The sequence below is a fragment of the Pollachius pollachius genome, assembly GCF_949987615.1.
Source record: "Pollachius pollachius genome assembly, chromosome: 1".
Classification (NCBI taxonomy): Eukaryota; Metazoa; Chordata; class Actinopteri; order Gadiformes; family Gadidae; genus Pollachius; species Pollachius pollachius.
The window spans coordinates 46,878,253-47,005,752 of NC_136934.1; the positions used below are offsets into that span (position 1 = coordinate 46,878,253).

At 46.4% G+C, this 127,500-nt stretch overlaps 5 protein-coding genes across 7 annotated transcripts; 2 read left to right on the plus strand and 3 right to left on the minus strand.

Moving 5' to 3' along the window:
• Window positions 1-20,570: 20,570 nt before the first annotated feature.
• LOC307086144 (protein lifeguard 1) lies at window positions 20,571-26,753 on the plus strand (the record flags this gene model as incomplete). Its single annotated transcript, XM_079751221.1, has 10 exons — window positions 20,571-20,672; window positions 21,994-22,189; window positions 22,935-23,013; window positions 23,413-23,466; window positions 23,716-23,806; window positions 23,992-24,029; window positions 24,517-24,604; window positions 24,993-25,082; window positions 25,716-25,763; window positions 26,601-26,753. The coding sequence occupies 10 exons, from the start codon at window positions 20,571-20,573 to the stop codon at window positions 26,751-26,753; spliced, it is 939 nt and encodes a 312-aa protein (XP_079607347.1).
• A 3,351-nt stretch (window positions 26,754-30,104) lies between these two features.
• Window positions 30,105-72,106, minus strand: LOC307086137 (ankyrin repeat and IBR domain-containing protein 1-like). The gene is made up of 20 exons (XM_079751207.1): window positions 71,987-72,106; window positions 70,004-70,316; window positions 68,149-68,449; window positions 66,626-66,808; window positions 63,298-63,415; window positions 60,279-60,490; window positions 58,685-58,773; window positions 57,840-57,984; window positions 54,892-55,058; window positions 53,291-53,379; window positions 52,012-52,142; window positions 47,468-47,602; window positions 43,682-43,768; window positions 42,656-42,722; window positions 39,888-40,033; window positions 38,594-38,775; window positions 37,193-37,244; window positions 34,297-34,408; window positions 32,825-32,862; window positions 30,105-31,148 (listed from the first exon to the last, which is right to left on the minus strand). Exons 2-20 carry the CDS (start codon window positions 70,189-70,191, stop codon window positions 30,165-30,167), a joined length of 3,426 nt encoding a protein of 1,141 aa, XP_079607333.1. The 5' UTR covers window positions 70,192-70,316; window positions 71,987-72,106; the 3' UTR covers window positions 30,105-30,164.
• A 6,230-nt stretch (window positions 72,107-78,336) lies between these two features.
• LOC307084890 (eomesodermin-like) lies at window positions 78,337-82,465 on the minus strand (the record flags this gene model as incomplete). The annotated part of the gene is made up of 6 exons (XM_079749396.1): window positions 78,337-79,201; window positions 80,053-80,114; window positions 80,371-80,529; window positions 81,284-81,405; window positions 81,616-81,770; window positions 81,915-82,465. The coding sequence occupies 6 exons, from the start codon at window positions 82,463-82,465 to the stop codon at window positions 78,337-78,339; spliced, it is 1,914 nt and encodes a 637-aa protein (XP_079605522.1).
• A 15,803-nt stretch (window positions 82,466-98,268) lies between these two features.
• Window positions 98,269-102,238, plus strand: cmc1 (C-x(9)-C motif containing 1). Its single transcript, XM_079745374.1, has 4 exons — window positions 98,269-98,382; window positions 99,066-99,155; window positions 101,311-101,401; window positions 101,538-102,238. The coding sequence occupies exons 1-4, from the start codon at window positions 98,364-98,366 to the stop codon at window positions 101,656-101,658; spliced, it is 321 nt and encodes a 106-aa protein (XP_079601500.1). The 5' UTR covers window positions 98,269-98,363; the 3' UTR covers window positions 101,659-102,238.
• A 698-nt stretch (window positions 102,239-102,936) lies between these two features.
• Window positions 102,937-116,353, minus strand: azi2 (5-azacytidine induced 2). Of its 3 annotated transcripts, XM_079745345.1 has the most exons (9): window positions 116,273-116,313; window positions 115,507-115,602; window positions 114,387-114,640; window positions 113,637-113,753; window positions 112,904-113,009; window positions 112,007-112,140; window positions 111,109-111,170; window positions 109,927-110,060; window positions 102,937-106,890 (listed from the first exon to the last, which is right to left on the minus strand). In XM_079745345.1, the coding sequence occupies exons 3-9, from the start codon at window positions 114,603-114,605 to the stop codon at window positions 106,337-106,339; spliced, it is 1,326 nt and encodes a 441-aa protein (XP_079601471.1). In that variant the 5' UTR covers window positions 114,606-114,640; window positions 115,507-115,602; window positions 116,273-116,313; the 3' UTR covers window positions 102,937-106,336. The 3 variants fall into 3 exon arrangements, with proteins under 3 accessions (XP_079601471.1, XP_079601472.1, XP_079601470.1); XM_079745346.1 differs by lacking the exon at window positions 115,507-115,602 and having other exon boundaries at window positions 112,910-113,009; window positions 116,273-116,353; XM_079745344.1 differs by lacking the exon at window positions 115,507-115,602 and having other exon boundaries at window positions 116,273-116,353.
• Window positions 116,354-127,500: the final 11,147 nt, after the last annotated feature.

The following is a 127,500-nucleotide window of genomic DNA, read 5'->3' on the forward strand; positions in this document are numbered from 1 at the left end:
TGAATCCAACTGTGAAAAAGTATGTTTTTCTACGGTAGTTTTGTTAAAAAAAGAACACTTTTAAGTATGTCGTACATGTACCGGGTCGCCAATTCTTATAAAACTGGCGTTCTGTTACTGATTTAAGCACATTAGTCTTAGAATAGTCTCGACTTTTCGGTTATTTTTGATTTCAACAAGGTTCTCTCGCTCTCTCCGTCTTTCTCGCTCTCTGCTCTCTGTGCTATCTCTCTCGCTCTCTCTCTGTGCTCTCTCACACTCCTCTCTCTCTCTCTCTTGCTCTCTCTGTGCTCTCTCGCACTCCTCTCTCTCTCTCTCTGCCTCTCTTTACTCTCTGCTCTGAAGTTGTAATTAAAACCTTTATAATTAAAGCTTTTCTAAATGGAACAGATTAAACGGTACATTACGAGAGTCCTTTGGAGTTTTTTTTCCCGGAGTCCAAACTACCTTGAATCTGTCGCTCGGAATGACACGGTCCGACGTCGACCGGCAGTTAAGAGGCTACGACGCTCCGAGCGCAACGTTTTATTTGGGGAGGACTTCAAAGGGCATCGCATCCGTCCTCCAGTATACGTGTGTCACTCTTTATTTAGTACGTTCACCAAGAAGGACCCGTGGTTTACCTCCCCCCGCGCGAATCACAAAGTGTATTTCATCTCCTCACCAACACCGTATGTACAGGACACGCATATGGGATTTGCACACGACGCACCACCACCACCTCCCATTTCAACCACTCCTCATGGAAACGAGTAATAAACCCACCGCTCACATCCCATCTGAGTCATTGCAGTGCCTTGAGAAAAACACACAGAAAAAAAAAAACGGCTACTATAGGGGGTATACAAATTTGAAAGGAAAAACATATTTATTTTGATAATGAAGCGATGTCGTCGGGGTCACCAGACAGGACCCATGAAAAGAAGGCGGTTTGCAGCTTGTGTTCGGGTTGTGTTTTTGGTTTGTGTTTGCTCATTCTTGTGCATGTCGGCCATATGTGAACCAGTGAAGCGACTGCTGCTAGCGCACTTTGTATCTATTCCCCATCACTGCTGTTACATTTTGTACATTTATACAGTTTTGATACACGTACCCCCTTGTTCTCCGGCCCCTGACACCCCCCCCCCCCCCCAACAGGTTTTCGTTGTGTTATTGATATGTAATATATATTTTGCGAGTTCACGTTTGTTATCGGGGAGAAACTTAACACGGCCGTGGAAAAAAGAGCGAAGCCCACACCCACAGGTTGAACTGTTTTTGAACGCGTTTGACTGTCACTCACTCTGACGGACATCCAGTTGGGAAAAAAAAGAAAAAGAACCGTGTTTATGTATACTGTATGTACATACGAACACACTTTTATATAGAGCTCTATTTTTATGCCAATAAAAAGATTTGTAAGTTATTGATTATATTGTGTACATTTTCACATGTAAATGTCATGTAAGATCAAAAAAAAATGTTTTGTATTTTTTCTTTATCTGCATAAATGTATAAATCCTTAATTTATATATAAAATATGAACTAATGAACTTGAGTGTTACTGTCTTTTATTGAAGGAGATCGCCGGGCTTTCTACCCCATTGTCATTTGCAAACGTCCAAAATAACCCAAAATGTGTGAAGGTGTCCCTTCTCTATGATGATAACACTGTTGCTGGATTCAGTTCTTAATAAACGTTGTTACAATAAAGTCGACGTACCGCAGGGAGGTGCTGACATTTAATCAAGCTTGGAAACAGTTCGTAAACTTACTAACGAAAACCCAACGAGGGCCGTTTAGAAACCAAAACCAAAATGGAAGACCAAGGCTTTAGTGTTTGCTATTTTAATGGCCGGTACCAAGACCTTGTGAAAGAGATAAACTAACATGAATTGTGTGAGTGTGCGTGCAGGTTCTGTGAGGAGAACTTATAAGGAGGTTGTGTGATGGCAGAAAGCCCAGTGTATTGCCCTGGACGGCTAATCTGAGGGGATTATACATCAGTTTCACAGCCCCTCTGACTTGAGTACAGTCAAACAGTAGCATAGATGCACATCAAAAACAACAACCGGGATCAAAATGCAGCGAGTGGTTCAAACAGCATCTCCGTGGCACGGAGTTACATGAAACAGTGACATAAAAAATGTATCCAAGAATTGAAATTGTGGAAAGTGGATGAGAAACCCATCCATCCCCCATTTGATGAACTCTCTGTTGAAAGTGCTATTTGCCGCTGCACATACGGATGTGCCAAAACTGAAATTATATAACATAATGAAAGAATGAAAAAACAAATGGCAGCAATAAACGCGTGGGTAGAAATGATGAGGAACGCAGAGTGTAGGAGAAATGATCAAATGTAGCGTCGGAGAACCGGCATCGCCAAGCGCCGTGGAAATCAAATAGCAGGCTGTGGAAATGATAGTTTGATGTACAACCCAGGTTAGGTGTAAACCCTAAAATCTTAAAAGCAAGGATTAATGTATGGATTAGTAATATTTGCCCAGGGGGGTTTTCTACAGAGCTTTAAGTATTAGCAAACACATTCAGCGATGATCTGAAAAAGTCTTTATAATATGTATGGCTCGGAGAAAAGTAATTGAAGATTTGCCACAGATGGATGTACTGCATCTACCAAATACTGCGCAAGCTCCCCTTCACTTTGGAGGGTTGCGGTATTTCAAATGACTTTACAATGAATCATGAACCGCATTTCTCTAGGAAACCAATTTTCTCTAAAAGTCTCGGGATGTCACAGCCTTCAAAAGCACTGGTAAATGCGCCGCTGAATGAAAAGGGGAAGGGCTCATGTTCAATTGCTCAGCTTTTTCCTGAGCAATCACATGGACATTGCCATGAATGAAAAAATCCATCCTCAGATGAAAGTAAAGACATTTGGTACCTTAAGAGGAACAACTGATCCGCCGGTCCTCTCAAACGTCAATATTTACGCTGATACTTCTTTCAATGTTATGTTTATGCATCGCAAAATGAATCAGATATAGTCTCACTTTTCTTCAGACCTCAACCGTCTCCAAAACTCCCTTCAAATACTCTAAATCAGACTGAGCAACTTGATGTTTTTTTATATTTCCTTCAATGTTCCTTCAACGTTTCTCCCCGGTCCCTAGCCCACAGCGAACCCTCTTCCTTCCACTCTGCCAAGAGAAGTGGAACGGTGCCGGGGCCTCCGACTGTCTTACCTCGTTGTCGTCAAAGCGTGACAGGTTCTGCCTCGTTTTGTGGATCAGCCGTGTCGTTGGGGGAATGCTAGTTGAGAAACAAGTGGTCCCTCCGTTTGAGCGGCACACTTTGTGCACCCGGCGCGCAAAGGGTGCTGCCGCGTAATAAACCGGACCCTAAACGGAGCTTGTGTCTCTCTTCCACAGAGAGACATTTACATTACCTTTATCCAAAGCGACTTACAAAAAGTGCATGTGTCATAGGAAAGTGAAACAATATATCGCTGTCGGTACAGTAAGGATGTTCGTGGAACTAGGTTAACTCATTCCCCGTATTCAACAAAGATACCTAGGACAAGATGCTCTATTACTAAATTCAACATACAATAAGTGCGTTCATTAAGTGCAAGGACGTACAACATAGAGTAAGTAGGAGGGGTGGGAGGGGTTGGCTATGCAGAGTCTAGGTGAAATCTCTGAACTCTGAGCAGGTGCTTCTTGAGTCTTTTGCAGAAGCTGGTGAGCGACTGCGGTCCTGACATCGACACGGAGCTCGTTCCACACCACTGCGGTGCCAAAACAGAGAAGAGTTGTGCCTTTGATGATCGACTTTTTCTTGCTCTTAGCGATGGTGGTACCAGACGAGACAGGTGTTGCGTACAGTAAAGCTCAGCAGAGTGGCGGCTTTGCACGATATCAAAGCGTAGCTTGTTTTAGCTTGTTTATCGCTCTGTGATAGCCAGCTGTAATTGCCTTAAATAGTAAATCAAGGTGACAGCTGCCGTCAATAAGTAATCAAGAGTTGTAGTCTTAATTGACCTTGTCAGGTCTTGATGGGAAAAGTAGGCTTTGCTTCTCATTAGTACAATTAGAGTTGCAGCAGGCTTTCTTTTTTGTGGGTGTGCTTTCACTATAATGAATTGCTTTCAATAGATTGGGATTTGGCATGCTATACCAGTTTTAAATTGCAGGACCATGGGGAGTCACGTCGTTTTATATGATGTGTTTTATCCTTGGATTAATTAATAGTCTACCGTTTCCCCTAGCCAAAGAGCTGGAGCATTTTTAAACTGGCAATTTAAACACGGCCATTGGGAAATTGGCATTGGAATGCCCTGCTTGATCTTGGATTGATGGATGTATCGCATTTCATTTCGTTCGGAGATACTCTCTGAATATGCATGAACATACATAGTTTGACAGGACAGTTATTTTAATATCGATCTCTTCTGTCCACTACCGTTGGCCAGCAGGCCGGACCAAACCAGCTGTAATATTCACGAGATGGATTGGTGAATTTCAGCCCCAGTTGTGTCGAGTTATTCTCTGTTTTCACTATCAGGATGTAATGGCCTTAACTCTTTGAGTTCATTGGATTCGTTTCAGAGCCCACAGCCATGCTCACCACTTCTGTGATAAACTGGCTGCGGGCGGCCAACATCCCCTTGTTTGATGCTTTATCTCTTTGTGTTCGTTCAGCATGCTTCCTATGTAATATGCACCAGTTAGTTATTTTTGCATTCACACCCATTACTGCATGCGTACTGACGGAGTAGACATAAAATTTACTCTCTGAGACTCATACCATCGCTCCTGTCGCAACGAACACACGCAACCATCTTCTTTACGAGTTGGTTGGCAGTTAGCATACAGACAAAGCTGCCATTATGTGTTTATGTTGCCATAAGAAGGGTGTGAATGATGCTCATATGTCATGTTCATTATTCATCAAGTCACATTCAGGGGGGTCTCCAATTTGTCCCATGAATGTGACATGATGCATCTAAGGAACACAAGAAGCTTTCAGACAATATACCAACAAGCAAGGGGGTAAGGAAGAATTATTCAGATGGGGATGGCTGTTCAGGTACGTCTTAGATGATCTGGCAGGCCATCTCATAAAAATATGCAGTATACTTTGCAAACTGCAATATACAGATGTGTAATCATTTAATTTAGGCTAATAATGTATAAAGCTGTGGTTGGAGAAACCAGTCAGAGTAAGCTTTATTTTGATATAGTGACAAAGCCACGCCCCCAATACAAATGACTAGCTCGCTAGCTGGTGAGGGTTCAGCGAGTGCCTGTTCACGGTGTCGGATTGATGTGGATTCTAACGATGTTAACTATGTTAACCATTCCTTGGCCACAGTAGGCCTTTCATCACACAAAGAGAATACGCGTGTTTGATTAGAAGTTCACAAACTGTATTCACCGAAATAAATTGTGAGTTAAGGGATTCGTCTCCTTTATTGCGTAATAGGCAAGGTTTGATGTGCGATAAGACGTGGGAGAACCAAGATCAATACAGAATGAGGAGGGTTCAGTCACACTCCAACCCTTTTTAACTATAGAAGTTGGGCAAATTTGAAACTCTATGAAGAACTGACACGGCGGCCCATCCAAACCTACAGTGTATGTAGCAACTCAATAGACAACACTTAAACAAGTGATGAAGGGTAAACAAGATGTAAACGTTGTGTAAATGAGCATGTTTCTAATGGATCCCTCTCAACCGGTGAGGAATGAAGTGACAACTTATTTTTAGCCTATAACAGGGTATATTTGCTGATTTTTAGTCAGCCATCAGAAGGAAGTGTATATATAGCCCACAGACACGCAGGCACACACACACACATATTGGCTACCATGTCACATCTGTTACTTTGGGGAATTCTCCGAAGCAAATCTTTGAGAAAGCCAGATCCCTTAGACATCAAATGGACACATTTAATATACGCTTTTCTCACCACAGATGGGCCCTTCCCCAGATGCACGACAGAAATGCCTGTTTCCTATTCTTTTCATCTCTTTTTTTTTCGTCGTAAAACCACATAATATGCATTGTAATTCCGTTCGCCTTCGCAGCCTCGTTTGCGGCCGTCGTCTCGAAACTTCAGGCCTCAGGAAAAAGTATCTCCCTCCGGAAGATTCCGGAGAACAGGAACTCCCAGTAGCGCAGGCTGAACTGCTTGCTTCTGATGGTGCTAGCCTGTGAGTGAGTAATTGCTCCCCTAATTGAAACGGGAGAACGTATAATATTTAATTCCGGGGCCCCAGAACGACTGAAGAGCTTCTGTGATCTCCCTTTCTCCCTCCCATACTAATTCTCTCGCTTTCTCCTTCTTGTTGCCTTTGTCTTGTTGTCTCCTGCCCCTCCGTCTCACCACTTGTTTTTGTAAATCTACGTTCGGGAGTCAACAGAGAAAGGATGCAACAAACGCTAAAATTGAAGACAATTAAAACAACACAAAATATTTGTTGAACGTCAAAGTCTTCATTTCGCTCATTTCAAGGCACTTCTGCTTGTTAGAGATTTAGATCCCAAACAGTTGGCGGAAAGACAAGCAAATATGACAATAAAACACTGGAACAATAATGTGTACTGTACATTGCAAGGTTTTTAATTGTGTTGAAATAACATTAGAATCCATCTGTTCATGTGAGACTTAGAGAGCTCAGTTTGAATCCCAGCCCAATGCCGGTTCTACAAAACCGATATATTCTCTTTTACTACCTAGTGTTTCATTTTTACCTTAATACCTAACATGAAATCCCCTTTTTCTCCATCTTTTAGTATATAATATAATATACCAGGCAGACTTTGTATGGTTAAGGACCCAGCACAGTGGGGGACATTTAAACAATGATTCCCAGTGTGTTGTGTGTTGTTGTGACCTGGATTCTGCCATAAAGCCAGAGAGGGAGAATGTGATGCAGGAATTCATATCCAACAATACAAACAAAACGAATAAATGCCAGCTCACACCTCAGGACTTTGTTATCAATCATGTGATCCCCACATTCTGTTTTATAACTCAGTTGATTTTTCTGCTTTTGTCACCGGGTCTCTAGGTTACTACTCTGTGTGGTAGGAAGGCAAGCAGGCTTGTGTGCGTGCGTGCGTGCGTGTGTGTGTGCGTGAACGTGTGTTTGTGTGTGTACGCGTACGTGCACATGTGCGTGTGTGATGTTCTGCTCAGTAGCACGTCGCTAGAGACAGAACACCAAACACACACAACCCTGTGTGTGCATGTGTGCGTGCCTGTGTGTGATGTTCTGCAAAGTATGTCTCCAGGAACGTCAAACACGCGTGCCCGTTTCCATAACGACAAGTGGGCATGATGAGGGTGTCATTGAAACTACCATACACTGAGCTCCTTCCCATGACAATGACAGAGTTCCTCCTGTCTTTTGGTCCTCCTGTCCCACACCTTAGTGCTGTGTTTCGGACAGCCACACTACACACACTAGGGCCACGCCTTCAAAGTCACTTTCCATTCATTTTGCAAAATTTCCGTTTGAAGCCGCAATCAATTGATCGGACACTGAGGAGGTGAAGGCGGTCTCAAACCAGAGCCCGGGCTAGTCTAAACGCCTGGGAGGCAATCGAATTGTCTTCGTTCTGAGACAGTAGATATTGATTTCTTGCTCATCGGTGAGCGTGACTCCACCGTGGTCAGCAAACAAAAGGATGTCTTCGGACTCCATTAGAAGGAGTGTTGATGTTAAGTGTTTTCTGTGGTGTTGTCTGGTCGGTCCGTCTACCTGCTTCCCAGTGCCTGTGTTTTGTTTGGACTTATTTGCCTTTAATAACCAATACTTGTAATGTTCTGAATTGTTGTTGGTGTGTTTGCGTGTGTGTGTGTGTGTGTATGTGTGTGAGCGTGCGTTTTTGTGTGTGTGTGTGTGCGCGCGCGTGTGTGTGTGTGTGTAGGTGTTTGTGTGTGTGACTGGAAATCCAATTCGGGTCCTTTCATTGGTTTAGCCAGGGACAAAGGTCTGTTTGACCGCTCTCCACGTGGCCCCATGCCAGTCGGTAATGCATTCTTGTCATTTGGTATAGGGCTATTATGAGATATTCATCTCGTCATTTTAGATATTAAATACATTTTACGCCGAGTCACAATGTTGCCTTGTGGATATGAGGACAGCAGATAGAGCTGAACACTGCCCAAGGGGCTGTGTGTTATCGCTTGCCAAGTCTGCCACAAAGTCCTTTAATGCCTCCTTGTTTCAGGGGCTGCTGGGTTATTTCCACTCGAACGACGAGTTTAAGGCCAACTTTCTGCTTAAGGGCTCCCCTTGATGGTTGTATGTAAATGTGGGTGTTAATGTAAACGGGGGTGCTGAACCACAATGCTACACTTGGTTGTGCCATCCCTTCAAACGGCTGTGGAGTTCAGTGAGGGCATGTGGTTTTTGTAAAGGTAGATATGACTTGATGGTGTTTGTGAAGAATGTTAACTACAGCAAGAGCAGAGAAGCCAAACTATTTGTTGTCTGACAAATAGAAGTTCGAGGAAAGGAAGAAAAAGAATGTGGTGCTTTATATATTTATATCACATAATTCACAGAACATTTGCAATAACTACAAAATGTATGTAGTTATCAGGCGTATTATAGCCGGTTTCTGCCAACGCTTCTCTTCCATGCTTTGCGTTTGAGAGGCTCAGCTCTCTGTGCGTGTGTGTGTGTGTGTGTGTGTGTGTGTGTGTCTTATTTGTGTGTGTGTGTCTTATTTGTGTGTGTGTGTGTGTGTGTGTGTGTGTGTGTGTGGGTGTGTGTGTGTGTGTGTGTGTGTGTGTACGCGTGCGGCTAAGCCTAATCCTAACCCTAGCTGTTAACATAGCTGCTATCACCACGGGGGGGGCACACTCTTGTACAATAAAATCCCTTTTTCCAAATTGATGGGGAGAAAAAGAGCGCTGGACTTAAAACATATTAACACATGAGAGCGAGCCCTCCTGGTGCTTTGCGTAACAGAACTCTCTACTTTACTTTTTCCCCTCAAACTTTCCCAAAAAACCAAGCCAGAAGGTATAATTAAACCCATGTCTTTCTGCCACAATGGAGCAGTAAAATAAGAATAAAACTGGGCCCGTTCGGTTTTTAACATGCCTTGGAATGATTTTTCCTCATGGATTTTCCCCATCGGTCTGACTGAGCTGATTGGCCTATCCCCAGTCAAGAACTCGCTCTCGTTTCAGATTCTCGGATTAACAGACAAACCAGTTGTGCGCCACATTCAAAACAAAAACAAACCAACGGCCGACAACAAATTGAAGTGACGGAACCAACATCGTCCGTCAACTCGTAATGACTCGAGTATTGTTCGTGTTCTAGTCAGAATGGAAGATAGACTATCAAGAAATATCTTGTTTTCCCCCATTTCTTTTGTTTTGTTTTTCTATAACTGAAAACTGGACCTCCAAGTTAAGACTGGACAGAGGAATGGAGGAATACACCGCAGATGCCAACTGTCATTATTCGGGTTTATACCGCAGCGTTAATTAATCCTCATCGGACAATAGTGTTCAGAGGGTGTGCAATATCTTCCAACAACGGGACACAGCTGCCTTTCTCCGGGCTTGAATCAATGCGTATACTCATATCCTCAAAGCCTGCGGAGGTATATTTACATTTCAGCTGACTGAGTCGATAATAAACCAACAACGTTATAGATGAAGGTAACTAAAATCGAATCATTGTTGGCAACTGTGGTATAAGTGAAATAAAGCACTCCGGGCTGTCCCATTATTGGAAAATAATGTACTGTGGTGGTAAGCAACTTTTTAGCTTCGCCTCGACCCCACCAGCACCACCATCATTTTCCAATAACTGGACACCTCGTCCTGGCTTATCCTTTACTGTAGAGTTAAGAGAGTGGGAGGGGGAGAGGTGAGGGGAGGGGGAGAGGTGAGGGGAGGGGGAGAGGTGAGGGGAGGGAGAGAGGTGAGGGGAGGGAGAGAGGTGAGGGGAGAGGGGAATAGGAGTCAGGGGAGAAGGGAGGAGAGGAGGAGAGAGTGGAGGTAGGGGTCAGGGGAGAAGGGAGTGAAAGGGGGAGAGAGGGGCGGGGGAGTTAGGGGAGAGGGCGAAGAGGAGAGAGAGGTAGAGGTAAGGTCAGAAGGGAGGTCATCACTTGAATATTCGGGTGCGGATGTGGTCATCCCCTACCGTCTCGAATCTGTCCGATAAACAGATGCAATATTTAAATGTGTTCCAGCTTTTGATCTGAATAGATGTTGCTATGACAACCGCTGTGTGTGTGTGCGTGTGTTTGTGTGTACGTGTGTGTGTTTGTGTGTGAACGTGTGTGTGCGTGGGTGTGCGTGGGTGTGTACGTGGGTGTGTGTGTGTACTTGTGTGTGTCTGGAGTGGCCCAGCAAGTGCGGTCTCCATGGAAACCTAACGCATTGATGGCATTTTGGAAAGTCACTGCCATGTGAAATGTAATGTCAATTATAACCTCGGACCAGAACATAGCTGCTGCCTGGTAGCACACTACACTAATGGTTACCAGCCCCAGAGAACCGGGTTCAAGTCGGGCAACGACGCGGCGATGTAAGTTTTTAAACTTAACAATGAACTGGGAATTTATTTGGTTCTTTGGTTAAAATGTATTTTTAACCATGTTTTCAATTATAACTTCTGAGCAGATAATAATTTGAACAATAATGATAAAACTAATAATAATTACTTTTATTTGTATAGCTCCTTTCATGCAAGAAATGCAGCTCAACATCATTTGAGGCAAGTCAGCAAACAGACCCGTAATGGCTTAGCACCAGAGATTAAAAACCAACAAACAACAAATAAATCAGACTCCGCTTATAATTACTTAAAGATATGTCAATATATTTGAAGCAATTAAAATAACAAATAAGAAAAGAAGTGGATGATTCATAATGGAAATGGAACACAGATTTAAAGAACGAAATTAAAAACGGCAACTTTAAAGTGGTGGTCATTCTATGCTAATTAAAAATAATAATAATTTGAAGGTGCCCACTTAGCCTGCGTCTCTAAACTACAATAAACACAAAACAAAACTGCAATAGCGTCTGAAATATCTGTTGCGTCTGCGTAGAATAACTCTGTCCTACCCATGCATTAACGCCAACAGCAAAAAGGGAAACTCGAAGAACAACAGTTAAAACAGCCATTAAAGACTGTTCTCTACGGTCTCGTATAGTCTCGTATTCCATCGTTAAGGGGCATAGTTAACAAATGCTGCCTCAGCCATTTTCTTTTGGGGAGGGGTCATTCAGGGTCAGCTGCCCGGCAGTAAGGGTCGGGGGGGGGGGGGGCGGTCGATGTCTGCGGATCATATCAGCCATCTCGGTGACGCAGGTGGAGAGTGCTGACTGCATAGACAATCTCCCTTTGAAGGGACAGGAAATGAGCTGTGGTTCAGCATGTCCCGCCCACATTTGAACAAAAAACGAAATATGAATTTTGATATGTGTTTACGCCAAAGTCAAACACACAAAAGGGTACAAGCCTGAAATCACAATCAGATCAGATTCTCGACGGATTTTCCATTCCGATATACAAAGGAAAAACAAATTATAGTCGAGGACACCGGCCAACACGTCGTGGTTTATGTGGAATCCATTTTCTCAGTTTGGACACACTGTGACCCAACTGTCTGTCTGGGGAAAAGACAACGAAGTGAACTCGAATGTTTCCCTCTGTCGTGTCTGGCAGCCAACATCTGATGGCTGAATGCCTGTCTGCTCCCCTCTCAGATCTGTCCCTCACGTCGCTCAACTGTCACTCGTCGTTTTTTTCAACCCTTGGTTTCTCGCCACGCCTCATTATGCTACTTTAGTCTCAAAGCTTTGGCGTGCGACATCACATTCTTTATTCTTTTCTGCCCCGTCTAAACCCCCTCTTCCTGTGTCTTGAAGGCACCGATGATTTATGTGATTTATAAAATGTTCTCATCTGCAGGCTATGTTGTAGTATTTTACTATGTGCAGGCCGAGACAGATTGTGCTTTCTGTGCTAGGCCTACCATTGTGGATGTGTGTTCTGTGTTTTAGTTTTCCGTCCAAAAGCAGATGAGCTCCTTCCTCTATGAATGCCTCCTTTGTGCGCTGGTATGAGGACTATCGATCGGTCCCTTTGAACAAAGCTTGGGCCCCTCGTGCTCGGAAAACATCTCATCTGTCTGTTGATATTGATCGTTGGACCACTGTTAGTTCCCACCGAGTGATTTGACTAGACAAGAGGCTACGAGGCTTTGATATAGCGATAAACAGCCCTGGGATCCCCGTCGTTTTCACCATAAATGTATAACACTGCTTTACAGGTGCTCCCTTTAACCTGTAAATACATGAATGATTTTTGCAGCAAGGTAGGCCTCTTTCTGAATCCACCGTGTCACCATAGCAACTGTCAAAAGACTCTTGTTTCACTGGTTGCACAATAAACGGAAACATACAGATATACGCACATGGTATAAAGCAGCTGGCCGGCACAAAGGTGTTGACCTACATAGCGTAGTAAGCTAGTGTGCTGGGAAATGTTTATGTCAGGGGTCAGCAACCTTTTCAACTTGCAGTGCCAGTTTTACATTTTCTCGTTAATGAGTGTGCCTCAAGCAACAATATATTAAAAATTAAGCTGAATCATGACACAGCGACCAAAAACATTTCCAGAAGACCTGGAATTGTACTATTTCCATATAGTCCACAATCATGCATCAACATTTTAAATGTTTTTTTGGTTGTTATATTTGCAACATGGGCTTACAAATTATAATTACATATGTCCCATCTTAAAACACCATTTTCAGAAACTCATTCAAAAACATATTTGCACTGTGAGAAATGTAAAAAACGAGAATATATGAGAATGTTGGAACCATCCACGTCAATATCTTTACGACATGTACAGCTTTGCAAAACCACGTGAAGGCAATGCATAAAGGCCACTTTCAACAATATTTTAAATATTTTCTTCTCTATTACTCACAACATAGGTTTAAAAACTATTAATTGATCCCATTTCAGACCACTGGTTTCTGTAACTAATTTAAACATATTTGCACTGGGAGGAAATGCCCCAAACAGAATAAAGTGCAAAAAAAATCTGTAGTAATGATTATGCTGCCGAATTGTGCTGTGATTTTTTTTAACAATAATAATAAAAGGAAAATAAAAAAAGTTATTTTTTTAGTTTCTTTTTTTTGATTATGATGATTATGATTATGCTGCCCCGTGCCAGTGGTGGCACGCGTGCCTAGGGCTGCCGACCCCTGGTTTATGTGTTGCTTAGATACAGTCCAGTCCCAGTCCAGTTGCAGAACTATTTGTGTTTGCGGAGCCAAACAGATGATTAAATTATCTTAATCTGATGTTGCTTATTATTGTTAACTAAAGAAATGGCAGTTGTAGAACTGCTGTATAACAGCGATATCAATGCGGCTGCAGTATAGCCTTTGTTGAATTGTGTCGTCATGCCTTCATTGTTAGCCCCTTGTCTGTGCATTGGAACGCATCCGGCGTTGCTTTTGCAATTTAGACGGGAAATCCACGTCCATCGCCATTCCTGAGGAGTTGTAGTGCTGCCATGTGAAACTGAGACGCAGACACATTTCACTTTCCTTTCCAGTCGACTCGGTCTCCGCCTGAAATAGAAAGACACAACTGTACTTCTGCATGGTTATTTCCGAAAAAGCTCCTGCTTAAAGAAAATCGTATTTATCATCAAAATGGCGATAGGAGAATCCCCCCCACCCCTTTAACATGTCAGCTCTCCCCCGTCTCCTTTCTATTTGTAGTTCACTGCTGTTGTTTTTAGATCCCTGCCATGCAAAGTCCTGCAGAGGTTACCACACAAATTCGAGCGAGACTAAAGTTTGAGCCATGACACTGCGCTCCCAGCGCCCAGGGGTTGCTGGCTGGTTTCTGGGGCTATATTTGAGTTGGCAGGCCTGGAGCCGGCCTGTCGGGAGAGCCAGGGCCTGCGATGGGAGCGCTCGCTCACACTCCTTCAGTGGCATGATGACATTCCCTCCTTGCGCCGAGTCATTCACTACAGAAGACCCTCCCTCCCTCCCTCCTACCCCCATCCACCCCCACCCACCACCCCCACCCCCCACCATCAGCCTATGTCCTCTCTGGCCCAGGACCAGTCAAAGCAGGCTCAAGTCCATCTGGGACTGTGTGGAGAGATCTTGGGTTGAATTGTGTTGGTAGGATCAACCATGTAAAGCCTCCCCAACCATCTGGGTGCTTAAAGGTTTTACACAGTTTCGGCCCGTTTTATATTCAATCGGTTGCTTCCTCTTGAATCAGCTTTTGCATTTTTATTATGTTTTTCTTGTGCTGTGTTTTGAAAATAAGTTGTGATGATGGATGATGAATTTTACACTGACGATATGTTTGGCCCATCAAAGGTAGTTGTCACTCGGGATGTAGAGAGGGTTGGCTTGTAACCGGAAGGTTGCTAGTTCGATCCCCGGCTCCTCCTAGCTGACACCTCACTTTAACTGCTCCCGACGAGCTGGCTGTCGCCTTGCATGGTTGACTTTGCCATCCGTGTTTGAATGTGTATAGGAATCGTTGTCGTTGTGGATAAAAGCGTCTGGTCTTATAACTTATAACTTGACAGCTTTGCGAACATGATTTTATTAGCCTCATAATTTAGGCTTATAATTAGTTTTAAGTTGGCTAAGTAAATATTTTCTCTAGTTCACCAAAAAGAACCCAAATGTTCATGTTGAATTCACACATGTTATTAGATGTTTCCATCCATTGAATCTGTTTGCTTATTTGTAGACATAGTTAAATAGACTTTACTGCATATCATTTTAACGTCTTATCTTTTAATATGATTTCTCACTTAAGCATTCTCCCCGTCGAAGGAGTTTTGTTCAGAGCTTCCAGGAGAAGAGCAGTTCATTTGATGAAATAGATACCGGTGACAGGGCAAATGCAAGCCCCTATGAAAGATAAGCTATTGTACATTTTAATATTCTCTGTGCCGGCACTAGTTAATTAAATCAACCGCAGATAGCAATATTTCATTCACTTAATTATGGTCACTGAACTGAAGTAAGATGCATAGCGCCGTGTTTAGCTACGTAGCCATCCACTAATCAATATATACATTGTGTGCTAACAATATAATTCCCTCAGGGTACTTGAGCAAGATGTAGTACGTTGTGATCTGTATTCCTATTCCCCGTTAACCAAAAATCTAATTGTTTACATTGCTAACATAAAAAAACAAAAAGATGTACCGTGATTTGATGATGGAAGAAAATGAGAGGATAAACACATTTGACCCTTGGTAAATTACATCATGTATGATTTGTTGATAAGGTATAACTTATCATTATAACTCATAACAGAAGGCCACTGGTGTGACATTTAATTAATATTCAATGTTGCTGCATAATGCATGTCCAACGTGGCATTGATTCCACTTACACGTAAAACACACAGAATAGCTTTAACCCCCAAACAGTTACGCTGATGCACGACTACCCTGGGCCTATGTACAATTATGGGTTGTCAATCAATTCACCCAATCAATGCATCAAACCAATTAGTCAAGTGTCTGTCAAAGTCAGTCTGTCAAATCAATTAATCAATCAACCAATCAAGTGCTTCAGCTCCCAAAGTGCCCAGATAAACACACAGGCGCAAACAGACGCAAAACTGTGCAAGACTGGAAAGATATTCCACTTACTCACACAATGCCTACGGTTCTTAACAATGGTGTGTTCTGTCCACGATAACTCTTCAAAACACTTCAATCAATACTAATAAAACTAATTCATCAATACTTTCCATTCACACTCACAAAACAGTGAGTGAGGGTGTACTTCTCCCAGTGTCTTTAAACACCAGCCCCATTACCTTACACTGTTGTGTTCCCCGGTGGCTGCGGACCGCGGCTCTTTGTAGGGATGGGGAACACCATTACCTTACGCTGTTGTGTTCCCCCCCCCCCCCTCCAAAGAGCCACGGTCCGCTGCCAACGGGGTTAAACGAGGCGGCTCGTTACGACCAGAGAGAACGGATCTCATTCCAAACCAATTGGGTTTTATTCGGCACATGCACTCGCTCCGAGCACTTCTGTCGCCACCGCCCCCCCACCCCCCAGATCACTCTTGGACCTCCATACCATCCTGGAGGAACTTAAAGCAACCCGCCACCGCCTGATTGCTGATTGCCTCTGCTCCAGGGTGCCTGAGAGCCACCCCTATGGACCCCAACGGTGTGTGTGTGTGTGTGTGTGTGTGTGTGTGTGTGTGTGTGTGTGTGTGTGTTGGGGATGGTTGCGAGTATGAGTGCTCTCGACGAACCCAGATCCGCATGTCATGCGTTGCAGTTGGGACAGAAGGGAGGTGCTACGACAGCCGCGGCAAACGACAGACACTTCCCTCGGCTCAGCGCTCTCTGCGACGGGCCCCTGGAACCGCGAAGCGTCATTGTCATTCATCATTGTCATTTTTCCTCATCGTCTTCGTGGTCGTTGACATCGTGATCGTCATCATCATCGTCATCGTCTTCATCATCGTCATCGTCGCCGTCTTCTTCATCGTCATCATCGTCGTCGCCGCCGTCCTCGTCGGCATCATCATTATCATCATCTTCATCATCGTCGTCTGTGTCGTCGGCGATTGTCTAGAAAAAAACAGGAGAGCTTTAACGACGGCGGCCTCAAGTAGTATGGTGTGTGTGTGTGTGCGTGCGTGCGTGCGTGCGTGCGTGCGTGCGTGCGTGCGTGCGTGCGGGGTGGTGGTCGGGCCCGGGAGGAGGCTGGGGATTGGGCAACAGGACAGAGGGTAAAATGTCAGGCGGCTGAGGACACAGACATGCGGGCAGATCCAGATTTAGATGTGATAGTGCCCCGTAAGGGGTACCGGCATCGATCCAGCCCTGTGCCTTTGTGTGAGTCGGGACAGAGTCAGGCTGAACCTATCTGGACGAGCAGTAAGGGGTGGGGGTTTAATAAAGCACCATCACAGGGAAGAGTTACCAGACACGGAAGATGGACACCCTACTTCTTCAGATCACAAAGGGAGAGATACTGAGGTTATAGAGGAACAGGGGGAGTGGACACAGGACACAATGTGTTGTTGTTCCATGGATGGGCACTGTCGCTGTAGATGGTATTCTGCTGGTACATAGATCTTCTACATAGCTAGGACACTAGTGTGAGGGTTGACCTAGGGGTCATGCAGGAGGAGCCACAACCTTGAGTCAAATTTAGGATGCTGTCACAGGACTATGTCACAACTTACACTACATTCTTACATTAAGGGTTAGGGTTAGGGTTAGAGTCAGCCATGTAAGGCGACAGCCAGCTCGTCGGGAGCAGTCAGGGTGAGGGGTCTTGCTCAGGGACGCTCAGCTATAGGTGGAGCCGGGGATCGGACTGGCAACCATTCAGATCACAAGTCAATCCGCTCTACCTCCTGGGCTAAACTGACCTCTGTCGTGCGACTTACCTCTTAAAACTGGTGGTCTCGTAACAGACACGTTAACCAAGGAAGTTTAAAACGAAGTGGTTTAACTCACGAGCTGTGAGTCATGGCATTTATCGTTTTCTTCCCCTGTCTAATTTCAGCCAAGCGGAAACGACAGTAGCAACACTAATGTGCTTGGTGCTCGTCTCTCTTACGTCTGCGTGTCTTGTCAGTCTGTCTGTCCGCCTGTCAGTCTCTCTGTCCGCCTGCCTGCCTGTCTGTCAGTGCCATGGAGATATCTCCTAAATAGGAGGCAGTCGACTCTGAAAGCCATGTGTTTTCTTATTTGGACAGCTCAGAGCTGATAGGATCGCTGTTAGCTTTGTATGGTGCTCCGCCGGAGTGACTGGTGCGTCAACACAGGACGGGTTTAAACAGCCGGCTCGAATCTGACATGGGTTGTGTACGTGAGCAATTCGAAGTTCATTTCATGTTTCCTAAATAGGGGAGAACCCCTGTACTAGCTTGTGTTCACTGGTGGCGGTCGCCATGGAGATCTGGAGTCCGATTAAACAAAGCCTGCTTTTACTTCTTCTTCTGCTTTTATTCCCATTTGTAAATGGCTTAATTTCCCCAACGATAAGACTATCAGATTTCCAAGGACCTTCACAGGAACTTTAACAGTGTCGACTTCCCCAATCACTTTGGTTTTCGTGTGTGTGTGTGTGTGTGTGTGTGTGTGTGTGTGTGTGTGTTTGTCTGTCCGTGCCTGCCTGTGTGTACTCGTATGTGTGTCCCCTCCAATCCATTTGCAAATGAAGAAAAGACTACCTGTCACACGGATAAAAAAAAGAAGAAAGATTTGACCCAGCAGTTAAAATGAATCTGCAGCCAGTCCACACTACTCTGGAGGATCCCGTAGTGCCAGAGACCAGTGCCAGAGTGGGAGAAAGGGGGATGTGGTTAAAGAAATTATAATCGGATCAATTAGGGATGAGCACAGGAAACTAGTGCCCCCTAGTGGTGGCCACGCCGCAGCTCACGCAGTGCCCGAAACAAAAAAGCGTTAAAAAAACAACAACATGGCAATGTAGTGTAAGCCGAGGTACCAGTTTCTTCACAACTTTATGAAGTCATAAAATAATTCATAATTGATTAGCATGTGAATAATTCAGGGTATAGCCTGCGTTCCACTGGGCTTCATGAAAGTGAAATGAGTCGTGTACTCCCTTGTTTTTACCCATATCCCTTTTTTTCTCAGCGCAAACTCTCTGGAGAACAAGTATTGTCTTTTGCTTCACAAAAGTGTAGATACGCTGGAATTCCATCTAGAGGTCACTTCATGATCTGAAAGTCTGGCTTGCTATACTGTCACCACTTCACCATGACAGCCAAAGACAGAAGACCCTCACCTAAACGAATAAAAATGACAAAATATATGTTTCTGCTACTCTTCAGATACGAAGCCATAGGTGTATAATAACCTTTTTTAAATATAAATTAGTTTAACTTAATCATATTCACACCGGGCTAGACATCAACCAACAAGATGGGCGCTATTAGCCACCAAATCACAATCCAAGACCTTCCGTCTTCATTCTCGGTGTTTGCCAACCGGACATGACTCATTCCAGATCATTATTTTATTACCAGTTACGTAAATTAATGAAGGAATCAGTCCGTTTAGCGGACTGGGTGATGGAGGGCCCTACGCGGCCAGGGCTCCATGAATGATTAACCACGGTAATAAATGACGCCATGGAACCGCACCATTGCAGTCCAAATAGCCCTCCTAACTTCCTTCTATTTCCTTCCTGTTCTGTTTTGTTTCAACTCAAACTTCATCAGTCGATAATCGCGGTACAAAAATACATGTGTAAAAAAATGTGTGGGTTTGTAGCTAAGAGAAAAAAAATAGAAGATAGAAAACCCCATCAGAAGCTTCATTGACATAAAATGGAGCGGGAGGGGACACTTCGCTCTGACACAACGCCATCTTGCTCCATTTAGTTTAACGTTAAAAAATGTCTTCTTAATACCCCCATTCAGCCTAATGAAGGGTACATCCTCTCTCTTCCCCGAGCAGAAGTCCTGTGTCTGTGGGAGGGGTAGAGGACTGTAGAGGACTGATAGCGAGTAGACTTTGCCCCTGAGGCGACACACACACACACACACACACACACACACACACACACACACACACACACACACACACACACACACACACACACACACACACACACACACACACACACACACACACACACACACACACACAACACACACAACACACACACACACACACACACACAGGCACTCACACTCCAGGAAGGGGAGCTAGGCTTAATTCCCTGTCAGACCGCAGGTAAGTAGGTGACTTTGTTAACGCATTATTAAAAAGCTTTTTATTTATTCATATATCGTGTGACAGTAGTGCCTAAAGTGAAATTTAAATATGATAAGGATGGGGTATTTTGTAAGGGGAATGGTACTTTTATTGCGCCGTTTCGGGTTCAGTGTGTGAGATACTACAGGCGAGATTCAGAGAAGGTGTATTGCCTCAGGAAAGGTCACTGTGTTATGAGCAAAAGGTCATAGGTCGGATTTATTTGTTTCCAGCGCTTTCTCTGTGGAGTGAAGTGAAGAGCCATTACTGGCTATGTTTGACTATTCTAATGCAAAGGCTTGATGTGGACGAGTTTGGCTGTTTGATTTTGAGATTGTAGTGTATCTGACCACAGCATTGGTTTAATCGATGGTGGACTATATAGCCGATCAAGTAATGAGATAAAACATTTCACACGATACTTGGACTTCTCTGTAGAATCCCTTTTATTGTATAATAATATCTGTTGATGACATCTGCATGTCCTCAGTTCAATGGTGTACTTAAACCATGAAATATAAATTAAATAATAATTGTAAATATGATACAGCTCTTTCCCTGTGAACCTCAAGCCATGCTGACGCTACATAACTATCAGAGTGTTTCCTATCTGCCTTATCATCCGTCTTATATCTTCATTTACTGATTCGTCAATCCACAGTTAATCAAAGTCATAGCCACAATGCGCGTCGCCCAAGCAAGATGCATCTTGTATAATAGGACAGTAAATAATACTGTGGTGTGGCTGTCATAATCTGTATTCATTGTAGCTCGTGCGTTGAGCATCTTCAGCGAGGATTCTGTTGGAATGGAGCCCAAAGTGTACGGAGTTAGAAACGACTATGGATTCAATCCACCACCTTACAACGCAGGCTACGGTTCCGCAGGCCCTTCCCAAATTGGCTATGAGGTGAGTGATCTCGGAGGAGACGGCATCAGCCTGGGCAGGAAACTGAAAACAGAAAGGGGCGGAGTTTCACCTATTTTCCTGATTCGTTACGGAGAAATTCTCCCTAAGAGAAACTCATTCAATCAAGTGGATGAGGTTTGCACAAGAGGATTTCAATCAGTGTATAGATTGTTCATTTAAAACCCTTACAGAAAATATCTTACAATTTAGGCCCGCTAGTGATTTCCGAGTTTACCAAAAACACCAAAAACTGGACTTTAACACTATTTTGGAGACATTTTATAAATGATATATTTTGAGTGCTTTATGTACCCATTAATCGAAAGTTCCAGTTAACCTGAAACACAGCCTTAATGGTCAACTTCACACTAAAGATTCTTTCCGTCAGCAACATTCAGCCAAAAGTGAAATGTCTCGTTCAGACAGATCTGAGCTGGTTCGCTATCAGAATTTAGATTTAAATCTCATTCGTAAGACCGGTGATTATTCTATAGCCTATCTGAGAACAAATAGGAGGACAGGGGAAATTGTCAAAATTTCTCCGCTTTAACAAAGACAAATACTGAAATAGTCAAAATAGAAATGCTTACAAATTGAGATTTATTGAGTTTGGTAATTGGTGATTAGCTCACACATTCCAATTTGAGTTCAGCTTTAGGGGAATTCAGAGCAATCCTGGGATCGTAACCAGTTCCATCCCCTGTGTTGTTTGCCTAAATACATTCGTAATGCTGCCAAATTACTTCATGCTCTCTCTAGGATTGATTCCATTTATTTCCTTTGATCTCATACATAAGTTACCACCACTCCCAATAAACCTGTCGAATCTTATAAATTCAATCCCAGACCATAATCACTCCAGGGATGCTGATAAAATCAATAAAGAGAACGAGAGTGGTAGAGAGAGAGAGAGATATATAAAGAGAGGGAGAGGCTGGTTTGTAGTAGGGTACAAATGTCATCTAGCATCGGTGTGTGTAGACCTTCATGACCAATTGATTGTGATAGATAAGTTGGTTGCGTAATGACAAAAACAAAACCATAAATCAACGTACAACTAGTAAAAAAAAATGCTTAGATAAACTCTCAAATTGGAAAATACTAATTATAAAAAAACGAAGTATATATTTATAGCTATAGATTATATGTGTCTGGTATGCATACGTTCACTAGACTGAGCATGAGAACAGCACCCCAGCAGAGACCCCTATCCTCCACACATTCATGTTAACTCCGTTCCCATGGTGTTCCCCACATCCTCCACCCAGCAGGGGGTACACCCCCCCCCTCACACAGCTCTGCTCCGCCCCCCCTTCCCCAGGCGCATTTGGAGGCGGGGAAGTCCGGCATCGCGGCCGTGTACCCCCCGGGGGGCTATGACAACACGGCGTACCCCCCAGGCCGGGCGGCGTACGGGGGCGTGCAGTCCCCCGACAGCCCCCCCGAGTACCGGCTGGAGGCGGAGGGGGAGGAGGAGGAGGAGGAGAACTGCTTCAGCGACGCGGGAGTGAGAAGAGGTGACGGAGTGGGGGGCAGGGGGAGAGAGAGGGGGGAGAGAGAGAGAGGGGGGAGAGAGGGGGGGGGTCTTTTAGTATGGGCAGCACTCGTCCCTGAGTGTGTGACCGGACTACAGAGGCCAATGTTTACCCCTTCATTTGTGTGGCTGTGTTTCCTCGAAATTGATTTGAAATTGAAAATGGTTCCCTGGCTCCTTAGCCCCCCCCCCTCATTCACTGGGCCTCCTTACCCATAAAGCTCATTTCATGAAGGGGAAAAAAAGGCTGTGCAATAGGGCTTTCAATACATAGCTCAACACGTTTATGGTAATAAACTGCTGCCCTAAATGGACCGCGCGTCTCTCTTGCACCTGTTCTGTATATCCGTTTTTCTCCGTGTGGCTCTCTTCTGTCTGAGTCACTCCTCCTCCTAGCCCACTCTTATGTTAGTATTAATATTTTAGTAGTAGTATTATTATTAGTAGTGTTAGTATAAGTTTAAGTATTATTAGTCGTAGTATTATTAGAAGTTTTGTTATTGGTATCAGTAATACTAGCTTTATTGGAATTTGTATTAGTATTGCGCTGATGATGATCCGTCTTACGTCTGTCCTCCCCCGTCCGTCTGTCCTCCTGTCTGTCTGTCTCCCTCCTGTCTGACTCCCTCCTTGTCTGTCTGACTCCTCCTGTCTGTCTGACCACATGTCTGTCTGACTCCCTCCTCTCTGTCTGCCCTCCTGTCTGACTCCTGTCTCTCTCCCTCCAGGGTTCATACGGAAGGTGTACCTGACCTTGGTGATTCAGCTCCTGGTTACCGTCGGGATCATCTGTGCTTTCCTCTACTGGTGAGTCACCACCGCCAGAGGCACGGCCTCCCTTCTATCTGAGCGGAGAGGACGATCGTCCAATCAGGTGGCCATCAGCCCCTAACCAGCTTTGGATGTTTTTTTTTTCCGTTAAGTTTTAAGAGCACTATTCATCTGATTGCAGCCATTATGGTTTGGAGTCATTTTTATTTGTGTCGTTATTTACGGCCATCACGGTTTGCCAAAGTGCCTTGCTGGTTATTACTCAAACGCAGCGGCAGTTGGCTGCAGAGATTGATTCACTCTGGGTAATGGCTGTGACGGACTACGGGCCAATCGTAGGATGTAAAATAGTGGCATGAAATCATTGTGCTTGTTTGATATATACAAATATATAAAACAGTTTCAAATGTATCTCTCCTCGTTGTGTTTCTGTAGGGACGCTCTCAGGCAATTTACCTTGTCCACCTACTGGTTCTCCTTCTGCATGATGTAAGCAGTGCTCGTCCAATCAAGACTCTGCCCCAAGCCAATCAAATCCAATGTACCTGTCCACCCACAGCTAGCTTGTGTGTGTGTGTGTGTGTGTGTGTGTGTGTGCGTATGTATATTTTGATGTGTATGTGAGTGCGTATGTATGTGTATTTTAAAGTGTGTGTGTTGTGTATGTACATGGGTATTTATGTGTGTTTGTGTGTGTGTGTGTTCGTGTATGTGTGTGTATGTACATGTGTGTTGAAGGGCGGTGGTCCTAGTAATAATCTTCGCCTTCTCCTGCTGCGCTGGCCTCCGTCGACGGGTGCCTCTCAACTTCATCGCCCTGGGCCTGTTTGTAAGACCTCCTCCTCACACCCCCACACAGTGGAGGCTGTCCTGCTGCCCACCACTTCACTGGCTCTTGTCTTTGTAGTGTTTGGTTCCTTTGTTTTTACTCAACATCATTGCCCTCTCCCTGATTCCCTGCCTGTCTGTTTCACTATATTGCTAATTTGTTCACATTTTCTCTCTACGTTTCAGACCATTGCCGAGGGTATGATGCTGGGGTCCCTAACAGTGTGAGTCTCCAGAGCTGTCATGTTTGCAGAGAAAGCAGCTAGGAAATAGAGGGACATTTGAATATGATTAGGAAGCCATTACAGTCAAAGTCAACAAAATACGAAACAGAACGTAGGAGTTCAACTGAATTCAATACTGCATTTTCTACTGGGGCTACTTCTCCAGCCAGGCTTCGATGAGCCTGGCTGTTTGATGCCTTCCGTTATCAATAATGCATTCCATATTATCATATTAATAGAAGATTGCCATAACTGATGCTTTTAGTGATAGCAATTGAACAACGGTGGATGTATAATGCAACGCATATCCAACGCGTGGTCTCTGGTTCACTCACATGAAAGAGACTTGTGGATTCATAAAAATAAATGAAAGAAACACTTATACTCTCCGGAGAAAAACATTTTTTTTAGAGCTAACTAGCTAGCCGTGGGTGAGTTCATGTGTGTGCGTGAGTAAGAGTGTGTGTGTCCTCATCTCTATCAATAGCTACTATGCAGCGGAAGCAGTTCTCTGGGCCATGGGGGCGACGGCCCTGGTGTCCTTCTCCCTCAGCGTGTTTGCCATGCAGTCCAAGGTAAGGCCCCGCTGCCACCACCAATACTAAACCCAAGGTGAAGGGAAAGTGAAAGTGAAACCGAGAGTGGAACCCGGAGCTTCGTGTTTGTGTTGCAGTCTGGAGAATTGTGTTCAAAGCATCTGAATATTAGATCTTTGCAAACACACACTTCAACGGATAGCATTCTAGGTCTTTGATCTGTTGCATTGTTATGTTTTCTTGTGGGGTTACTGCAGCACGTCCCAGGTGAGACAGTGAGTCCAGGTAGTGCCGAGCACAGCTGCAATGCAGGGGCTCTCAAAGCACAGCCTCTGTTGTAGGTTTCAATGTAGACTTACAATGTTCCAGTAGCTCTTCATAATTAGTCTGAACTTCTCCTCTCTCTCCTCTCCGGTGTGTTCCCCAGTGGGACTTCACCGCAGCCAGGGGCTGTCTTTGGGCCTTCGCCTGGACCCTGGTGTCTTTCGGATTGCTCTGCGCCATATTGCGATCCCAGGTAAATCTAGGGGCCAGACTTGATTTAATCTCTATCAGGATGTATCTATCAGCCCTCAGGAAAAAACCGCTGAGCTGTTTCCTCACACACAATGTGAGCAATAGCACAACTATTGTTAGAAGCTCTTCCGGTGTCATCATCACTCTCTCTTAAAGGGGACATATTAGACCACCAGGCGTGAGTGTGATTAGCCTTACAAGCCGTTTCGAAAATCTGCCCCATATGACATGACTAGTGGACGTGTCCACCTAGATCTGTGCTGGATAGACACACCTGGTGGTATAATATGTCCCCTTTAAAGACGTCAAACAAGAGCTTCTGGGAGTATTTCGGCAACCGACATACAAACTTGCACAGGCATTTAAAAAAATTCAAAACCATATTTGAAAAGATAAAATATCACTTCATAGTACCAAGCTAGTGACTTATTGAATGGGATTTTATTGATGAACGCATTATTCAAGACTGTATTGCATGAGAACAGTCTGTAGCACTCAGATGGTTGGCTGATTAGAATCTCAGTGAAAATGGGTCCACAAGAAGAATATGGGTTACTGCCTCATGTTCTATTTGGATACAACCAGAAATATGCTGTTGTATTGAAGCTGTGCTCTTTTTCCTCTGTCTACCCAGTACCTCTACATTACGTATGCATGTATTGGAACCCTGCTCTTCTCCATAGTAAGTACCACTCAAAACACAAAACTTAGCGGTTCAAGTGAATTCTAGAAGATGCCTCTCGGATGTGACAAACAAACCACAAAAGAGCAGCTTCAAGCCATGCAAAGAGGTTCAGCCAGAGGTCAGATGTGCCAGTGGGTGTGAAGTATTGAAGAGGACACTCTTCAGCTCTTGTTGTTGCGTCGACTGCACGCCGCCCGGCGGCGCCGGTGAGCTTTCATCGTCACTGGCCCCCCCGACCATGTGCTGTTGGCCTCGACAGCGGATGTGGTGACCCAGGCTTTCGTTCTGCTGAACTGTGTGGTGACGGCCGCACACAGCGCTCAACAAGCTGTCGACGGAAATCCACAAGTTGTTTATGGACGGCCTAATGTCAGCCTTCAATCCGTACTTCACCCTCCAGGCCAACTGGGTTTTATTTTTTCTGAAACTGCGATGAAGTCACACACACTAAAACCTATTTCCTCCGGAATACATTAAGATTTACATTTAGGCCATTTTGCAGATCATGCTTTATCCAAAGTGACTCACAATAAATACATTTATCAGAAGAGAAACGACAGTATATCGCTGTCGGTCCAGTAGGGATGTCCATAGAACCAAGTGCCAAGCATTAACAGTCGCTAGGTTAACCCATTCCCTCTATACAACAGATAGCTAGGATAAGACTCCCAATGGAATCCTTACCTGCGCGGGACTACTGCACCAGTTATGTAGAGTTATGTGATGTAAGTCGTTTTGGAAAAAAGCGTCTGCTAAATGCCCTAATTGTAATTGTAATTGTAATTGTAGAGCTGTTTTCCTGAATCCTTGTCTCTGTCTCTCCCTGTTTGCCAGTACTTGGTGGTGGACACCCAGCAGATGATGGGAGGGAAGAACAGGAAGTACTCGATCTCACCCGAGGAGTACATTTTCGCCGCCCTCAACTTGTACCTGGACATCGTCACTCTGTTCCTGCTACTGCTGCAGCTCATCGGCCTGTCCCGCTGAGACTCTGTAGAGGTCTGGGTTTGAATGATGCGTGTTAAGCGAAGGCAAGGTCATCTTTAATCGATCTCGCCGTAAACAGATTTATCCCCGTTTATCGCACTTTTGTGTTTAACGACGAGCAATGCACTGACGCTGGTTTTCACTTCAATGGCACTTCCCCCCATCCGTCGGGTTTAATGGTAGGGTTTCTTACGTGATTTGATGGTATAGCTTTAATGTGTTCTGCACTGAGGTGTCTGTCTTTCTATATCTTTCCCAGGAACACTTATGGCTAATGGGTGGTTGTAAAGCCGAATGTGGGATAAATTATTCGAAATGCATTACACGGTTGTCAAGAGGGGAAATGGATGTAAACATTGCATACTGTTCTTACAATTTGCTGCCTTTTTTGTTATGTGCAAAAGCCGTTATTGGTCTGCTTGCCTGCCAAGCAGCCCTCCCCTTGCACCTTTCTGTACATTGAAACCCTGCATGTGGGATTTCAATGCAGTTTCCCAATACGGTCCCTCCAAACTCAGATGGCCATCAATCCCTCACCCTCCAGAAATGTTGTAGCTCTCCCTGACTGACGGTTCTGTTGGACAAGTAGGCCTTTCCACCCAGATATCCCTCAGCTTAATTGCAGATATTTCTGCTTAGTTGGTTTAAAGGCTGCTCTTGGTAGAAAAAAAATGTATTCCGCTGGACTACAGCAGAACGGTTTGACCAAGGCTCATTAGCCGAAAAGGGGATGTCATTAGGGAACAGCTCTTTCCCCTGGAAGACAGCTGAGGGGCTCTTGAATTACCATTATGTGTATCACAGACTTTTAATGACTTTCTAATACAATTGCATAGAAGCTAAAGTGACATACCCTTACTTTAATGCAAATGTATGAGGATAGAAATATTCATCATCATCCATTCCTATGTTAATTCACGAAAAAAAAACACCTTCAATAAAACTCAACTCATTTTATTGGCATCAGCACACTTTTTTTTCCTTTCATATAAAGAGGGAATGTATCAAGTATAAACTATGAAAGTGCAAACGGCATCTCAAGGATTAGTTACTTTACAATAGAAAAATCTTAATGTGTTACAAAAAGTTTTGTCAGTTTTAAAATCATAATCACCTGAACAATCGGAAGTGCAATACACAGGAGAACACACAATCCTTAAGGAGGATTCGTGCCCTTTTACACACACAATCACACACACACACACACACACACACAAACACACACACACAGTGGAGAAGTAGGGGGAGGGGGGGGGGGAAACTTTGCAACCGCCCCCATCACAACACCGCACCGTCGACTAATGACTCACCGCGTCGTAGCGCGCGCGTGGTATACATCTTCAAAGACGCGTTTCAAAGCCATCAACACATTAAGATCCACTGCTACGTTCGGGCGCCGCGGAGGTCCCCCAGAACAAACACTCCATTAGCGGGGACTTCATTTCCAGATAACGAACCCTATTAACGCCCCTCGGCTGTGACACATCTACTGTACATGGGAGCAAATTACACCGTTTCAGCTCGCTGCGTCGCGTTGTTTTTTTCGTCTCAGACGCGGCGCCTGGTCTTTGCTTCGACATAAATTGCTGCTTTGAAGGGTGTTCCTTCATCTTGTGGTGGAGGCGATAGGTAGTCAATTGTCGCAGTGCTCTTGTTCACCGAGTCAACCCTCTTGAGTTTACGCATCAAGTCTTTACTTTCACGTCTACTTCCAAAATAACCCAGGTCAACCATTTCAGATCAGCACAAAAAGCCGAGGGGAGACATTAAACAAGCCATAATGTATACTTCAATATAAACATTATGTATTTCCTTAATAAAAAACAATGAACTCTCACCAGGGATCCAATTAAGTATTTTCAGAAAGGCCTTTAAAATATCAAGTCATTTAAATTATATATATATTTTGTTGGGGAACATACATTGCCAAGTGTGAGGGAAGTCAAATTTAAGGTGAACATTACTTATTTTATACACCGTTTTATACTATATATATTATAAATTATATATTTCTATATGGTTTGTGAATACTGCTCAGTAGCACTCTTAAGAAGAGCGTCAACAGAATAATAATTATAATAATAAGTGTCGATTTAGGAAGGCACTGTGAGAGAATGCGTCAGAAACCGTTCTTCTGAAGGCTCCAGATGTTACTTGGAATTGGCTCAGCTAAAGCTTTAGCCGCTTTAGCACCATGTTGCTGAGGACAAATACAAATGACTCAGGCCTGATTAACTAAGTCACAGAGCTTAAGGTCACCAACTACATACCATCTCAGTGGCTTGGTTACAATGGATATCTTCTGCCAGTTTAGCCGTCTGAGATTGCTGCAGATTCAGAACATACAGTACATTCTTTCTTTCGTTCACAATAAGCTAGATTGCAATTCCTTTTTGAGCCATTTCTTTCAAAATAAGGACATGTACTATATAAGTATACACTTATAATTCCATTGAATGAAACCGTAGGCAATTGGTTGTCTTAGCAGCTCACCTACTTGTATTGATAGCAGAAATTGCGCTATGGATAATATTTATGTTACTTCAAAGACAACCCCCTTTTACCATCTTACAAGATGCACTCATAATAATGATAATAATAATCATATCTGAAAGACAGGGCTCTCAAACCGAGATCCCATTTCATGATTCTCATTTTGTCGGGACAACAAAAATGCAAAGAGGCACAATTTGCTTTGAATAATCCACTTGGTGACGACAAACTGTGCTCTTGCTAGTCAGTGTTTGGCACCCATTTACCGGAAGGCTGATAAGGAGAGGAGTGAATAGCGTTACACAGACGGCGAGATACCGAGTCAAATAACATGTAAATAAATCTCCGTGCTCTAATTAAGTTTCAAGCTCATCCCGAAAACTACAGTAGGCTTTTACTCCAGTGGAAGAAAAAAAAAAAAAAGGTAACAGAAGACGTAGAAATATTCTTACGCCACTCTAGCACAGAATCCAGAGACGCGACTCATTTACGCAAGCACTCAATCGACGTTTGATTAACACGTGGCCTCGAAAATCTATTGGTTCAGTGATTGGTTCAGTGAGTGCTTACCGTAGGGAATCCGGCCCACCGCCCACCCGGCCTGTTAGCACTGAGTATTGGGCTGCCCATTCACGCCCATTACAGGAACCGACGGGTCTAGCAGAAGGTGAGTGCAAGCCACTAATTCCACTACAGCCAACCTCTGTGGACTACGACTCACGAAGATGAGAAGGGACTCAGAAGACGGCGACCTGTAACACATTTCCCAGTCTTAGTCCCCGACCCAGGCAACACCTACTCCACCACCCCTTCCTTTTCTCTATTTCCACCTGATTATTTATTCAGGCCTTCTCAGCATAACAAGCCCTCCGCTTCCTCCTCCTCCTCCTCCTCCTCCTCCTCCTCCTCCTCCGTGGGTCACACAGTGTGGATCTGCTCCTCCCACTCCGAGGAGCTGCTGCTGGCCAGCGGGTCGGAGGTCGAGGAGCACTGCGGCGTGTCCACGTGGCACGTCCTGTCCCTGCCCGCGTCCGTCACGTCGAAGGTCTCCCCCGACGACGACGTCTCCAGCCCCTTCAGGTCCAGCTGAGTGGGCCTCTCCGCGGCGGCGGTTTCCGTGGCGATGGTGGTGGCGCTGGCGTCCCTCACCGAGTGCGCCTGTCTCCCGGGAACGCCGCCGCTAAACCCCCGCTCCTCGCCTTCCCGGAGCTTGGCGTCGTCCGAGAGGGGGGCGGAGGCTGTCCTCTTCACCTCCAGGTACCCTCCCCCTCCTCCCCCTCCGGCCGCGTGCTGACGGAGCGCTTCCACGTCCGTGACGGAGGAGGTGGAGGACGCCAGCGCCACGCCGTGCGGGCTGACGTCGTGGAACCACGCCATGATGTTGCCCAGCAGGTTGGCGTTTGCCGCCGCCGACGCCGAGGACGGGTCGTGGCTGCCGCAGGTGGTGGAGTCCAGGGTGTCGCTGGACAGGGAGAAGAGGCCCGTAGACGAGCCTCCGCACCCCCCGCCACCGCCGGCCCCACCCCCGCGGGAGGGCGCGGGGAAGGGCAGGGAGCCGCTGAAACGCCGCTGCTGTGGCTGATGCTGCTGCTGCTGCTGCTGGTGGTGCTGCTGGTGGTGCTGCTGGTGGTGCTGCTGGTGCTGGCCGGGGGAGCTGGTGCTGACGCTGACGCTGACCAGCTCCAGCAGCTCCGAGCTGCTGAGGGAGCACCGGGGGAAGACCTGCGGGCCCTGGGCGCTCTGCTCCAGCCGGGAGGGCAGCGACGTGCCGACGGCCCCCAGGGAGGTCTCGTGGGCCGGGGCCGGCGGGCTGGCCCAGCCCACTGGCATCGCGGAGTCCTGGAGGGACAGCTGGATGGCCAGCAGGATGTTGGGGTCCTCGTCGTCCAAGGAGCCGTGGTCCTGCAGATGCCGATGACAGCAGTGGGAGTGATGAGACACGCGCGTCTCCAACAGAACGCGCACACTCCAAAACCTCTAAAGAAAATCCCACGCCCGAGTGCCTTGCGAGAACGGTTCAGAGTCCTTGAGAAGGAATGCAGCGTGTGTAATTGTGCGCCTTAAACCTTTTTTACGGCGGAAATTGACTAGAGAGGAGGCAAGGTCTTACCGTCACTTGCCTTTCTGAATAAACTATCGTCTCTACACTGCCGGAAAATCTGCTTCTCTTCGTCGCCGGACATTTTATGGGTTAGTGTTCTCTTCCGTTGACCAGAGTCGCTACTTCCTGCCCAGCGACCAAAGTTTACATTTGATCACACGGGGGCAACTCATCACAGCACAGCTCGACAGTGAAGCAAACGATGCGGTTTTCATTTCGCAGTCCCCTTTGCGCAGAGCCGTATACATAATGTATGCATGCAGCGATTCTTTTGTTATCTTGCGAACATCAAACCGATAGAGACTGGCCGGGGGAGGCCGGCACCCCCGAGACACTCTTGGTATACATTTTCCGCTGTGTCACCGGTTTCTCCGACTGCGACACACACCCTCCCCCCCCCCCCCCCCCCCCCCCCGTGCTAGCGCTCGGCCAGGAGTGAACGTAATCAAGTGGAAGGACCCCAGACAGCCACGATCCTCAAGGCGCTCGCAGGACAGCGACTCCACAACCGGGGGTGCGTCTCCCCCCCGCCCCTCGCCAAATACTTGTTTTATCGCCGCAGCGAGTGACCTTTGCGACTTGTCTTAAAAGAAAAAGGAATATAAAATGATGCATCCTGCGTTTTCGGTTTGAGGAACCGCCTCACCTTGAAACCCCGCTATGTATGTATATCACCCCCCCCCCCCCACCCGACCCCCCAATCCCAAAAGTGCAGAAGAAGAAAGCCGGAGGTGCACCTCACCCCTGCCCTCCAAATAGAATAGCAATTACCCAGCGAACAATGTTTAGCCTAGTGTACTCTTTCTTGGCCGGCGACTTTACGTACCCCGCGTCTGAATTACGATGACTGATTTATGACTAGGGATGGGCAACGTTTGTCGAATAGTCTGAGTCACGTAGAATACCGAATAATGAATGTGACTATCATTATTCATTACACGGCTCTTCTCAATGCTGTTGAACGCTCCGTTCACTTGCATGGGCCTTCACAAATTCCGGTGGTGAATCATTTTTTGATAATTCACCGTTGCTAAGCATATAATGACCGCTGTCAAGGAAAGTTGATTTTTTTTTTTCTTCTATGGTATCGCTCCGGAAGTAGTCTGGTAAGTTACCAACCCCAGCGTCCTCGGTTGCTAAGCGACGTCAACGTCTTTGGCGGACTATTTCTCTGCTGATCAAGACTACGAATGCTGGTTAAGCTAATTTTGATGTTGAATGTTGATGGCGCAGGTGATGAAATAAACAGATTGATTTCATATAAATAATAAAAGCCTCCCCCTGTGTCATTGCGTGCGCGTGTATACGAGGTGCGTGTGTGTGTGCGTGCGTGGGGGGTTCTTGATTGACCGATTTTCGAATATTATTCGAATACTTCTCAGCGAATATCAAATAGTATTTTTTGCCAGAAATGCACATCCCTATTTATGAGGCGCCCCAATGTATGCATGGCATGCAGAGGGGGGGTTACACTCACCGCCAGCCGACGTCTTTGTCCAGGCCCGTCCGGACCACCTGGGGAGGAGAAAGAGAAGGTGAAACCACAGGGTCATAATTACATTGCGGGGGGCCAATTGAACCGAGGCTAGAAATAAAGCCATCGTAACACGATATGTATTATCCGGCCCTTGAACCGATGTCCGCATTTGATGAAATTATCATATTATTATCCTCCACAAATGACCAGGTAATGGCCGAATGACACAGGCCATTTATCACCCTGCCCACTCAGAGGTTTTCATGTAAAAGTGTAGTGAGCCATTATCGCTGCAGCGTGAAATGTGACATGGGGAAGACATGACACGTTTCTTGCCCGACACGGAATAATCTATTAGCTCGCAGTGGATAATAGACCCTCCATTAGCCTGCTGTAAAGAATAGCGGACTGAGTACGCAAGTGATTGCATACATTAACTAATTTCTAGGAAATGGAATGTGGATCTGACCTCCATTTTGCAACCCCAACAGAGATTTCAAAACACAACACAATTCGAAAAGTCGAACCTCATAATGTGCTTTCAAGTACATAATTGTAGTGCTGTATATTCAAAGGTTAATAATGAATAAGATTTTTAAATTATATGGTTTAAAAATATTAAACTTTTGGGTTGATCTTTGCAACACTATAATTACAGTTAGCTGCAAATAGCAGCTTTTCTCAAACCAACGGTACTTAACAGGCGGTTCAGTTTGACGGTTCAAACTGAGACTTTGTCAAGTCTCAGTTTATATAAAATGGAGGCAAAAAAGGGTCTTAAGAGAAACCTCCCGCAGCATGAATCAAACAGCATGGAACCCATCGACTTCACAGCAGGTTTGAAACAGCTAAATCTCCAACACTGTGGAACAAAGCGATGCTGAACGATGAGATTTGCGACTGCAGTTTTTGAGCGATAACGTCTGAATAGCCACCCTCGCTTCCAGGCGGCTCAGGAAGGAACGCCTCGAACGGAGTGCTTCCAATGTGCGTGCACTGCTGCGAGAGAGAGGGCGGGACTTCCGCGCACGCATTGGAGGGACTTAGATGGGGATAGCGGAGAGAGAGGGCGGGACATCTGCACAGGCTTTGGAGGGAGCCGTAATAGTTTCAGTTACATGGGGGTCAGCGGCAAGAGGAGGCAGGACTTCTGATAGCAGGAAGTCCTGTGTCCACCACATGTTTAGGATATTGCCAAGTCAAATTCCCGGTCCAAAAACTCAACACTTATTCTCATTGTTGTTTTTCTCATCTTTGTTCTAATTCTTCTGCCTCGGGGGACTGGTAGCTGGCATACACCTCTCACAGGAAGTAAGAAGCGGAAATTGCTTTTTGCGGTTGGAGCGGATCCGCATTAAAAACCTCACAAGCTGCTCTCAGCCGGGTGACGCCGAGTAGGCGCGTAGGTCCTGCCAAACCATACCCAGGTTCAGCAGGGAGGCCCGGGGAACACATGCTGTGATCTACGGTACCTAAACCGGGGTCAGCGGGATCCTCTCCGTCGGGGCTGTTGCTGTGCAGACTGCCCATGTCTCCACGCCTCCTCTGCCGGTGTCTCCGTCTGTACTGGAACTCGGCGTACTCCTGGAGGGCCAGCCGAAGAACACCCGCGTCACAACACCGCCCGGACCGCGCCCACACACCACGAGCAGCGGCGGCGGCATCATCATCATCATCATCATCATCATCATCATCATCACCATCATCAACATGCAGTCCCGCCGCTTGGGTTTCCTACGTTGATTAGTCACACATGCTGCGTCGACAGGAGTTAGGGATGAAGCTGGCCTTGCCAATCCAACACTAGACCACATCTTGAGTTTTTCCAGTGGAAAGTGAGATATGGTGTTATGGTACAAATTTCCCCGACATAAATTTGTAAAATCATAACGTGGATCCCTCATTAGAATGCACGGGGTGGATATGCGTGTGTGTGCGGTCGGGTGTGCGTCTGCGTCTGCGTGTGTGGGTACGTGTGCATGAGTGCGAGTACGTGCATGCGTGTGTGTGTGTATTTGGATGTGTGAGTGTGAAACGTTCCAACAGAGCACCAGAGCTCAGCCTCCCCCAGTGGCTTTGATGTGCTGAACAAGCAATCCCATCATTAGGCCCAGAGTGTGGACCGGGACTGTCACAGAACCCCCCAAACACCCACGCAGAAAGGGACTCGGATATTAGGTAACGCCAGAATTAGGGTTCAGATGGTAATAATAAAAAAAGAGGATTTAGTCAACACAGTCCTCAAAAAGGGAGAGCAAAGATGATTCATCAGTCAGTGAACTGGCCCCTCTGACTGACAGTATATAAGTGAGAGTTATGTGGAAGAATGAATTAGGATTCGCGATTCGTTTTAAACGCATATCTTGCTGAGCTTTTGTCAAAACAACAGGTGCATAGGTACACCCCCCTCCTTACTAAAGAAACAGTGTGCAGTGTGATGCTGCATGAGAAACAGTGAGCCAGACAACATATCATGGGCTTTAATTATTATAACGAACAAGCCCCTATTAATTCCATAATTCTTGCACACTTTCCCTCTGGCGAATAGAAATGATGTAGAATGAAATTAAATGTTATTCTGACAGAGGCTTGGTAAGACCCAACATGGACTACATTTGAATTTGAATTCAACTCCTTTTTTATCTCCAAAGAATATTAATTAGAGACTGAACATAGCCTGTTTGAATGTGTGTGCGGGAACACACACACACACACACACACATTTAAGTAAAAGGTATTAAAGATGAATTGTATCACAATACTTCAAAGTAGTGTGTGTGCTATGGGGTATTTAAGGTGATGACACATCACTTAGCCTATATCAAATTGTCGATATAGACAGCGTTAATTACATTGTACATCCTGTTTCTTTATAACGAGGAAGTGTGTGTGACTGTGTGTGCCTGTCTGCCTGTGTGGGTCTGTGTGTGTGTGTGTGTGTGTGTGTGTGTGTGTGTGTGCGCGTGCGTGTGTCTGTGCATCCGTCTGTCTGAGCGTGCGAGGGGGGACTATAAAATTCAAGCATTCAGGCATCAGGCATTAGATGATGTAATGATGACGCATGCATATTAAAAGAGCAAAACCAAATCAGTGCTAAAATGGGGGAAAATACATACTGAAACATTCTCAGAGTCAGACTGAAATCAATGCAGGTTAAAGGGAAAGGGTTGTTAAAAAGCGCACATCACTTTGTCCATTACACTTCATATCTCCCTCCAACCAAAATATGTACAAATCCATACAATGATAAAACAGTAACACTTAAACACAGTGTTGAATTTTAAAAAGGCATAAAAAACGCCCCAGAATCATTAAAAGCACACTATTGAACATCCCATTCCAGCCTCTCTCAGGGCTAACAGAGCTAACGTTTAGCAGTAGGCTGATTTCGCCACAATACTGTGTGTGCAGTGACAGCCGTCCCCCAACAGATACGAGCCAAGCCAAACGGCCCCCATCAGCCGGTAGAGGAAGGGCCCATGGGCACGGGGCCACATGGGGGGGGGGGGGGGGAGAGACGGGGCGCGGACTGTACTGTGATGACACATGGCTGCAGTGCCCCCATACCCCCCACCGAGAAGAACCCCCGAATACACAACTCTGCACTTCTGATGATAATCTAAAAATAACAGCGTTGTTGTTATTTTTGCGATATACAACATCGTTTTTTTCGTGGCTCCCACTGTGTTTGGGGGAACTAATAGACACCTGTCTGAGAGACCATGGTCTGCTAATGCTTTTACGCGGGGTGGAGCCTTTCTGAAAATACCCGTGCAGGCGTGCAGCGGTCTGCCGGTAGTGAGAGAGGGCCTGGTGAGGGGGCCATCTGCAGCCATCCCTCCCCTATCATCCCTCTCCGAGCCAGCCATCAGGCTTTGATTGCGGGGTCGACGGTGCCCATTACCTGCCCTCGGCTCTCAGTGATCTCACCACGCAAAGAAAAGTTGCATTCTGCCGCCTATTTTCCCTTTTTCCGACCGAATTTGTATTTTAGTCCCGCGGAGAGGCTTTCGGATGGCAGCCAGAGATAGGGACTGCGGGGGAGCGGCCACGCCCTGCTTTTGGGATTTCTAACGCTGTCGGACGAAGAGACCGAGGAGATGGCGCCTTCCGCCTGAATCTCCAACGACGTCGGGGCTCTGCTGATGAGAGGCCACGTCTTTGTAGTGTACGCCCGCGTACTTAATTAAATCCGTCCCTCTGAAATGCAATGACGTCCTGTTTTTTTTTTTTTGTGGAGTGTTTTCTTTACTTCCTTCCTTCCTATTCTTCCGCCCGCCAAACTATATCGATATCTGGGGAGTTTCTAATTAAGGGTGACCGCGGCGGCCAGCCTGCCTGGTTCAGACGCGTTTGAGCAGTCATTACCTCGGGTGATGCAAAGCCCAAATACTCCCAGTCCCAGGTCCCGCCAGCGAAGCTGAAGGGGGGGAGAGGGGGACAGATGGAGGGGGAGGGAGGGAGGGAGGGAGATGAAGAGAGGGAGGGAGGGAGGGAGATAAAGAGAGGGAGGGAGGGAGATGAAGAGAGGGAGGGAGGGAGATAAAGAGAGGGAGGGAGGGAGATAAAGAGAGGGAGGGAGGGAGATGAAGAGAGGGAGGGAGGGAGGGAGATAAAGAGAGGGAGGGAGGGAGATAAAGAGAGGGAGGGAGGGAGATAAAGAGAGGGAGGGAGGAGAGAACAGAATAAATATGAGCAAGATCTCAAAAAATGTAATATACGTGCATTCAGGGTATAATACAGCAAATACTGAGGTTCCACTACTATTAAATATTTGTATTTATTACACTTTTTCAATAAAGCTATAATAATGACATTTATTTACATGTGTTAAGGCAATAATAAGCATTAACTGACAATGAATTGTAAGTTGACTTATGGTCTAGAAATAATTTAGTAATGGTGTTCATGTTAACTAAGGTAATGTTGTTCATGTTAACTAAGGTAATGGTGTTCATGTTAACTAAGGTAATGGTGTTCATGTTAACTAAGGGAGTGGTGTTCATGTTAACTAAGGTAATGGTGTTCATGTTAACTTGGATATTTATTCATATCATACATCATTTAGGGTGTTTTTTTTAAGTGTAAACCCTCATCCACTAATTTCAACCTTTATGCAAGGATATATACTAATATTTTATACTGCATATAATTATGTAAGCTAATGGTTAATATATGTGCCCTTTCCATCATATGATAAATTATTTCTGCAAATCCCTTTTTGCACATCATATTGAAAGATAAACAGAAGAATGTTTGGTCAAAACTGACGGATCAGTTTAGAAAACTTGCTTGTATACTTTGGATAAAAGCGTCTGCTAAATGCCCTAAATATAAAGCGTAGTCAGAAATTGAGCTCAGCATCTGGGGCGCATTTTTCTGCATTTAAAATGATTATACATAAGACATGCGATTGGCTTATACTGATCGAAAACTCACTGTGCGAGTGAGTGAGCCATCGCGGGAGGGAGTGAGTGAGTGAGTGAGTAAGATTGAAAGTGAGTGGGTGAGTGGGTCAGTGAGTAAGAGAGAGCAAGTGAGCAAGCGAGTATGTGACGAAGTGAGAGTGAGTGTGTGTGTGCGAGTGAGAGTGAGAGTGAGCGAGAGAGAGAGCAAATGTGAGTGAGAGTGAGAGCAAGAGTGAACTAGAGTGAGTGAGAGTGAATGAGAGTAAGTTAGTGATCGAATGAGTGAGAGAGAGTGAGCGAGCGAGTGAGAGTGAGCGATTTAGAGTGAGCGTGTGCGTGCATGCGTGCGTGCGTGCGTTACCTGCTGCGTCGGGGGGCGTCGGGGGAGTCGTTTGGGGCCACGCCCCTCGCCACCGAGGCCAGGAACTCCTGCCTCTTCTGCTGCACCAGGCAGGCGGCCCGGATGATCTTGTGGCGCGGCGTGCGCAGGTACGGCCGGTTGACCTTCTGGGCCAGGTCCTCCGTCACCATCTCCAGGTCCGTCTGAGTGGGGGTTCATGTTCACGTACTCTTCATACAATGTTAGTTTGTCCAACAGGTGTGTTCATGTGAAAATTACTCATAACGCCTTGGAGCACAAAATGGAATTTGGAGACTTGAAAGTCGTTCTGAAAGGTTTCTGAAATTGCCAAATTTGAACGCTAAAAGCCGGGTGACCCCACGCGATCATTTAAGAGTCTGAATGGCAGACGCGCAGGAGAGTTGGACCCTGTAATCATGGTGCACTTATGAGTGAAAGATGCACATATTCTCAGTAGAATAGCCAGGGTCCACAATCAGCCCAACATGTTTGGATGTTATCTCAGCTGGTCCTTGAGAGAGAGTGGTTTCCAGAACAAGAAGAAGCTGGAGGGAAACCGGGATGACTTTCAAAAACATTAGCCAATGTTTAACCCGCCCACGCACACATCTCCCTACACCAGCCAATATTGGCACCCTATCCTCTGTTTGCGTTTTCCACCAGTTTTTCTCAGTGCAAATGGCTGAACAAACAGTCAAAGTGGCGAGCTGTACGGCGGCCGTGTGTTTATCACCGACTACGGGACAGTACGCTCTATCAAGGATAGGGGTCGAAGGAAACCGTGTCCGTCTGTCCCTTTGTCCTCCTTCTTTAGCCACATCACCGTTGCTACGCGATCGCAGATGAGACGGGGAAATCAGCATTTGTCAGTGGTACAACGTGCCTTGCTAAAGCGTCTGGTAGCTTGTGAGAATCGTGTAGTGTGGCCCCGCCTTCAGCGCCACAAGCGACACCAGGGCTCAACCTGGCAGACTGAATAAATGAGGTTCACCTGAGGTGAAAGCCCACTTAGAACGCCATGCATTTTGCATCCACATGGCCTTCAAGGCGATACATTATGGATGCCTGTCTCCTTATGCCCAGCCCATGCAGGAACAGAACAGAACACACACACACGGCCGCACACACACACACACACACGGCCGCACACACACACACACACACACACACACACACACACACACTACAATTTAATTAACGCTGTTCCTCGTCCTCCGTTGGGCCCCGCCCACGCACGCGAGGGGTCGTCGTCGGTTCAGAGAAGCAGAGAAGAGTCGGGGGGGAGCGCCCCTACCTGCATGAGCTCGTAGATCTCCTTTTTGGTGCTGCGGGGCTCCAGGAAGAAGCCGTAGGGGTAGGAGCACTTGAGGATCCGTCGGGTCTTCAGGAGCTCCAGCACCGCGTCCTCGATGAACGTGGTGTCAGGGGGGCCGCCTTCTCCTGGGGGGGGGGGGCAGCAGAGAGACGGACTGTATGGGTCTCATGGGGAGCCAGAGACGGGGATGGAGGGAGATAGGGGAGGGGAGGTAGGGTGAGGAGGGGAGGAGAGAGGGGAGCTGGATGGAGAGAGGAGGTGAGGATAGGAGGGAGGGGAGGAGAGGATAAGAGGGAGGGGAGGAGAGGAGGGGAGGTGAGGATAAGAGGGAGGGGAGGGAAGGGGAGGAGAGGAGGGAGGAGAGGGGAGGGGAGGAGGGGAGGACAGAGGGGAGCTGGATGGAGAGGGAAGGTGAGGATAAGAGGGAGGGGAGGAGAGGAGGGAGGGGAGGAGAGGAGGGGAGGTGAGGATAAGAGGGAGGGGAGGAGAGGAGGGGAGATGAGGATAAGAGGGAGGGGAAGGAAGGGGAGGAGAGGAGGGAGGAGAGGGGAGGGGAGGAGGGGAGGAGAGAGGGGAGCTGGATGGAGAGGGAAGGTGAGGATAAGAGGGAGGGGAGGAAAGGGGAGGAGAGGAGGGAGGGGAGGGGAGGAGGGGAGGTGAGGATAAGAGGGAGGGGAGGAGAGGGGAGGGGAGGTGAGGATAAGAGGGAGGGGAGGGAAGGGGAGGAGAGAGGGAGGGGAGGAGAAGAGGGAGGGGAGGAGAGGAGGGGAGGGGAGGGGAGGATAAGATGGAGGGGAGGAGAGAGGAGGAGAGGAGGGAGGGGAGGAGGGGAGGAGAGGAGGGGAAGTCAAGTGAGGTGAGAGATGGAGAGGGGGGTTGAGGATAAGAGGTTAGGAAGTCAAGTGAGGACATGAAGGAGAGAGAGGGAGTATGAGAGAGGTGAGGAGGGGGGAGGGGAGGAGAGGAGAGGAGGGAGGGAAGAAGAGAGGGCAAGGGAGGAGCAGAGGGGAGGGCAGAGGAGAAGAGGGGAGGGCAGAGGAGAGGAGAGGTGAAAGACAGGGGAGGGGAGAAGAGAGGGCAAGGGAGGAGGAGAGGGGTGGGGAGAATAGGAGAGGGGAGGCAGAGTGAGGTTAGGAGGAGAGGAGAAGAGGGAGCAGAAGAGACAGGAGGGGAAGGCGGGTGAGAGGATGAGAGGTGAGGTGAGGAGAGGGGGTGAGGAGAGGGGAGGGGAGAAGAGAGGGCAAGGGAGGTGAAGGGAGGAGAGGGGAGTTGGGGAGAAATAGAGGATGGAGGAGAGGGAAGGAGTGGAGGGGGAAGGGGAGATGACAAAGGGATGCTAGTGTGCTACTTTATGTGCGCAGGGGTTTCTGGCAATCGTTAAATCGCCACTACTGCCTCTTGGCAAGGCCATCCACACATCTGAGCAGGGAGGGACGAATTACTGTGAGTGTGTGTGTGTGTGTGTGTGTGTGTGTGTGTGTGTGTGTGTGTGTGTGTGTGTGTGTGTGTGTGTGTGTGTGTGTGTGTGTGTGTGTGTGTGTGTGGTGGCAGGTGTGTTTGTCTGTGTGGTGTGTTTGTGGGCAGGTGTACGTGTGTAAATTGCCGGGCGTGTGTGGGAGGTATGGCAGGTATGTGTGTGTGCGTGTAAACGTGTGTGTGTGTTTGTGTCTGTGTGAGTGGGTGAGTACTTGTGTAGGCGGATGTGTATGTTTAAATGTGAGTGTGTTTCGTATTCGGGGGTGGGGGGCTATGGGTTATTTAAGGAGATCACACTTCACTTAGCATATGAAAGTATAGTTATAAACAGCCTTAATTAGGTTGTACAACCTGTTTCTTTACAAGGGTAAAGTGTGTCTGTGTGTATGTTGGTGAGAGTTAAGTAGGTTTGGAAGGCCTCAACTTCGAAAAGAAAAACGGGACGAGGGAAATTTAAACAACCACAATAAACGCAACACACGACTGCATTTTGTGGCGATCTAAAAGGCTAATTTCCTCCCACAGGGTAGTATGTGTTGACTCAACCAGATTTGATCAAAGTGAAAAATACTGCCAATACGGGGATGTCTCTTTCAGCCCCATTCAATTAGTGTTCCAGGAGCGCCAAGAGTTTGAAGACCCACACATGCATCCTAGTCATTGGTGTATGTTAAGAGGCAAGAACATCGATTTTTCATTCAACGCATGGATGGAGTTTAGAAGAGGCGGCGGACTCTCTGTCAATGTCCCGGAAAATGAAAACCAAATCAGCTAAGTGCAACATAATTGCAAACGGCTCAACTCGATGTGGGTTAATGTGTGTGTATGCATGTATGTTAGTGTATGTGTGAGTGTAAGTCTGAATATATGTGTATGTTTGAGTGTATGTGTATATGTGGGAATGTGTATGTGTGAGTGTCTGTGTGAGTGTCTTTGTATGTGCGAGTGTATCTGTGGGAGTATATGTGTTTGTGTATATGTGTGTGTGTGTGTGTGTGTGCGCGTGCATCCATAAAAATATGCGCGTGTGTGTGTTCGCACAAGCACATACATCGATGCACGTCTATGTAGAACGTATTATCAGCATGCTGCTCTCAAGCAACTCTCCCTATAACCCAGCCGCTCAATCCCCCCGTCCCACTTCAACCTCCCCTTTCTCGTCTCCCATGCCTCCAAAAGGCTCAGAAGGGGGGAGAAGATGGGGGGAGAAGGGGGGAGGAGGAGGGCCGAAGAGCGGGAGAGCCCGAGTCACCCGCGTTCCGGTCACTCACTCGAACTCAGCGCCCGGCTAAGCTGCTCCATCTTGTCCTTCGCCGTCTTCAGCAGCCGCTGCTCCAGCTATTGGGAGGAGAAGACACACGTGATTTTACCCTTCATTGTTCTGGAAAATGGCTTTGGGTGGGGTGGGGGGGGGGGGGGGGGGGTGGATCGGGGCGTCGAAACCAACAAAACGAAAGAAAATGCAGAGATTTTCTCAAAGAATGTGCCAGGTGCACAGAGACGTGTTCCGAGCGTGAAAGAATCGACATTGTCAAGGTGTCCCCGGGGATTTAGTCGTGAGGAACCGAGCAAACTCTGCGTTGTTTGTGTGTGTGTGTGTGTGTTTGTGGGGTGGATGGCTGGTTTAAGCAGCCTCACCTGCTGAGGCTGCTTAAACCAGTCCAACTGAGGTGTGTGAATGTGTTAGCGTGTGTGCATGTGTATGTGTGAATGTGTGAATTTGAGCGTATGCGCACGTGTCTGTGTATGTATGTGTATGTGCTTACACTTACATACAGTCCACACCCTCCACACACAGAAGACAGTTTTCTTGCGTCCCATTGGCCAGGCCTGCGTTACCGCACCATTCCTCAGGAACCAACTAGCAAGGTCCGTTTATAGTTGCTGGTTTCTACCCCACGTTCCCCACCACCACCACCACCACCACCAACCTCAAAGGCGGGATATTATGGCCCCAACTGTGAGTGGTATCAGCTATTACTGCCATTTCCTGTGTTTTAGTGACCTCACAAGTGGGCATGTCCTCCTAGATGTATGCTTGGTAGATCAGTCTACCAGGCTACCCAGTGGACTGTAGAAAATGTTGCTTATCTAACCATCATGCACCTAGGACCTAGCTGTGTGATGGAATGACAAGTAATAGATAAGGAACTAGATTCGAGGTGGACACTCCCACTGGTGATGTCACAAAAACAGGGGAAAGGCAGATTTTTTTCAAAAGGCTTGTAACCGCTAATCACACTCACACCTGGCTGTATAACAGGTGGGTTGGAGGGGATCACCGGGTGGTGCCTCACCTGGTAGCTGTGCTCGTGGTTCTTGAAGCGGGTGAAGTAGTGCATGAACCGATCCAGCTCCTGAAAGCTTTTGTGCTTTTTCTCCGCCTGCGGGAACACAAACCAAAACAAGAACCGGTGAACGAGAAAAAAAACGAACCGCCGTAAAAGTCAGTCGATGAAGCTTTTACACTCCTGCGTTGAACAGCCGTCGTAGGTACGCGCTTGACTAATGTATTTCACTTTATGTTTCCATAGAGGGGTCATATTCCTTGTCCGATTCCTTTTTTGAAAATAGGTCCTGTAACATAGAAAGGAATCAAGGTTTTTCCCAACATTTGATGAAATAACCCTGAAAGGCCTGGTACAAATAAGATAGTCTTACCCTGAAACACACGCACGTACACACTTCAAACAGGGTACGTTCTTCACGAGGCCGTAGCGTAGGCGTAGCCACAAAATAGGCACCGCAGTAGCGTAGGTTACGCCGCTCTGCACTCACGTTGGCGTACTTCCACGTCGGGGAAGCCGAGCCGTGAATGCAGCACCTGGAAGGAGAGCCTAGGGGCGGGTGTCTGACAGGAAGTGTAACTGGGCTGGCCCCTCCTCGGGGGGATTGGCTGACGGTACGCCCGGGGAGTGAGTGCTCATCGCAGGGGTTCAAAAAAGCACTGACGATTGAGTGGCACGCGGACCAACACGGGCCCTGGCTCCTGCTCACCTCTGCCAGCGGTGAGGGGGAGAGACTGGATGATTCATCTTGATGAGTGTGTGCGCGTGACTGTGTGCAGGGAAACTAGCAGGGAGATGTGCTCGTTTGAAGCCTCCCAGACTGCAGCAGTGTGGAAATGAATGAATGAAAGTGTGAGTGAAAGAGAGTTGCAGGGTATGGCTATTTTAAACAAGGCTTTCCAGTGTTATTTTATCAAACGTTGTGGAAATAAACTTTGAAGTACTCATACCCTTTGTGAAACCCAGTGAAATACATAAGTTTACTTATTTAACGAGGGCAGTTTAAAGCCTGCGTCGTCCCAATTTCCACGGCAATTCTTATTCGTACATTTTCAGGAGCAAAATGCCTTGATCCCCTGTTCAACTCTGACCTTAGTGTGTACACACACACAATCTAGGTGTGTGCTTGAACCCTGAGCCTTACTCTGTCCTCCTGGTCCTCACTCTCTCCTCCTAGGGGCCTGACTCTCTCCTCCTGGTCCTGACTCTCTCCTCCTAGGGGCCTGACTCTCTCCTCCTGGTCCTGACTCTCTCCTCATGGTCCTGACTCTCTCTCCTCCTGGTCCTGACCCTCTCCTCCTAGGGTCCTCACTCTCTCCAACTAGGGGCCTGACTCTCTCCTCCTAGGGGCGTGACTCTCTCCTCCTGGTCCTGACTCTCTCCTCCTGGTCCTGACTCTCTCCTCCTGGTCCTGACTCTCTCCTCCTAGGGGCCTGACTCTCTCCTCCTGGTCATGACTCTCTCCTCCTAGGGGCGTGACTCTCTCCTCCTGGTCCTGACTCTCTCCTCCTGGGCCTGACTCTCTCCTCCTGGGCCTGACTCTCTCCTCCTAGGGGCCTGACTCTTTCCTCCTAGGGGCCTGACTCTCTCCTCCTGGTCCTGACTCTCTCCTCCTAGGGGCCTGACTCTCCTCCTAGGGGCGTGACTCTCTCCTCCTGGTCCTGACTCTCTCCTCCTAGGGGCCTGACTCCCTCCTCCTTGGGGCGTGACTCTCTCCTCCTAGGGGCCTGACTCTCTCCAACTAGGGGCCTGACTCGCTTCTCCTGGGGGCCTGACTCTCTCCTCCTAGGGGCGTGAATCTCTGCTCCTGGGGCCTGACTCTCTCCTCCTGGTTGTGACTCTCTCCTCCAGGGTCGTGACTCTCTCCTCCTAGGGGCGTGACTCTCTCCTCCTGGTCCTGACTCTCTCCTCCTAGGGGCCTGACTCTCTCCTCCTGGTCCTGACTCTCTCCTCCTGGTCCTGACTCTCTCCTCCCAGGGTCGTGACTCTCTCCTCCTGGTCCTGACTTTCTCCCTGGTCCTGACTCTCTCCTCCTGGTCCTGACTCTTTCCTCCTGGTCCTAACTCTCTCCTCCTTGTCCTAACTCTCTCCTCCTGGTCCTTACTCTCTCCTCCTAGGGGCCTGACTCTCTCCTCCTAGGGGCCTGACTCTCTCCTCCTAGGGGCCTGACTCTCTCCTCCTAGGGGTGTGACTCTCTCCTTCTAGGGGCCTGACTCTCTCCTCCTGGTCCTGACTCTCTCCTCCTGGGCGTGACTCTCTCCTCCTAGGGGCGTGACTCTCTCCTCCTAGGGGCGTGACTCTCTCCTCCTAGGGGCGTGACTCTCTCCTCCTGGGGCCTGACTCTCTCCTCCTGGGGCCTGACTCTCTCCTCCTGGTCCTGACTCTCTCCTCCTGGTCCTGACCCTCTCCTCCTAGGGTCGTGACTCTCTCCTCCTAGGGGCCTGACTCTCTCCTCCTAGGGGCCTGACTCTCTCCTCCTAGGGGCCTGACTCTCTTCTCCTAGGGTCGTGACTCTCTCCTCCTAGGAGCCTGACTCTCTCCTCCTGGTCCTGACTCTCTCCTCCTAGGGGCGTGACTCTCTCCTCCTAGGGGCGTGACTCTCTCCTCCTGGTCCTGACTCTCTCCTCCTAGGGGCCTGACTCTCTCCTCCTATGGGCGTGACTCTCTCCTCCTGGTCCTGACTCTCTCCTCCTAGGGGCCTGACTCTCTCCTCCTAGGGGCCTGACTCTCTCCTCCTGGTCCTGGCTCTCTCCTCCTGGTCCTGGCTCTCTCCTCCTGGTCCTGGCTCTCTCCTCGTGGTCCTGACTCTCTCCTCCTAAGGGCCTGACTCTCTCCTCCTGGTCCTGACTCTCTCCTCCCAGGGTCGTGACTCTCTCCTTCTGGTCCTGACTCTCTCCCTGGTCCTGACTCTCTCCTCCTGGTCCTGACTCTCTCCTCCTGGGCCTGACTCTCTCCTCCTAGGGGCCTGACTCTCTCCTCCTAGGGGCCTGACTCTCTCCTCCTAGGGGCCTGACTCTCTCTTCCTGGTCCTGACTCTCTCCTCCAGGGTCGTGACTCTCTCCTCCTAGGGGCCTGACTCTCTCCTCCTGGTCCTGACTCTCTCCTCCTAGGGGCCTGACTCCCTCCTCCTAGGGGCCTGACTCCCTCCTCCTAGGGGCCTGACTCCCTCCTCCTAGGGGCCTGACTCCCTCCTCCTAGGGGCGTGACTCTCTCCTCCTAGGGGCCTGACTCTCTCCTTCTAGGGGCCTGACTCTCTCCTCCTAGGGGCCTGACTCCCTCCTCCTGGGTGTGACTCTCTCCTCCTGGGGCCTGACTCTCTCCTCCTGGTCCTGACTCTCTCCTCCTGGTCCTGACCCTCTCCTCCTAGGGTCGTGACTCTCTCCTCCTAGGGGCCTGACTCTCTCCTCCTAGGGTCGTGACTCTCTCCTCCTAGGGGCCTGACTCTCACCTCCTGGTCCTGACTCTCTCCTCCTAGGGGCGTGACTCTCTCCTCCTGGTCCTGACTCTCTCCTCCTGGGCCTGACTCTCTCCTCCTGGGGCCTGACTCTCTCCTCCTGGGGCCTGACTCTCTCCTCCTGGTCCTGACTCTCTCCTCCTAGGGGCCTGACTCTCTCCTCCTGGTCCTGACTCTCTCCTCCTGGTCCTGACTCTCTCCTCCTAGGGGCCTGACTCTCTCCTCCTGGTCCTGACTCTCTCCTCCTGGGGCCTGACTCTCTCCTCCTGGTCCTGACTCTCTCCTCCTGGTCCTGACTCTCTCCTCCTGGGGCCTGACTCCATGCCGTTCCCCGAGCCTACCTCCACCGTCATGTCCTTGGACTGCTCCTCCACCTGCTGGATGACCTCGTAGCGTGTGCAGCGGTAGTAGCCGCCGGTCGACGAGCTGTGCTTCTTCCACTCCTCCAGGCAGATCCAGCAGAAGTCGTATTTGCACTGCAGGGAAGGGGGGGGGGGGGGGGGGCAGAGATGCACGATCTCGGGTTAATTCGGCGTCAAAGCCACGGCTTCCGATGAAACATTCAAAAGAATTCCAGAACATCGCAAAAAGAAAAGTAGCGTCCCCGGCCTCGAGATAACGAGTAGTTAAGCTGAATAAACAGCGGCACAACGTAATGTAGATGGGCTTCATAATGAACGGACAATCGGGTGGCAGATGGTAAACCATAAATAGCTGCCATGGCATCCAATCGCTTTCAAACTAGCTGGAGTCCGCCCCAGGGGCTGCGTAGTTCTACCAAGTTTCTGCCCAGGCTGGGAGTGTTCTTCCTCGCAAGTTTCCTAATGGAGCCATTAGGGTTTCCATTTTAATTAAACCTGTAGACTTTCAGCTAAGGCTCCCTGCAGTCCATAGTTAGATTCTTAGTGGGGTTGGGCTCATAAATATTTACGCACATTTTGTTGTTGGTGAAGTGGATGGGAAAAGCGCTATTCTCTCATTAAAAGGATTACACTTGTGTGATTTTGATCCATGGTCGTTATTGGGAGATTCCCCGCCAGTCTTAAATTTAGTTTGCGTGCATGGTTTGACTAGAACGCAGATAAACAAGGCAATGCGCGGAAGAACAAATGCCTGCATACGCTGCTTTTAATCCTCTACATCTATTATTGAAGTAATTAAAGCAAACATTAAAGTATAGATTGATTACCTACTTCAACAACACACAACATGGGACTCCTTGTAAGCTTAACAGGGACAGCAGTAGACAAAGCTTTGCATGGTAAGTAAACAGCCAGCAGGACCATATACTTGTACTCAGCCATGCGCACAGACATAGTTAAAGTAAAGCAATAAGGAGGAGCAGGGCCGGCCTATCGTCCAGTGCCGTATCAGTGTCCTTGTGTCGCCATGAGCAGGCTGTCAGACAGCGACTAGAGAGCAACCCCAGCCAATCCCCTCTGGGGCTGTACAACACAACGCTTCAATCTGATAGCTACTCTGTTCTGTTTCCACACAGACACACAAGAGACACACACACGTACACAGAGACACACAAACAGAGAGGCAAACACGCACACAGACACATACACACACAGAGACAGAGACACAGAGACACGCACAGACTCGAAGAGACCCAGAGACACACACAAAAACACACAGCTAAAGGCCGAGACAGTCAATGATCTTGGAAACATTGTTAACATGATAGTTGCTGGAGGAGAAATAAAAAAGTTAAATCAATACCGAGATGAGTTTGGGAGGGGGGAGGAGAGAGATGGAGGGGATGAGCGAGAGAGACACACGAGAGTGTGAAATATGAGAGGCCGAGGGTGGAAAAAAACTAAAAAAGAGTGAAAAAGTCGACTAGGGCGATGAACACAGGGGCGGGAGAAGATGGATCCCGGAGAGGAACGTCGGGAGTTTTTCAAGGGATGTGACAGATCAAGGGCACTCTGCTCTGCATGCGGCCCGCCGCACAGACACACACACACACACACACACGTCAGTCTGGTTCCTTTCAGCAGGGGGATGAGGGGGCGGGATATTGAGTTGTAGTGTCATCTGGAAAACCACTGGGTTGCCAGATTAAGCTACATCACACGAGCCCTGCTGCTGGCTGCCACGGCGTGGGGAGCATATTAACCTTCACTATTCGTTTTCAAATGTTGCATTAGTGTTAATGAAGCCCTCATGGGGCTGTGTAGTGAGGGCGCACACACAATCACACACACACACACACAAACACACACACACACACACACACAGCGAAAGAGGTGTTGATGCATTGCATTGAAAGAGGTGCCTTAACTGTGCAGTGGATGGACTTCGACACCTTGGAGTACCATGCTGAATTTAAAAAGACCACATCTTGAGTTCCATCAGGTTTTCAAAAGGTGGTTATCACTTTAAGAGAAGGAAGTGTTGTATTAATGAAGGTGGGAGGTTTTCTCTGCTGTGTAGCGAGCATTTTGTATACGATTTCTGTTGTGGCATAGAAAAAAAAACATTGAACATATTCAACACTTATTGTCGTTTGATCCAATCCCCAACTTCAAAGCCCAAATCGAGATTTACTCCTGACCTTGTCCACAAATTCATACCTACGTGTGTGAACAAAGCAAAACCATGCCTGAAAGCTTTGGTTTATTTGAGTTTGCAGTCAAATGGGTTGCATTAATCCTAAAGCAAACTAGTTTTGAAACGAACACAATCATTTGAATGATTCATTCTCGTTCCTCTTAAATTGTCGGATGTCTCCGGTGTCTCTCGTTCCAACTCACGTTCCCTGAACAGGATTCGGGAGCCCCTGAAAGCCACGGCTGCTTCCCTGGTCCTCCGAGCCCTCATTAGAGCTCTTATCTGTGGGATGAAGAGTGTTCCACCTGACGCATCAGGCGCGCCCGGAGGAGGCCTCGGAGAGCCGCGACTGTCAACCGCAGGAGAGCAGCTCTAAGCGGGGGAAAGACTCAGAAGCCCTGCCTCGTGTTGAACTCTGGATATTCCTATAAGCTGTGCTCTGGCTGGCCTGCTGTCCAGAGGGGAGTGTAGGCAGAGGGGCTTCTGCTTTACAGCAATACTGACAGTAATGACAAGAACCAAAGAATGACCGGAGGAAAACGTCTCGTCCTTTGAGATACGTCTCGACGGGGAAAGTTCCTGCACTGAGGTCACACAGACTAAATAGAACGAGAACCTAGCTAGTAACAGATTGTGTGTGTGTGTGTGTGTGTGTGTGTGTGTGTGTGTGTGTGTGTGTGTGTGTGTGTGTGTGTGTGTGTGTGTGTGTGTGTGTGTGTGTGTGTGTGTGTGTGTGTGTGTGTGTGTGTGTGTTGGACAGCTGGTTGAAGCAGCCTCACCAGGTGAGGCTGGTGAAACCTGGCGTCCTATTGGCAAGGCCTGCGTTGAGCCAATTTTTTGAGTAGCACACAGCGTAGAAGGGGTCGAAATTGGACATTTTGTTAGGGTTGCGTGTAGGGATCCCGTGTCTCTGGCCGCTGTATGTACCTGCCGAGGGGACAGTGGTGGGGCAGCAGCACTCCTCTCTGTAGAGCCATTGTTTGGTCAATATTACCACTTATAAGTCGAATTACACTGCCAGAACACTGCAGTAAACAATGGCCAGACTGAAACGCGTTTAAAATGGTAAACGCTTAACGTTTCAGAATGTTCCCCATGGATTTAGATTGCTGTTTGGAAGGGTTTCCCGCTAGCTGTGCAATAGTAAATTCCGGGTAAAAAGCTGCATAGCATTTCAAACTCCAGTGGGGGTGAAATGCACAGAGAGTGTATGTAACGCAAATAGAGTCTATAAAGCACATAGTGTATAACACATAGAGTGTATATAAGGAACATAGAGTAAAAAATAAAGCGCCTACAAAACAAGTACACAATTTCTCGTCAAGTGTGTTCGATTAGGGTTTTGAGGTATTTCAGGTGTCCTTAATACATATTCATGAACCCTGGATGATTCTACTCAGGAACCTGGCCAGCAGTCTTCTCTGTGGAGAAAAGCCAACAAAAATCCTCCCATTGTTGATGTCACGGGGAGAGAGAGCGAGAATGATTCGATGTGTCACGTACGGCTCTACAGTGAAATACGATTTTACCCATTTTGAATGGTGAAAGCATGGAGAACGTATTGAAGACTCCCGTACTCCGTCTCCCATACGTTCACTGCTTCTCTCTTTATTATTATTCCTATATTATTATTTAAGTACAGTGTGCAGTATGTGTTGGAAACACATACTGAGCCTTTTGACATAGTGGCACATTGTATTAGGCTACATAAAGAAAGACATTTTCTTTGAATAAATTTGGTTTCGATTGTTTGTGGTAAAGGCCATATGACGCCACTGACCTCCCCAAATTTAACGGGCCAGTAACGTGACTAAAACTAAGGATTACTCAGGATTTGAACATTGCTAGAAACATTTGGGATAATGTTAGCTACACAACTCAACAAATCATATAAGATAGGTATAGTCGTTTTTAGACAATCTAACGGGGAAATGTTACAGATCATACCTTTAATAAACCTATACCAAACAGCTGGAGTCTGCAATTACGCCGAGATGAAGTCCACCATGAAAACGAACAAAGCCCAAAAGCAAAGGAACATCTTTCAAAGAGAGAAGCCTTTGAATGCTGGTCAGGCACGGCTTCCGGCTTAACGAACAGCATAACCGGGCTTAATGTACAGTAAAGCACAGCTTGTTGCAATTCTCTTTAAACATTTTCCAAATAAGTCTGCTAAGGCACATTAAGCCTTTCTGAGCAAAGTCGATGTGCTGAACATAAAGTGTGCGTGGGTCCCGTTTGTGAACGAGTGTTTCCCAACAGGTGCTCCCCATCCTCTCTGACGCCGCGCGGCCTGGGGAGACGTGGGCCCACACGGGGTCTTTACCTTGGCGCACTGCATGTGGTTGCAGCCCTCGTTCTTCTGGATGGGCGACTTGCAGTTGGCGCAGGCCTTGGAGTTGGTGAGCATCCACAGGCTGTTGGCCGCGTCCTCGTAGGCCTCGCTCACCCCGCCCACTGTGGTGGCCGAGAGGGGGGGGGGGGGGGGACACATTAACAGCGGCACTGAAGCTGCTGACACTTCTTTTAAAACAGGCCGTTGGGTTTGAGTCTCGCCTCGCTAATGTTTATCGTCTATATATTTAACACGCACGCGCACGCACGCACAGATGCGCGCACAGGTGTTTGTGTGTGCGTGTACACACACACACACACACACACACACGTGCGCTTACACACGCTTACACACACACATATACGCTTACACATACGCTTACACATGCTCACACACACACACACACACACACACACACACAGACGTCACCTGTATGATGCCTCTTCAAACCCCCGGCATACTGTGACATAATGAGATTTCCCAGCAAAGAATATAAATCCAGATGGGAATGTTTAATAACACGTCATTTGATTCCACCTGGGTCACCTCTGCAGCACGGCACTTAAAAGACTTCAAAGTCTTGGAGGCCATTTTCCCGACATCACTTACACTGTCAACACTCTGATTAAAGCTTATGCACCCCGAAATGTGTCAATATGTGAGGGGTTCATTTAAATGAATCATTTATTATCAACACTCTACATTTTAATTGGTTTAGCTCTAAACGGTTGGTAATTAATGTCTGCCTTGCGCTCAAAACACGGGGCAATTCCTCCCCTAGATCAATCACTCAATACAAACGCTGTCAGGAGGAGAGATTGGATGAATAACAAGTCGCCGCTTCCGTGTTGCAATAACTTACATCTGCCGGATCTAACGCCCCCGACGAGCGGCCTGTCAAACCAGAGGATTTATCAACAGTGTCACTTTTATTCAAAGCAAACGTCCCCAAAACGAACGTTTGAAAACATCACAGCCGCATCAAACCACAACTCAGGTGGACTTAAAAAAGGACCCCCTCCCCTCGATCCTTTGTGCTGCATGATTCCCCCCCCATCTCTTAAAAAGGTCCCATGACGGGCCGCCACCACGGCTTGTAACGGCTAATCACACGCACACCTGGTGGCATTTCATGGGACCTTTAAGTCACCGATTAAGTCAACGTCCCCTTAGGGAGTCGCCATCCTTTAGGCGTTCTGACGAGCGCTCAATGCGTGCGCTTAGCCGCTGGACGAGGTTGGTCGGACCCCGACGGGGGCAGGGCACTCACGTTCCTGCGGCCGCATCTCGCTCACTTTCTGCAGCCACAGCTTCCAGACGTCACAATCACAGGGTTCATGGGCTTCTCCTTGACACTCCCTAGAGGGCGATCGCACGCACACACACATACACACACACACACACACACACACACACACACACACACGTCAACGAAAAAGGCAGCGGAGGAGGAGAAGACGGATGACATCGAAGGATGAAGCGGACGGACGGCAACATGTGAAACGAGCCCAGCAGATGAGCAGTGGGCACGGGTGACCCAGCAGACAGACGGGGCGGGGGAGGCCGCCAGGGAGGCGGGAAGAGAAGCAGGCAGGCAGGCAGACAGGCAGGCAGGCAGGCAGAAGGACAGATGAGCCGGCGTCCATCAGATGCACGGGGTCATGCTTCATTTTGTTTGGCGTGCGTGCCGGGCCATTCCCGTTTCCCGTTAAGACATTCGAAAAAAACGTAGACAAACGACCACAATGAACAACTGTCGGCGCCACAAAGTACACGGGTACGCCCGCCAACGGACAGAGCGGCTGGCGTGCGACAGCCGCTCGGTCCGTCGGCCCCCGTTGCCGCGACGACTGAGGGCATCCATTGACTTCCTCGCGCCGGCGCACCGTCACGCCTGCGGACGTGTTTCAAGGCCCGTGACAAGTCGACTCTGGAGCTAAACTGACAGGTTTAAGAGCTCCGGGCTGTGGTTAGGAAGCCTTATATGCTGGAGATGGAAGTATAGGAGAAGGGATATTGATATTGACAGGTAGGGGGTCTTCTGGAAGGGGCAGATGTAGTCAGGAGGTTGGTAAGGGGGGGGGGGGGGGGCAGATTATTAGAGCGCACTAATGTGCAGATGGAGATGCAAAAAGCCTCAAAACACAAAACAAACATACTGGCGAACGTTTAGCGATTAAGGCAAGACAATTTGGACAAATTGCAAATCAATGATTACAATGTTGATCTCTAGACATGGGCCTGACCGTCTGCCTTTAACATGCTGCAGTATCTGGGTTTTCATCTTCTGTGTCTCTGTGCACTGGCAGGTTTTTTTTTTGGGGGGGGGGGGGGTAAGCTTGGCCCCCACCTTAATGAGGAGTGATAATTACTAATAATATTTGATTTGCAATTGTTGACACACAGACTCAGAATGCCACATCAATGTTTTTTTAAATTCCGAAATATGTAACCTGACTTCATAATAGTTTAAAAGGAAATACAGATAGACAATTCAGGGCTCGTGATATAGTTCCAGACGCCTGTCTGAGAGCCTTTCCAAACTCACCACAAGATCCATATCTGCCGTGTGCTTTGCTTAAGGCTGTGCCCTATGCTGCCCGCAGTGAGTTAAACTTTATTCTCACCTGTAAAAACAGATGGACAAACATTGCATACACCGCGTTTATGACCGAACATAACCATTAAAGCACCAGGCATAGAACCACCGGGAACCAATGACCATCAGGCGGTTGGCCGCGGCCCCGTGTCCAGAGATCAACCACGTAACGGAGCGCGGCCCTTTGCTGCCCAGTGTTAACGAGGGCCCCGCTGTGAGTATGTGTGTGTGCGTGCGTGTGTGTGTTAAGACGGCTTAAGCCCGTTGCTGACCAGCAGAACAGGTGGCCCTTGCCGCAGTCCACGGCGGGGGCCCGGAGCAGGGCAAAGCTGAGCGGGTTGGCGGAGGACCCCCGGGTTTCCTGGGAGTTGAGGCGCACGGCCCTCTCGCAGCCTGCTCGCGGACACCAGCGGATGGCCGGGTTGTTCTCCACGAAGGCCTGCCGACAGAGGGGGACGCGGGGGCATGAGACGGTGGAATAGAGGCAAGGCAGCTTTATTTATATGGCACTTTTCATACACGAGGCAGACTCAAAGGGCTTCACATAGAAACACTGTCGTACAATAGAACAAATACAATTCAATTGTAAAATAAAAAAGGTAAGTCAAAGGGAAACGCAGTATAATGAAGGAGGAATATAGGAGGACACAGCAGCACATTGTTTGCCTCAAGGTCACTGCCTACTCACAAATGAACGGTGAAGAAGCCATTTTATTTAAAAGAAATACATTATTTTACTAAGTTAATATAAGCTACAAACCAGCATCTACTCAAGTTATTTTGTGAGACCTAATGATGCTAAGTACTACAAATCCCTTGAATGGGGCCATTCTGTTAAATACCCCCATCCCAGACTGAAAGCCTGACTGCGAATTGGACCCTTGTAGTAATTTTCTATAAACAGACCAGCTAATAAAACAAAATCTCAAGTTGCCAACTTCTGCGCTCCAAATCCCTTTCCCTCAATGTCGTCTCTCCCTGCTCGTTATTAGAGACAAAAGCTTTTAGAAATAAATGTAATATTGATATGTGGGCAGCGAAAACGCACGGCACATTATTACCAGACTAATGCGCGTTTTGTTTTAGCCGCCTGGAAATCTCCTCCACCCAAATCATTTGTCAAGGATAAATTTACTCCTGCTCCACAAATGTATCGATTTAAAAGTTGATGGATTTCAAAACTTTTTAAAAAGGGATAGGAGGGAGGACATTTTCGTGGTGTTGGCATCAACGTATGGCACAGATGTCTGGGGCTGTTAACGGGAAGGCTGGCCATATTCAGTTTTTCCCATTGCAGAAATCTCAATGGGATACATGTTTTTTAATATGGCACAAAAGCATCATCTGTTCACCATAGGCTGTAAATGGAGTTTGGAACACCCCAAAAAAGACCTTTGAACGAGTGACCGAGCAGCCCTGCTGATATGCTGGTATGAACAAGTCCCTGCCGGATTGATTTAAATGGAGGTAGACCCCTGGCATAGGCAGGGTTTTGTCCTCTTCCCACAAATCAATACATTCATGGAATATTTCCTAATCTTATAGGAAAAGTTGAGGACTCTCGGTAAAGTATGGTGCTACTTTCAAGCTTGCGTCTTATTATGTATTTTTTTAAGCATCTATCTGCCGATAGGTCCACTGATAGTTTGGGGTTATTTCAGTTCCTTTGGGGCAATATATATATATATATATAAAGAAAAAATAAAGAAAAATGTATAAAAAAAAGTATGCCCACAAATATATCGGGAGAGCCAAAGACTTAGAGTTTACCATTATGAGACTTTGAAGTTATTGAGTGCAGTTGGGTCTTAAAACATAGCTAGGAACACCCAATTAAAATCACATTGATGCTTTGCATCCAATATTAATGACAATAAAAAGCAAATAACAAAGAATAATTTTGCACGCAATTAAATAGCATATAAAAGTGTTTCATGTTGTTGTTGACCATTCTGCCTGCCTCCATGGAACCATTCTTATATGTGGCGAAACATTTATCAAGTGAAACAACAAACTGCTAACCAACTGCCTTTTACAGTTTCAGGAATTATATGGTGGCTTTGCCTCCGTTTTGGATGATAAATAAAAATGATGCTTTACTTTAAGAAGGCAAGCTAATTAAACCTGCACTACGTAACTTTGAAGAGGTTTACTCCGTTAAACAATATATCTGAACTAGAAAGCTTTTTGAAAATGTGTCAGGGAAAGTTTCTGTATAAAACGTTTTACCCTAGTCCGCCCTTGAATTAAGACTTAACATTAAAAAAACACACACATGGACAGCTCTTGTTTGGGTTTTGGTCATGCGACTATACTGCTCACTTAGCAACAGGCTTTTTAATCAAAAATGAAACTGTTGTTTCTTTGTCCCACGTCAAACCCATGATAATGATTTAAACAACGGAAATATTCAAGTGTAAAGTCAAGTGTTCTGCAATGCAATTTCTCTGACTCATAGTGTCCACAGGCCGCCTTCTGTGCTCCTACTATTACTGCCCTGCAGACACAACAAAACATATTCAAGAAGACGGAAAGCAGGATCACGACTACTGAATACTGAATGTTGGGGTTGACCTCTGAACACACACCTCCAAATCCAAACACTGGATTCTTGGTTGGTTGCGAAACACCAACAGCTTTTCAGCAGTGCATTTGAATGATTTTACATCTTAAATCACATGGATACCTTTGTTTTTTTTTCAACATGTGTCAAGGAAGCCGACTCGTTCAAATCTGTGGTTGCAAACACTATACTGCCCCCTTGTGGTAACGTTAAATTAAGAGTGCCGATGTGAATACAGGCGGATCTCTGCCTGCACAGGGTACGCGCACAAGAGTGGATTCAGCTTAAGCCTACAACGAGCCAATCTATCCAGTATCACGTGATATCATTCACACATATATTGGGAATACTAACATTAACTAGAGCGACACATACGTTACTCTTTACTTATTTATTGACGACCCGAAAACTTAGCTCTCCCGCATAGCGACCATACATCGACGGTCTAGCTCAGGATAGCTAGTGGTAGGTTCTTGTACACAGCAATGGCACTACTGCCCCTAGTGGTCGGAGGCAAGTACCACACCAAAAAAACTGCTTTAATGTCGACCATCTTGACAGACACCCCCAGCACCTCCCTCTCCGACCCCAATCAGAGTGAGGTTCGGGGGGGCCCCCATTCCCCCCAGTGTACCGGGTCTCCCCCCCCGGCCCTACCTTGATGTCAAACTGCAGGTAGCGCCGGTCCATCTCCCGGGACACCACGCTCTCGATGACCTCCACGGGAACCAGCTGGAAGCAGTCGAAGGCGGGGCAGAAGATGTTGTGGGCGTCGCCCTCCTGGATCTTCAGGTTGAGGAACCTGTGGAGCCACGAGGCACGATAAGACGACACTTACTGTTTTACTGAGACGGATTATAGATGCCAAGTTGGGAGGCAAAGACCCGCCCAGGTGTGGTTCGCATGGCTTTGTCTGTTTGATCTTAAAGGGCCTCCATTATACCACCAGGTGTGAGTGTTTAGCCATTACAAACCATTTAAAAAAAACCTGCCTTTCCCTGTGTTTTAGAGACATTACTAGTGGGCGTATCCTCCTAGATGCATGATGGACAGATGAGCAACGTTTGCTACAGTCCACTGGCTAGGCTGGTAGACCGATCTATCCAGCGTACATCTAGGTGGACACGCCCACTTGTGATTTCACTAAAACAGAGGAAAAGGCAGATTTTCAAACGACTTGTAACAGCTAATCACACTCTTAACTTGTGGCATAATAGGACCCCTTTAACGAGTCACGTTTGCCTGATTAATGAAAAGCACAGTAGCAATCTGATGCAGGTTTTATGTTTTTTGTTGTCGTTTTTAATGGAGTGCCACGAGATCCTAGTGAGGGATTTACTTCCTCTAGCATCTAAAAAAGACAAACGGGCTAACAGTAACCATGCGATTCACGTGAAAAAAGAAAAGCTTTCAATGTTCCCAGATCAAAGATGGAGCCCAGATCCTCCAGAGAGGGGATTGGTTGTGGAGGAGCGAGTGCGTGTTGCTGTGTACTCACTCACCCTTCCCAGCAGACTCGGCAGAACTCGTGGCCGCAGGACATGTCGACGGGCTCCTCAAACAGGGACATGGAGCACATGCAGATGCCGCACTGCCAGACACCCGGGGAAACAGTGTGGCAGTCAGCAACATGCACTTAAAGGCTCTGGAAATGCTACAAGTAATTGATGCGGCCTGATGCACTGGTCCACAAAAAGTAAAGTACATTTTTCACACTACCACTGCTTCAGAATCAGTTTCTCTAGTTCCTCCGACACCAAAGGATAATAAAAGAACGACAATGTGTGAATAATGCAATACTAAAATGTTCTGAAACTTTGGAGAAAGCCTACAAACATGCATATGGAGAGTGTCACCCTATATACTGGATGAAATATTATAAAGAATAACATTATGTTTCCGATACTATATAAAGTACACCAGGGAAACTTGGCGAGGCGAAGGCATAATATCATCTCAAAGACCACCTAACGCAATTTATCGGTCGATCGTGGCTCGGTTATAGACCAAAAGGCACCATGCCAAGAATAGCCCTCCCTGCTATCTTCCAAATTATATTTTACTCCCCCACCCCCCGTCTTCTACCACCTGCCCTGAAATGACCCCCACCCCCACCACACACACACAGCTTACGACAAGGGACTGGGCGTTGCAAAAGGACATACCGAGTGGGCCCAGTGTACTTCGACAATGTTTGTATTGATTTGCGAAAAAAGAGGCTGATAGTTGTATAACCAACTGTAAACTTTAAAACGGGGCCCCCGGAGTGGCCCCATCGATCGACTACGGGGGGTCCTGGCTCTTCTTCACAGCCCGCGGTGAAAGGGTACTCGCAGTCTAGTCGGTACGCGGTGCCGCCCCCCCTCCGTGAAGTCCCCCCTGATTCAGTATCCAACACAAACCTTTGAATGCGGCCATCAGCCGACGCTAGCCTCAATGAGGACTATGATTAGGGGCTTTTGAAGAGCCTTCACCCTCGCGTTTGAACTGTAGCCGCGGCCAAACACATCATTTGGGCCCCACGTAGCGCGGTTAGCTTGAATTGCAGCCTCCGTCCTCACCGTTTGGACGGCGACCTATTGAGTCACCCGCGACCGCCTTTATCCTTTTTCCGGACAAAAGCTGAAGTCTAGCCGTTCGTTGTAGGGACGTTACAACGTGGGAATCTTTAAAAAAGGGAAACTTAGCAGAAGCCGGTGAGCTCACCTGACTTAAATACAAACCCGCTCAATGAACCACTATCTCTAGGAAAACATCCATTCGTCACTTTAGCTATGGTGCTAACGGCGGAGCGCTATTGAGAGCCAGCATCGCTTCCCTAAACAGATAGGAAAGCAATGTGTCAGCAGGTACAAGAAACTTTATTTCCACACTGCCAGGGTCGCAGGTAATTGCCAGTTGGCTGTCGCTGCTCTTTTTCTCGCTGTCAGCCTGGCTCTGAATACATGTTTGCCTTCGACCAAGACGGATGAACCAACCGACTTGGCAGTTGGCGTCGCCTCCTAGCGGTAGCGTTAGCGCGTCCTCGCGGCGCCGGTGGGCTTGTTATTTTGGCGGCGGAGCCACGTGGGCGGGAGAGACGGCGTTCCACCTCACCAGAGCGGGGTCCTCGTCGGCCGGGGTGAGGCAGATCTGGTCGGGGGTGGTGGGGATGGAGCAGCGGGCGGTGCGCGGTGTCCGTGGCGAGGGCAGGGTGTCCCAGGCGTTGCAGCCGCTGGGCGGCGGGTTGTGCATCTGCACCCCGGAGCGCTGGCAGCAGGCCTCGGCGTTGGTCATCCAGGCCTCCAGAAGCTTCTCTCTGTCCCAGTCTGGAGGGAGGACCAATGAGAGGACGAGTTTGTTGTAAAATGATGAACCAATGAGAGTAGGAGTTTGTTCTAGAAGTGTGCGTGTGTGTGTGTGTGTGTGCAGGAAACCCTCTGGGATCGACCCACACAAATGACCCTGACACGAACGTGTATGAACGAACGCTTGAGCACGTGGCGGAAAGCATTAAAAAGGCCATTTTCTAGTGCGTGATATATGTTAACATTTTGGCAAATTCCCCGGACAATTTATCAAACGCTGTGAATTACCTTATTTCGTCTGTGTTGTATCACACACCGATATTTAATGACCTCAGTGTTTTGGCCTTTAAAAGCCACGGTTATCACAATTTCAATTCAAATGTTTTTCAGGGGCAAGACCCCTTTAATAAACTTACTTCAAATAAATAGGGAATTATAAATACTCCATGTTTATAGAACATATACTCAGGTTTTTACAGCACCATTTACACCACTCCTAAACGGTAACCAACGACAGAGTCCAAGTCTTCAAAGCAAAATTAATTTCTACTACGTATGAAAGAATTGAAAAGCATAAGTCTTTCATAAAAGTGAAAAAACATGTTGGGAAACTCAGCCAGAAATCTTACTTGTAATAATCAAATGTTGGTTATAATAGTCATTAGAAATATCAAATAGTCACGACTGCAATGAGGTCAACATAACGCCTCAGGATATGTTTGAACACTGAATTATCTTGTTTGGAACTTTGACTACAGTACAAACATTTAGAAAATTCAATTATCTTGCCTCGAGGAAGACTGAATTAGACTGTCATGCAAACTTGAATTACAAGCTTTTATACAAAAATCTAAATGCAGCCGCGGCTGTGCAAAATGAGGCCAAATAAGAGGGTGTCCTGACTGTACCGCGGACAAAATGGTAATTACGTCTGAGCAATTATCAAAGAATCCAAGTAGCTCACTTCCTGGACATGTGTAAGGAAGAAAATAAAAAGGAGGGTGAACATCCTTAGCCAGATGTCTGGTGCACTGTACGTATTGACCTCCCACAAGAGAGGCGGTTAAATATAGCATCTCTGGGGTCAGCGGCTCCACTCTCCTCTCCCAGGAGATCCCATCATATGTAGCACACAGCCAAACACGCTCAAACGAAATACTGAAAGTATTCCAAAAATCCAAGGCCGTTCGTTCACCATACATTCACGACGCCACCTCCACACCTCATTTGAATTCCCCACAACGTCTCTCCCTTTATGTTGCTTGACTTTACATTTGCGGGGGGGACGTTATTTGCATAATTGTAGCCGGTTTAGCGCACATTAAAACAGGGCAACCGGTGAGAGAGACTGAGGGTGTAATCCTTGGCGTGTAATGAGTGATGAGTGAAGTATCCGCAGGGAGAAATTAAGAGGCAGGCGGTGGATGTTCCAGGGGGCCTACAGAGCGTGATCAATAGGCCTTGAGTCACCGTCAGCGTGGGCCGCCACCGTGCCATTGAGCAAGGCACCGAGAACCAAAACAAAAGGGAGCTGCCGGAAATCAGGGGGTTGCCGGCTGGTTGGAACAGCGGTGCGGTCCGAGACAGGACCGCGTGTTAGAAAGTGCTTGTCGGTCACTGAACCCTCAAAAAAAAAGTTTAAAAAGAAGAAAAGCAATCCCCAGGACTTTGTCACAGAGTACTTAAAGATATTCAACCCCGTGGTCATAACCACACTCAACAGCCACTCAATAAGAAACTCTGCTCCCCATGTCACTTTTCTCACATCCTTTTCTTTCGCCAACAAATTTTAACCATCGCTTTCTGGAATGTACGTTTTGAACGACCACGTTTCAACGGCAGGCCAGCATTCTACATTTAGCCAGCATAGTGTGGACCTGAACTTAATCAAAAATAAAACTTAGTAGCAGCCCTAGGTGTGACTGTTGCTCCAACTAATCCAACTAATACTTTTTCAATGAATCATTTATTATTTCGACGAGTCATCATCGTCAGAAATAATAGCAAACGCAATTATAAGTAACCAGAGTCCAAAGTGATGTCTTAAATGTGCTGGCCTTATCTGAAAAGCAGCCAAGAAAAACTAAACTATTCCTTCTATAATTAACCATGAATAAAATATTTGACTTGAACTGCAACCTTAAGCAGAATACTTCTGTTATTTGTACTTTGTACTGTAAAAAATTACTTTTAAAACGATTAATAGATTAGCTAAATGAGATCTAATGTATTTTCCTGTCGATCTACAGATCAATGTATTGAATGGGTTAGCTTGAATCGTTGCAGCCCAAGATATAAAAGTCATGTTTTTCACTGAAAAGTTTTCCTCTCTGCGCTCACGTACAATCTGATTGAGCAATGTCATCTCAGCCACCGCAAGAAATCGTGCAGCCCATCAAATGTTATGACCACAGATCAGTATACAGCAATTTAGACCGGGCTGGGAACCCTCTGGGACCGACCCACACGAATTACCCTGAAACACACGCCTATGAATGAACGCTTGAGCCCGTGGCGGCAAGCATTAAAAGGCCATTTTCTAGTACCTAATATACGTTTTTTGGGGGCATTTTGGCTAATTTCCAGGAAAATTTATCAACCGTTGTGAATTACCTTATTTCGTCTGTGTTCTATCACCAACCCAACGATATTGAATGACCTCTGTATTTCGGCCTTTAAAAGCCTCGGTCAGCACAATTTCGTGGGCAATTCAAATTAGGTATTGGGGCAAAATCCCCCCCGAGACCCCTTTAATAAAGTGTGTGTGTGTGTGTGTGTGTGTGTGTGTGTGTGTGTGTGTGTGTGTGTGTGTGTGTGTGTGTGTGTACCGTGGGCTCGGAGCAGGGCCTCGGCGGTGAACAGGGGGGCCTGCAGCATGTCCGCCGTCTCCACAATCAGCATGTCCTTCAGTCGCCGCAGGTCCTGAGGCCGCAGGCCCTCATAGAGCTGGGGAGGGGGAGGGAGGGGAGGGAGAGTGGGCAGGGGAGGGGAGGGGGAGGGGAGGGAGGAGGGAAAGGGAAAGTGGGGAGGAAGAGAGGGGAGAGGAGGGAAAGGGGAGAAGGGGAAGGAGGGAGAGGGAGAGGGGGGAAAGGGGGGAGAGGAGAGAAAGGGGGGAGAGGAGAGAAAGGGGGGAGAGGAGGGAAAGGAGGGAGAAGAAGAGAGAGGAGAGGAGGGAAAGGGGAGAGGGGGAAGGAGGGAGAGGGGGGAGGAGGATGGGGAGGGAAAGGGGAGGAGAGGGAGACAAAGGAGGACGGGGAGAGGGGGGAGGGAGAGGGGGAGGGGGGAGAGGAGGGAAGGGGGAGAGGGAGATGGAGAGGGAGATAGAGGAGGGGGGAGAGGAGGGAAGGGGGAGAGGGAGATGGAGGGGGGGGGGAAGGGAGAGAGGGAAGGGGGATAGGGGGACGGAGGAGAGGGTGACGGATGGGGGAAGGCGAGGGGGGAGAGAACACAGTGAAAGTGTCGCTTAGGGAGCACGATGCGAGATGATTGCTTGCTGAGGCAACGACCCGCCCCGACCGGCACCAGGGCCAGTGTAGAGACCAAGTGAGAGAGCAGCCTGCTGGTGATAATGATGGGAGTACCAGAGGCTGCCGGAGTAAACACCACTAATCTGTAAGTGTGTTGCCGTGCGTATGGCCAGCACCGCTATAGTACAGCAGGGGTCAGCTGTCCCACTGCTCCTCTCTGGTCCAATAGATAACATGTCAACAGAATGTCTCACCTTCCAACATAAAACCATTATAAAAATTATCCCAATGAGTGCACAATAATGTAATGACATCCCAGTCAGCCTATGCATAAGCTTATTAGCAAACATTTGGTATGTTGTTTTCTTTGCCGGGCCAATCCTTTTGGCTAAACGTAGGAGGGAATCATTCACAGATTAGATGTTATTAGGGGAGAAGCCATAACACTTAATGAATGTGGGCTGGATGTGTAAAGTGAAACCTCATTCCGACTCAGATTCTCAGAGCTCAACACTGTGTTCACATTTCCAATCTCAAAAAGCCATACTCGCAGGACGAGGTCATGTCAGGCCATCCGTACAGACCGACCACCATATTAATCTGAAACATATTCATGTATTTCGACTGCATCATAAATAAAATGGATGCTGTGCCATCCTCCTTCCCCAACTACCCCCTTCCTGAAACATTTCACCCAGTCAATAACTTTTCCCGAATTTAACATGGGCTCCACATCAAACACGGAGATGCACTCGCAGTCCAAATAAAGTGTTTATCTCCCCTCCATCTATTTCCATATTGATATAAAATTATTTATATAACACTCAAACAATTGACTTTAGCGAAGCAGTGAAAGCCCAAGAGAGTTAAAACCCTAGCAAGAAGTAATTTCATAGCAGACAGCTCGGTTCTCTGAAACAATATTATGTTTAACAATGACTTCCTCCAGCCAAAGGGGACTTTCTCACACAAATAAAGACTTATACCCCAGTAAGCCATCGAGTAGATGTAACACGACGACAAAAACAGACCCTGCACAAGCCCAGTGGCAAGGAAACCAAAGGTTAGGTGGTAGTTAAACAAACTGCAGTCTGTTCGAGAAACTTTATACATTTGTTAAATCTCCCCTGTTCTCCCAAGGCGAGGGCCAATATAATACGCCACCTCACTCTGTGTATCTCTGTGTCGAGGCCTGTTCCTGTATGAGAGACGTAAAGTTGTCTTGGTCCGTTGTCTAACACTTTGGTTGGGGGCTGCATAGTCTCAGGTTTCTGATTGACTTAAGTTATTCGAAACATCACAGGGTAATATGAAGATCCTCTTTTGGTTTCGATATTGGGAAGACCTCTTTGCTGCTTGTCTAAGTCGGACCTGATCGGCATACAGCTAGTCAGAAAAGGCCAGGGTTCAAGCCAATGTCAGGGTTCAAAGTTACTTTAACTCTGTCTGTCTGTCTGTCTGTCTGTCTGTGTGTCTCTCTGCGCGTGTCTGTGTGTCTCTCTGCGAGTGTGTGTGTCTCTCTCTGCGAGTGTGTGTGTCTCTCTCTGCGAGTGTGTGTGTCTCTCTCTGCGAGTGTGTGTCTCTCTGTGAGTGAGTGCATGCGTGTGTGCATCTGTTTCAGCCTTTTACAGGATTTTACCATCCCGTCTGAGTCACTCATAGCGTAACCTTCCACCCAGCATCCCACTAAAGTCATTGAAATCTTTACTGATAACTTCCATGCAGTCATGCATGGTTTTGCTATGTTTTGTTTTTGTTTATTGTAGATCCAGTTGTCCCGGTTACTCAGTTTGCCACGGGTCACTCTGGGGGAGATTTGGTTTCGTCAAGATATTTCATAACTCTTCAACAAGCTAGATCTTGAATAACCTAATTTACCCAGAGTCTTTGTTGTTCTCCATATAAGATTAACTGCCTACCTACCTTCCTGTGTCTGTCTGTCTGTCTGTCTACCTACCTACATGTCTTTCTGTCTGTCTAGCTACCCACCTACCTACATGTCTTTCTGTCTGTCTAGCTACCCACCTACCTACCTACCTATCCACCTTCCTATTAGGGTGGCAGTGGCTCAGGTAGAGGGGGTTGACTTGTAACCTGAAGGTTGCTAGTTGTATCCCCGGCTCCTCCTAGCCGAGTGTCGAGGTGTCCCTGAGCGAGACGCCTCACCCTGACTGCTCCCGACGAGCTGGCTGTCGCCCTGCATCGTTGACTCCGCCGTTGATGTGTGAATGGATGAATGTTGGGCAATAGTTGTATAGTGCTTTGGGTGGCAACTGGTTAGAAAAGTGTTATTAGAAATGCAGTCCATTTACCTGCATTCCCTCTGCCCGTGTACTCATTGCGCATCACCAGAATCTTCCTCAAGGCTAGGCAGACATATTGCGAATGCCATCAGGCTAGTCATGTGTTCAGAGAGAGTGGCTTTGGAAAAAATGAAATAAAAACAGGCATTTTTATTTCGTACTCCGATGCTAACTCTTGCTGAATTCTCCAAATTGCATTCCCTTGCTTTAAGAGCTCCAGTATTCCGATTTCCATTGGGTCGTCTCGAAGTGGAAGAGGAAGGCCATCCGTTACCCCCAACACACATGTTCACTTTGCATGGTTTTAAGCCTCACAAACTCTGAACGGTAGGACAGACTCTTCCTTTAACAGCATCGGGGGGAGGGGGGAGGGGCCGGTCCCGTACCTCTCGGTGGTCCAGCGCGGCGTACTCGGCGTCGACGCCCTCGGCCTCGGGGGCCTGGGAGAAGACCATCTGGGACTCCAGGCTGAGGGCCAGCTCCGTGTGGCGGTGCTGCTCCGCGCAGTCGCACGGCGTCTCCCGCCGCTCGTTCTCCGCAAACAGGTCCGCCTCGCGCTGCACCAGGTACTGCCCAGGGCCGGGAGGCGGGGGGAAGGAGGAATCAAAGGGTAAAAAAATATATCATTATACTCAGATATAAAAATCAAAAAATATATAAATATATATAAATGTTTTTTTTAACACTTATTTCTTATAAATATAATATTTCAAAGGTTGATGCTCAATGCTCAGGTTTATCTCCGGTACACAGTTGTCAAACTTGACATCACAGGAACAACTTTTAGACGTCCACCACTTCCGTTGGCATTCGTGAAACCCGACGACGCCGTCAATCTGGAATGGTGGTTTCAGCCGAGTTCAGTCTAGCGCCAATAAAACAACCGTGGCATTCATTCAAACACATTTATGACGCCGCTTGCAGCGTCCCGGTCTCCCAGAGACCCATAAACACGCATCGACTCCGGTGGATCTTAAACAAAAGGTGCTCCGCCGGGAGAGCTTGGCTTCACCGTCACCCTGGGGGAGCGCTTGCACATTGTTCTGCCTTGACATTAAACAAACCGGGACACATCTGACCGGAGGCCAAGTCCCATTCAAAACAGCCTCGGCCAGCAAACACAAGCAGCCTCTTTTTCTTCCTTCTCCGGAGAACTTCCTGGCCCGCTGACACCCCCCCCCCCCCCCCCCCCACCCTAACCTCCATGCAGGCCTTCATGCCTGAGGCCTCACCCTCACACAGGCCTCACCTCCAGACAGGAGGCTTCCACTCCACACCCAGGCCTCACTACCTCCAGAGACGCCTCACCTCCAGCTCCACACAGGCCTCACCTCCAGCCAGGAGGCTTCCACTCCACACCCAGGCCTCACTACCTCCTGACAGGCCTCACCTCCAGCTCCACACAGGCCTCACCTCCAGCCAGGAGGCTTCAACTCCACACCCAGGCCTCACTACCTCTTGACAGGCCTCACCTCCAGCTCCACACAGGCCTCACCTCCAGCCAGGCCATAAGGGCCTACACACCGCGCAGACTCGAACCAATGACCAACTGCCTTTACCCAACAACTCTGCTGCCTCTCGTCTGACCCGTTCGGCAGAGAGGCTGCATTGGGGTAGTCTGCCCCCTCCTTACACCACCGCGCTGATTCGCTGGTTGTGCGCGAGCAGGCACACAACCAATCAGAGGCCTGGAGCCTCAGACACCAACGCTCTCAGACTTTGCGCGTTGAAATCGGACCAGACGCCGTCCGCGCGGTTCCAGCTTCCCACGGAAAAAAAAAAAAACCCTTGTTCCCGAACTCGTCCCGAGTCTCTCCGCAAAACGTTTCAGACGGCCAACGGTTGGGCCAGTGTGTGTGGAGTGTGTGGAGTGTGTGCAGTGTGTTTATCCACCCCCCGCCCCCCTCACCTCCACGCAGGTCTTCAGGCCCGAGGCGGCGGCGTAGTGCAGGCAGGTGTTCTTGCGGTTGTCCGCGGCGTTGATGTCGGCGCTCTCGTACTCGCCCTGGTCCAGCTTGGCGCCGGTCCACGCCAGGATGACCTGCAGGCAGTCGGCGCGCTGGCGCTCGTCCTCATACGGCCGCGTGATGCGGGGGTTCAGGGGCCCCTCGCCGCCCAGGATGTGGGGGCCCATGCACAGCAGGTGCAGGGCCGTCTCGTTGTGGACGTTGCGCTTGTTGGGGTTGCCGTCCTTGCTGAAGATGAAGGACCTGTCGGGGTGAGGGGGAGGGTCAATGGGGGAGGTACAGCCCTGGCTTTGGAGTCAACAACCTGGTCTGAGTGAGCACTCCCCAAGGCCTCAAGGTCCTTTTGGATCACATGCCTCAGTTGCAAAAAAAAAAACAACGATGTGATAAGCGGAAAAAAAACAAGGAATTGTTTGTCTGTTTGGAGTGTGGACAGCTACCGAGGTGAGTAATCAGTACATATAACAGCTAGCCTATGCATTTAGTTTACAACTATGGACGCAGTAGGAGGGATGTGTGTTGAGAAACGTGATCAGGCGGTGACCTCCTTCATGTCCTACAACATGGGACGGTTACCATGGTGACTGACAAAGACACCCGATTGTGATTGGTTAAACTTATTTATTCGCAGGCTAAAGCCCTAAACAAAATAATGGAACTTGAAGTGAATAAAAAATAAAGCTGCTTTTTCGCTCCATGATTTGTCATTTGTCGTCATTTTCTTGACGTGGGAAAGAAATGGCAACAACAATCTTATTTAACATAAAAAGGACCTTCAGAATGGAATTGACAGTCGGCACTATTGGCTTTAAAGGCCGCTTAGTCCTCATGATTGAGGCATTCCTAGCGACTGTTCAGCATACAACTGTATCGACGACAGCAACGCCATATTCCCAATGTTGTATCAAGTACTCAAGTAATCAGGTGCCGCTCTTCCATCCGTTTATTTACTCAGATGCTGAACTTAAGAGCCCTGATTGTATTGGAGGAGTCTAATACACCGGTCGGCTCGAGGGCATATCGACAAGCTGCCTGACCAGCAAGGGCCCCCAACTTATTGGAAACCCAGAACACCATCTTCCAGGAGGCCATCGATCAACCTCCTCAGTGGTCCACTCGGTTTCCACGCCACTCTACCACGCCACTCTCGTTAATTCTGCCTTAACCAACATGGAGTGCGGGAATTGGAACGATCGCAAGCAGACCACCAGAGGGAAGAGGAAGGAGTGGGGTAAACAAGAGTACAACCGAGGGGGGAGGAGGGTGTGTGTGTGTGTGTGTGTGTGTGTGTGTGTGTGTGTGTGTGTGTGTGTGTGTGTGTGTGTGTGTGTGTGTGTGTGTGTGTGTGTAGGAACTGGAAGCTCTTGGAACACCTTCCTGTTCCGTCCCAGCGCCGTGCATTCCTCAGCGACGCTAGCAGATGGCAACGTCCCGGAGCACCAGATGGAACGTACAGGGACGTATGCGGGTGTATATTTCGTGAACGGATTTTGTTGCATTTATTTCACCTAACAGCAACTAGGTCCTTGTGTTACTGTAAGGAGACGGAGGGCGAGTAAAAATAGTAAGGCTATTCGATGAATGACGGATAAACATACCAACCTAAATCAATACGGGAATAAAAAACAGTTTGGGAAAACGGGATGATGCAAATGATCAATGAGGGGCCGAAATAATCAATGAGGGGCCGAAATAATCAATGAGGGGCCGAGATAAATCAAATCAAACGATGACCATGGACTTTTGAACGAATTTCATAATAATTTAGTCCGGCACACGTGCACTGTATCACCTCACCTGAGCAGCCGCGTCATGGCGTGTCGTGCTGCGTAGTGCAGCGCTGTGTTGTGCTCGTAGGGCTCTCCGTAGCTGGTGTTGGGGTCCATGGCCTCCTTGAACTGGGGGTTGCCCTCGTACAGCTGGCAGGACAGCAGCTCGTCGCCGTTGGCCAGCGCCTTGCGGAACTTGGTGGCCGTGTTCCCCATCGTCCCCCGCCACGGGAAAAAAAATTTAAAAAGGGGTCCCGGACGCTGGAAAAAATTTAAAAAAGCGTCCCGGGTCGACTTCAAGGTCCCCGTGGGCGAGGGGTCGACATAGTGTGTGTGTGTCCCTGAGGAAAAGAGGAGAGAGAGAGAGGATCTGTACGCTTTGAATGGCAGCGGGTAGAATCGAAAAGAAAAAAATAGAAGAAGTCCGGCAGTTATCCTTCAGGCAAACATTCACAAAGGGCTAGCTTATCTGGGAGGCTCGCCGAAAAGATCCTGACCTTCAAGGTCAAACCACCTGGGTAATCATCGACACCCTTCCACAAACAAATCCTCGGATCCCGCGACGGCTTAAAACCGTCCTCTTAAAAACAAGGAAATGCCTCTTTGGTTAAAAGCGAAAACAACATCTTTGACTCCTCATCCCCTCGACACTAATGAGTCCCAGTGTCAGCGCAACACTGTGCAACACCTTCTCCTCGTGGTTTTTTTTCTGCCGTTCTCAATGCTGCAATGAACAGAAGCCACGCAGCGAGAGGGACAATGCTTCCTCCGGAGCTCCCGGGAGCTTTCCGTAGCTCCCTGCCAGAGCCGCCCGCTCCGACGAGGGCCCATTGCTCGCTGGTACGAGAGGCGGCATTACACAGAAACGACATGCAGAGAGTCAACACATGGCCTACAGTAGGACCATATGTCACGACTGTATGAGCCACAGAGGGCTCAGACTGAGCTTTCTTCTGTTTTGTTTTTTGTTGATCTACAGTACACTACACAGGCTATAAAGGATGTTGTTGTTTTTGAAAGAAGAACCTCCCCATTGTTGAATCAATGTCAGTATGTGTGTACATTCATTAACTGAAAGTTACACCAAGGATGGATCAGGTTACAAAGTACAATGGAGCTCAGTGAACCTGAATAAATTAATTCCAGTGACCAGTCCAGTAAATGTCTGGACTTGTTTACACAGTACAACAGAAACTGAAACTCTGCATGGTCGACTGTTGCCAAAGTTAGTTTCAAAACTCCTCCTTAGACAAGCAAACTGATATGAAAACGATACAAGTACAAAGCTACAATTTTGGAGGTAATATATGTTTCATAATAAAGTGCATCACTTGCATATTTCAAAGTAGGTTGTTCAGATAATCAAGCCCCATTATTCAACCCTAACACACAAGGAGTGACCAAATCAAGCTCATGCGTCCGATGACTCCCATGGCACTTCTCAGGGATGCCCAACTACAAGACAGCAGGCATAAACAGAAGTAGTTCACCAAACTGCGATGCCTGATTCAGGGCACACAGCCAGAGCACATTGTTCACCACTTAGTAAACAAACAACACACTATACACTAAACAAGCCAAGTTTGGCGGTGGCGCACACTGACGAAGGGGGGGGGGGGGGAAACCATCAGTATATGAACCCTAAAACAATGTGGGTGTGAACCCAGAACGGTGCGATTCATGATCCGCTGGGATAAAGTAGCATAAAAGTCCTGTCCTGATCTCAGATCCCAACGTGTCGAGTCAGACCAGTATGCTAGCGCTCCGGGCTAGCGTTAACTAGCCCCTGTGAGACCTGTCAAACAACGAACCGGACGCGGATTGCTTTAAAACAGGCAGATTTGATGCTGCCAACAAGTTCATGGTTGTATGTTTGTTTTTTTTTAAGCACATTTCGGAAAACAAACACCACGACATCTGCGTTGGCTAGCGCCCGATGCGTGTGATGATCAGTGGCGAAGCTACAAAGGCTAGGCGACTTAGCAGATTGAACTATCAAAAGTTTACTTACGAAGGTTTTGTGTCCGGCTGGCGTTATTTGGGTTGTTTTGGCCGTTGGTTACCAAAACAATGTGTGTTTCCTTTCTTGTTACGGGAGGCAATGCTTTCCCATAAATTACTTGCTGGGCGCTGTGATGATGATGATGCCCCTTCCTGTCAACTCAGTAGGCTGGGGGAGGGTCATGAGTTGTGGCGTTATCCGAGTCTACCACCGCACAACGTCTAGTTCGCTGCTTCCTATGAGATGTGTACGCCGGTTCAGTCCGCGCAGCAAGAACAATACCACTGTGGAAGAGTAAAGACAACAACAATGAAAAGATGAATAAATATTTCGTTTTTTTATGAATGATTTGACAAAGAAATAATCGAAACATGTAAGGGAAACGGATATCCCTCTACCAAAAGTCCCTCCTCTAAACGCATGTAAGTGAAAGTCCCGCCCTCTCTCGCCAATAACGCCAAATTGGAGCATCTCATTCCAGGCATTCCTTCGTGAGATGAGAATGCCTGGGAAACGGGTTAAGCGTCTCTGTGATTTGGATTACAGTAAATCACATAAAATGTCCAAAAATACTCTCGTTTTTAAACCAAATAACTTAACTTTAATAAAAAATGGAATAACATGTAGGCTGTTTCTCATTTCAAACGATTAAATGTTTTCGCACTTAGCAACATTGATGTAACGTTTTTAAATCAATACTTGTGTGCAATAGAAAATACAATAATAATTTAAATATATAGGGCCTACATATATAGATCTTTGAACAGTAATATGTACAGTACTGAAGTAAAGAAGTTCCTTGCATGAAGACTGTGTGTGTGTGTGTGTGTGTGTGTGTGTGTGTGTGTGTGTTTTTTTGTGCGTGTGCGTGTGCGCGCGCGCGCGCGTGTGTCTGTGTGTGTGTGTGCTCTCATTTCATAAATCCAATGAGAGCCAGAATGACTGGTACATTGAGTAAAATAGTCAACATTGAGTCAAATGTGGGACAAATCACACAGCGTGAGCTCGTTTTTAAATTGTGAACTGGCAAGATTTGACCACAAGATGGCGACAGAGCCCATTTAAACCACATCAGCAACCAGAATCGCAGTAATACTTTGAGATTTGATGTTTTCTTCCTGATGAAAAAGGCACTTGCTGGATTTGAGATTCTCCTCCAGAGGGCAATGCTGGGTCTTGTTATGGCAATTTCTTGATCAGGTACTGCTTCTAGGTCAGGGGACACAGAAGAGGCAAATAATACAGTTTCCCGGCCTCATGCTCTGTGTCCTCCAGAGGTTCTCCATGGCAGTAGTCTAAAGCAGCGGTCCCCAACCACCGGGCCGTGGCCCGGTACCGGGCCGCGGGACATTCCTAACCGGACCGTAGGTTCGTAGGCTACGACATGAGTAAACAAAATAATAATAATAATAAAAAAAGAATTCATGCAAAATGCATGCATACTTAATAAACTCAATTTACTTCGCAATACTGTCACTCTTTTACATGCCATAAGTCTATATGCAGTTGTTAGATTGCATATAACATGTTTGCATTTTTGGCAAGGTCTTAACTTCTTTTCTTAGGCATAACTGTCTGTCGGTCCCGCCCCCAACACGTATTGGCTTCAGTGGTTTTTTTCTTCAGCCTAAGCTGCGCAGCTAACTTCACGTGTTCAGTTCAACAGTAGTGTCACACTAAGTTAGCTAAACTGCGAAAATGAGCAACTCAAAACAGACGTGTTTAGAAAGTTTCTTTGGAAGGGGTAGCGGGGGAAAAGACCCACTGACGATAATGAGCAAGAAACCGCAAAGAAAAAGAAAGGGTCTTTCAATCGAAAGTATGACGAGTCGTACCTAAAATATGAGTTTATAGAGACCGGTGAGTCACATGCACCAAGTCCGTTATGTGTGGTATGTGGCGATACGTTGTCGAATGAAGCTATGAAACCGTCAAAGCTTATTCGACATTTAGAATCCAAGCATCCTACACTTAAAGACAAACCCCTTGACTTCTTCGAGCGTAAAAAACGTGAGCAAGAATCACAAAAAATAGTGCTTAAAACAACCACATCTGTGAACGTGGCTGCGCTAAAAGCCTCATACCTAGTGGCTAGTCGCATTGCTAAGTGTAAGAAGCCCTTTACTATTGGGGAAGAGCTAATTCTGCCTGCTGCAAAAGACATGTGCAATGAACTCCTTGGGGAGGCTGCAGCAAAAAAGATAGGCTCGGTACCTCTTTCAGCCAGCACCGTCCATAGGCGAATTGATGATATAGCGGAGGATATTGAAGCATAGTTGTTGGAGAGGGTGAATGGTTCACCGTGGTATGCGATCCAGGTCGATGAGTCCACTGATGTGGAAAACAGGGCAATTCTGCTTGTTTTTGTACGGTACAGTTTTGAGGACGATGTGCAGGAGGATTTGTTGTGTGTGCTGTCACTTCCAACGAACACCACAGCTGCAGAATTATTCCGGGCTTTGGATGGTTATGTGTCAGGAAAATTAGACTGGTCTTTCTGTATTGGCGTTTGCACTGATGGGGCTGCAGCCATGACTGGAAGGCTGTCCGGTTTCACTGCAAGGGTAAGAGAGGTTGCACCTGACTGCGAGCCCACACACTGTGTCATTCACAGGGAAATGCTGGCTAGCCGAAAAATGTCGCCCGAGTTAAATGGGGTATTAAATGATGTAGTTAAAATAATCAACCACATAAAAGCACACGCACTCAACTCTCGTTTATTTGAACAGCTCTGTGAAGAAATGGACGCAGAGCACAAACGCCTTCTCTTGCACGCAGATGTCAGATGGCTGTCAAGGAGCAGGTCATTGGCCAGAGTGTTTGAGTTGCGAGAGCCGCTGCAGAGGTTTCTTACAGAAAAAAAAGTCACCATTGGCAGCACATTTTAGTGATGAGCACTGGGTGTCCAAACTGGCTTACCTGTGTGACATATTCGGATTGCTTAATGAGCTCAACCTGACACTCCAGGGGAGAATGACCACTGTCTTTAAACTGGCAGATAAAGTTGCTGCATTTAAAGCCAAGCTTGATTTGTGGGGACGACGAGTGGACAGGGGAGTATTCGATATGTTCCAAACATTAGTGGGGATTTTGGGAGAGACTGAGGCAGGGCCCATTCTCTCGCAGTTGGTGCGCGATCACCTTGTTGCGCTTTCAAATGAATTCGAACGTTACTTCCCATCCTCCAAAGATCCACGGCGAACAAATGAGTGGATCCGCAACCCATTTGTCAATGTCCCGAATCACTTCTCAGTGCAGGAGGAAGATCAATTGATCGAAATAGGTAATGATGGTGGTCTTAAAAATGTGTTTGAGCGAACCTCTCTGGCGGGTTTTTGGATCAAAACCAAAGCGGAGTATCCCGAGATATCCGTAAAAGCGCTGAAAACGTTGCTTCCATTTCCCACCACGTACCTATGCGAGGCCGTGTTTTCGGCAATGACTGCCACTAAAACAAAATTGCGCAATCGATTGGACATTTCAAACACGCTAAGGGTGTCACTGTCTTCCATCACCACCAGATGGAACCTTCTTGTTGCAGGGAAACAAGCACAGGGCTCCCACTGATTAAAATGAATTGTAGCCTATTCTGTGGCCTCACAAACGCGTGTTAAGTTCCCTTACTGACATTTTGTGTTGTGCATGTTTACACTTGATAGATGTTACTTCAGGTTTAGTTCAATATATTTATGTCCATAGTTGTTCATTTTTCACTTGTTCAAGTTCACGTTCTTTTTTAAGAGTTTGTTACCTTCACTGTTCATAAATAACTGGAACTAGTTATTTTAAATGAATGCATGCACAACACTATATGAAAATATCAACAAATTGGCAACTCCTGCGCAACATAATCCAACCCCCCCCCCCCCCCCCCCCCCCCCCCCCCCCCCCCCAAACCGGTCCTTGGTGCTGAAAAGGTTGGGGACCCCTGGTCTAAAGAACAGAGGTTCTCCTCCAACTGATCAGCAGACTAAAAGACAGGTCGCTGCGTTCTCGTCTCTGCTTCTTTACGACTGACTGTCACAGTTTCAGTTTTTTCGATAGGAAGCGCTGTTCGGCCGGTTATTTTCGGAAGTTCCAAGTTAATGCACCTGTGTTTATTGACTCAATTGACTCAATTGTGTCTCCTGTGTTGTGTGTATTTAAGTTCTCAGTGTTGCTTTGTTGGCTACAGAGTCTACACCATGTACCAGTTTGCCTGATGTTTGGGTATCATCTTGTTGACAAGAAAGTAAAATGTATTCAAAGCCTTGGTTTCTGAGTGACTTTGCTCCTGAGCACACATTCCTCTTTTTGCTTTTAGTCAAGTGTGATGATTACTGAGCCAGCCTCCCTCCTTTGTCCCAGACAGGGTTAATGGGTGACCTACGGTGAATAAGAAATAGAAAAACGACATGGATTTTCCATTACAGTCTGAGTCTGAATGTGTCAAAGCTGAAACAACGATTATTTGTTGTCAGGTGGATTTTTGTGTCCCCTCTCCGTTTCACCGATATTGTCGCTCAGCACTTTCAGCAGTAGGGTGTCACTTACATCGCTGGCAACTTCAACAGCCTGCTACACACACACACACACACACACACACACACACACACACACACACACACACACACACACACACACACACACACAAACACACACACACACACACACACACAGTTGAATTGCAAGGTTTGAGAAAAAAACTAAAATGGTTAAGTGCATAACAGTGAGTAAATCATTTAAATCAGTTGAATAGGCTTGCTGAACATGTAGAGTGGTGAATGATTTCTGTTTAACAATGTCAAGTACGCCTTCCAAGTAGAATAAATTAGCATCTATGGGGTGGTTGCATTGGTTCATTGCGCATGAAGTTTGCAAGAGCGAGTCAGACGCTGATCCGATTTATAATCTGCTTTGGTTCATGAAGTATAGTTCTCCATATGAACACCAGAGGGTACTAGAGGTCTGCATCGACAAATAAATAAAAATGTTCGAATTTGTTGAAATTAGACGTGCCAAAGACTAGATGCATCGTTTTCTCACTTCGTCCCGAGACTCGTCCTTGTTCTCAGAGAGTGTTTTGACACTATTTGGAGGTGAGGATCGTGTACAGGCCTACATGATATTTAAATGTAATCCATTTATGGTAAAGGCTTAAAGGATCACAACGACAATGGGTTCCTAAATGTCTTGCAACATATGTCCATAGTGATGCAGGGCAATTAAAGAAATTAGCCCATATTACAAAAATACAATAGTTTAACTGAACGGTACAACCTAAATTCTTGAACAACTCAGAACATACCCGACTTTTATGTGCAAAACCTAATGAGGAGCAGTCGAGTTGTGCTGGTTCATCAAGTCATCAAGATGCTTTTATCCAATGCAAATCACAATAAGAACTCAAAACTGCTTCATTCTAGATAACAGTGCAATTATTATCTCACACGCAAATGTTTACAACATCAAAATGAATAGAGTTGAAACTGAAGATAATGATAATGACAAGAAGACAATGGTTTATGTATTATCTCTAAATGTTTATCACAATAACCCACCCACAGGGGAATCAACCAATGAATCCATTGAAAGGCGGGACCTCCACTCTAGCCATTATCCTATAGGTGGATCATGGATACGCCGGTCAACCAATGGAGCACCAGGGGTAGAGACCTTCTGGGGTGTGTCTCCACCCTCGATGGAGGTTAAGGGTCGACTCCTTCGGCCTGGATGACCGTAAATCTCAGTGGTTTGGGTCCACCCTCTGCCCTTTTAGCTGGTCTTATCCAGCCCTATTGGTTCATAATAATGTTTGTCGTGTGAGGCTATTTATGAAGCATCGTCCACCACAGATGGACCGACTCTGGATCTGCTTATAACACATTGGCACTTTATTAACAAATCTCTGAACATTTAAATGCAGCTATTTACAAACATCACAGGATGCCAAATGTAATACAAAGAAGCTTCAAAATAAATAACGTATCACAAATCTTTTACTGTACATAAGAGGAAAAAATATGTAGCACAGCAGCAGAGGAAATAAGCAAATGTCTTTCAATGTTTAAATATGCAAATACAGACCAAAAATATATAGTGATAGAGTCATTTTGATCTTTACATTTAAAGTGTTGTTATCTGCAGTTCTCTGAGATACCTTGCGACACCACACATCGTAACTCTGTTTTCTTTCAAATCACATTATAATTTTCCTTCCATATCATCATAAATTGAAAAAAACATTGACCGAAATTCATGAGAAATCATGAAAAATCATGAAGAATCATGAAGAATCATGAAGAATCATGAAGAATCATGAAAAATCATAAAAAATAATGAAAAATAATTTAAAACAACTTCATTGTTTGTGCGGACCATCAGGGGCTCGTGTAAAAGGAATAGTACGCCGGCAGGGCTCTTGGGGGCCCGTCCTTGCTGTAGGGCCCACTGTGGACGGTCGTGGCAGGGCCCAAATCCTCACACTTGACCTCTGTGGGCGAGTGTCCCTCGGCGCTCGACCCCTCCAGGGACAGACGCCTGCGCTTGCAGCCCGCCGCATACGACCCCCCGTCGGGCTTGTCCGGGGCCAGCCCCGCGGTGGGCGTGTCCGTCCAGGCTGAGATCAGCCCGCCCCCGCCCCCGCTCTCGCTGGCGTCCTCCCTGGCCTGGGGCTTGTCCTTCCCCTCCAGGTCCTCCGGGAAGCCCGCGGCGGCCGTGGGGCTGGGTCTGGGGGACCAGGGCAGGCCGGGGGCCGCCCCTTTCCTCTGGTGGTAGGGCCCCCGGCCTGCGGCCCAGCCCCCGGCCCCCACGCTGCTGAAGGGGGAGTCCGGGTAGTAGCCCAGGGCGTGGGCCGAGGTCTGCATGGAGAGGGACTTGAGGCCGTAGGGAAGCAGGGGCCCCGGGTACTCGCCCTCGTAGGGGGTCAGCTCCAGCTTGTTGGGGGCCGCCCCTCCGTTGGGGGCCCCCTGCTGCATGGAGGCCACGAACCAGCGCTGGGAGGCGGGGTCGTCGGGCGGGGAGGCCGTCAGGAAGCCGTTGGTCTGGGGGACGGCACGCTCGCCGCCGCCGTGGCAACCGACGCCGGCGGCGGCGCCGTAGAAACGGTTGGGGGGCAGGTTGCTGACGAACTGGTCCTGGAAGAAGGGCTGCATGGCGTAGCGGGCCCCCGGAACGATCTGGTGCGAGCACGGGGAGTCGTTGGGGGAGGGCGTCAGGCGGTCGCCGTCGGGGGCCGTGTACATCCTGCGTGGAGGGGGGGAGGACATGGATGTTGTGGCTTATTTGGGTTGTGTTTGTGTTCCTGTTGGGTTGTGGTGCTGATATAGCCTGGCTCCGCCCGCCTACGTACTTCCGCTCAATTTTTATTTCCCTTCAGTACCATGTCTGGGTTTTGCGGTATATTCGCAAATTTTTGGAAACAGAGGGAGTGGCTGAGAACAATGACGTTGAGGTTGTGCGCTAGTTTGAGTCGTAGTCAAACGTTGGTGATTGGTTATGGCAGATCCAGAGTGGCACTGGGCAGGTCCAATAGTTTTAAACTCCAACAGGCACCCGCCTTCAAGTGAGTTAACGTTTGTCAATGAGAGAGAGGCCAGACTCTCTGCGCAAATGAAATGAAGTACGAGAGCCTGGTAGGACCAGACCAGTGCTGGTATGGGGATGCTCTGATTGCCACTCAGGAACCAGGTTATATTGGGTGATTCGTTTAACATTTTAGTAGTTTTCTTCTACAATATATATATGTTATAATATATATAAATATAATTGGGCGTGGCTATTTCACCAAACTTCCTGGATGCACAGTAAGTCCAGATGGTTATTCTCTGGTTTGGCCAATTGGTTTTCTGTGGATCAAGCCTACATATATATATATATATATATATATATATATATATATATATATATATATATATATATATATATATATATATAGTATAGTGTATGTAGTCAACTATATATACATATTTAAAAAGTTAATTGGTAGGAGGTCGTGTTGGGTAGTGTGGAACAGTTTTTCATTACTCTTTAAAAGATATGATATCGAATATAAAATGTGTAGGCCTAATTCATTGCAAATAAATCATGGTACTCACGAATCGTAGTTGTCCCTGAATCCTTTGGCAAAGGGGTTGTGGTCGATTTTTAGCTGCGTAATCTAAAAAGAAAAAACACGTAAACAATAGATGTGTTTTTCAGATTCCCCCACTACTAATGAAATATAAGAAAAATAATTGTCGTTAAAACGAATAATGGGTATAGACCGGTATATAAGATAGATACAACACGAAATCTTTAACTGATAACGGCTGGACTTAGACTAGGCCTGTATCAACGTCTATGATGCAGATGATACATTATAACTGTGGGCACCTGGTTATAATAACGTTTAGGTCCATTCCCGCAGTGCTTACGTCTGTATTCTGGTAGGCAGTGACGGCTATGAACTGGGTCTCCGGGAAGGTGAAGGTCTGGGTCTTCAGGCTGCTGTTGGGGTCCTCCGCCCCGTCTTCAGCCACCTCCACGATGTGTAGCCGGGGCTGGTACTTGTGCAGAGACTGCAGCACGATCATCTGCACGGAATCACATGGTTCACAGAGGGAGTTGAGTGAAAATGAATAAATAATAGGTCATAATAAAATATCCAGAATGAAAAAGTAAATAAATCCGGGAGTCTTCATTTCTTTATTTATTATGTTGTGTATTTATCGTGTATTTATTTATTAATAGCACCGGTATAGACGATTGCATGTATCGTATTTGAATATTAACAGGTTTCGATGAAGATAAGCGGCATCGTTAGCCTAGCCTTGATCATTTAAAAGAACAATGCTGTTCCTCAGGTTATGTTAAGGAACAAAGCGCATGCACGCTAATTAATGCCCCCACTAACCACTTGAATTACTAATTGAATATTCTAAAGGCCCCCAACTGAGGCCTGTACAAACAAACGCGACCATTACCACAGCTCTAACGGATGATACTGAAGACATTTAATGCATTTAATGCGTTTAACTAAACAACGTCGACTGCGAACCAAAGAACGAACATGCAGTCCCAAATCAAAAGGGCCAAAATATGTTGTGTATATACTGTGACCCTTTTGATATGGGACTGCATGCTCCCGAATACATTTTGATATATCGTTAGTACTTAACAATATATTGTGAGTATATTGTGAAGTAGGCCCACTTCTACTCTTCTACTGGTTATTATATTTTTTCTACGTTTGTTATTATTGCTATTATCATGATTGTTACTATAATAATAATGTAATTATTATTATGCTACTATTATTATTGTTGTATTTTTGTATCGTTACATTACCTGTGAGGTGCTGGTATTGATTCCTTTGTTGTTGGTGACCTTAAGTTTCCCAAACGAGATCTCCTGCCTCATCCAGTGCGCCCCTGTGTTCGGAGACTCCGGGTGGATGTAAACCTTATTACCTTTCAAAGGAACCACACGGTTTATTAATTCATTTAGTAACCTATACCGTGTACAAATCGATTAATTAATTCAACATAAGAATGAATAATAACACATGCATTCATCAAATACGAAATCAAATAAATTAAGACATTGAAAATAAAAGAGAGTCAGAATAACGAGGTTGAAATATGACCCAGGCCTTGGAGAAGCCTGTCCGGGTGACGTACCCTGCATGTTGTTGTCCGCCTTCCCGCAGGTGACCCACTTCCCGCCCTGGAAGCGCCAGTGGTTGGGGTCCGCCAGCACGACCTCCACGAACACGTTGTAGTGCCTTGTCAGGTTCAGACCCGCCATGTTGAAGCTCAGGAACGGGAACATCCGCCTGCAGAGACGGGCAGGAACAGACCATCGATGTGGGAAATCGAATCCGTTACATATTTTATTTTATTATTATTCTCAAGCAATCAGGGTGGGAAAAGAAGTAACAAATCCCGTTAACAAGTGTCATAAACCCCTAAGGTCCCACCTGCCCTGCTTCGTGATGATCATCTCGGTCTGGTGCCGGTGGAACTTCAGCCATAGGGGCCGGTTGCAGAGGTAAACCTGGGCCCGGGCCCCGGGCCCCCCGGGGTGGAGCGGCATCGGGCTGAGGCCCGCTCCCGGTCCGCCGTACGGGGGATAGATACAGTTGGGACTCTGTCCGAACTGGTACGCTGGGCTGAACTGGGGGCGCCCCCCCGGGGGGCACACGGGCGGGGGGAACCCCGCGGGGGGCGGCAGGACGGAGCCGAAGTGGAGCGATGAGGAGTACCTGGAAGCCCCGGAGCCCGGGGGGTAGGGGGGCACCGGGCCCGCTTGGCAGGTGTAGGGGAGGAAGGAGCAGGGGTTCGCGGCCTCCTCCGCGCTCAGTTTAGCCGTCGTGGAGGACGGGGGCGTTAGGAAATATCTGTCTGCGTGGATTCCGTGCTCCGCGTACCGAGCGGTGGAGGGGTCGTCGGAGGCGGGGGATTTGTCCCCCTCCTCCGCCGCGTCCTTGGGGGGGTGGAAGCTGCTGCTCTCGGCCTCGCTGCCGAGCATCCTGCCGGCAGCTCCCGGCCTCGCTGGCCGGCAAGGGGGTCTGGATCCCGGGGGGGGGCGGCGGTTAGGGTGGTTTTCAAAGGCCTCACTTGAGAGTCTCTGAGGAAATATAAAAAAAAATTCACATTATGTTTTACGGGCGACTCTAGGACGCTATAGGTCACATAGTTTATTCGTAAATAGTTGTTGTTTTTTTAACAGAAATTGCTCCATTTTCTGATATGTTTTAGATGGGCGGCTGTGCCTTCGGACTTTGTAACATCCGGTGTCCTTGTTGCGTTGCAAGATATTGCAAAGATAAATATTTAGCCCAAAAAAATTCAGAACAGGCAATGGTAACGAATGGGCCTAATAGAAAAATAGGCGTATCTATAGGCCTTTGGCCTGTCATTAATTTCCTGCTTTGTGGACAGAACAATTACATTATAACTTCTTGAAGAATTTATAGTGGATTTATCTGAAATAAAATAATAATAAAAGTTAATAAATAAAATAAAATAAGTTGGAAAAAACTTTTCAATTTTTTTATAGACATTCATTTTCACTCTAATGGCTACATTAAATAATTAATTAAGGTTTACGGAAATATAAGAAGACTGGCTAATTAAGCCTATCTTAAAGCAATTATTAGGATTAATAATAATCCTAATAAATATTGGTATAAAGTAAATTCGCTGTGGTTTTGGGTGATGCTCAAGTTCTGCCTGAATATGGACCTAAAGGTGCATGTTTCATGGACAGATAAAGCCTACTTCCAGCGCGCATTAAGCATTTTTACTTATATATATATTATTACTTATTATAGCTGAATATTAGATGTTTTTATGCATTACCATAGCTTACGTCCTGTTTTCGCCATTAAGTCTATTTAGCCATTTTGAAAGATTGAATCTGGCCTACATGAATCCATTCTATAGATGTATGCAGAGTGAATGAATTAAGCGTGTGATTCCGCGTCCCTCAGGGACGACAAATGCAAAGATCAAGATCTGACGATTAATTTTCCGTGTGAAGAAGCCTGAGATGTGATGAGATGTTCCTCATGGCAGACAGACGGAGAAACCACACACATGGAGCGTCTTCCACACAGGAGGCAACCCGAATCACACAAACACACACCGCCGAATAATGATCTCCCCCAAATCCATCCACGTATAATTATGATAAAATATGAAAAAATGTAAATGTCTAATTTCAGCGCAGGCATCCTCGCTTAATTTCACTGTTTCAATTAACAGCAATTAAACAATATCAAAATGTGCAAACTCACCCAACGATCCTCCTCCTCTGCGTCTGTAATTATTAATATTATTCTAATATATATAAACCCGGGTCGTCTTCATTGAAAATGCGCCCCAGAATCAAACGAAAGGCGGTGGAGTCTCCTCATGTTGCCGCGGGTAGATCAAAGAGAGAACCGCGGAGCGCGAGCGGAGAGCTGCAGTGAGGAGCGTCTCGAGACTGGAGTTCACAAGTGTTCTCCCGCGGCGATGACGCAGAGATAGCAGCCTATTATCAAACTTCATCCTTCTCCCCGGGGACGAGCGTGGGCGCGTGCTCGTGTGTTGCGCTCACAGGTAGTAGTCGAGTACAGTGGTATTATCAGACGTAGGAATATATTATGAATATGGATCTGTGTATGCAACTGCACCAAGTACCATGGAACAAGAAATTGAAATTAGATAATTTTACTAAATGTATAGAATTTGGCAATACTTAAATTATTTCTTCAAATATTTCAGTGGATGTCAGAAAGATTGGTTGTTGGTTATTGACACAAATAGTAGGTATTTAGTAATTTCCCTGATCCACATCAGATAAAAACAACACAAACAGTACTGCGATCAACACAGCATCCCCATGTAGGCCTATCAGTGGAATGATGAAAAACACAAAAAGAAAGCACAAAGGAGAAGTACTTTTTGTTTTTAATTGAATTCATAATTCAAGGGGTGTGTAATAAATGTGGTCCTAGACGTTTGTGTTTGGTTTCTGCAACAAACAACTCAAACACAACCCAGACCGGCAGAATGAGAAATCTCCCTTGACATCTAAATTTCTCCCCGGATATATGACTACTTACTACATATATAAGAAAGTTAGCATACCATTTTAATCAAACATATTTCTTATGCTTGTGGGATTCGTCGGACTAATCAACAAAATCCCACCAAAACCAAAGAAGAAATCAAGAAGAAACCAAGAAGATGTCCGCCCATCTGTTTCAGGGTCCCGGGCCGTGTATTCAGCCCTTAACGGCCCCCGTCTTAGTTCCAACACCAGCATCTTGATATCAAACTGCCCCACATTAGCATGCTAATGTTGCATGCTTCATTGGCGTGTACTAGCTTAAATACCCACTGAACTGTCCTGCTCACTTCCGCCGCCCGAGTGTTTTAAAGCCAGACGGTGACAGACAGCTGCTGCTTATTGGCAGCAGGTTTACATGTAAAAGAGAAAGTCTAGAGTGGGAAGAGTTGTGTAGTAGGTTGACACCGTTCAGATAAACACTGTGTGCCTCAGACGACTGAGCCCTGGAAGGGAAAACAAACAGTGGATGTAATTGGAAGCTTTGTGTTTGGCACACGCCGCAGTAGTAGAGCATGTTGTCAGTTTGACGAGGAATCCACGGCTTGTCATGCTTGTCAAGTAAACTTAAAAAACTTTTGGGTTTGGAAAACCATGCACAGTTCCTCCCTTGTTTTTATGGGCCTTAATCATGTGTCCTGATTTACACTCAAGTTTACCTTCAAGGACCTTGATAATTAAGATATAATACTGATTTCAAAGTGTGTTTGTGTGTCTGTGTGTGTGTGAGTGTGTGTGTGTGTGTGTGTGTGTGTGTGTGTGTGTGTGTGTGTGTGTGTGTGTGTGTGTGTGTGTGTGTCTGTGTGCGTGTCTGTGAGTGTGAATGTGTTGGTCCTATAACAGGTAAAAACAAGACAAAACAATTACAACAATAACATTTGGAGGAGGGGTTTTTGTTCAGGTCATTGTGCGGATAACAGACTGTATCTAAAACCCTCAGACTCTCTTGTTCTTTGGGTTGGACCTCTTGATAAAACAACCAACAAGAGAACACTTGACACAGTAACAATGTGGAGCTATAACAGAGACTCCTACCTGAGGTGATTCTGGAGCTGGAGGACCCCCCTGCCAACATCTCCTCTCTTGGTGTACTTTGGGCACTAAAGGGGGCATGGCCAGTCAGGGAGACCAGGGGGTTTGGATCCAGTCTCGACTGATGGGGTAAGTGTGGGGCTTCGATTTCAACCCTCTGTGCTGCTAGGCTTTTTGGATACATTTTAATCCTGACCTCAATGTTGAAAACCCGCCATTTTGTTCCTGGATTGATTACTCACAGTGCCTCATCGTGGTGGAGCAGTTTGTCTTATCTTGTCAGTAATGATGCACAATTTTATTTATTTAACTTTTGGCTCATGGATGGCACACACAAGATGGCACACACACTTCTTCGAGTCACAATAACCACAGTATTCAGTAGCTGTGCTCCAAAACGGCTTGGTGTCCTTCGGCAGAACATCTTGGCTGATACTTTCCCCCGACAGAAGTCCCTCTGTCACCGCGAATGGCACCGCAAATGATTTGTCACTATTCTCAATTAGACTCATGCTGTGATATGGCAAAAAAACGGTCAAAAAGACTAGAATAGGGCGTGTTGACATTTTCATCTTTATCCAACACAAGAAGTCCTAACAAGCAGCTTCCCCGCTCTTTGTCATCACTTATGAATGCTCCTGCTATTACGAGGAATTATTACAAATATCCACGTATTATGGGGGGCAGACAGTATGTCTGTGTGTATGTGTGTGTGTGTGTGTGTGTCTTTGTGTGCGTGTGTGTGTCTGCTTGTGTGTGTGTGTGTGTCTGTGTCTGTGTGTGTGTGTGTGTGTGAGCTTCCCTCTCTTCTCTTTATATCATGCTCAATGAACAGCTTCCTCTAGCTGTGCCTGCTTTTTGACACGTCTAAAGGGCTGCTACTGACTTCCTGCCATCCCGCCCTGCCACCCGCCCGCGGAGCCCGTGTCAGGGAGGAGGAGAGGGGCCGGTGACCTGGCCACCCCCACCCTGGTCCCCACCCTGGGTGGAGCAGAAGGTCGGTTGGCCACGCAGCCGTGCCAGTGAACCCCCCCCCCCCACACACACACACACACACACACAGACACACACACACACACCCGTGTGGAGCGCGGTGCCTGCTGTACCTCGCCATGGCCACGGTGGATATATAGGGATGATACAGCAGCCATCTTGGTTCTAAATGGTAGCTGGGGGTGAGGATTCGGTTCCCCCCGTCCAGCTACCGTTTAGAACCAAGATGGTGGCTTTAAGGTGGCAAGCATGGTCGGTGGCCATGCTGTAGGTACGTGCACGGATATCGTGCGGTATTAGCTTCTCTTGTCCGTGGGATGACCAAATAAATAAAAACAATTGATGTATGGTTATCAGAATTGCATCAATACGTTGGAAAACCAAAAGCTAGCTTCATGTTTAGGTATTAATAATCATCTTAAGATGCATCACTGTTGAACACGAAGAAAAGATGTGTGAAAAAAATGTATGAATTCATTTTGCTGAAAAATATGCATTTTCGAAGGAATGGAGAGAAGCAGCAATGCCAATTTCGACCCAATTCTTGGCACTCAATCGACGAACGCACCGACAACACGGAAAAGTCCCTGTTGGACCATTATCAGGATTATTGTTCCAGTGAACTAGTCGTGGTGGCGGCCCTTGTCTTCTGCGGGTTTCCGAGGGACAGAAGTTGGGGAGGGGGTGGGTAGGGTAGCGGTCTCCTCCAGCTCCGGGGGCACCCATTGGTCGGGTCCTCTGTCCTGTAAAGAGCAGCAGCAGGAGCGGGCCGTCACATTTGGTGCCCAGCATGGGGTCGCTTGCTGAGCTGCTGTCATGTCCCAGCTATCCCACGGAGATCCACCGCCGCCTCTCTGCCAAGATTTGGTGTTTTCCTCATTTGCATTCGCTAATGAGATATCCTGAAAGACACTTATCTTCCTGGGATGTCTCCCCTTCCGCTCAGATCAGTGGAGATGAGACGGCCGGAGAGTTGGGAGATAAGGGGAGATATCAGGGAGGTATCAGGGAGGTATCAGGGAGAGAGGTGTGTAAGGAGAGAGAGGTCTGGACCTCACAAAGCAAACAAGACCTGCATGTAAGCAAACATATTTATTAACCAGACGGCTCTTTCTGATGTTTGTTTGATAAGTTAGTTTGGTTAATCAGGTTATGTAGCCCTTGCCTTTATCACGTGTCAAAGGCCCTTGCAGGAACACATTCAAATTGAATTTGAAGATACCGCCAACACTATGAGAGCATTAGGTGCCAGGGCAGCACATACAACATTTGACACTCATCCCCCCCGAAATCTCCTCTTTTTGAAATACCTATTGCTCTACTGTGTGCTGTACTGTCTGCTCTGACACCCCAATGTTTCATACGATCCATGCGGATAAAGTACGACCTTATCTTGTCTTTAAAAGTAACAACACAACAACAGCAAAGTGTTTTGCTCTCTTAAGGCGGCCTCAAGTTTGCTGGCAGCAAGCAAGCAAGCCATCACTGTAAAACAAAACCACAGCAAACACTGCAACCTAATTATCTGTGTAGCTCTGCAGGCTAGACTAATGGGAGCGAACCCCACATAACTGACACCAGAGTCGAGGTGGGGGGTTAAAGGCTAGGCGGTTAGGACCACCCCCTCATTATCACCCAATCAACACCCAATCTGAACCGTTATGACTTCCTGTCTGCCAGAGACGGCAGACCCGCATCACCATGAAAACAGTTTTAATTGCAGATCGTTCTTTATTTATTTGTTTCACTCTACACTAATTTTATCGTTTGACCGTAGGGCATGATTGTATTTTCAGGGGACACAGAATTGACTTAAAACCCCCTTTCAAAGTCTAGCCCCGTTTGTGTCCCCACCTATTTTACATTCAAAGCAGCTACAGGGAATTCTGATGCATGCATGGCACTAAGAGGAGGGCACTGGTTGTCTATCTTGCTCAAGGATGCCAGGTAGCAGACATGACAGGGATCGAACCCACGGCGTTATGGCTGGGGGTGGAACAGGCACACCACCCAGTTACCAAGGATAACAAATTAATGCTTAACCAAGCCTAACAAGATCCTGTTTCTGTTTTTAATCTTTTCTCGGTTTAACGTTTCTTTTCCCTTGGATTTAAGGTTAGGGGGGCTTTTTAAACTGGGTTTGAGATTGGAATTATATACAAGGAGTAAACATTATAGTTTACTTAAAGACCAAAGTCTAAAGAAGTCTTTATTTGGGTCGTAATGGTTGTATAAACTCCCCCATACTATTAAAACAAATTCATACATTACACTTTTAAATTTAATTTCATACTTTGTTTAAAAAGCAATAATTCCGAAGGAAAAAATCATAAAAAAAAGAATTCTAGGATTAGGGTTTAATCCATCAACAAATCAATTTTCTTAAAATATCACTTTTTATAATCTAGTCTTCATGTTTTTTTTTTTTTACATCCCACTTGAAAGTACTGTTGTGATCGAGGTAATGAACTCAAGCTGAATACCTTAAACCACATGGATAAGACAGACATGTAGTTTTTTCCCAGTATTAAAAGCATTTTGGACAAGTAAATCTCATGCTTTCGGTTTTCAAACAAAGAAAAATAAACACTATCCAAACAACATCTCAAGGCGTTTTTCAATGCTTGATAAAACAGCCCTTCTCACGTGAGGTGGAAGCCATATTTCCCTCACTTCCATCACTTCTTCCTTCTAGCGCTACAGACGACAAGTCACCGGGACTGGTGCTACCGCAGACAATCTGCTGACTGCAGTATCACCTCATGATTAACAATTTAACAGCGAAGCCGCCCTCCCTACCCATTGTTATTCCACAGATGACTGATAATCTCAATGGAATTTCTGAGGACACGCTGGCTTCATTAGACCCATTGATAGATTTATTGTTTTCCATGTTTCTAATCACTTCCCCCCCTAAGGTAATTTGTAAGCTCTTGGTTCAGAGGTATAAGCCAAGGAGAGTTAATTAATCTGCCTTGCTCAGAAGTCTGGCAGTGGAAATGGCTCCTTTCTGAATCAGTGATGAGGGTGTGTGTGTGTGTGTGTGTGTGTGTGTCGTGTGTATCTGGTTGTACGATTGATTGTGTGTGTGTGTGTGTGTGTGTGTGTGTGTGTGTGTGCGTGTGTCTGGGTGTGTAGCTGCTTGATTGAGTGGGGGTGCGTGTGAATGTGTGTGTGTGTGTGTGTGTGTCTCTCTGTGTGTTTGTGTATCTGCGTGTTTGATTGGTTGTGTTGGTATGTGTGCATGTTTGTGTTTGTGTGTGTGTGTGTGTGTTTGTGTGTGTGTGTGTGTGCATGTGTGTGTGTGTGTGTGTGTGTGTGTTCGTGTCTACATGGGTATGTTTGTGTCTGCATTTGTGTGTAACACTAACCTTTGTTCACTAAAGAGCAACATGAGGTCAACACATTTCAGTGTGTGCCAATATATCTGATGCTTTATCTCCATCATTTACATTTCTCTTTGTCTGTCATAAATGGTAGCAATTGATTAAGGGGTGTTTTTGTCACCCCTGGGTATTAGCTGTATTTGTATATTTGCACATTCTATGAGTTGTTTATAGTTATGGGTTGTGCTGAAAATTCTGGGAGAAAATTGAACTATGAGAAATTCCTCAAAATTAATATGTGGATATATGTGTTTACAATGTTTTGTTGATCGAAGTCTAATATATTTATTAATTAATAATTATTATTTACAAGCATGTTCCACTGTAAATTCGACCGTAATTAAGAAACATTAGAATATAAGTCTATCATTTTTTTTAAACCAGTTTAATTTAAATTTCATTTTCTCCCCCCCCCCCACCCTAACAAACACACACACACACACACACACACACACACACACACACACACACGCACACACACACACACACACACACACTCAACCCTTCCTCGACCTCAGTGATTAGGCCTCTTAACCCATGATACACACTGGCCTTTGTCACTCCTAATTGAAGCTCCAGTTTGCAGTTAATTGGCTTTTCTCGGTCCTATGCAAATGTGGGGCTGGTGTGTGTGTAGGTTAAATGCATCTTAATCAGAGCTTTAATCCAGTCATTAGCAGAGAAACATGAGGTGTTGAGTGCAGCGAGGAGAGCCTGGTAATTGAGGGGAGGCTCATGCTCCCTGTGCGCTATAGGATGTGTGTGTGTCAGCGTCAGTGTGTGTGTGTGTGGGTGTGTGTGTGTGTGTATGTATTTGTGTGTGTTTCTGTATTTGTGTGTGTGTGTATCTGTGTAATGTATGTGTGTTCAAGTGATGTGTGCACATCACTTCAAATTATTCAAAATCGACGTTTTGTTTGTTTGTAAGCTTTTTTTTTATTTAAATGATGGATTTCTGGGGACCTTTTGACAAGTTGGTCTTTTATTTATTTATTATTATTTATTGAAAAATCAGGGAATGCAAACATTATTAATACAAACGTTATACTTTTTCCTTTTCTTATAAACATGACTGAAATTAAAAAGCAAAAGCAGATACATAAAACAAGCTTTCTCTCTAAACTTGTGAACAGCATGTGATGTACTCATTATATACTTAGTAATCAATTAACCAAAGTCACATAACAAACAATTGTTGCGATCATCAAAATGTCGATAGATCCGCCGGTGATTCGAAAAATTAAACCACCATCGGAATTCATATTAGAAAAAATGGACGACTTATTGTCGTACTATGATCTATATTACTAACCATATTAAGTATAATTTAATAATATTGATATTGACATTTTCTACATAGAAACGACAACAAAGAGATTAGTTGTAATGGTTGTATTTCATATCTTTAGATATTGAAAGAGAGTCCTATTGGTATTGTGTGCAGCCCTGATCGTTTCCAACCCTCCTCTCGCCTCTTCGCTGCACTGCTGTCAAATTCTCACTGTTTTTCTCACTGTATATTTTAGCACCTTTCCCCGCGTGAGGCTTGTGTTCTTCCGCCAACCCCTCCCTCAATACCCATCTTTCACACTCACACACACACATACCCGCACAAACACACACACACGCTCATAAACACACACACATTCATACCCGCACAAACACACACACACGCACAAACACGAGCACAAACACAAGCACACAGACACACGCGCATGTGCACGCACACACACACACACACACACAGACAAGCACAAACATGCACATGAACACACACACACACAGACCCCACACACATGCACACACAGACATGCGTGTGCACAAGCACACACACACACACGCACACACACAAACACACACACACACACAAAAATACACATACAGACGCAGTAGCGCACACACACACACACACACACACACACACACACACACACACACACACACACACACACACCACGTGAAGACAGAAACATATGGGCTCAAGGAGCAATGCATTCAAAAAATCCCTTTGAATAAACATGCTGCCATCAGACAGGTTGTTGTTGTGTGTTGTTGTGTGTTGTTGATTGTCGATTTGCATCGTCCTTCCTTAAGTGTGTTCCTCACCTCTTTTGTGTGTGTTATTAATCATCGGCGCGCCCACACCTTCTGATCCCTTAAAAGAACTGTCAATTGGTCACACGCACCTTCGAATCTTGTCTGCGAGAATCTTCGCACAAAATGAGACGCGGACAAAATTATCCAATTCATAATCTGTTTGTGTCACCGAGGCAAATTAAAAGGGCTGGAGATAAACACGTAATCACACACATAATCTATGCCCGCCTGTGTTTGTGTGTGTGTGGTTGCGGGTGTGCATGTGTGTGTGCCTGTGCCTGTGCCTGTGTGTGTGTGTGTGTGTGTGTGTGTGTGTGTTAATGTAACACAGTGCAGGGTGAGAAGAGGCCGTTGATAAGATAAAAGAACAGGCTAATCCTGACCTCTCACAGCACCTTGCTAAACGCCTCATGCACGTACACCCCGTATACAGCCACACACACACGCGCACACACACACGACACAAATACACGCCCTGAGGCAGGGAGAGCGTCAAAACATTTACAGGCCATTTGCAGCATGGCATGACACAGCCATCGTGCTACGAGCACCGCAAGAACAAACACACCGTAGCGGCCTTGGTAGATGTGTGGCACAGTATGCAACCAGCAGCCGAGTAGTGATGGATGGCATGCTCTCTACCCCTAAGGCGCAGGGTGTTAAAGGACGACTCCAACTCTGCCTCTTGACCTTAAACCAGACATAAAGCATAACACCTCTTTGGCTCAAGAAACTAAGGAAACGACTCGAGGCCAATGCCTGGTAACAACAGTTGTAACTTAATTGGAATGATAAACCGCTCACCTGAGTGAGAGTTAATCTACCTAAACGTAGAGTCTCCCAGCTGTGAATTTAAGGCTGCTTATGTTTTGAAGGTGCACACTACGCAGACCATACTACCAGTGTCTGTACATCGCATTCATACACGTAGACATGTAGACACAGACACAGAAACAGACACACAAAAACACTCACCCCCCCCCCCTCTCCCATCACACACACATACATAACACTAAAGCACACTCTTCCTTCTTAGAAAAGGTTTGAAACTCTTTTTATCCATTAAAAGCCAGATCGATCTTGTGCCTTTTTACTTGATGGTGTGTTTTTTTTTGATAAATGTCATAAAGGGAAGTCTCCTTGGCCCATTTCTACAGCCTATTCTTCATTTGGGGGTAATTATAGATGAAGAGATGAAAGATGTATTCCCCTCCATCACCACCACCCCCCCACCTCACCCACAACCCATTCTCTATGCCTATCTGCCTCTCTCTGCCTCCCTGTGCATTCAGTGGGCCTCTCACCACTGCATCCTGATTACGGGACACTGTTCAAAGCCTTACCCACACAGCCTGGAGTGTCCCTTGGCCGTCCACTACGGCTGCTGCTGCTGCCGTTGCTTTTGTTGGCATTAACAAGCCAAGCCAACAAGATGTTTCTTGTTTTTTTTGTCCTTCTTCCGACAGGTACAAACTTTTCTTTTTATAATTACCTGCATTCAGGCAGTCCGTCGAGTCGTGGACAACGGCGTCATGAAAGGAGCAGGGCGGGAGTAGGTTTTATGGCTCACCCGAAGAATGGAGGTAGGAAGGGAGGGATTGGGAGAAAAACAATTTTAGAAGATTTTTGTAAGACAGGATGTTCTGTAAGTGCTCGTGGATGTTATACCTGAACTTCTGTTCGGATATTTGTTTTTAATTTCCTCCTCTTTCGTCTCTCTCTATCTCTCTCTGCCTCTCTCTCTCTCTCTCTCTCTCTCTCTGTCTGTCTCTCTCTCTCTCCCTCTCTCTCTCTCTCTGCCTCTTCTTCATCTCTTTATCCTACTCCGGCGAGTGATGAGTGAAGACTCTGGAGACTTGGGAAGAATGGCCTCTGCCATTAATGAATGGAGAGAACACACAGATGATGAATGGTTCTGCTCATTGGGCTTTTTCCGATTCCCTTATTCCCCGTCTGGAGTCAAAACCCCGGGATGCCTCATGAAGAAGGCAGAGCCTCATCCCTGGTTTTTGCCGTCTCATCTCTTGAAAAAGAAGGAGGGACAGGGTTAATAAAAGGCACAAGAGGAAGGGGAAATGTAATTTTCTTTTCCAGTCCAACCATTCTTTGGGTGGGGCTTTCTTACACTTTTCCCCCTGTGTACTTTCATAAAGCTCATTATTTTGACAAGGGCCCCTCAGGTAAGAACCAATGGGGTCTTTGTGCTCCATCAGTCCCTCTGGCGAGGAGTGGGGAGTTACATTAACATCTGGTCTCCTCCTGCACCAATGTGCCATTGCAGCCTGCCTTGTTCTTCTGCATGGCCATCGTGGAGATGGGCTTAGACAATTATCTTCAACAGAGCTTTTTTTTTTTATATATATATACCATATATACGAGACAATATAATGGGTGCAGCAGTACAGGAGCAATCTCTACTGCAACCACAATTATTTGTACGATTCCTTATTTTCAGTACCTTCATGTCATCTATTGGTACTGTTCATCAATTTGCTGCCGTTGAGGGATGCACCTTTATAATGCACCTTTGTTCAAGCCGATGCCTTCACTTCGTTTTCAAAGCCGGGTCCACAAGCTGACTGCACTGCCTGCAGTACCATTCAGTCAACACCACCAGCATCGATCCATGAGGAAGAATCCTGCACCACACACTAACCCCAACCCCTATGCCCCCGCTCCCACATCCACACCCCCAGCCTCCAACCTCCGCCTCGAGCCAACCCCCACCCCCCTGCCCCCCCCCCCCCCCCCCCACCTTCACCCCAGACCCTCCACCCCACTCTTCCGGCTGATTTGTCCTAATGTAATTTTAATTAAAAATGGTGGTGTCAAAGGGCTCGGCCTGCCTGAGAAGCGGGTGCAGATTGCATCCCAGTGGCAGATCCCCTCACTTGGTTGAGAGGAAATGCATCCTGACACGAGGGCGAGGGTGGTGCCCACGCAACACGCCGCCAACAAGAGCCTCCGGCCCATCTTTAGCCCCCCCGTATCGGTTTGGTGTGGCTGCCACTATAAGGCAGGATGGTCGTTTAATTTTGTTTTGGAGCGGTATTGTATCGCTTGAATATCAATTTGGTAAAATTCGATAATTCAAAACAAATGTTATGTGTTTTTTCACAATTGTTCCGTAGTTTCAAATTTTAGGGGGAGACTAAAATGTTAACATACTGTTATTCATCATCAAACTTAGCACACAGTAACACACATATCAATTTATATTAATTTGAATTAGATCAATTGTTAAATCGAAGCATTCTTCACAGAGCATGTTGTAATTTATATTTGACTATTGTGTAAAACCCCCTTCAATTTGTACACATTTTGACCTATGATGATGTTTGTATTATTTACAGGATGGTGTAGTGAGTTTCAATAAGATCCAAAAACATAGGGAAGACGAAACGTTAGACACAAAGACCGAGGAAGCCTTTTCTCACTCCATAGGCTGTCAGTGGACGTCAAGCGGTGCCCCGATTCCCCCAGAGCAGCACGTGCTCGTGAACGCAGTCCCACTGAACGCTACAGACAAGCTGTCTGCGGTTGATATTTATAAAAGCAGCCTGTTAATTAACAAATACATCCTACATGCATGTATGCTGCGCATGCTGTGCAACACCACACGTCCTACACTCCTCCTCCAGTACATAAATAATACAAACACACAGTGTTTGTATTATTTATGTACAGATACCTAGCTAGGGTCTTGGCATGCACCTTTACTCTTTTCCATGTGCTTGACGTTCCATTGAGAACGATCCAACATGACAACATATCCATTTCACTTTATGCATTTTTATTTCGGTTCAGACACGCACTCACACGCCGACGGCGGAGCCAACCACGCAGGGCGACAGCCAGCTCGTCTGGAGCAGTCAGGATTCGGTGTCTTTCCCAGGGACGCCGCGATACTCAGCCAGGAGGAGCCGGGGATCGAACCATTAAGCGTCCGGTTCCAAGTCAACCCGCTCTACCTCCTTGGCTTAACCGACCCCCCAACACGACAAGCAGGCCCAGAGACGAGGCCTTATCGGCGGCGGTGGTGGTGGTGGTGGTGGTGGGAGGGGGAGGGTTAGGCCATTCCTTGGCCAAGATTTCCCCAGGCATAACCTGCGCTAGGGCCCTGAGCAGCAGGGGCCACCGGCAGAGGTCAGCCGGTGGGTTTGTAATCTCTCCCCCCAAGCTGTTGGGATTAACAGATCTCCGACGACCCCGAAGGGGCCCCCCGCGGCCAGGGGCTTAACCGCGATGAAACCTGCCCCTCCAAGCACCCCACCTGGCAGCCACCACACAGTGCCACCTCTTAGAGATCGGACGCTGGAAACACGGTGGGGGTGGGGGGTGGCGGTGATGGAGGCAGATGGACAGGTGAGAGGAAGGAATGGGAGAGGGGCAGGGGGCGGGGGACTGGATTGGCTCGTGGTTGGATGGGAGGATCGACATGGTGTCTTCAGGCTACCTGGACGCATAATCCATAACCATTGTGACATGTTTCTGTGCACACTGACGAGTTGCTTTTGGAATGAGGTATCTGACGAAGTAACTAATAATAGCAAATGGATTTGAATGTGTACGCAAAGCAAACAATGAGTTGGATTCAGTTCCAATTTTTCTATTCGTTTTTTGGTCATTTTCCATTTCCTGACATACAACATATGCAAACGATAAAATCTATAGTAATATTAGAATAGCATTCATATACAGTACACAAAATCAATATTGAGCGTTGAGAATATTTGTGACCGTTTATAAATCTCAAAAGGGGTATGTGTGTGTGTTTGTGTGTGTACATTTTTTATCTTTGTGTGTCCGACTATATGTGCGTCTGTGTGCTTATCTACATGTATAAGTGTGTATGTGTATGTATGTGTAGACGTGAAGGTGACTTGTGTGTGTGTGTGTGTGTGTGTGTGTTTCTGTGTCTGTACGTATATATTGATGTATGTGTATCTATAAAAGGTGTGCTAGTGTGTGTGCGAGTATATTTGTGTGTGAATGTGTGTGTGTGCGCATGTGCCATGTGTGTACACGTTTGTGTGTGTACAGAAGTGTAGGTGTGTACATGCGCATGCGTGTGCATACCTGCGTTTGTTAGTGTATACCTGTGTATACCTAAAGGTGGGTACATATGTATGTGCGTATAATCATATGTAATCCTGTGTGTTCGCACACACATGCGCGCGCACACACACACACACGCCCACACCGGCGGACAGTTGGGTGGCTGGTGGTGGGCCGGGCACTGAGGCGTGTGGTAAGAGGGTTTAACTTCGATGACCTCCCTTCTGCCAGGTTGAGAGGCGCCCGCTGCTGAGATGATATTGGAGCGGTGGGCGACGGGCCACTTCTCCTGATGCAGAGGCCAGCGTGCCAACCTGCTTCCCTTTATTAAAGTGTCCCGGTGCCAGCGGTGTGGAGGGGCCCCAGTGGTCCGACGCGGGCCGCGCCGGGGAACGCGGTCCGCGTTTGGGTCGTATTCACGCCCTCTCTATGGGAAGGCTGTAGAATAGAAGCAGCTGCTTGAATTGATGTTATGGTATCGTTAGTAGTATTATTTATATTGCGTTTGTAGACCTTTTTTAAAGGCATCCTGAGCTTTACATTGTGAGTGTGTGTGTGTGTGTGTGTGTGTGTGTGTGTGTGTGTGTGTGTGTGTGTGTTTGACTCACTACTACAGTTATACAATTTATGTTGAAAAGCAATAAAAAACAAGCCTACATTGTGGAAAGAAATAAGCACATATATATCATAATATGACTATTTTTAAAGAAAAATAGCAGTAAATAGCAAACTTATTTTGCGGAAAGATAAACAAATGATTACAATTATATCCAAAGCAATATATGAACAAGCTATAGGCCTGTAACATGCTAAATGAATGTAGCATGCATGGATGTAGCTTATCTTGAAATGTTGAAGAAGCTTGTCTTGCAACCTGGTGTAGTGAGCCTGACTGTGCAATGGTCTTTCGACATACAACCGTGTGGTTCAAATATGTTTTGTCTTCATAATCTTGCCTACAATCTTTTATATATATATATATATATATATATAAAAGATTGTAGGCAACATTTATCAACAAAAAATAAATTACATAGAGCATGAGCGACACAACAACCAGGTTACAAAAGGCTTTTTTACAGTCCGCCTCTCTCAGCGGTGAACCTGGGAGTTGTAGTTTCATTACCGTTCCTCTTCCGGTAGCGGAAGCGTTTCTCGTGTCCTGGAGGTCATTTTCGGTCGTCACACTGTTTTCTGTCATCTCCTGCTTTCAGACTACACCTGCAAACAGAAAACTATACTCAATGGAAGCCGTTCAAGCAGGTAATGTAATCGGATGTGTTAAGTAGCGCTTGCTATGTTTTCGCATAGACAGCGGGTTTAACACTGGCGGGTTGGATGATCCTCCACGGGAGGCAGGAGAACATAAACATTGAATAACCGATGCCTCACGTTACATATCCGACATGGCATGCACCATGGACACGACCTGTTCGATGTTGACAGAGATATCCTGACGATGATAGCCGATTAGAGAATATATACAGCGTCTTATCTGTCCCTTAACTTTATGATATATTCCCCATGAGGTGTGTGTGATTAGAAGGCAAGTTATTTAAGTAATGTTACCATATCCAATGGAGTTAGACTGGGCTTCGTCTTCCTGAGATGAGAATCTCTATAGCTGGTTTATGTTTTTTTAAGGCAGAGCGGATTGACTTGTAATCGGAAGGTCGCTAGTTCGATCCCCGGCTCCTCCTAGCTGAGTGTTGAGGTGTCCTTCAGCTAGACACCTCACCTTTACTGCCCCTGTCTGTCGCCTTGCATGGTTGACACCGCCGTCGGTGTGTGTATGTATGAACAGTCGTCTGCTGGACGCCCTACAACTAAATGAATGGGTTGATGAATGAGTTAACACCTCACCTGCTCCGTAGAATCACATTTGTGACACATTTTGTCATCATGAGGAGGAGGAGGCTGAGTGGTCCTCTGCTTTGTGTTTTCAGAGCCTAAACTAAGGCACGTGGAGACAGATGTTCTGATCCCCAAGATGATGAGGGAGAAGGCCAAGGAGCTCTGCAATGAGAAAGTCCAAGGTATGTATTCACATATTGTTTGAGGAGTTAACGTTATACGTTGAGAACGTCAATTTCATAATGTGCCTGAGGTTTTGGTGTGTATGTTGTGTATAGCAAAAATATGAATTTGTTTACCTGGCAAAATCGGCCATTTTAATTGGCTTTTCAAAATTAAAGTCCCACTAGGCACGTTATCGTACCGCACCACTAGGTCTGTGAATGTGTAACAATATTGAAATGAAGCCAAGTCATGCTTGTTACATGTATTTGATTGATTGGATTGCGTTAGAATCATGATAGTCTTGGTGCACAGTTTATTTATCTGTGGCTCGTTTTTATAGATTTAACAGAAACCTTAAGGTAATGGTAGGGCTCTTTTCTGAGTTATATTTACAACATTGGCAGTGATCCCGGACCCAGAAGTTTGACAACGCTATAGCCGAAATTTTAGATGATTCACCTCCACAGCCCATATCTCTCCTCTTTGTTTGTTAGATTCTGTCAGACAAAATCAGTTGATTTTCCCAATTAGAATCAAAAATAAATAAATATACATATCATCAAAATTGTAAAAATATTTCAGATGTACGATCAAATTTAGAATTTTAAACCCAGAACAAAACAGCACAAACCTGGCCTGTTACCTCTCCTTGCAGGTCCCTGAAATGTAGGCTAGAATAGGTAACCTGGATAAAACCTGACCTGTGACAGGCTGTCCCTCGTAGCGTGCAGAGCAGAACACCGTCAGGTGGGCTCCCCCCCCACTGCTGCCCAAACTGTCAGGCTGCTCCTTTATGTGCACATGGCAATACCTGAAGGCTCAGATGACACCCTACTGAAGCTGTCCTCTCATCCTGAAATATAACATCATAGTGTCTTTTATGGGCGATAAGAGTGAACTGATTAAATTAATTATCCACTAGTGTGTGTGTGTGTGTGTGTGTGTGTGTGTGTGTGTGTGTGTGTGTGTGTGTGTGTGTGTGTGTGTGTGTGTGTGTGTGTCCAGAGACGATAGTCCTGCCCGGTGCAGCTTCTAGCGGTGCCCTGAGACTTGAAGTGTTTGTTGATTAGATTAGTCTCACTGCTCTGCCTCTCCAAATGGGTTTTTGTTAATGTCCGCATCCTGACGATTTGTGTGTGCGTGTGTGCACACGTTCCTGTGTGTGTGCATTAACCACGGTGATAATAAAGGTAATTATTACGGCGGTTGGGTGGCGGTTTACACACGCTCCTTTGAGGGGTTCAGGGGGGGAGTTTGTTGACGGAGATTGGGGGGTAGTGGGTCATGGTTAATTCAAAGTCTTTCAGAGAAAGCTTGCTAAGAGGGTAACGACTGAAAGCATTCGACCCCAGGCTTGTGTCTACTGTTCCCTGCAACCTGCTTGGGTCAGGGACACCACGACCGCGCTTTGGGAATTAATAAACGTCATGTTAGAGGCGACCACTCTTACTTCCCTGAGGTATGTGATGTGGTGTAGGAAAGTAGTGCAGTTTGTTCTTGGCAAGGGTCAGAATGTGATTTAGCAGATTCTTCAGCTTGGAACAATCAAGGGATACGATCAACATTGGACTACAAAAATGAAGAGTGCGGCATTAGCAGTTTTTTTGGTATGTCGGCCGTATCTCGTAAATATAAAAAAAACAACATTATTTAAATATACCCACCATTCATCAGTATATATTTTAGTTTGGTTTGTGTCGTTCTGTAGTGTGGACCAGATGTCCAAGCAGGTGCTATGTACAGCATCGGACAGGAATTGTTCATGATCTGTTAGCCTTTTGCATTTGCAGAGCCGATGATGACCATAGTCAAACCGTTAGCAGTCTTGGTATGGCTGTCTCATAGTCAAACCGTTAGCAGTCTTGGTATGGCTGTCTCATAGTCAAACCGTTAGCAGTCTTGGTATGGCTGTCTCATAGTCAAACCGTTAGCAGTCTTGGTATGGCTGTCTCATAGTCAAACCGTTTGCAGTCTTGGTATGGCTGTCTCATAGTCAAACCGTTAGCAGTCTTGGTATGGCTGTCTCATAGTCAAACCGTTAGCAGTCTTGGTATGGCTGTCTCGTAGTCAAACCGTTAGCAGTCTTGGTATGGCTGTCTCATAGTCAAACCGTTAGCAGTCTTGGTATGGCTGTCTAAACCCCCCCCCCCCCCCCCCCCCCCTCCCCTACAGCCTTCAACGTCTGCTGCAAGGAGTCTGGCTTCCTGATGGTGCTCAAATGCAGGGAGCAGAACGCAGCCCTGAAGGAATGCCTGACGGTCTAGTGAGTGTTTTGCTAGCTTGTCTTAGGTGATACGTTTACATTGTGCAACGCCCACTCCAAGCCACCATCTTGGTGTTTTTGTTACCATTATAGAAAGAACAATGCATCCTTTTGAGTTTGTACCTTCTCCTGACAGCTACAGAGATCCAGTCTTCTATGAGAAGTGTAAGCAGGAGTACATCAAGGAGAAGCTGGAGTTCCAGAGGACGGGAATCGCCACCAAGAACAGGACGCAGAAGCTCCCGGCGAGCATGTAGGCCCGACGCGCTCCGGGGACGGGAAGGAACGGGGAGGAACGGGGACGTAACGGGGCGGGTCGGCTGAAGACCGGACGCGGCATCATGGCCTCATGGTGGAGGACACTGAGACCCTTCTGATCCGGAGCTCAGTGAGGGCGATGTGCCTCGTAAATGATGTGTTTCGCTGGCATTTGGAGTGTGAAGATTAAAAACAATGATTCTGATATCTTTGATTCCTATGAAGGGGTTCAGCTGTGCTGCTCCCTTGCGCCTCCATCTTTGGTAAAGATCTTGCACCACCCACACATAGATGGATACATCAGTATGTCCCATGTTGGTTGAAGATCTTTATGCCTGTAAAGGGTTTAAGGCATTAAGTTGATGAGTTCACATGTGTAGGGTAACCCATCTATGTGTGCATCTATTATATTGATTCAGCTTTTGCTTTCAAGTGCAAAAATGTCGCAACATTTTTTCTTTGCTTGTACTTGCATTGCTGCACTATTGTTAAATAAAATGACAGCATATTGATACCTGCAGTCAAGTTAATATTACAGAAATGTTCACCCACTCTTCATTAAATTGTATTTTTTTTATACATTGTTTACCATCTTTTTTTCATACAAAATCAGTTCACCTTTGAATTAAACAAAGACTGGTAACGTGGATTGCGGTTTGCTTGGTAATTATGGAACCGTGGTTAGTTAACTCATAAAACTATCTTAAATTCACATTACCAGCTACGTTCATCAGGGTGAACTGTCAAAGTTGAATTTACCATCTTCCCACCTCAAGAAAATCAAAATAGCCTGTTTTTTTACCCAAGTGCAAATTCTCAAATATGAATGCAAACATATGGATATTTTGTCATTATGCACAAGGTGATTTTTTTTTCCTCCTTAAAATGCCCTATGTGGGGCCATTCTGATACCTATGGTTATGACATGTTTTGATTCATATTCATATTATTCATACAAAACCCCAGAATAATGGCAAATTCATGTGCCGATACTGATGCCTCTGTAATCATATAGGCGCTGGGCTCATTTCATCTCCCGTTGATAAGCTTATTTTTAGATGTGCGTGTGACAGTTTCCCTGATTCCTGACGGGTCGACAGTCAATCAATAATAGACTGAAACCACATAATAAAAGAGCATGCAGGTGGCTCAGAAAGAGCGTATTTGTGACAATTTTTTTCTAATATATGTTTAATGTAACAGAAAGCCGTTGAATCAGATATGATTAAACCATCCCAGGAATTAATTTCAAAGCTAAAAAAGGGACACAGTCACACTCATTCATTCCTTCTTTTAGTTTGCCATATTTACAAACAGTCTGAGTGCAATAATTCTAAAATATAATCCATGTCTACTGTACATTGCATTTTGGTTTGCAAATCGTTCACAGAAGTATGAAACTGCCGCAGCTGTAAAAGAAAAAAAATTGTTTTAAAAATCAAGGAATCATTGACCGTGTGACAAACCAGAGTTGAGGACCTAAGGAGAAGCAGACGATAATCTCTTTTCACAACCACAGACATGTGTGCTCCGCGCTCCCACCACGTGTCAAAGCCATGGCTCACATTACTTTACAGGTTAAATATTCACCAGGCATCCCCACGCCCACCACATCCCCCACCCCCAAAAAGGCAGACGACTCTTAAACACATTGAAAATCTGGAGGGTGGTTGGGCTGGTGGTTAAGTTAGGCTAAATCAATTTGTCTGGAGGAGTACATAAATCTGGCCTTGCGGATGAAAATAAACATAAAAAATACTTTTAAAAGCCTGTCATATACATTGATATAGTTTACTGCGATACGTTTTTGTGGTGTGTTCCCCTATATACTGGCTGAAACCTTGTCCTTCTATACTACCCATGAAGGCTTCACATGGTATTCACACTTGATGGGCTGTTTTTTGTTCGTTCAGTGTACATACAATTGTGTCCGATGATTGTTTTGCTTATTACAAGCGCTTTCCAGATTCTTTCAAAACACGGTTTTACTTGATGAACTTTCGTAATTACACAACAGCAAAAAGGTTTGTGGGAGCACTGAGAAAGAAAAATAAAAGAAATGCGGTAACAATCCAGTGCAGCAAGACAACCCTTCAATACACTCAAGAAGTAAGTTCAACCGTTTTTTTTTTACTTTTCGGTTACGATCACAAAATATGTAAGGTTTTCTACCACGACACAACTTTTAAGATACCCAGGCCTTGCATCTCAACGTCCCTGTTACAATTTCACTCAAAAGAAGAAGAGAGAAATAAAACCACAGTGCACGTGACGGTGTCCCACATCAGTGCTGAGAGTTACGTAAAATGTGTGGCATGAAATTCAGGAGGCTTGAAATGTTGAATTGTGTGAAAGTGTAAACAGTTGAGCCATAGTTGGAGTTCTTTTACATTTTTGTCGTTTTTTTTGGTACCAGTGAGGTTGAAGTTGAAATTCATCCAGTTTTTTGATGAATTTGACCACCTGGGCGATTATTATCTAATAATTATAAATAAATTACAAAAAAAAGCTTCTGTTAAAACAAACATGTCAATTATAGTATAGTCCCCTAAAAAAAAAAGAAGTTTTTCTTTTGCCTGAACATGCCTTTGTCATTTTTTTGACTTGATCCAGCTAGTGAAAAGAAAAGTGTGTGGAACTATTAAAAAAAGATTAAAATAAATAAATAAATTCTTCCTTACACTTTGGAATGAAGCTCTTCCCTTAGAAAGGTTTACTGTATGTCAGCCACCACGGTACGGAAACAAAACACCCTTCACATGGGCATCCAACAACCACGGGAGGCCACGCCCCCTTTTCTACTTTACAACGGTCCAATATAAACAGACTTACATTGGAGAGAGAGAGTACAGAGTCTATAGTTAAAAAAACAAGTTCTAGCTCTAATATAAGATCCTTCGCTGGATGGAGAGGCGTTTAGAGCCCTGTCGAGATTTATTATGTGAGTGGATGTGGCCAGGCGAGGAGATGGCCCCGCACAGAGCTTCACACGCACAGAAGAGGCACCCATACACACACACAGAGCTGCACACGCACACTAGAGGCCCCCATACACACACACAGAGCTGCACACGCACACTAGAGGCCCACATACACACACACACAGAGCTGCACACGCACACTAGAGGCCCCCATACACACACACAGAGCTGCACACGCACACTAGAGGCCCACATACACACACACACAGAGCTGCACACGCACACTAGAGGCACCCATACACACACACACACACAGCTGCACACGCACAGAAGAGGCACCCATACACTCACACACAGCTGCACACCCACACAAGGCACCCATACACACACACACACGCACACGAGAGGCACCCATACACACACAGCTGCACACGCACACTAGAGGCACCCACACACACACACACAGCTGCACACGCACACTAGAGGCACCCATACACACACACACACAGCTGCACACGCACACGAAAGGCACCCATACACACACACAGAGCTGCACACGCACACTAGAGGCCCACATACACACACACACAGAGCTGCACACTCACACTAGAGGCCCACATACACACACACACAGAGCTGCACACGCACACTAGAGGCCCCCATACACACACACAGAGCTGCACACGCACACTAGAGGCCCACATACACACACACAGAGCTGCACACGCACACTAGAGGCACCCATACACACACACAGAGCTGCACACGCACACTAGAGGCACCCATACACACACACAGAACTGCACACGCACACTAGAGGCACCCATACACACACACAGAGCTGCACACGCACAAAAGAGGCACCCATACACACACACAGAGCTGCACACGCACACTAGAGGCCCCCATACACACACACACAGAGCTGCACACGCACACTAGAGGCCCACATACACACACACACAGAGCTGCACACGCGCACTAGAGGCCCCCATACACACACACAGAGCTGCACACGCACACTAGAGGCCCCCATACACACACACAGAGCTGCACACGCACACTAGAGGCACCCATACACACACACAGAGCTGCACACACACACTAGAGGCACCCATACAACCACACAGAGCTGCACACGCACACTAGAGGCCCACATACACACACACAGAGCTGCACACGCACACTAGAGGCCCCCATACACACACACAGAGCTGCAAACGCACACGAGAGGCACCCATACACACACAGACACAGACAGACACACAGCTGCACATGCACACTAGAGGCACCCATACACGCACGCACGCACACACACACACACTAGATGCACCCTTACTTTCGGACTCAAACACACAAACACAAAACACACACACACACACACACACACACACACACACAAGAGGCTACCATACTTATGTTCACACAACATAAAATGCACGCGCAGACCTAACACCCAGTTTCTTCGTTCTTTTTATCTGTCAGAAGTCAGACGTGTTCTCCGGCAACCGACGTGGTGTGAAAAGACCGATCACAAAGGGGGAGCCATGTTCAAAGGGCGGCGACTCAATACAGCCACCCCCCCCCCAATCCGGCAACGTGGATCCAGTTCAATCCAGTTTGGTCAGGAGGACTGTTCTTATCGTAAGGCAGTGAGGTGAGGTGGTAGCTATGCGGCAGGGCCGAAGGATCCCTCGGTTCGCTCGTCCTCTCCTTCGCCCCACCCATCTGTCCCTCGGGGGGGGGGGGGGGGCGCTCAGTAGGGCTTGGCCCACTCTGCGTTGGGGGGGCTCCGCGGGGTGCAGCTCCCTATGGAGGAGGAGGAGGAGGAGCTGGAGGTGGCGGACGCGGCGGCGGCGGCGGCGGCGGCGGCAGAGTGCCCCTCCCAGAACAGGGCGTCGCTGGGTTTGGGGGGGCTGGGGAAGGAGCGGGAGCTGTCGTCCAGGGAGGCCTGGTTGAGGGGCGGGGGGGGCAGCAGCACGGCGCTGGGGTCCCCACTCTCCGGGGGGGCCTCGCAGCCGGGGGGGCCGACGACGCCCCCGTCGGCGGCGGCGGCGGCGGCGCTGGGGTGTCCGGGCCACGGCCCGTTGTACCAGCAGTCCTCGCGGAGCCCGTCCAGCAACGGGGGGCCCGACGGGGCCCCGAGGGCCGGGGTGGTGCTGGAGCCGGAGGAGGCGGTGGCAGGGGCGGGGTGAGGCACGGACACCCGCAGCAGGGGGGGCGGCTGGCGGCGGCAGCAGCGGCGGCGGTGGTGGTTGTTGTTGTTCTTCTCCACGTCGTCCAGGCACTGGATGGGGAGCGCGGGGGCACCTGTGGACCGAGCAGCCCGGGGTTAGAGGGGGCCAGGGGGACCGCAGAACGCGTTAAAGGGGGACTCGTGACACCCCCAGGTGGGAGCGGGACCAGCCGTCGCAACCGTTTGGAGAGGCGGCCTCTTCTGACATCACAGGGGGGCGTGTCCCCCTAGATGTATGACGGACAGACGAACGTTTGTGGCGGTCCACCGGGGTAGGCTGGGTGGACACGCGGTGCGATTTCACAAGAGGCCGATTTTCCAAACGGCTAACCACACTCACACCTGGGGGTACAACGTGTCACCTTTAACAATCTAGGTAGGACAGGTCCCGCAGGAAGGTGGAGGTAGTGCGGGTATGCAGGCACCCAAAGGGCATGCAGTTGCAGTGTGACGGCTTTAAGAGGAACCCTGAACCACCCATCCCTGAGGAACACCGAGGGCTGAGTTCACAGGAGGAGGAGGAAAGGAAAGGGAAACCAATGGAAACCAATGGAAACCAATGGAAACCAATTCAACCGGAGAACAACATGCCAGCCGTATTTGTTTTGACCAGAGCTGAGGAGCGGAACGGCCCTATCACCATCGTGGCTTGACACACCAACCCACTGGCATGTACCTTTATGGATAGTGTGCTGGGAATGACCCTGAAACGAAAGAGAATATGAGGGAGGATACGGTTTTAATGGGGGTTGAATTGGGGGATTTTGAGGCTATTTAGCAATAATACAACAACAACAGTAACGACAACTTTAGCACTTGAATATGTGTTTTGGATGAAGAAATTAAAAGGGGACTCCAAGTTTGGCTCTGTGTTAGCTTTCTATGACTTGTGAAAACGGGATGAGAGAGTGAGACTAGACCTTTCAAAACAGTTTTTTCACAGATCTGCATGCAGTAGAACTAGAGAAGTCACCCATGACACTCAAATTGAAATACAAAATGTTGATTATGAAAAACATGTAAATCCATATGGGAATTGATGGGATTTGGGAATTAGATAAGATATCATCAAATGAATGAACAAAATGACAAGAGAAAAGAACATAGTATTGCTATAGTATTAATGTACCAGTGAAGCAACCATTACACAAAAGCCGCCTTTTTGAAAGCAACATACTCTAATCTCCATACATAAGACATATAACATGATTACGTATAAGCATGTAAACAAAATAATTAAAGGTCCAGGAGTGTAGATTACTATCATGGATGAGAGAGGACTTTGTGTGAGAATCACAAATAGGCTGTTACCTTGGCCATGTCCCACAACACGTACAGTATCCATGGCTAGGACAAAGTTGCCTTATTGTGATTGGTTAAACTGATTTATTTGCAGGCTTTTCAGCTCCATGATTTGGATTAATTGTATTGATTTGGGAAAAATATTGCCGCAAACAAAAGTGTTCCACGTAAAAGAACCTTCACCTGTAAGATGAACTTTAAAATCCTTCACTTTCTACAATTCTTTCATGTTAAACTTTACACCGTGTTTAACACAGTTTAACATTCAATTCTTTCACTTTTTACTCTTTACTGTGTTTAACAGTGTAGGCTAATCGCTCAGAGAAGACCCCCCGCCCACACACACACACACACACACACACACATACACACACACACACACACACACACACACACACACACACACACACAATCCTCCTAGCCTATAGGACATATTTGCAGAAGCCTCAGCCACAGAAACCCGACTACACAAAATGCCCCCACGTGAGCCTCCCCAAAATGACACAAACCCCTGATCAAAAGCAATCAGAATGCAAAGGCGACGTCCCCGGCCCCTGTTCCCATATCAAGCGTATCCTTACACGTGCATATACAAATCACATACAAATAGCCTAATCACACACACTCCGCTGCCTCGCTACCAAATCATCTTGAGGGGATAATGAAGTTTAAATGAGAGTTTCTTCCTTACACATTCTCCCCCCGACACACACACACACACACACACACGCACACACACACCACGAGAGGGTCCCTAGGGGCAAGGATTTGAATACAAAGTGATTTCAAAAGGAAGAACATAGGAAGAATAAAGATGCAGACTACCATGGTAATAATAAATTAGTATATATATATATATATATATATATATATATATATTCTTCTTCTTCTGTTCCCCCTCAATCCACTGTGCCCTCTCTCAAACACACACACACACACACACACACACAAACACAAACACACACGCCTATTTTCCTAGGTCTGCCTCTCATCTACATTACAGGATTACCCAATTATTGAATAGAATAAAGAATAAGAATGTTATTTTTTTATCTCCTTTCGTGAAAAGGCTTATCCCTACTTTGCCGGGACTATCTCAGTCAATTGATGGGGGTTTGCACTTCCTTAATTTTCCCCCAATGCAAGCTTCTCGAAACGCAGATTATAAGAAAGTATTGTACAGCCAAGGCTTTCAATCATACCCAGAAAGAGAAGTATTCTAAGATAAGCCCTCACGTACAAGCAATTAGCGCGCCTTCCCTTTAAGAAAAGCAGCGTTGATTCTGAAAGTGTGGACACCTGTGGTGGGGGTGGGGGGGGCATTATGCTACGAGGCTGTATATGAGAACAGCATATGTATATGCTGAACCTCAAACGTTTGGGGTCCACCACTATAATCGCGCAGCCAGCCAAAGGGTTTCCTGTGGCCTTTGCATGACTGAGGAGGTGTCAGAGTCTCATAATGAATTGCAAGTATGTATATGAGCAATTTCTATACACAAAGGCATACGCAGAAACATATTGGCATCGACCGCAATGTCACAGGATATCACACCTTCTACCACCCATCCATCTCTGAGGTTAGAGGGTGTAGGGAATAAGGCAGCAGACAGAAGGTGGTACCATGTTCAAAAGGTTTTTTATGTACAATAACATAATTTTTTGCGGAAGTAAACGTAGCAGTGTGTGTGTGTGTGTGTGTGTGTGTGTGTGTGTGTGTCTGAGTCTGTCTGTCTGTCTGTGCGTGTGCGTCTGTGTGTCGCCGTGCGTGTTCACTGGAGCGGTGCATGCTGGGACACGGGGCTCACCTGCTCGGTTTTCGTTGAGCAGCGGTCGGAGATGCCTGACCAGCCGGGATTGGTGCTTGAGTTCTGCGTGGAGGCGGGAGATCTCGCCGCACAGCACCTGGTACATCTGCTGCATGCCCCTCTCCCTGGAGACACTAACGGGGTAGTGGGTTGTGTTTAGCTTAGTGAGTGCTGCTCTGTGTATGTGGTGGACAGGAACGCTGTAAACTAGTCTATTTACATTTACGTTTACATTTAGGGCATTTTTACAGACTTTTTTATCCAAAGCGACTTACAATAAGTAAATTTGTCACGTTTGTCATTATTTGTCGTTTGATTATAGTGGGAGATACTTTGGACTAGCTGTGACGGTAAAACCATCTTCCTTTGCTGGTTCTAACTTTATTGGAGGGTAAATATTTGCACTGAAATGTTAAGTGTTTAAATTGGTCGATCTAAAACACCAATGATGTTCTGTGTATCGTTGACTTTGAATTTGTTAAGGCACCGAAGATGAGTCCACAACATAACGTTAAAGAACATCCTATTCTTTCAAATTAATAGCGCAACATTTCAGGGCAGTTTGATAAAAAGAGAAGATAAAAATATATTAAATAAAAAGCAACTAAAAACACAGAAACTGCAAATATCACAATACGTTACAATATCAAAAGTTTTGGTTTGCTCACAGTGACACATTTAAACAACACCTTAAACCTATCTTTGGTAATGATGCTGAATCTCACTCACATCGTGTCTCAACTTCATATATTGAGATGAGAGAAACGTATGTGTTAAAAAATGTGTTGTGTGCTGCTCAACAAAAAGGAGCACAGGCAGACATACCTAAAAAAGGTAAACTGTTATATCATAGCCAGATATTTACATTGCGTGTCAAGTTATGATAGAAAAATGAATATGTAATGTAATGAAAATGTAAACTGGACCATCTTGATCACCTCCTTACAGCCCATATTGTTATTGTTATTGGTGCCTAGTCATATGTTTCTAATGCATCTTAGTTACAATTAAGGTTGGCCAAAGTGAAAACAGATCTGCATCACCCCCTGGTGGTTAAAGAGAAAGCGTCCACCTCAAGGCCTGAGTGGAAGGGGAGCCACAAGGTGTCATTGACGCACACGTTTCCCTAAAGCCAAACTGTGACACCTCGGTGGGTCATCATTAATACTACTAGCCAAGCACCTTATGTTGTACGCCATGCTGGAGTCCTGATCGGAGTCCGGTCCGTTGAGGCCATGGGGTTCCTGAGTCAGGGGAACAACGAATCGTTCAACACAGAGGAAAATCGAAAGCCAAAAAACGGTGGAGTGAATTCAACAGCACGGTTCCAGGACACACGGGTAATAGGGTATGGGAGAGGGACAATCTCTGAGCAATCATAAGACGGGCTAGGAGTCTAGACAGAGGGCAGGATTTGGGTCAGTCTTTGTCAGCGTTATTAAGAGAGAGAAAGGGAGAGGTAAAAAACCAGCCACCTACTGGAATATTATCAATTCATTCATTTATATAATGACTCAAGACTCACTTGTTCAGAGTTTATCTAGACTCTGCATAGCCTCCCCTTACCCCTGCCCCCCGACACCCCTCTTACACACGTATTGCATGTTGTACGTCCTGGCACTTAATGTACGCACTTATTGTATGTCGTACTTCATTGCACTTAAAAATAGTACTTAGCATTGTGTAGCGTCTTATCCTAGCGATCTTTGCTGTATATGGGGAATGGGTTAGCCTAACAATTGTTAGTGCATGGCACTTGGTTCTATGAACATCCTTACTGTATCGACAGTGATATATTATTTCTTTCTTCTGACAAATGTACTTATTGTAAGTCTAAAAGCGTCTGCACAATGCCCTAACTGTAAATGCAAATATAAATATAATATTGCATGAAACACAACGCATACATTGTGTCTGTTAACACGACAAAATACTAGGGTTCTTTTCCATGGAAATTAATGTGACGTTTTCTTTTTGCAATGCTGATTCCAAGCTTTCACAACTTTCCCGCCTTTACCGCCCCACCGTTCCAATGCCCTGATCTGATTGGCTCCCAGTGGGCCGTGGGGGGGGGCCTCACCCCGTAGCGCTCCAGCAGCTTGCCGTTCTCCAGCGTCACCCTCTCCAGCTCCAGCTGCAGCTTGTGGATCTGCAGCTCGCTGTTGGCCCCCTCCACCTGCCAGTAGTCCTGGGGGCTGGTCAGGCTCTTCATCACTGGAGACCAAAGGGGGTTAGCACACACACACACACACACACACACACACACACACACAGGCACACAAGAGCGCGCACGCACACACGCACAGACACGCGCACACACACACAAATCATTACAGCTCTGTGATGGTTTTGTTAGACGAGCTTTGCAGTGAAGTTACTTATTTGGGTATTATGAATATGCAGAACTGTTTTTCTTCGAAATATACAGAAAGTTTTTTTTTTACGCAAATGAGGAACGAAAAGAGTATGTGATCAAATATTTTTAAATGTACAATGTTAAACGTCAAAGGGCACATGGTGAGCTAGCGTTGATAAGGTAATGTTTTCACCACTTCAGATCATGCAAAACATTTCTTTGTCCTTTTCAGACCACACCAGATAACAGTGTGACAGACCCCAACGTGCCCTGGGTATGGAATACTCCATGTGCCCCCTAGTGTATAAACCAAGGACTTGCAGAGAGTTGCACATAACCCCAATGGTTTAAATATGGATAAGGTATACATTAACGAAAGATAACATTAACAAATGTGGAATAAACTTTTAGTTTTCTGCCTGTTTGTTCATTATTATAGGCCTAACTCACTATACAATGTATCCATCCTGTCCTTCCTCTCTATTGATTGACGTTTTAAGTGGTGCTCAGCAGCTCCTGCTTTTGTTTTTGCCAAACGCTAGTTATTATTGTCCATTTTATTGCATGCTTTTGAGAGTGATGATAAGCTCCCATGGATCACGGTAGACGTAGGCGCTGTACCTGTACCTTGGCTGGTCTCCATCTCTGTCCTCAGCTGGAGCAGCTCCATCTCTCTGGCCTGGAGCTGCTCGTTCAGCTGCCGCTCGCTCTCACTCCGCTCCTTTTTCTGATGGGGGAGAGAGAGAGGGCGAGAGAGAGAGAGAGAGAGAGAGAGAGAGAGAGAGGGCGAGAGAGAGAGAGAGAGATGGAGTGAGGGAGCGATGTAGCGAGAGAGAGAGAGAGAGAGAGAGAGAGAGAGAGCGAGAGAGATGGAGTGAGGGAGCGATGGAGCGAGAGAGAGAGAGAGAGCAAGATAGAGTGAGGGAGCGAGATAGAGCGAGAGAGAAAGAGAGAGAGCGAGAGAGAGAGAGACAGAGAGAGAGATAGAGATAGAGTGAGGGAGCGAGATAGAGAGAGTGAGAGAGAGAGAGAGAGAGTGAGGGAGCAAGATAGAGAGAGAGAGAGAGAGATAGAGTGAGGGAGCGAGATAGAGAGAGAGAACGAGAGAGCCAGAGGGATGGAGCAAGAGAGGGAGAGAGAGAGATCGAGATAGAGAGGGAGAGTGAATGAGAGACAGACCATGAGAGAGCGAAAGCGACAAAAACAGAGAGAGCGAAACAGAGAGAGCAAGAGAGGGAGGAAATGAAAGTGGGAGGAAATGAAAGTCGGTACATTGATTAGATAAAGATTTGCACATCATGGTCACACTGTGGGGGACGGGTGTGATGTCAAGGCACAAAGCACCGGTCTGTACCACTTTGTTGAGCTCCAGCTGCAGGTCCTCCTTCTCGATGTAGATGCCTCGGTAGGCACTGAAGGCCTTGTTCACGTACTGGGGGCCCTCTGTTGGGGGGGCGTCCGGCCTGAAGAGCTGAACGCATGGTCATATCAGGACATGCAGACCGGATGAGACAGTGAATAATCAACCCAATGGTGTTGAGTCGTACTCATTTTCTGTGTTTGGTGGGTTTTTTATGACATTTATGATTACGGGCGGGTGGGAAGAAAATTAAAATTGAAATGTGTTCTTCCAGTTTGTCCATTTTAACCGCAAAGACTCTCGACTCACTTGTTTAGAGTTCACCTCGACTCTGCATAGCTTCCCCCTTACCCCACATTGCATGTTGTACGTCCTTGCACTTAATATTAGTGCTTAGCATTGTGTAGCGTCTTATCCTAGATATCTTTGTTGTATAGGGGGAATGGGTTGACCTCAAGATTGTTAGTGCTCGGCACTTGGTTCTATGAACATCCTTACTGTACCGAGAGCCATATATTGTTGCCATACAATGCCCAAACTGTAAATGTAAATGTAAATACAACATTGCACCAAACACAACGCATACATTTACTAGGGTTGTCCATGGAAATTAAAGTGACCTTTTTGTGAGGTTTCATGGCTTAAATGTAAACGACACCCTCACTCCCGCCGCCACCACCGCCACCACCGACACCACCACCGCCACCACCACCACCACCACCACCGTCTCCCCGGTACCCATACCTTATCCTCCAGCTGCTTCACCCTCTTCCTCAGCAGCGTGTTCTCCCTCTCCGTATCCCTCAGGCGCTTCTTGATGTCCTCGTAGGCCGTCACCAGGGCGAAGTGCGACGCCACCGACTCGTCGCCGGCGCACACCGACACGGGGCTCTCGCCGGCCACGCCGTACGCCGTCTCGTGCTTGAGGATGCAGATGTCATCGTCTACTGTCAGGGGCTCCATGCCTGCACAGGCCCGCGCGGCAGCAGAGGGCAGGGCTGAGAGGCACAGGGGGGAAGGGGAAGCGTTAGCTAGGGGGCTTGACAATGATTCAGTCTTGCAGATTGTCATCTCTGAACGGTGATGTGTCGTCATCGTGAAATGAAGAGGGGGACTTATCGTCATATCCTGTTGTCACAAGTGAGGTTTAAAACGTCAATGACGAAGAAGACTTGTTTGAGTCTGATATTATAATTTTTTTAAAGTGCATATTCCTTAATGTAATGACTCTCAATTAGATTGCTAAGAATGGTGTTTTGATTCATAATGTGTAAAATTCCCCATAAGTATTATGATAATAAATGTAACCGCACCACCCATTCCTAGTTTTATCTTTGAACTATAAATTAAACTTAACATACTGCAACAACTGTTAATTAGATAAAGCCTTGAGGTCTATAATCAAATGTTGTAGTTATAGCGCAAGGCAAAATGGCAGCTCTAACTTTGACAGGAGTTCATCAAATAGGCAAATGGGATATTTATAGCACAGCGTTATTAATACGAATGTATTATGGCACCATAATTAGTAATTCTACACAATTTCAACCGTCTACATGTCTATAATTATCCCATATTCTAAATCATATTACATAAATCCAATGACATTGAACTATGTGGTAATATAGCATATACAACACATGTATAACATGTATCTGTTTAACAATGTGGTACACCGTTGACACCTCATATCTTATTACCTCACGGTCACGTCACATCTACTGATTCTAAAGGACGCATGTCCACTGAGCAGGCACGAGCCTTCCTAAAAACATCACATGTGCACCATTATATTCAATGGTTTCCCGTTAGTCGGTTGACATCGAATTTGCACATGAGGAACCACAAGAAGCGTTAATATTACATGATGCTCCACAGTGACTTTGGCTTGCCGGTGCGGGTCACAGGGTGCACCTGACTGGTGATGTCAGCAGGCGATGATGCAGCAAACGACGAGCAACTTTTAAAGGACGTACTTTATAAATAAAACACCCCGTTACCGATGGAGTGAACAACAAAGGGAGGTGTTTCGACCGATTCTAACACCTGACGCGTCAATGACAGTCCGATCCCTTACAGCTGATCTGTGAACGTCGCCGACCACGAAGGGGCTGCAAAACGAAACTAACATAGAAACGATACCCGACAACACACAGCACTCGGATGACTGTATCCTAAAACAAGGAATTAATAACACAATCCACCAGGGTTACAATCAAGGGAACGCTGGGGAATGATCAAAATAGGAAAACCAGACAACGTCCAGGGCAGGGAAACCTTGTAAACAACGAAGGTTTCTCTTGTTATTTACGAAGCTAACACAGGACACAGTTAACAACTCTGTTGACAGCCCTCACACCAACACACAAAACAAACACTCATCCTAACACAGCAAAGACAACACACGATACACCCTAGACATGTCGATTATGTGAGGCAGCCGATCACCGTGATCGATCTGTTGTGATCACATCTATCCTAGACCGTCGGCTAATGCTCACCACTGGCAGTGTTGCCAGATTGGGCCATATTTCCCGCCCAATCTGGCAACACTGGCCAGTGGCCGTCTGGTGAGGCTAGGGCTAAGCTACTACCGCCGATGCCGCGGGTCGCCGTCGTCCACTACTCACCGTCTCGGATAACGGTCGAGGGTGTGTCGCGTCGTCGTCGATGTGTGTGTTGTCGTGCATGGGAATAAATGTTTTCACCGTCGGAGGGGGGGGCGGGGGGGGGGGGGGAAGTGGCGATCCGTCTCTGGGTTGAAAAACAAAGGAAGCCAGACGACACTTCCACCACCGTGTCAGAGCTGACAGGTGAGGGGAAAACATAAACTTCCGGGGGGAGCCCGAGTTTGAGTGCCTTCAAAATAAAAGCACGGAGTAGGAGATGTGTCGTGTGTGTGTGTGCGGGGCGCTCTTTCACACGGGTTGGATGTTCCTTAAAAGATGAGATGTGTCGTGTATGTTTGTGTGGCGCTCTTTAAAAAACGGTTGAATGTTACTTAAAAAAACACAAAGAATGAAACATTTGAGGTAATTTATGCAAAAGTATAAATCCTATAAAAAACCTAGTTTACAACATGGCCTGACTTGATGTCAAGAGATCAGTTGGTACAGATGGCAAGGTGGCGGTGCTGGTGGTCGCGTGGCACTTGTAGGCCTACTGGTGGTCGCGTGGTGCTTCTACACGGGACGGTCTGAACATTTTTAGTCTAGGAAAAACATTAATGGTCGTTTGACGATGAATGTTGGAAACACAACCACACATTGAGCCCTCCAAAGGTAACTAGTTTATGTTATTTGAATTTGTGTAATTGTTAACCTCATTGCTAATTAGCTGTTATCTAATTTTGCAATTACCGTAGGTTCGATAGTCAGCTTTAGTTTACTTAAGCTAAGCCAAGTTAGCTTCATTATTGTGACCATTCCAGTTTAGTTTATCAGTGCCTAGACATACAGTAAAACACGATTTATGTTGTTTGTATTGTAGTTTATATTATTGTTACATTTTTGACATTCCTTAATTTGCATATTTTCATTTGCAGTGTTTCATATCGTCACATAGAGGGCAGTCAAGGAGCACTGACGATGGCACATCCCCCCAGCTCTGTTGTACCGCCGACTCGACCACGTAAATCATCCAGCACCACCAAGAACGTTAAAAGTCCCAACGAATCTTCACCTGTGGAAGAGAATCAAATATGGGTCCAGTGTGAAACACCACGCTGTTTGAAATGGAGGCTAATTTCTCAGGTGATTAGAAATGTTCTATGTAGAAAATATATATATGCTGACCAGTTTTTTTTCTTCTGATATACGTTCTGAATATCTGATAACAGCTCTTAAAAATTCTATGAGCAGTTTTATTCTTATCTTAGCTTCACCATTTCATATAGGAAATCAAAAACACTTTCTTTTTTAGTGTTGACACAAAAATCATTTTATCTTAAACTTGTGTCCATGTTCACGCTCCTTATCTCATCTCCTTGTTTATCATTGCACCTTAGGTGAGCGATGTTGGTGTGAGGCTGAGCACACAGCAGTCCTGGTTCTGCAGCATGAACCCCGATCCGGTGTACAGCTCATGTGCGGCCCCACAGCAGCTCTTACCAAGTGCCTCCCTGCTCAAAAAGCATGGCTTGGGTTATGTTTACTCACAGATCCCCGTAGGCAGTCTTGTCTCTGCAAAGATCAGGGGATGGCCGTGGTAGGTGTATAAAAGAGCCTTGTATTCACAGTTCATGGATTTTGTTTTTCATGAATCATAAAATATAAAAAAAGGCATCTAGCACTATAGCGCAGCACACAGTAATAAAACACAATGCGTGCCAAATTCAAATGGGGATGGGGCGAGGTCATATGAGGTATAATACTGAGAAATGTGCATGGCTCTCTCAACATAGCTTACTGTGAGGCTGCCGAGTTCTTTTTTAAAAACAGATCTCCTCACCTAAGTGCAAGAGTTGCTCGATATGCTGTTCACTTGGCTTCAAACACCCAACAAGAGAAGGAAGTTTCATGGTTTGTTGTTTCAAGGTGAAACGGAAACACAAGGGTATTTATAACGAGGTCAGACCAACACCAACATAAAGGGATGGCCTGCAAACTACTGTATAGATACAAAGGCTACACAAGGTTTCAATTCCCCCCCTCTCCAAAGAACAACAATTTTTTCAATCCATTCGCTGTTTTATTTCATTCATCAAAGCAAAAAAAAACAAAACTTGAACTTACTTTTCCATGTGTAATTTTGTTGAATTCGTAGTTAGTTAAACTTTTTACCAAGAATGTCTTGTCATCTGCTTTTAGGTGGCCAGCTGTCTTGAGCCCTGACCCAGGCAACGGGATGCACTGGAAACAGGATGGAGATGGAGATGTGCGCAGCTACCATGTTGAGTTCCTGGGCAACCCCCACAGCAGATGTTGGGCCATGGCCAAGTGTGTAGGCAGCTACCGATCCATTGCTGCGAAGGTGCTTCATAGAGTGATTCTCTTCTGTTAATTTAATTTACCAGTGGCTTCACTTTCAACAAGCTCTGGCAGCATTCATATGAACACTTTGCACTTCCTATGCCTCAACCACTTTGCAAAACATTGCCAATTTCTCCTCTCTTTTAAGTGTTACTTACTGGTTGTTGTTTTCTATATTTTTTCCCGGTCAATTGTTAGGATTTGAGAGCACTTACGGATACTGACAGGAAGTCATGTGGTATTGCCATACAGGAGGCTGGACAAATCAAAAACATGTCATGTGAGGAAAGACTCCTCTTATGTCACTTCCAACCAAATTACTGTAAGTGCTGCAAAACTTGCCTCTAAAGTTCTGTACAATTCTTTAGAACAAAAAATAGCTATTCAGCATACAATCTGTTCATGTCCTGCTTGTCTTGCTTGGAATCTTTTGTGGTCACAAATGGCGTCTCAGCATCTAGGCCAGGATGTTCATAATCCACTGACAAATGTCAATTTTTGTTTTTGTTTTGCTGCAGTATTGATTAAAGCCCAGAAGCTGATGTGGGACATAGAGGACCTGATAAAACAATTCGACTCAAATGGCGGCTCCAGACAGAAACCAAACCACAGCAAGGTATGAATCACTAACCGGACAAAATTCAAATGTGTCCACTTAGCTTCAATGGGCACCTTGTTCATTACATTGGACGGCTGAAATCCAAATTAAAACAGCCTGTTGAAAGTACTAAACTGCGAATGATGATGCCGGGATGAATGTGTGTGTCTGTGTGTGTGTCTGTGTGTGTCTGTGTGGGAGAGTGTTTGTGTGAGCGTGCACTGTGTGTAAATCAGTGTCTGAACTAGCTGGGGATCAAAGTCAGGTGGAGGTGATTTTTATGGAGACCTTTCCGTAGGCAGTTTATATGCACATCAATTCACGTAATATATTATGCCGGTTATAGCAGTATAATAGTGTCGCCCTTTTCAGTATCTTGCATATCTTAAGCCTAAGGTTTAATAAATTATATATACATCATTGACATTGGGTATAGAAATGACTGTGAAATACTCAAATGTGTTGAACTTCAAACATACACTAGATGGAGCTCTAAATTAAGTTCTCCAAATGAGATTTGAATTCTCTAAATATATCAGAACAATGTGAGAAAAACAGTGACAACGCCTGCACAGACATTGTGTCCTCCTGTCTATGTACATTCTATCAGCAGTACGTTTTTAATTATCAGGGAAAATAGATCTAATTGAGGGGCTGATATGCCAATCCCACTCATTTAGGTTCTGCTTCAAACAGATGTGATAGAAAGGGAAAAAGGTTTCCATTTGATTGCAATTGACTTTCAGAAATGTGATCGGTTGCATCAGAAAACTCCTATTCTCTTCTGTGAGTGTGTTGCTGTCACAGCTCCACTTACAGACCGCATGCATACGGTTGAAGGGCATGCATCAGTACATCTTGCATTAAAGCTGGTGATGTTGTTTCATCATGGCGCATGTTGTTTATATTATCTGGATTCGATGATTGGCCGATTTGTTGGTTAACAGTGGTCAAATAAAAACAGTACATTGCGATGAGGCATGAGCAATCCTGTACAAATCACCATCAGGCGTGTGAGCCCACAGCCAGGTCCAATGGCTCGTGTGTTCTTTAAACAGGACCAGAGCTCCTGGTTGTGTCAGGGCGGGATTGAGGAGGACGGCGATGCCTTGATCGTCGAGGGCTTCAGGTTTGAGAGTGCAGCCAGCGCAGAGGAGCTGAGGAGCCTCGGTTCACAGCCTGGCCCAAGCAACTTGTAGCTTGACAGATGACTCTGGGGCAGATCGAATGAGGAGATCCATAGGTTATGATTGGGAGGCTCAAACCAAAGGGCAGCTGTATAGAGCAATGTCAGTTGGCTCTATGGTAAGCTATATTTGCGTTTAATTACTTTTTTTTGTTTTATTCTTTGTTGTTTATTACTGTTTGTTCGCCACAGGTTAAACAGAGACATGATCCATTTTGTTAATTTGATGAATACGGTATTTGCATATTTTTATATTTTGCTAGTGTTGTGTATATTTGCATTGGTATTTAAATACCTGAAAGACTTTCCCTTGTTATAGTAGCACTTTGGGCCAATAGTATCCTCCAGATTTTTATCGGTTTGGGAATCCTGCTCAGCCTTTTCCTGTTGTTTATATTTGCATTGGTATTTAAATACCTGAAAATGTCTTGATAGACTTCAGACTGTAAATGTAATTTGTTTATAAATCTCACTGTTAATAAAAGTAGTTATGCGTTTACACAGGTGCCCAAATTGTCCATGCTGTTCAAGATGTACCACATCTTTATGGGTTTTGTGCAAACTGTGCAGAAATCGACCAACAATGAGTAACGCTGGAACATGCACTTCAACTTTAAATATGGCCCATTCTCGCTAAATCTCCCTTTTGATCGAGCTCTTTTGTCCACCAAACGTTGCAGTGAGACTGCAGATTTGGCACGCTAGGATTTAAGTATTCAAGTGCTTAAAAAAACCACTATGAACAAGAGGCTGCCAGAATCTTAAGAGGAATCATATAGAGGGTATTTTGTCATGTTATGTTATCATGTTTTACAACCGAGGGAATGTCAACAGATCATACTTGGTACAATATCCTTCTGCATAATATGGTACAGTTTGTTCCGTTCCGTTCTGTGTCATCCGTCACACAATGGAATCTATTGGATTGTCAAGGGTCAGAGAACCACCCCGTCTGTGCTCATGCAAGGCATGGCGACGGGAACAAAGACACCTCTCCAGCTCTCCGTTTGATTACCAGGAGCGGTTGGCGTGGCGACGCGGCCTCCCGCTTGTTTCTTGTTAGTCTCGCCTCTCTTCTCCGTAATCTTCTCCAAAAACTCTTGATTGCAAAAAAAAAATAAGCTTTCACAGCTTGTCCTGCCTTCTCTTTTCTGTGCTCTCTGTATTTACCACGTCGGGCTCGAAATAAAAACAACATGTACCTGCGCAGCACGCGGCCACCCACCCAGCGAACCCCAATTAATACGCCTAATTACTTAACCCAACTTTCCACTTGCCATTTTCCCATGTAGGGAACTTTTCTGCTCGGGATTAGTTTTAGCCTCAATGGTGATGTTGGTGCTCCCAGGCCTGGCTGAACTGGGACACACATAACTCCTGATGGTTGAACGCTGACTGGGAAGCGCTACATCCATGTTTGACATGGCTTAGACCCGGAGGCCCCTTGAAGTCATTCTCCACAGCGACCCGACCAGCACATCCTCTCTGTGGACGTCCCGGTTTTTAATGGAATTTTAAATGTGGGGGAAATTGGGAGACAGACAGACGGTGAGGGGCCGCCGAAGCAGTAGGAATCAAAGCGGTTGTTTGGTCGTTAAGTGAACAAGCAAGACCTACTGATATATTAACAAATGTCAGAGCATCAATACTGCCAATTATAGTGTTGGCTGAATGATCCAAGCCAGAGGTTTACTGAGCATCAACATACTAAATGAACGTGCATAATATATGCAAATGAGGTCATTATTATGCATGTGCCAGTTGAGTGCACAAATGAAGTGCTTGTTTGCCGTACCCGAGGATGGGTTAGCAAGCGTGAGTGCTATGACAACATATTAGAGAAATAATGGTCACTTGAAAATCTAATTAGTTTTACATGGGTATCAATTTGGCGGCACAATGTAGTCTTTACATTATGAAAAGTCGGTTTCAATTATCGTGTTTATTATCTATTTAGAATGTTAATCTCAAGGTGCAAATTCTGTGGAGAGACTTTGTTGTTTATAACATTTTCGCACACATTTTGACAATCTTGAGTCATACGTGTCTGCACCTTATACTTGAGTCTGGTAATCAGAGAGATTACAGAGATTTCGGGAGTGCTGCTAGTTTGTGATACACTGTACTGGTGATGACACAAGTTATTCATTGACTCTGCTGATTGTCATGTTTTTGTCTGCAAAGGCGCTGCATGAATTATTAATGCATTGCAGCCCACGTAATTGGATGTTGATGACAAAAGACTGGACCCAGAAAACTGGAGGGCTGGCTGTTTCTTTGGAGGCAATTAATCAGTTGCCTGTTCTACAATCACTTCTGACAGTTTGGCAACTTTGAACCTATCCAAACTGAAATAACTCAAGTACTCCTTCACATGATCTCAAAGTACAAGCAGTTTCCTGGCATACATTTCTGGAGAGGTTTTTTTGGTGGTGTATTAGTGATTTGTGCTTGTTATATTCAAGTCTGAGCCATCATACCCTGTCTGTCTGGATTAAGGGCTGGGCTGGGTAATTTACATTTTTTAAATGTTATTGTTTTCTTGTCCCATTGTAATATTGTCAGAAACATTGTAACACCCAATCTTATCTTGTATTCTGAATAAATGTCAAAACGTTTAATTTTTATTTAATTTTATTCCATAGCAATATTATACACGAATTAAATAATTGAGTTTAATCTTAAAATCTAAATTTGGTTGAATAGTATCTTATCCAGTTTTTCTTGTTGCACATCCGTTTTTTAACTGCTAGTTAATGACAAAGGAAGAGAATTGAATGAGTAGAATCCATGAAATAAAAAAAAGTCATCGTTATAGCAAGGGTGCGAAAACATTTACATTTTGGGTAAGGAAATATGTTGTACAATGTGCATGGTTTTACATAATTCCACCACAGAGGGGCAGTGGTTATTTGCCAGGTTTACTCCCTGGACTGTGTACAAGGGAATTTCCCACTTAATGAATAATAATCAAAGACTGATTTACATAGACTGAAGCCAAATTGGATTCCAGAAGTAGTTTACAGCAATCTTTGTGTTTATGAATTATTAATAACGTAATACATCCATTTGTACAGTATGAATATATACTCTAAGCATGTTAAGCACTCAAGCATACCATATTTTTTTTAAATAAAGCTGCATTTTCCATAAGCCAGAGGAGCGGTAAAATGAAGCCACAAATAAGCCGATTCATAGTATAAGCTGCATCTTATTACGCATCTTTGCCCACAACCGAAATACTTACATGTACCGCCTAACGCTGCTGTGAAACCTTAACCAAATTGTTAAGATTGTCAGATGTTCATAAGGGCTGACGGTCAACTGAAATAACGCAGATTCAAGCTTTAGTAAAACCCTGCACTTTCTTAAAAAAAATTGAAAAAAAGGCATATTTTATTGCGCAAACAATTCATTTAGACGCAGATGCTTTGATTTATCTTCGATGGACTGAGAGCATGTTGTTGTCATCCTTGTTTTTTAGCCTGTTTTTTTAGTCCAGATGTTTATTTCTTAACAAGGTTAAGGTTATCTTTTATTCTCAAATCTTTATTGCATATTGTGAATAGGGTGAATCATTGTGAATCATTGTGTCAGAATCCACAACCGTCAGGTTCCGGGAATAGTTGACTTTAAGGCCGTCTCCAGGCGATGATGTGGCTGAGCGGAAGTGGTGGTGCGTGGTTTTGATGTTTTGCTGTCTTTGTTTGTGTATTTAAGCTACAGTAAAGCAGCTCCATCTCCAACCGCAACCCAATCCAATTGTCATTCCTTTTGTTAAACATACACCCGCCTCAATATACCTCTTTAGAGAATCATCCTTCTTCTGAACTGATGTTCGGATTACAATCCGTTTTACATGTGTAATTAACCTTTAGTCATCCTGAGTAGTTTCACTTTTTACTTAGTTTGTTTGCTTCTTTTCCAACAGCATCCCGCTGTTGTAACTCATGTGTTTAGGACACTAAACACAACAAGAGTTTTGTTGTGTGAGGCAACATCAGCGTTAACCTACTGCATCGCCCTACTGCCCAAGATCACAATCAATGTTTTAACTGAAAGGACTATTTATCATCTGATTGTCAGCCAGGTCAGCGAACCTCAGCGAAAACAAGCAAATCAAACTAAGACTCGGGACCGGCCTCCCTCTCACTCCATTTCAAAACTCTGGAGGGCCATGCGAACACTTGCCAACTGAAAGTCAACTGCCATCAACGGAGCATCAACCAAAGCTGAGATTGATGACCTCAGAAAACTCTGACATTCACAGGCGTCTAGAGCGCTGCTCGCCTCGAGGGCTTAAATGAAATTTCTTATTATAAATGAGTTGTTATTTTCCTTGTTTTTTTCCCAAAGAATGGTATAGAAGTGATTCCTATAGCGTATATGCTAACACATCCTGTCAGCCTGTCACTTAGTGACCTAAAGCTTCACAGCGATGATATAAAGAAGGATTCAACATCTCTTTGGTATGCAGTGCATAATGAAGCCCTTTCCATCATGTTGCACCAAAGAGTAAACAAAGCAAACTGAGTGTTTTTGTTAAACACCGCCCACTCTCCATTCACAAAATGGCCACGGATAAACCCAAAGGGGGTGAATCGTATCCATGTTAACACGCCCACTGTTGAATGAGGGGAGTTGAGTTGTAGGTTTCCATGACGCTGATGTTGGGATTTATGACCCTAGTGACAAATGCATTGCGGTATGTGGTAGATACAGATATAAATCATAGAGATATAGTCAATATTTAGATTTACTCTTTATAACACTAACACTGTGGTCACACAGTACATATACGATGATATCCATATCATCTAAATATACATATGCATACATATCTCTGATCAACTCTGAACTTGCTATTATATCTCCAATACATCATATTTCCACAATCACACATGGACACATTCATAAATAAATCACCAGCAAGATTTGTCTCACCATTTCAAACATCTTTGAGCTGCGTACTCCATACTTTTCTCAATTGGCGGGCAGAGCTTCTCCAAAATTTGGAGAAACTCCAGGGCCTCCATTGAAGGGTGCCTTCATGGGCCCCAGATTCACTAATCTGCCTTCCCCTCGGGGCGCGTTGCGCAGTGTGTCACGCACAGTTCTAGCATTACCCTCTCGTGGTCCCCGACAGCGTGCCATCTCTCCACAGCGAGGCAACATGGCCGTCTGCCTCCCTCTGTTTATTTATTACTGTATTTACAGCGCAGCACATGTTCCCCAACAAGGGAACGGATTACTGCTGCAGAGAAATTTCCCTCTGCCCCACCACCACCACCTCTCCATAGTGCTGCTGCGATTGTTGCATGTGATTAGGGCCAGACCCTTAGAGGGCAACGTGGTCCCGTGCCGCCATGTGTGTGTCTGTGTGTGTGTTTTTGTGTGTGTGTCTGCGTGTGTTTGTGTGTCGGAACAAAGACTGCCCCGGGCCTCTCCGGACTGGATAGGCAGAGCGGAGGCAGGGCATCCAAGGCCTTTCCTTTTGTTTTTCCGACTGAGCCAATTAGAGAGAGAGATAGCATCTGCTGTGAAAGGAGGACGATTGCCTTGTTGAACATGGGTGCGCGCGTGGGAGCGCACGAAAGAGAGAGAGACAGTGCGATAGTATATGTTAGTGCACAGGCCCCATCCACACTCTGACCTTGAGTGTGTGTGTGTGTTGGTGTGTGTGTCTGTGTGTGTGTGTGTGTGCGCGCGCTCACATGTTTTCAGCGCCGGAGGGAGACAGTGTGTCCATGTTTTGTACAGTTCTGGATGTGTATGGAATTATTAAAAAAAGAGTTGCACACAGAGAGAGCAAGAGAGAGAGAGAGAGGTGCAACAGACGCCAACTGCGCTGTGACTGGAAAAACAGGGGCGGCGGCGATGACAGTACATTCCTGAAGACGGGATGGGAAGCCGTATGGCCCTCGGCCGGTCCGGTTCAGCCGAGACCGACAGACGGCCGGGCGGCGAATGAGTGGAGAGGCGGGCGTCGAATTAGAAGAAGAGTCACTGCATTCATTCACAGAGGCACGCGGTCGTGGAAAGAAAGAAAGTCACTTGTGTTGAGTGGACTCCACAAGACTTGTGGAACTTTGTGCCTGCTCAAAGTGCAGTGAGCTGCACAGTTGGTCGCAGTGGCACAGCACTCCATCTCGCCTCTCTCCACTAGACCTGGAGGTCATATCCTCCTACCTGCTGTTGTCTCAAATTGAACAGAGTTTGATGCCTCTCCTTTTCTGGCAAAAGAGTAAAGAGTTGTACATCTGCATCTGTGCGTGCGTGCGTGCGCCTGATTACGTGCACGTGTGCTTATACCAATGCGCGTAATGTGTGTATTTGCTTCCTTATAAACCTGTACAGATCTGTGCTGTAGTGTGTCTGTGTGTGTGCGTGTGTGTGTGTGTGTGTGTGTGTGTGTGTGTGTGTGTGTTTGTGTGTGAGAGGCAGAGCTAGCTTGCACCTCTGACTTGGCCAGCCGGCTCCGCCATATGGCCACATTTATCATGTATCTCACTATTCATTAAACCTGCCCTTGCTGGAGTGCAGTAGAACAGCGGGGGTCCTGTATTCCTCATCAGAAAGACAGAGCACCCGGCTCCTCTGCTAACTCGTCTCTCTGCCTGTCGATCTCTGCTTATGTTGCCGACAGAGTAAAGGTATTCATTAAGGCGGTGTATAGGATAAACAAGTGCATCTTCTCAGCCGTGGCTGAAATGATGAAGGTTATTTCACTAAAAATGAATTGCTTCTTATTGTTATTAATAGGTAATTTGCAGTTTATGTATATAAAGGAATACAGGCATTTGGCTTTAGAAGTGCTTCTGTTTCAGACCAGTGACATGAATGCTTAGGTTATAAATATGTTTCTTGAGCGGTTCTCAGGCAAAGCCAGCTCATTCGTGAGCCCTACTGTGCGTTCTGCTGTGACGAGTATGTGGGATTCTTTATGACCTTTCATAAACGACACAAGTGATTAATCGATTAATCAGGAAAGTTTAATCATCGCCTTCGTTTCCTCAATGTCAACCTAATGCAGTGCTACTCAATGCAAAGTAAGAGTCTTACTAACCCGCTATCAGCAACCCTCACAGCAAAGCCTCTAGCGTA

Coding starts and splice junctions, on each gene's coding strand:
- LOC307086137 (XM_079751207.1), bottom strand. CDS start 70,191: ATGGGGAACACGGCCACCAAGTTCCGCAAGGCGCTGGCCAACGGCGAC. Junction 40,034..42,655: donor TAGCCGGGCGCTGAGTTCGA/GTGAGTGACCGG, acceptor CCCCCCCCCCAG/GAGAAGGCGGCCCCCCTGAC. Junction 32,863..34,296: donor TCCCGCTGACCCCGGTTTAG/GTACCGTAGATC, acceptor TCTCCTCCCCAG/GTGGTCCGGACGGGCCTGGA.
- cmc1 (XM_079745374.1), top strand. Junction 99,156..101,310: donor CTGCAATGAGAAAGTCCAAG/GTATGTATTCAC, acceptor CCTCCCCTACAG/CCTTCAACGTCTGCTGCAAG. Junction 101,402..101,537: donor AAGGAATGCCTGACGGTCTA/GTGAGTGTTTTG, acceptor TTCTCCTGACAG/CTACAGAGATCCAGTCTTCT.
- azi2 (XM_079745344.1), bottom strand. CDS start 114,605: ATGGAGCCCCTGACAGTAGACGATGACATCTGCATCCTCAAGCACGAG. Junction 112,141..112,903: donor GGAGACCAGCCAAGGTACAG/GTACAGCGCCTA, acceptor TTTGGTCTCCAG/TGATGAAGAGCCTGACCAGC. Junction 106,891..109,926: donor GCTCAACGAAAACCGAGCAG/GTGAGCCCCGTG, acceptor CTCGGTCCACAG/GTGCCCCCGCGCTCCCCATC.